Below are 144,179 nucleotides of genomic sequence, written 5' to 3'. Positions count from 1 at the left end.
GGAAAAGTAAGCTGAATCCCCAGGCTGTTCTCCCATGTTCTGCTAACAGTGGCGCATCTCCTTGGTGTTACATCTGAGAAGAAAGCAACTTAGGAGATCCGTTGCCCCTCTAGCATATTTATAAACAGAATAGTAAGACTCGATTGCATTAACAGGTTGAGGGTTTGCTATACTGAAAACTCTTCACATAAAGAATAACTGAAATAGTGACTAAAATGCCAACTTCCATTTTTTTAATCAGACCTGTGTGAAAAGAAATCACCTGAAAATGGAGAGATATCTGACCGAGGAATCAGTTCTTCAGAGACCTCTGAAACACTGATCCTGCATAACAACTTCCAAATGAAAGGTTAAATATTTAAAAGCTTGAAATGGAATATCTGGGATATTTCCTCCTGTAGGGAAATGCAAAAATAAGCAATGAAATAGGAATGCCCTTTGTTTTACAGCCATTTCAGGATTAGTAATTAATTGCATATTCTGACAAATAATATGAAAACTGTGTTTCGGTGAAATAATTATTGCATATTCACCCGCAATAATATTAGAAAAACAGGCAGAGAGAAAAAATGTAATGCATACAATCCATCAGATTTTCTTGTTTATATTTTTCTTAACTTCATATTAATTTGCCTCTGAAGCTGTACTTTGTAGATTTACTTTAAAAAATCAGCCACTTCCCAGTGACACCTCTCAAATCATATTTAGACATATTACTTTATTGCGGATAAACTGGCCATAAACAAAACTAGGTTGGAATTCAGGAAGGTTTTTAAAAATCCAAGCAGTAAAGTCTTTCAGTCAGTGCTGTGGTTAAAATATCTCACCACTTCGAACTTCTGCATGATTATATTTGCAGACCCAGAGGCTGGTAATGAAGTAGTCTTACCAAAACTGCATTAGATTTAGTAAAAAATGTACTCATTGCTACTGTTGAGAAGTACTGTCCTTTTACACAGTTTGTAACAACTCCATCCAAAGAACTGCAGCATCTGAAGCCCCCATGCTCTTTCTGTGGAGGTCGTCTGCTTATGTCTTGACCCAGAACATGCATGTAAAATGTGACATGCTATTACTCAAACCTGCAGGGACTGATAATAGCAGATTGCCTAAAAACACAGACTCTTTTGAATTATCAATAATCAAAGTACATCCTTGTCACTATTATTATCTGTACAGAGCTTTCCTGACTACATATATAAAATTCATGAAAAGCTCTCTGAAGACTGAAGGAGCTCACATCATCCTGGGTTTTACTGAGAATATTGGAGAAATCAGAGCGATGAAATTCTGACCTCAATTTGGTTTGGGATTGCAGCTGCCTTCAGAAGTCCCAATTTATTCTGATCAGTTATCCTCATCTGGGGCTCTGCTTAAGTCCATTTTCAGACATACTGTGTCTAGAAGGAAAAAGTCACAAACAATATTAAAGTTGCAAATTATTCATTGTAGCATTCTTTAGGAGCTAGTTATCTGTTCTTCTCACTCTTTGTACTGAAAAATTTCTTCTGTTTAAACCCACCAGTAAGCTTCATGAAAATGAATTTGAGTAAAATTGACTTGGTTATTCCTGTGTACATTGAAGATGGAGAGAAAAATATATACATTCTTTTATGTGTTCAGACTCTTTCAGGCAAAACAAGTGTGTTTAAAGAACTGGATTATTATGTAGGGGTATCTCTGTCAGATATTGGCCGTGTTCTTTTCCAAAAAACATTTGTTTTGGTTTCAAGAGGTTATGAAGGCCTGAAAACTGAATATCAGTGAAGTATGTAATCATCTGGAAAACACTGGTGTAATGAAGAAAAGACATATTGTTCTAATAAAAACTTAGGCCCAGAGTACATAAAGCATGTAAGAAAGATCACATTCAGGAAAACTAGATTCCAGTCTTGTCTCTGTTGGGTGATCACAGGCATGTATTTAATTTTCCCTATTTCAGTTTTTCCCCCTGAAAAATGGTGATAACAAAACTTTCCCTTCTAAAGAAAGTTCTGATTAAAAAAACATCTTAGAACATATCATTACTTTAGTGGAAACCAATTCATCAGGAAACGCAGCAGAGAGGTCAGCCTGACTCGATAACTACAGTATTTGGTAGACCCTCTGAGATCTGGCCATCAGTCCTCACTTGAAGGTCTCCTGCTGTAGGGTTTCTAGCTGCTGTCCTCCAGCCTGTTTACGTTGTCCTGGACATAGGCAATATATACAATATATACTCTTACAATATATACAGTCAGAGGAATGAGGTAGTTCACATGAGAGTATAAGAGTATTCACATGGTTAAAAATTAGGAGAGACGATATTTTATAGCATACCTTAAAAATTTGGAATGCACGAGGAACCTAGTTCTAGGGGAAGTTACGTTGCTACAACATAAAGAAGAAAGAGATAAAGACACGAAATTTTGTCATAAATCACACTTCATTAGATGTGTTTTTAACTATATATGAAAATATTTTCAGAGACAGAGGGAACAGCAAGCGCTCAATCTATTAAATACATCCATTTTTCACACAAATGATCTCTGTAAAATATTGTGCTGTGTCTTAATGCCTCATATCGGTTCTAAATCATCTTTGCTTCTAAATTTGAAAATGACTGTGGAAACGTCTGTCTTCCTCATTTTCCCATAATATAGTTGTTTGATCCATTACTGTTACTGATTCCTCTTTATGGAGCCATTAAGGTGGCAGGACAGAGCTGATGCTGTTCCAGGGTAGAGGGGACCTGTCCTGTGGCAATCTCTATAACATGTAGGTCTGCTCCAGTACTGTGCCCCAGCCAGGACCTGGGAACCATCAGTCCATCACGCATAAGTATTAAGGACCTGAGATTAAGTATCCCTCAGATACGATCGACAAGGAATAATAAATGAAAATAATACACATAAGGTGACATACAATCCTTCGGTGATTCTCCAGGTCGTTTCACAAGCCTTCTGCACCCAACGTAGGGTGAGTTTCCCTTTAGAATTAGCAGGCTCGGTTTGATATAGAACAAACAGGATCGATTCTTAAAGATATAGACATCACAGGCTTTCCCAGATTCTTCTGTGGCACCCAGTTGTAACTCTGGCTACTCAGAGTCTTAGAAGCAGGTATGTGATTGTCCTCTGCAGATGGAAAAAAATGTGGTATGAAGGATTAAAAACTGGGAGTTTAAGAAGTATCATATTTTGTAGATCTGCATTACCATGGCTTCCTACAGTAATAGACAACTTCTGATTTGTGTATCTTTGATTAAATCAGTATGAAATCCTAGAAAGTGACTGGTCTGGCTGTGTTTTACACTACTTCTCTGAAGTTTTCTGTTGCCATGTCCCACCTCCTTTTCCAAGGTACTGCCCAGAGGATGTTTAGAGCTCTCAACTTTCAGGAGCAAAGCTGAAAGAGGACAAGAAAATGCTAAAAATATTAGAAAAAATATAAAGGGAATAATTTGTGCAGTAGATGGAAGCCCCTCAGACAAATCATGCAATATATAAAACCTGCTCTGAGAAAATCATCCCAGCCAAAAAGAGAAATAAACCATTGTCCTGCATAGTCATTAAAGAGCAGCACCTCTGCGCATGTGTGGGATCACACATAGTCTCCTTCATGCTTCAGAGACAATATAAGAGGGCCACCTACTGAAATTCAGCATCTCTTTTCCATATTATTTATTTCATTTGTATTACTGAAACAGCATAATAAGGACAAATTAATCATAGAAGCTTCAGGGACTTATTTCACAGTGCATCAAGCAATTATATTTTGAAGGTGATGAAATAATAGTATCTTTGATGTAACTTCCCACCTAGGACCTGCAAAAGAAACCACTAGAAACTAGGCAATAAGAAAGAGAAGAAAATTAGGGAGAAAAAATAATTATAAAGGAATAGCCAAGACTGCATTGTTCTAATGTTCTTTTCTTTGCATTTTTAAGACATTCAAACTATTTGAAAATACCTAAGAAAGATCAGTCAGAAAGGGGGAATGAGGGGAAGAGGTTTATCATTTTTATTAAACAGGAAACCCTTATAAAGGATTAATTCTACTGTTCATTACTTATATTAAAATATAGATGTATAATATAACTTAATTCATTTTAGCTTTCCATTCTCTTCCCATCCCTCTGAGAGAGGGGCTGTGTCCTGAAGATAAACTGATTAGAAATACACAGATGCTACAAATAAAATGTTGCATATCTGAAAAAAATAAACATAAGGCTGATGCCAAGAGAAAATATTAATTTGTCAGTAAATGTGTAATTGTAATTGGCCACACATTTGGCAAGGAGACAAAAAAACATTCACGCAGAGGAATCCCATGCCAGAAAATAAAGAAACTAAACTGAAGAAGACAAATTGCACCCCATCAACAAGCTGGCCAGCTGTAGTATCATTTTGTGCTCTCTGGCTAGCAGGAACTCGGGGCCAGCCCACAGATTTGTTCTGGTTTTGATAATGGCACATCCTTCAAAGAAATCAGAATACAGTAAATAAATAAATAAATGTCCATATTAGAGTTACAGCCAGAAAACAAAGCACTGGCATTTTGTTAAAAAGAGTAACTTTAACCTGGATTTCTAAAATGTGTTCAGCAGAGGACAGACTTGCAGCTGTCTTGCACAGCCTTGACAGATCTTTACAGTGCTTTGAATACCAAAAAATTTCAAGGAAAAAAAATATTACTTATTTATAACGGCAAAACTGCAGCTACACTGCCTCCTATTGATGTCTGTACACAGGAGATGCAGGGAAGGATGGTGCTGCTGTCCACCTACTGACTTCTGCTGTGCTGTAAGATTTCAACCCACAGGGTTCTCTACTGCTGACAACAAGGTTACCCCTAAAACAACACAGGCAATTTCTGCTTTGTTTGTGGTAATCTAATCTATTTTTACTCATAGATAACTACTCATCTCTTTCTGTATGGGACTAAGCTGAGGTTTATGCCATGTACCTCCATACTCATCACTCTAAAATGCAGAATGTTAACAGAATAAAAAAAAAAAAAAAAAGATCAAAAGAGGAGAATAATCACAACCACCCACAGTAAACTACTGAGCCCCACCTATATGGGAGCATTACGTGGGCTTCTGAGGGAAATAAAGTGTGATGTGAAGCCCTGCACTACTTTCTAAGCTCCCATGTATTAGACTCAGGAACACTGTAAAATGCTGGGACATTCCTTACATTCATTTTCTCTAACAGCAGTCTCGGAAGTTAGGGTTGTTCTTGCCACAATGCATTCTAACTACCAAAAGAAAGCCTCCAGATTTTTTTTATGGATCTCCTTTGTAAGCATGATGAGAAATACACAGTACAAGGATATGAGTTAATTTAGATAATACTGCTGTGTTAACTTTGGCTAGCAATGTAGTTAGCTTCTGCTACTTTTGTATTAGAAAAGCTATGCAGCAGAGAGTAAAAGAGGACTTACTTCCTCTACTTGCTCTGTCTCCATGCAAAACTCTCCTTTGTATTAGTAAGAAACTACAGTACTTGAGTCAATAAGAAGACTAGCACTGATCTCCATGCTACTATTTTATCTTATATAGTGTTGCTGTGTTTGCAAAACCTCATGCGCTGATTTCATAGAATCATAGAATATCAGGTTGGAAGGGACCTCAAGGATCATCTGGTCCAACCTTTCTTGGCAAAAGCACGGTCTAGACAAGATGGCCCAGCACCCTGTCCAGTTGAACCTTAACAGTGTCCAATGATGGGGAATCCACCACTTCCCTGGGGAGATTATTCCAACGGCTGAGTGTTCTCATTGTGAAAATTTTTCCTCTTGTGTCCAAACAGAATCTCCCCAGGATTAACTTTTATCCATTACCTCTGGTCTTTTCCATGTGACTCCTTGTAAAAAGCGAATCTCCATCTTCTTTGTAGCCATCCCTTAAAAACTGGAACATGGTGATAAGTTGTCCCTTAAGTCTTCTTTTCTCAAGACTGACCAAACCCAATTTTCTCAGCCTTTCCTCAGATGACAGGCTTCCCAGTCCTTTGATCATCTTGGTGGCCCTTCTCTGGACCCTCTCCAGCCCGACCACATCTTTTTTGCATAGTGGGAACCAAAACTGAACACGGTATTCGAGGTGTGGCCTGACTAGTGCTAAGTAGAGTGGGATAGTGACTTCTTTAGCTCTGCTGGTGATGCCTTTGTTGATGCAACTCAGCATCCTGTTGGCTTTCTTTGTCACAGCAGCACACTGTTCACTCACACTGAGCTTGTTGTCCACCAGGACCCCCAGGTCCCTTTCCACAGAGCTGCTCCCCAGCCGGGTAGATCCCAGCCTGTGCTGCAGTCACAGAATCACAGAATGATAGGGGGTTGGAAGGGACCTTTGGAGATCATCTAGTCCAACCCCTCTGCCAAAGCAGGTCCACCTAGAGCACGCACTCCTGGATTATGTTTTCCCAGGTGAGAGACTTGTCCTTGAACTTCTTAAGGTTCTTGTTAACCGACTCTTTCAGTCTATCCAGGTCTTCCTGCAAGGTGGCTCTCCCTTCCAAAGTATCCACTTCTCCACTCAGTTGGGTATCACCAGCAAAATTTATCAGGGTGCACTTGATCCCATCATCCAGATCACTTATGAATATATTAAACAGCGTTGGGCCCAGTATTGATCCCTGGGGACCCCACTTGTGACTGGCGCCAGTTCAAAAAGGAGCTATTTACCACCACCCCCTGGGTGCTGCCTGCCAGCCAGTTCCCACCCACCGCACAGACCACTTGTCTAGATGGTAAGGTATCAGTTTCTCTAGGAGGAGGCTGTGAGGACCTGTACGGAAAGCCTTGGAGAAATCCAGATAGACAATATCTACCATTTTCCACACATCAACGGAGCAGGTTGATTTCATTCATAGTTTACATTTTCACCAGAAATATCAATCACAATGCAGGTCAGAAAAGGTAAAACTGTATGTATGGTGTGTCAATACTATTTTTGTCTGGACACCTCTGCGTGCATTATTTCTGGTTTTTTACTATGATGGCCAGAGCAGAGAAAGCCACTACCAAGCACCAGGAGCCTACTGGCTCCTATCAGGACACACACAATTCTGTGCATTGTAATATATGCTGAACACAGGTGAGCAGGACAGGACACCTAGGTACCATGAGGAGATATCAGAAGCCCAATTATCTTTACTCTGTACCAGTAGAGAACACCCAGACAATTTGTCTACAGGCAAAATTAAAATGAACTGATATAATTTTTTAACACATTTAGCAGCTCCCTCAAACACAAGAAAAAGTAAATTTACAGTAAGTATAACATGCTACATGGCAAATATTTGAGCTAAGCCAAGTTAGTGATTGAATTTGTTGGAAAAAGATTTCATTAAAGAAAAAAAATCCATAACTGAAGTTGTTAATCCTGCAGTGAAACTATTACAGCTTGCATATTTCATTGTAGAACTGAGGACAAAGTTATAATATGCTTTCATGTTGCACTAACTCTAAATTTAGGGAACCATACAAGATTCAATTTTTTCTTCACCACCAAACTTTCAATTGTAATAATCCTTTAAAAGTAGCACAGTCTTCTGCAGTGCCTGATAAGAAAAAAATGGATCATAGCTATTATTAGCCAAAGAAAAAGACCACTATTGCCTTCTGTATGTTAGCCTATGCTAACTTTAAATAAAACTTTATTTAAATAAAGTTTTTGTGAGTTAAGAGTGGGCTTAGATCTGCCAGCTTCATAGTGGTTACCTTGGTTCAGTTCTTTTATTTTTTTCCTCCTTAGATTGCCACTGCACATTTGAGAAGTCTATTTTACACCGATAACCTCCTGATAAATGACCCCAATACAAGCAACTGTTTCTTAGATAAAGCCCTTTCAGTGCAAAGATGATAAAGAAAATGGGGTAAAGGTAGCAAAAATATTTGTCTTTTACTTAACTGGAAGTAACATCTAATAACTTTGACTTCCTTTAAGTCCCCTTTGTTATCTGTAGCAGTGTTTTAGTTTTTTGAGTAACATTATATTCTTGGAAATAATCATGCGAAATATGAAATCTGTGCAAGTACTAGTATACTTGTTTCAAATCCTTCTAGTATGCCCAGAGCCTCCTCTCCAGAGTCTGCAAGAATAAGGCGTGTCTTGAGACATAGACAACGAAGGGGATCAAACTATATAAAACCAAGATGAGGCAGTTTGCCCCAGTGAAGACATTGCAACAACCTACTCACAAACTACAAATACGTGATTTACACTTTGGGAGAAGCAAGCTCCAGTGCCCTTCTTGAAACAGTTCTGGGCAGATATTAGCTTTCAGTTCTAGCTCTAAGAAGCAGAGGCTGCTTGAGAGATGTGTTGAAGAAGGGCATCTCTGATCCTCTGCTAGGCTGGCCTCCCTAGTGGAATGAAATATCCTCAGAAGGTCTGGGCCAGCTTTTTTCTGACAGTACGGGCATTGCCCTTCTTTGTAGTACCTCTTTCTCTTCTGGGACACACAGGTTGGCTTCTGCTGCTACCAACCTGCCAGTGTATGAATCTGACTTGCAATTTTCTGTGTTTATAACACAGGAAAAAGTAAAAGGATTAAGTTCTGACCCTAAGTATTTTCTATAGACTTCTCACCCACAGGTGCACTGATAGATAGCATATAGATTCCCTTTCCAAGTGTCTTTGGTGTTCCCTGCCCTTCCCACATGATTCATCAATATTGCAGCCTACTCATGTTTAACATTTTCATTCAGTCATTGCAAACTTCTCTTCATATAAAATCCTTCCATTCTTCATTCATTGGTACACCAAATCTTGCACTGATCTGCTTGCATTCATTTAAAATTCCCTCATAGGGTACTAATCATGTTTATTGGTCTCAGGAGTAGTTTTTAAGCAGCCTCTGCTCTGAGCCCTTCTGCTAGTTTTATTGTTTGATATTGCATGCTTACCAGATTGTATGGTGATCCTTTAAAATGTCACAAGTTAATCAAGCTCACCATTAAATGAAAGAATTCCAGAAAGGCTGAATATTGGAGAAATACTGCCGGTTTTCAATGTATTTATTCCCAAAATTAAAAACCAAGCACATGAGATAAAAAGGGAACTCGGAGAGGAAAGGGTAATGTATTTGAACTGGAATAGGAAATGGGTTTTACTGATTTGCAGTTAGCTGGAATCTACTGGTGCTTACGGTCTGTCAACCTAAATGTTTCAAACATAGATGCCATTATTCATTTCGTAGTAGTCTGATTTCAGTTTTCATACCGTCTAGTCCCCCTGGTGACTGCTACTTGATATTAACTCAGAGCAAAATTGCATGTCACTCTACTGTCTCTTCTTAGCTGCTGTATGCCAGTATGAATATGCCTGTATTCCTGTGGTGGGTGAATAAATCCTATTTACCTATACCTCCATGGATTTTTGATACCTAATTGCTGCTTGATAAGCTCTCTGAGATCATTGATTTAAAAAAAAAGCCCTTCAGCCATCCCAAGAATAATAACACAGTGTTCCTAATAATATCTTCAATTTAAAAGTCCTGTAGTACATTTTCTCTGAACAGACCTGCAAAGGAAAAAGAAAGAAGTTATCATTGTGCTTGCATTTTTTTTTCTTTTTAGCATCTAGATCAGTCAATGTAATCAAGATAGTAAAATATATCAGGCCAACTCAAAACACAACCTAACACTACAGAACCATTACCTTCCACCACACAGAGTGTTCAGTCAGCCTTAGAGCACAAATTCAGTTCCTCACAATACCAGTCTTTTACCAATATCAAAACAGGTCTTTGACAGAAAACATGTATTCTGTATGAAGTCTGCATATGGACCATAGAAGCACTTAGAGATACTCTAGTTTGCCTGTTGACAAGCTGGAGACAGACATTTGTACTAATTTTTTTATTTTGCAAGCTGAAACATCTCTGCAGCTGGGACTCCAAAAAGAAAATCCTAAATTACCTCAAGTGAAGTACAAAGAAATCCAAGATTTTGGCTCTAAAGCTTTACAGGTACTCTAATCCTAGATCTCATAGGCCACAGAAATGGCTATGAAAGACTTCCAGGATTTCTACTGGCTGCTGGAGAAAAAGTGGGAGGAAAGAGCAAAAAAAAAATCATACTTCCTGGGGACTGTCAGAATGAGGTACATTGTCATCAAAAGAAAATAATGCTGTGTATCCCTGGAACTCCCTGCGTGGAAAGAGCTAAGATACTGAGGTGTAGTTTTGGCAATATTGGCATTGTAACACTACGACGTTGCAGGAACCTTGAGCTGCTCTGTAGAAGATTTTTCCGGTCTTTTTTTTCTAATCCATCAAGTCCCCAGCTGCTGTTTCTGAGAAGTATACACAATTTCACCTTATGTCTTTCCAGATTCAGCAACAAGAATTTTATTTCATGTATCTCCAGAATCATGAATGGTCATCAATTTTCTTTATTAAAAAATCATTTTGTTCCCATAACATGTAATCCTGTGGTTTACTCTAGATGATTATGACCCGTATTTCAATGTCTCACATCAGCAGAAACAGAATGCAGGCATTTATTAGCACATCTGTCATTTATTCCTATTGAGTTGTATAGTCTATGTCTTACTAAAGAAATTGGCTATTTATCTCCAAAAATTTAGAGCCAGAAATCTTAATATAAAGATATTTTCCCCTAAAAGTATTTTAAAAAAATAAAATCAGATTCTTTGTCCCACATGAAAGTTTACTTCAATCAATAGCAAATAAAAAGAGGATATTTCCTTTTCAAAATCAATGTCCATGTCTAATCTTCTAAGTATACAGAGCTATATATATTCAAATTCATAATCTCAAAAATTTGGTTACAAAAATGTGAATTTGTTTTCTAGTCTGTCACACACACACACACACACACCCTTTTCTCCTGCACTTCCTTGTCAGAAACATTAAAAATATTTTTTTTTTTTTCAAATACACCCCATGGTGTTGGTGACTTGAGTGTCGCCCCCTGTGATTTCCCACACTGTCCATCTGTTCTAGCTGTTAGACACTTTTTCTTAATGTCTAACTTAAGCTTTTTCTTTCCTAGCTTCAGGCCATCACGTCTTGTCATGGCATCTTCTGAGACAGCATAATTCCCTTCATTCATTTTTATTGTTACCTTGGTGGTGTTTATAGACTGTGATCATGTTCCTCCTGAGCCTTCTCTTTCTTAGACTATAAAATGTTATTTCCCCTATGCTTATCCTTGGACTGGATAATTTTTGCGGAATCTTCTTGTATTTCCTGACTCCCTCCCTGCATGCCCCCACTCTTCAGTATCACAAGTGCCTGCAGTTTGTCAAGAGACAGGCCCAGTGGCATGTCAAGCTCCTTCACATCGTTCTGGTGCATCATAAGAATGCATTTGGTTAATTAAAAAAAAAAAAAACACAAACCCAGAATCTACCGGAGTTCATAATGTGTGGTGTATTCTCACTCGGTGCTCCCATAGTGGGCAGGGCAGGACCTGGCAGCCAGGGCCCATTTGGCAGTGGGATGGGCTCTGTCTGTGGGGTCCTGTCTTGTCTGCCCCCAGCCAGGAGCAGGGCAAAGCAGGGGGGCATCAAGCAGCAGCCACATCCCCGGGCATCAGGCACCACCCTGGGGATGGAGACAGGCCCTGGCAAGTGGTGTGCTTTCTACTTTCTTGCCCTAGAATTAACTTGTTTATAATTATTGGCAGTGCATTTCATACAACTTGTACTCTATTGCCGTGGTCAGGTCATTTTGCAATTAGCTTTTGTGTCTCAGTGGCTTTCCTACCCAGCTGGTATTGGATTTCAGAGAATCCTTCCATTTTGCTGGAAACAAGCCAGGGGACTCGGGGGGACATGACTTAGAAATGAAGTACTGAATTGTGCGGAGCTGGGAACATCAGTCTCTCGAATCAAAAGGACTTCCTAAAACATTAATATGAATGCTGTAAACAGGAATGATATATCAAAGTATATAATCGGACCGATACATTAAAAAAATCACTTTTTTACAAAAGCTCCACTTCTATCAAATTATCTTCTTCCAAAGAAAAAGAGGTCCACTGAGAAAAATTCATTTGTTCTGCTTAAGAGTAGTGAACTGGTAGAAAAAAGATGTAGCAAGTGTCGGATAACTACAAAGTAAACCCTTAACATTATGGTTGGTTAGATCTCTCTGATGTCACCATTGTTAGGACTACAGCACACTATGGACATCTAAACTAATCTGAAGGAAAAAAAAATTCTTACAAAGAAGCAAGCCAGCAATGGGAAATTAATAATGAAGGTAAGAAAGTAGTGGGCATGTTTCTGAGCATTATGTTATCTTTGTACTATAACAGATGTTATCTGCAAACATAATCATGATTTAAGTTGCACTTCATCCTACAAAAGTGCAATTCCTTTTACTTCAGTAATCCTATTCCCCTTTCTAACCCTGTTATGTTCTTCACTTTGCTATTTCTCTGGTAGACATCAAATCCATGCTACAGTATTTTTGTCCAGCTGGTGTACATCATACAGTATGCTATTCTACAACTCATAGATAGAATTCCTTTATTGAACTCACTTTACCAGAAAAATCAGGATATTGAGGACAAGGGATTGCTTTTGTTAGGCAAAATCACTTTAGTAAACCTATCTAGCTCCTTAGTTACCAAAGAAGTTTTATCCAAAGGAAGTTTAGATAAGTGGTCGTGTGCTGGGCCTTAATCCAGTGATGCAGAGACCAGTCTACATGCGCCAGGATGGATGGTCATATAGTGCCAGTGGCACATTCACAGATCCTCCCCCATCTCCTCACCACCTTTTCTGATTTTTTCGTTATCTTTTTGTATAATCTGTTGGTAAGGGGTTAACACAGCTAACACAGAAATCATGTGAATTTGTTTAAACAGAATGAAAGATTAAGCTGATCATCTTGCTATATATTTCTCTCTGTGTGTGCCCTATCACGAGTGGATTTGCTGGGGGAAGGAGAAATATGGAGGTCAGATCATATACTGCAACCATATAGCTCTATGCAAAAGAGGATGACATTCAGCAGTACATGTGTATGTATATGTTTGTTCACTTTGCTTTTTTTTCTTAAACTTAACCTACTGGAATTGAATTACACTGACCTTTCAGTCCTTTCTGACTCTCCTCAGTATGTAATATATGTGTATATATAGAGAGAGGCATATATATTTCAATTCTAATAACTAGAAGAAAAGAACAGAATCATAGTTACTTACACAATTCCATTCCGTGCCTGTCATTTCAGTAATACAAACAGTATGTGCCTTTTTTCTTTTTTTCTTTTTTTTTTTCCACACTGGAATACGGAACAAGACAGAGGAAAATACATTTCCACACTGCCATCCACTGATTAACTTGCTAGGACAGTTATTAGCCAGACTCCATTTGCAACCCATGTGCTGTGCTGCTGGGAGAGCTGACAGCCAGAAGAAGAATGATGGTAAGGGGTCAAATGCTGCTCTGCTACCCAGGAGGAACCCTCAAAATAACTCCACTGACTTTGAAATCAAAGAGTAAGCACGTTGCCACAGAATTCCAACACGCAGCAGAACACAACGTGAGCACAGCATCTCTCTTCAGTAGATATATACCTAATGTTTTTCTCAAAATGTTTAAGAAATGCTCTCATCTTCTGTCAAGTTAGGCCAGCTTCAGTGCCTACTGAAGTCCATGACAAGAGTCCTACACAAAGCCAGCCTCAGCTCTCCCTGTTTGTTATCTGTTACATTCTTACGTTGAAGGCTTTCAAATGTTTCTCTTATTATTTCACTGACTTAAGTCTGGTTTTACAAATAGTTCCCAGTCTTACACTGAAAGCTGAAATAGGAAAAAAATTATTGTATAGTTGTTGTATAAAAGAAAGTGGGCCAAAAGAAGAAAGTTGCAGGCCAGGGTCTGGATTAGTTCCAGCAACGCTGCTCTTAGCTTTGATCTCTCTTGAAGTTCTTTCCTCTATTCATTCATTTTTGGCACCATTTCAAACATGAAGAAATAAATATGAAAGTTCTCTCTTTAGAAAAAATCTCTTTTATAGGGTATTCACGTATACATTTGTGTCTCTACTTTTTCTTTCCAAGAATTTTTACTTTTTCAACCTGAGCCTGTTTAAGTACATTGGTTTAAAACAGCGGCATCTTGCATTTCTGGTAGAGTTTTCTCTTTTTCATTTATAGTCCATTTTCTTTCTGTTCCAAGATTTATCTACAGTACTGCTTGCAACTCATTATTATGTGCAAACATCAACATCCCTGTGGGGCAGTGTTGAAATGAGGATCAAGAAATTCCCTTTAAAACATCAAGAAGGGGAGGGAAGGGGTCGTATTAGCACCATATTTTTACTTTTGAAGCTCCTCCTCTGCCAGTCAAAGGAAATCAACCAATGTTACTTTTTGTTCCAAAAATGTATAAAAATTAACTGTAAGTAAAGCATATTTTTTACAAAGGAATACCCAACAGATTTAATTATGAGGAAAGACTGTGACACTCATGGAATAAATATGACACTATATTCAGACTTTTATGTATCCTTCATCCACTAGAGATTGCTGCAGTGACCCCACTGCAGCTGAGGAGTCAGAAATTTGATTTTTAATGTCATAATAACAGCAATTAGTACATAGTGTCTGGATTTTGACACGAGGCAGAGGTAGAAGAGTCTGTAAAATATAGTCTATTGAGGAAATAAAAAAAAGGACAAACCAAAAAACACATACACACACACAAAACCCAACACAAAAGAAAACCCAGATAGAATTAGAGCAGTCCTGCAGAGCTGATTCTACACATGTGGCTGGATCAGTGCCTCCAAGTGGCCCAGCTTCATGACCAGTAGTGCAATCAGTAAACTCTGGGTGCCAAATCTAAGTTTAGTCTAAATGCTGAATTATTTAATTTTCATCATAAAATCAAAATACGGAATTGGAGAACAACATAAAAATTACTTGCGGTGTTTCTCTGTGGGAGAACAAGAATAAGAGCAAGGAGCCAGGGGTCCCTGAGTGCTCTTCCTTTGGATTCAAGGTTCTAACAGGGGGTAAATGCCTTGCTGCTGTCTCTTTGTTTTATCCTTTCTTTCAACTGACAAGGTCAATTTATTTTCAGGCAGAAGAAAAGGCAACTGCATGACTGAAGATAATGTTTGTAATGGGATACAAAAAATATGCCTTATTATTTGAATGAGTTGACAACTCCTAATGTTCTATCGTATATCGCGAGTGTGATTGGCCATTCCTACTCCATGTTGTTATTTTGAATAAAAGAACCTGCAAGTGTGTATTATAAATGCATTTTGAAGTGTTTCTGTGTAAGGCAAATTGCAACAGCTCTGGATATAAAGAGCATATCTTCTGTTCTATTCCATCCATTTTCTCAGTATCATGCAGATATATGACTATATAGCCATCTATTAATTTTTCTGAAGGCTACCTGCTTTGTCTGGAGAGATGTTGGAAGGCTACAATGCTAATGCTGACTGCTTAACAATCTCTTAAGGCCTTTTATCAACTAGCACAGATCACTTTGGGCCCAAGGTTAAACTATGCTACACAAAGTCTGGTACAGAGCAGGCTCAGGAATCAGGAGGAGAAAATGGGATCCTTCAGTCTTCCTTCTTTATCTCCTTCTGGATACAATGGAGAGAAAGGATCCAGAGACCTGAAACAAAGTGGTGTGTCATTAGCTAAGATTTCGTCTCTATTCTCGTCTGTTTCAAAGCATTGCTGCTCTTTCAGCTTCTGCTTCTCACTGGGAAAGAACTGAGTATAATTTGACATCATTTAGGGTATAGTTTGATGGGATTTTTTCTTCTGTGGTGGAAAGTGGGGATAATGGAATGGCCTCCATGGCTAAAATGTTACCTGCTTTGAAGTTAATGGGATGGATTTCATCACCTGACTGTAAATGGGAACACACTGCTCAGCATGTGCTAGTGCAGAAGTTCTGCATCTCTTCTCCATCATTAAGCAGTTTCAATTTACAGCAGTTGCAGATCCTACTTTCTGTTTAACACAAGGCAGAATTTCATTTTCAGTGGTCATTAAATACAAATTCATGAAATAATTTAAATAGGGGTTTGTAGAGAACAAATATCTCAGGACAATATATATTCAAAGTAATTTTGGAAGGTCAGTTAATTAAGTTAAAATTTCATCCTCTCCTTTAGTTTAACCAAATGTGAGTTTTGTTCATTTAGTGGTAGGATTTATTTCACTTAACTGTGTGCCTAGTATGGGATTGTCATTGTTCTCTAACCTGCAGAGAGAAATAAGCACATCCAGAGAGAAATTAATTCCATTCTGTATTAGAAATCTATTTCTGGCTATAATGACCCACACTCTGAGAATATCTCCACTGACTAAAGAGCTGTCTAGACAACTACCTTAGGCTAAACATGTGATTTTCATATAACTAAAGTTAGGTGAGACATATCCTATTAAAGTGTCAATGAAGCTAGTTTCATAGTATTTTCCAGGCTAACAGAAACTGGTTATCCACAACATTCACATGCACAAATCCGTGTCATCAACAAATAACATGTTTTTAATTAGTGTTTTCACTAGTTGTCAAGGAAATACCAAACCACCTACTTTCATGCAAGCATCCATTTTGGAAATGCGCAGTCCTCCATCAACAATAGCCATTGCTTTGTGGCTATAGCAAATTTATATAAAAATTACTGTTCTGGATTCTTAAAATGTAAGCTATGCAGTGAGGAATTCTACTGAACAACATCTGAACTCTTGAAGGAGGGCATATTTTAAAGGGGCATATTTTGTTGTTAAAAGTGGACCTTAATTCCTTTTGTACAGTCATTATGGACTAAGGCTAAAATACGTGTTTCCAGAAATGTAAGCCAGGCAAAATTAAACTCTTAATTTTCCCTTTAGTTCACTTTAGTATTCGTAGAAGTACAAAGTATAATACAAATCTATTGACTGTCTATTAAAGAAAATTAATTCATTCTGCCACTAAATTCTCCAAGTAACATACAGTAAATTCTAGTTGTTAAGAAAATCCAGAGATATCTTTTTTAATGTGTCATACATTTCTGTATGCAAGCAGTGTGTAATGGTAGTTCAAGGTACTTTGTTCCTACTGCCAAACACAGAACAAGCTTCTTACATTTTCTCTAACCTGGTTTTATACAGAATATCCTCTTAAATGGAACTAACACTATCTGAGACATATTTACATTTATACCAGAAGATTAAAGATGCAATTTGTAAGCCAAAAGATTTTTTGGAATTATCTCAGTGCTTTCCAAAACCATCCCAGAGAGATCATGATGCTATTTTTATGCCAGTCCCCCTGTCAATTCATTTGCGCTGTCACTATGAGATTTGCTGCCAAAAAAAGACGGCAGCAGACACAGTACTTTTTTGTATGTGACAGCCATGTCACAAATCCGCTTCTTAGCTGTGAAATGTGAAATGTTTGTCATGTTATTGGCATGAATGCATCAACACAGTTCTGCAAAGATGATGACACATGCTATGAATAATTTCTTTTCCTGTTATGTTTTCTTGTTACCCACTGGGCAATGTATGTTAGGTATTGCTTTCTGTGCCTGATCTACATAGCATTTAGAGTTGTTACAGCAGACAGTTAAGATCAAGCTGTATTGATTCATGATCACACATCTGGAAATCCCCAGTTTAGTTTTTAGTGCGTCACAGAGTCACGGCTATGGCAATGCTGAGGAAAGAGAGGACCAAGAACTGAGGATTTGAAATGCTTGGGACGAGATTTTTCAAAAAGAGGGTGCTTTTTAAAATTTTGAAACTGCAAAACGCACTGGTTAGAGCATTATTGTCCCCTTCTGTGCCTGCTTGCACAATATGTGTAAAAGGCTTACTGCTGTGAGAGACTGCATCGAGGGCTAAAAATCTTTTCTTACTCTTTTAATTTGATGTACCTACTAAAATGCTTACTATGTTAATTCCAGAAGGCTGGACTCTCAAAAGAATGCTCATGCATATTTCAAGCCTCATGCTCTCAAAAGGTGCCTCCTATCTTCTGAAAGTGTATCTGCCCTGATCTACAAAAGTGCAATTTCCATTTAGTTTGTCTGAGGCATGTCAAAGGGGTATAATACTATATAGCGCAGAACTTTGGCATGCACTGTTATTTCATATATTCTTCCCTTTCATAGAAAAATCACACACAGTAAATGTTTTCCTCTTGACTTGGGACAGTGGTAGCAAACGAAATGGCATAAACAGAGACAACAGTGTTCATGCACACTGGTGAAGCTGAAAGAAGCTTCTTCAATCAGTTCTTTCCCTTTTCGTTTATTTCCTGCTTTTTATGCAAGGGAAGCAGACGTACCACACTGATAAGCACAGTGCAAATGCTTATATTAATTGGTTTCCCTCAAAGTATACTTTCAAAAACATTAATTTGCTCAAATTACATGTGCATAGGGTAAATCATTTTACAAACTAAAATCCTGCAGAGTTTGACTCAAAATCCTATCGTAGGTCATATTCACAACAGTTTTAAAAGGGTTACATCTGACATGAACAAAGTGGTATCGACTTCAACTTATAGTTGCTGAGGAATGAGAGGTCTTAATATGGTTTCGATGGATATGGCGTACCTATGCATTAAGAAATGCAAACAGAAAGACACCCCAGTGGCTGCTCCTCTCCACATAGGTCAGAGAAGGCTGAGCATACTTCATAAGTCTTTTTAATGGCTAAAGTGTCCTGCAGTTAGAACAATGCCACCATTTTAAACTGCTTTAGCAGAGGAGACTGCTTATTATAATGTTATGGCAGTAGTATTTTCTACAAAGGTAGACTGTTTACCCATGTGATGCAGGCACCAATGAGTTTGATACAGATTACAATTTAAAAGACAGAAGCATGCTTTTTCACAGTGTTTATATGCTGCATAAGTTTTAGTCTGTAGACGTGATGAGATCTGACTGTGAAAAGGTTTTGTCACTGTATGTGATGTGTGCTCCAATCTTTTGCAGCCAACAGGGAGTCTGATCATTGTAACAGAACCTAAAGAAAAGGTAAAGCTATGACCTCTGGGGAGCACAGACATTTTCACTATGTGCCTTAATGTTAAAACAGAGAAATGCATTAAAAATAGCTTTTCTATTTGATTTCAAGAAATTCCTGTAAGCTTTAGCTGCCTTTCAGATATTTGTTATTTAAAGAATAAGACACTATTTAGAAATGCAGAGGTGGATGTAAGATATTATTAATATTTTTATTATTATTGCTATTAATTTGTACATTCCTTAAACATATTAGTTTAAGTACTTAAATGAAATGTCTGCCAGTGAGAACAAGAATCTGGACTTTGCTGTGTGGGGACTGTGTCTTGAAAGCTGAGAATGTGTATGAAACCTCTTGCATTTCTCCACAGCTTATGGTCAGCTTGTCAATCCTAAATGACAGTTATACTAACATATGGAAAAGGTAAAGAAAAAAAGGTTAAAAAACCCCCACTCAATAACATACAAGAACCAAAGGTATTTAGTGTTGGAGATCTGTAGACGGAAAGAAATCTGGACAGATCAGGAAGAACACTGACACTTGGCAGAAGCATATATATATGAGTGAAATTTCATATTTAGAAATAATTGATCAGCCTGTCGCTTTAATGTTTCTAAAATTACTTGTCACTTGCCATGAACAAGGATATGTGTTGTAGATGAAGGGGCTGAAGAGGAGGTGTCCTGACTTCCCTTTACCTGCAGTGAATGACTGCTAGTGTCCCACGGGAAGGTGCGTGGAGGGTTACCCACAGCTGCAGAAGAGGTTTACGGAAGCGCAGGCCAAGGAGGTTTTCTCTAGAGAACTAAGGACAGGATAATGCAAATGAAAAGGTGGCTCAATCATGTGAAAAGCTGGGGATGCTTAGCACTGGGAGATTTATTTAAGGATTAATTCTCTCAACTGATGAAATCTGTGTAAGTAGCCAGGAAAATACACAGATAAGACAAACTTTCAATTGCTAAGTTACTGAAGAAAGTTGTAAAAAATCATGTAGTGTCCATGCTTGATTTCAAAGGAAAAGGAAAATCAGGCAATCAAAGACACAGGAAAGAGAAGGACTGTAAAAGGAGGAAAAAGGTAAGATTTATAGGAAAAAGGTGCTAGGAAAACAATCATTGATAGAATGAAACCTAATCTACTTGGAAAATTTGGTGAGGGCAGTAAAAAGCTCAGAAAGCTTGTGCATTGTTGCAAGGAACAAAACAGAAGAATCTGAATTACTGCCATAGGACATAAAAATCTTATATTTTACAAGAAGCAGACAGGCAAGAATAATAAAACATAGTTTCTGAAAGATATCTATTATTAAAGATAGCTAGAAATAAAAGTGCTGAGGAAACACTAAGTAAATAATGTTACAGGGAGAAGTGATACAGCAGATAAAACCGAGTCAAGCACTGGAAAATAGTATGGAGGAATTTGTTTCAGGGTCCAGAATCAACTTTAAATACTGATGCTGTCTCAAATCCTATGACTGTTTATTCATTTACACTATGCAGAAGATTGAAATAGTCCTGAGAGCTCAGGCTAGAGCCTAGATTTCTTAAACTGCATTTGAGCATTCATTTCTTTCTCATCCAACTTTTTGTGCATCTGCCATGCTCTTGGGCTCTCTGTCCACTGCTTAATCCAGGGACTCTGGCCAGGACCTAGGCACTGGTTTCCCCAGACTTAACTTCTTCTGTGCATAAGGAACCTGAGGAACTCTGAAGTTCAAAATGTTGACACCAAATTAAGCGATGAGTCCCGAGGAATAAGCTTTCTTAAAAACTGTGTTGCATGTTCCAGTATCATGTCCATATGCCACCAAAAAACTGTGCCAGGTGCTTAGGAAAACCCTCTGAACACTACTTGGCCTCAGTAAGATTTTTAAAGCAGAATTTTTTGAGACCTTCAGTTTCACAAATCTGTTTTGATCACAGCAGAAACATTTCTTATGGTTTTAGGTCATCTTCTCTTACTGGTAAGTATGAGGAAAGCCAGAAGTCATTTTACTGTCATATACTGTTCCCCTAAGGCAGTCTGCACTGCTTGTGGAGAGGAAGAGTTTGAGGCAGAAGGAAGACAAAATAAATCAAATGAGTAGTAGCACATTTTATTAGAAAAGTAAAAAGCAGATTAAGAAAATGGGTCCTTCTCCCCAAATACCCTAGCTTTCTACCCCTGGCCAATTGCTAATGGAACACTTTGATTATTTATTTTTCAAACCATAGATAAGGAAGCTATACATTTATGAATGTGGTACTCCTTTCTAAATTCATTTACAAGTGTGTCTGTACAAATTTGCAGATATGTAAACAACTGCATGTTTACCTGAGTTGAAGCTAATAAATGTTTAATGTATTCTAAAGCAAAATAACCTTTTCAAGCCAGTGCCACAGCTGAGTCTAATGCTTGCTGACAGACTCTATTTTGGCAATTATTTTTAAAGGTCTGTTTCTCCTCATTTTATTAGCGCATGATAAAGTCAAGCCCTAAGGCATCCAATTTCTGAGTTAAATGATGAAATACAGTAGTTACTGAAGAGGACTAAATTAAAAAGATATAAATGATATTATGTTTGAAAAAAAAAAGAAACTCCACGCAGAGTGATTTTTTAGAAACTTGGGCTCTTACAAACTAGTAAGAATAAGGTGGCAGTATTTTATTGACAGCGCATGCTTTATAGTTCAGTTTCTATGCCTTTCAGTTGCACTAGATGGTAAGGTACACGTTGTTACTGAATGCAAGAGAGAATATTAACCCCCTCTGACTTTGTGCTGTTTAGAGTCAGTTGGTTGTTAACAGACTTGGTAGGAAAGGTATTGACAAAACTACTGAGAAAGGCAGCAAGCTGGCAAACCAGCAACAGCTATGTTGAGGGTGAGAGGATGCAAGCTATCGATTAAAAGCCTCTTCATTTTGGAATTGCAATGATAGAGATAGAAATGTGAACAGAAAGGCTGTCTATCATTTCAAAACATACCTCTTTGTCCAATAAAGAAGCATGAAATAACTAATCTAAGCTCAAAGCCATGTTTCACTAATTGTCCAGACATTTCTAACACCAGGGGAAAAGGATTTAAAGCAGAACACTGTTTCTTCTTCTTAGGGCTGCTTATTTACATTTTATGGAGAAGTCTTAGGAGTGAATGGTGTTGTGCAATGTATGGATGTAAAGAAAACGTCACCTACGTCTTTTTGGATACATGAAATAAATTATAGTGTCAAAAAGAAACTAGTAATCAGTATACATAAAAATCTTTTGAATTGTAAGCATGAGAAAGAGGCCTCGGACAGCAGCAATAATTCTAGCTTACATAAGCTATTCAAAATAAACAGCATCTAGTAACAGCACTGCAGCATGACTGCTAAATGGCCTGTAAGTCAAATAAATAGTGCCTTTAGGGAAAAGAAGCTTATTGATTACCTTGACCTTTATGGACAAGTATTATTGTTAGTTACTGGTATACTGGAAATAATCAGAAGTATAGGAGATGGGAAGCTTCTGACCATCTGAAGGGAGCCTACAGGAGAGCTGGAGAGGGACTCTGTCAGGAAATGTAGTGACAGGACAAGGAGTAATGGTTTTAAATTGGAAGAGGGGAGATTTAGATTAGATATTAGGAGTAAATTCTTTACTGTGAGGGTGGTGAGACACTGGAACAGGTTGCCCAGGGAAGTTGTGGATGCCCCATCCCTGGAAGTGTTTAGGGCCAGGCTGGATGAGGCTTTGACCAAACTGGTCTAGTGGGAGGTGTCCCTGCCCATGGCAGGGGGGTTGGAACTCGATGATCTTTAAGGTCTCTTCCAACTCTAACCATTCTATGATTCTATGATTCTATGTGTAAATTCCTTCACTATCTATATATAATCTAGTAATTTAGACTCATTTTATAATCAGTGGTGAAAAAACGGGAATTCTAGATTTAGATATGTCTCATGTTAGAGAAGTTGTCTTCAAATAAGTCAGTTGAATAATTACTGTGTTTTCTTTGAGGGTAATGGGATACCTGCTGTGGGTATGTACATTATAAATGTACCTAAAGAGAATGTGATGACTTCTAACTCCAAATACAACAGAAATGAGTGGTATGTGCACATATATGTGTCTCAGAAAGCAAGAAATAGAATACATACCTATTTTTGGAAGGACACATTTTCACCGCATGAACGCTGCTTCATGCCGAGTGACTGATTTTCTGCAGTTCCATTAGTATGAATGTATTGTTTAAAAGCTTCTGCTGCTTCACTGTCAATTTCCAGCACCTCTTTTTCAAGTAAACAGAAGTATAACTTCCAAAATATGTGAATTAAGCCTTCCAGTTTGTTCAGTCATGAGAAGAATTCAGCCATAGTGTGATGTTCTGGTTTGGGCACTGTGCTTCAAAAAGAGATGCAGACCAGACAGAGATGAGAGGAGAATAATGAGAATATCTAGTAACATGCCACATGTGCAAAAAGTCTGAAGGATATAGGGTTGTTTAGATTAAAAACAGCTTAAAAAAAAAAAAAGGAATGGACATACTTGCAGTCTTTAAATACATTTAAATATATAAAACTGTTGAGAAGAGACAGGAAGTAATTTGTTTTCCATTTTTACAGTGGGTAGGAATAATGGGCTTCAGTTGCAGCAAGACACATTTAGGGTAGACGGTAAGGAATCACTTCATAACAATAAAGATGATGAAGTACTGTCAGTGTAAGATCAGGTGTCTTTGTCACTAGAGGCTTTTAAGTGGTCAATCAAGCCACTGTCAGAAATACTTTAGCTCTAATTGATCTTGCATTGAAGATAGTAGCAAATGGATTACATGGCCTCGGGCCTTTCAGGTATATTGTCTATGAGGCATATCTGCTAGACCCCAGATTCTGCTTCCCAGAATCGAGGAGAATTTACCACTCAGAAATGGTGCATCATTTTTCATTCTCTGATCTTCCAGCAATTAAACCGTTGTCAACAAGGACAGACTGTGAATCACAGAATCACAGAATATTTTTTGTTGGATGGAACCTTTGAGATCATCGAGTCCAACCAAAAAACAAAACAAAACAAAACAAAACAAAACAAAAACACCAAAACCAAAAAAACCCCCCAAAATCCCAGAACACCAAACACCAAAACCAAACCAAAAACAAACGCCCACAACCACACCCCACCCCACCCACAAACAGACACAAACCAACAATCTCGGGCACTAGAGCATGCCCTGAAATGCCATGTCTACACGTTTCTTAAACACCTCCAGGGATGGCGACTCCACCACCTCCCTGGGCAGGCTGTTCCAGTGCCTGACCACTCTCTCAGTAAAGTAATTCTTCCTAATATCTAATCTAAACCTCCCCTGCCGGAACTTCAGACCATTTCCTCTGGTCCTGTCATTATTCACTTGGGAGAAGAGGCCAACACCCACCTCTCTACAACCTCCTTTCAGGTAGTTGTAGAGGGCAATGAGGTCCCCCCTCAGCCTCCTCTTCTCCAAACTAAACATGCCCAGTTCCCTCAGCCTCTCCTCATACGACTTGTTCCCTAGACCCCTCACCAGCTTGGTGGCTCTCCTCTGGACACACTCCAGCAGCTCAATGTCCTTCCTGTAGTGAGGGGCCCAGAACTGAACACAGTATTCGAGGTGAGGCCTCACCAGGGCCAAGTACAGAGGCACCATCACTTCCCTACTCCTGCTGGCCACATTATTCCTGATACAGGACAGGATGCCGTTGGCTTTCTTGGCCACCTGGGCACACTGCTGGCTCATGTTAAGCCGGCTGTCCATCAACACCCCCAAGTCCTTTTCTGCTGGACAGCTTTCCAGCCACTCTTCCCAAAGCCTGTAGCGTTGCCTGGAGTTGTTGTGACTGAAATGCAGGACCCAGCACTTGGCCTTATTAAACTTCATCTCATTGGCCTTGGCCCATTGATCCAACCTGTCCAGGTCCCTCTGTAGAGCCTGCCGACCCTCAAGCAGATCAACACTCCCACCTAGCTTGGTGTCATCTGCAAACTTACTGAGGGTGCACTCAATCCCCTTATCCAGATCATCAATGAAGATATTAAACAAGACTGGCCCCAAAACTGAGCCCTGAGGGACACCACTGGTGACTGGCCACCAACTGGATTTCACCCCATTAATTACAACTCTCTGGGCACAGCCATCCAGCCAGTTTTTTACCCAGTGAAGAGTACACTTGTCTATGCCATGATTCGCAAGCTTCTCCAGGAGAACGCTGTGGGGGACAGTGTCAAAGGCCTTACCAAAGTCCAGGTAGACAACGTCCACAGCCTTCCCCGCATCGAGAAGGCGGGTCACATGGTCATAGAAAGAGATCAAGTTGATTAAGCAGGAAATATAGGAATATAGTTTAACAAAAATAACTAACCTATTCGAAGAAGAAGAAACAGCATTTGACTTATCAGTCATGGAGTCATAACATAATTCAGGTTGGAAAGGACCTTTGGACATCATCTAATCCAATCACCTCCTCCAAGCAGGTACATATGTGCACCAGAAGGCTCTAATTGCCCTGACCACTCTGTAACTGTCTTTGTCTGTAACCTCTTTGCCCAAGGATCAGCTACCTGTGTCAGAGTCAGCTATGAAGTAGCACAGCTGTGAAACCCGGGTTCAGACTTCTGTGAAGACAGCCAAGTTGTGAAAAAGAGCAGTGAGAAGCCTCATCTGGCTTTTCTAACCATGCACTCCATGCGTGTGGGCTCACAAGCTGCATTTAACCTCAGGCCCTTGCTTTTCTCCCTTCCTTGAGTTATAATGTACGCATGTTGTGCACAGCCTTGTATCTTGTTGGCTTGACCTTCTGGCTTGACCTCAAACATGTTTTGTCACTACAGACTTCTCTGTTGATCAGTCGATGAAACTGGTTACCATCACCAGATCTGTTCTCCTCTTCTCATTTGACTTCTGTGGAACTGTACTTGCATAATCCTTTCTTTTTTTTCCTTCCTATTCCTTGCCAGATTCAATTCCAGGTCAGCCTGGGCTTTCTCAGCCTCAGCCCTGCATGATTAGACAGCTACTCTTGCAGAGCAGCCTGTTCATGCTGCTCCCTGGCAGAGAGCTAACTTCCAAGTTTGGAGCAGGTTGCTCAAGGACTTGCCCAGTTGAGATTCTGCAGCCCCTCTGCGCAATCTGTTCCTGTGTTTAACTGCTCTCATTCTGAAGACCTTATTGTGCACCTCAAAGAAGAGTCTAGCTCCATCTTCTCTAACCCCACCTTAGTAGGGGAAGACCCCTTTAGCCTGAACAAATTCAGCTTCGCAGCCCCTCTTCCTATGTTATATGCCCGTACATATCCAGGCCCATAAATACCTTAATAGCCCTCCACTGGCTTCTCTCCAATTTGTTGAAGTTTCTCTAGTACTCAGGTACCTAAACTGGACAATTATAACCAGTTAATAACAAAACATTTAAAATTATGGTCATCTTCAAAATTTTCTCCTCTTCTGAGCAATTATTTTAATTACAGAAAATAACTTCTGACATTGTTACAGGAAAAAATATGTTGACATACAACAATAAAAAATTAAACAATCGAATCCTTCTAGCTACCCATCCTCACCCCCATAGGGCTGGGATGAGATAGGTTGGGAAGGGTATTTAAGGAACAACAGAAACAGGAAACTGAAACTTTTTAATTGGATTAGGGCAAGGCTGAGACATTCTCCTTGTTCAAACATCCTTTTTGCCTTGTCAGACTGTGAAAAGCTTGTGCATCTGTTTTGTTTATTCTTCCCTTTCCAACAACCAAAGAAGAAAGGAATGGACTTCAGTGATTTGACTTTTCAAGTTTTTTTCAGTCAATGCTATAGGGTTCAGTCAGAGTTTCTACTTCTTTCAACAAAAAAAATCCAATAATCTAACACAGCCTTCTTTTAACATGATCCCTCTGAAAATTCAGACTGAAAATTTTAGACCGGTGGCTGAAACTCACAGAAAAGAATGAGGATCAAAATAAAGGAAAGAAAAAAAACAAATCTATGTCATTTACTCATACAAAAATTGTTGACAGCATTATTGGTAATGTTCTAAAGTAAAAAAAAAAAAATCAAATGAAGTAGTAAAAATATATGTTTAAATAACATTTAAAGGTTTAGTTAGCCCTCTTAAGCCAGATGATGGAAGCTTTTACATATTTTCTTCTGACATATTACTACTACATTTCCAAACCAGAGCCGCAATATTTTAAGGCAGAGACTATAATAAAATGGTTAAAGAATGAAGTTTAAAATGCTAATTTTGTATTCTCATGTTTTGTGTGAAGTGGGCCCCTATGTGCAATATGCTTATGATGAGAGAGCTTCCTGACAACAAGAAAGATTTGCCTAGTTTTTCAGAGGTAATTAAGAAACAAAGCAACACTCAAACAGCGTTAGTACCATGCAACATTTCCAGCCCCTAGTCTGAGGAGAGCTACTTCTCTCCAAATATAATTATTAGTTATGATTAATCACTCTCCCGTATAGCCTGGCTAGGATCATTGATTCACTTTAGAACTTTTCAGTTTGTTGCCTCAAAGGAGGATATTTAAGCTAACAGCAAACAGCTAATGGAAGGCGCAAGAAGACTTTAAGACAACTGTTATATTGCATTTCTTTTTTGAAAGGTGAGAACAAATATGTAAAATTTTGCAGGTTCTTCTTCAGGTCCAGGGCAGATCATTCAGAAAACTATTTCAGCCCCTTCTGTGCTACCACTACCATCCGGCTGATCACTCAAACTAACAGATTACATGACTGCTAGTACAGATGAAGTCTTCAAAAGCACACCAAACTTTAGCTGATGTTCCCATTGAAACAAAAGGTATTTATCTCAGGTATTAGTGGGTACTAACTTGATACAGATGCCCTTTTTTGAGGCATTTGGTGGTTAAGATAAATAATTTTGTAATGACAAACCACAGGAATAATAGACCATTGAAGCAGAATTCATCAGGGTTTTCATCTTAAAATGAAATGACAGAAGTAGGATTTGGGAAGTGTTCCAGCCCAGATCCCTCAGCCCTCATGATGTGGCTGAACTGTGCACGTAGAACCCAGGTGCTCTGGGGGTAGATCTTCCATGGTGTTGTAGGCCATGCAACCTGTTGAATTTAGCTTTGTGAGGCTGGAATAGCCACTGAATTGATAAAGGTCCCCAAGACAAAGCCCGTTCCTTGCCAAAACAGTTGCTGGAAACCAGCAAGAGGCCAGCTGCTCCACAGGGAGGGCAAACCACCGCTGAGGTTAACCAAAACACAGGCAGTGCAGTGACCTCACCAGCAGGGCACAGACCCACCGTTTCTGAGCAGGGATACCCATCACAATGGGTCCCACCCAGAGTCCGGGCAAAGCTGAGGTAATGAGTCATGTCTAATATCAGTCCAGAAAATCTAATCAACAGCTGCTCAGGAGCAGCAGTGGGCAAGGCTGGAGAGAGGCAGATGAGGCAAAGACTAGGGGCCCAGCCTGAGGGGAAATGAAGCTCCTGGCCATGAACAGGGTGGGTGGGTGGGTGTCCCAGGTCAAGCGTTTCGGGGCACTAAGGCTATTTTACAAAGGGATTCTGGAGCCTCAGCAGAAGAGGTTTTCACTGTTAGAAAGATGAAAATGCTGTCAGCAGGGCCTCTAAGCTGTCCTCTCACTTCTGTAGCAAAACATCCCAGTCTCATTAGAGTTAGAATTACCTTGGGTAACCGACTGTGAAGGAAAAGTAAATGACTGTAGACAAACCCATAAAACCAAAGAAATAATTAAATAGGTCCTTGTGGATAAGTAGCATTCCAGAAAACAGAGCAATGGTTGAGCCTATTTATTATTTGGTAGATGGCGTTCTGACTTTATGGGAAGAATTAAAGCTGCTTATTACTTCTCCCATTTTCAGTATTGATCCTGGTATCGTAAAAAATAGTGCTTGGATTATGATGCCAACTGTTTTCTGGGAAGGTAGAAAGTACACAAACCATATATTTCACACTTCCCTCCTGATGCAACAGCATTGCCCATCCTGCCTGTTTCACCCATGATTAGTGTTAGTTAAATTTAAAATTAATAAAAACCTAGAAGTATAGATTAAAAGAGACTTTCTTGCTCTCTGATTCTAGTCCCTTGCTTTCTGTTCTACAAAACAATTAATAAATGACTAAGCTTGACTTTTGAAGTAATTGGTGGTTTTGCCGTGACTGTTTTTTTTCGAAGGCTACTCCAAGCTATTTTTTTGCATAACCTGTAGTCAGGATGTGCAACTGTCAACACTAGTGGGTCTTACAATCAAATGTTCCGGACAGATTTTAAAAAGAAATGGCTAATTTTATGACTGGCACCATCAAGTTATTTATTTTATCAACAAAAATGGATCAATTCTTGTTCTTCACTGAATCCATGAAGGGAAGAGGAAAGACTGTTACACAATTGATAAGTAAACAAGGTCCCGTCCTGCGGGACAGGGAAGGGTCATCAAATCACTGCAGTTTTCTCAGAAATATCACTGAGCCTCTCTCAAAGGTGTTCATCAAGCAAGTTGAATAAATGCTCTGATCAGAATTAACAGCTTCACTTGACATCCATATATCACTGAAGTGTTGCAAATAATTGTGGTAGAGGGAATCTCCACCTGAAAAAAATTCAGCATAGTTCAAGCTCTGTAGTGAGATTTTTCTGTTTATCAGTTTTGCTTCATTCTTTATTGCTTCCTCCAACTTTTCTCCAGTCTGTGGCAGAGATATGCTAACACTTTCCCAATAATGGAATAACATTTAAAAGAATCCTCTTTCCTCCAGCTCTGCCAGTTTTTTCAACTATTTGACTATTGCCACTTTCTATTTATCTTATACATATTTTATCTTTATACTCCTGTGGCTACAACTGTACTACCAGCAGTGAAAGAAAGTCACTAGAATGTCCTTAGTATTGGCAAAACAGTGTGAGTGCTGGAATAGTGGATTTGCTGTGTAAATTTGGATAACCTCAAGCTACTCTTACACATAAGAAAAGCTGAACTGGCTCCTGGCTTATCAGGATCATAGAAACAGAAATCTGGTTCTGAGCATAGTTCACCAGAATTCAAGGGAAGCTGTTTAGGCTCAAGCAGTTACTCATTGGTCTTAGCTTAGTGATCGAGTACTATTTAAAAGAGCTACACAGAATTTTTAAAAAGTAAAAATCCCACAGAGAAAGGGTAGGTTCTTCTATTTCGATTGCTGCCTTCAACTTTGGATGTTGTGAGCTGGATCCGTACCTCTCTGAACATCTGCCAATTATTTTTCCGTCAAAAAATCTGGTATAGCAAGAATAGGAAAAAAAAAAAAAAAAAAGAAAAAACCACTAGGCTAGCCAGAAGGGCTTGTAATAACTTACCTCTGTTCCTTAATAAAATCCTGATGTTTTCCCTTGAGGGAAATCACAATTTTACAGCATGAGAATCCATAAATGAGATTTTAAAAACCTGAGGCAAAATTCTGAGGGGATAGTTTTTTCTTTTTACATGAACTTTCACTGGAAAAGAGAAGCTAAAGTCACTACTTCTTTTTAAAAGAGCTGACCCTGGGGGTTTTTTATTTTTATTTTGTGGTAATGAAAATTGCTGAATTTTTTACTAGGTCTGCTCCATCTGACTATGGAATTTTTTTAAAAAAAACATTTTATTTTGCCTGTATGTGATGCTGTTGCAATTACCAATGCTTGTCCTTAATATCAGCCTTTGTGAGGTGTCCTACTGATTTCACAAGGATTAGTTATGTCAGTAATATTAAATGCATGCATCTATGACAACAGAGAATTTTAAAAAATGTAATACATGAATTATTGTATGCCTTTAAGCACGGCTGCAGTGAATTTTATGCACTTATTGCATTTTAAGATATTTTGTTGCATATTGCATTTACAGGAAAGTAAATTGACAATTTTATTTCCAAAGCTTCACTGGATCATGAGGGGCAAAAATATTAAATTCCTAGACTTAGGTAGTTGCAGAGAAAAGTCTGAACATCTGAGATGTAACACTTATTTGAAGCAATAAAAGAAACCTTAAGTTATTTTCTTAATTGACCTTTCAGCCAGTTTTGTAAGTATGAAAGACCCAACTTACTTTTTCTGAATGCAGACTCAGTAAGTCTGGGTTGTAAGAGATCAGAGGGAGTTTTATGGAGATCAAGTAAAAATGCAGGGAAAAGAAAGATGAGACACCTAAGAATTATGCCAGTAGATTAAATTTACTGAGAGTATTCCTGGGTCTTGAAACCAGCTGGCACAGAAAAGCCTGCTTCTACGCTAGTAATCACTGTTATCCTGGGAAATCGGGATAACAAACTACTGGCAGCCCTCACTGGAACTTTCTAATTCCAGCATCATGTCCTGGAATTCTTTGGGTAAGTTACTTGTGGCTCATGAAAAAATCATGCCAAAAACTCTAGCTAAAAAGCTAAAAGCTTACTAGTATAGACAGTTGTGTCCCGACACTCAGAAACAACACTACACATTGCATAAAGAGCTAGTAGTTTGTGTCCAGTATTAGGATGGCATGAACTATATATATAGATATAAAATTTTAGATATACATAAAATAAACATATAAAAAATAAATGCTGTGACAGCCACATAATGTGAAAGCAGCTCCTGTGGCTTCCTATGTATGTGACAGTCTCAAGCACTATGTCTGCTCTCTAGAGACAGGTTCATACTGAGTCCATTTTACATCATGTCCTTACATTGGGTTAATCTAATGCTACGTTTACTTATTCGCTATTGATCCCACACATTGCTCTTCTGCTCCAAGTTACAGCTAACAGTCCCCTGGCAAAGGAACCCCCCTGCATTTTCAGTGAAACAACCTACAGAACACAGCATGGAAGCGAGACACAAGATGTCTGAAGTGCACACATTCCTTTTGACACATATTTTCTGACATTGTTTATAGCTCTGTCATTCTTCAAGAAAATGCTCTAACTCACTGTGTCATGATCATAGTGTACTCTCACACTGGCTCAGCTGACGCTTCCACCATTCAGTAGAACAGCATCTTACATGGGCGAGGCTGAAGTATATAGAGATGATGACTAGTATATATATATATATATAAACTATGATAACATACAGCAACAGGTATCTGGATACCTGTCTGGATAAACTCTGATGGTGTAAAGTTAGGAAAAAAAAAAAGTATGCAAGAAGCACAGCTAGACTAGACAAATAAAACAGTTCCCATGCAGCTCCAACCAAATCCAAACAGCCTTGACCTATGTAGCTGCACTGGCTACTTGCAGCTGACCTGTTCTATCATGCCCAGCCCCTGGAAGGTATTTTGGGTGTACAGATCATGATCTCAAGCTGAGGAACCTTATTACAGGAGAGTACCATACACTCCTTCTTGGTAACAGAAAACAGAGAGGAGAAGATTATGGCTCTTCTTGGCCAAAACCAGCCATGATCATCTCCTGTAGCTTTTTTCACCTGATTAACAGAATGAACACTGTCTCAAAGCACAAGAAGTTTTTGAAGGCTTTGTGAACAAACTGCTTCACAAATTGCAGGCCAGAACAAATGTCTCAGACCCAAAGAAAGTCCAAAACCATGCTCATATTTTGAAGCATTTTTCACCTCAAGGACAGAACACCAGCTTTAGGGAATTTACAGACCTGCTAGGTGAAACAGTCAAATTTATTTTGAGAAAACTGTTTGTGCAAGAGTGGTTTGATTTGTCAAATTTGGTAGTTCTCTCTGCTGACAGAGAAAATGTCAGGTGTGGTAGCACAAATCAAACTACCTCAAGTAATGTTTGCATGCATGTAGCAAGAGCCAAAGAGTTTTGTTATTACCCTGGGCTCTCTGACATAGAACTGCCACAGCAGAGCCAAGCACGCTGGTTAGCACTGAGAGTGTGAAGCAGAAGCAATTGTATAAAAGATTGAAAATCGCATTTCCAGTCCTGTGTGTGCCACAAACCCTCCAAGGACTTTTGTGATTTTCTGAATATCAATTACACATCTCTGCCCACACATTCACGTAATCTTGAGCTCACACTTCTGCCAACAACTGAAAGAGCCCTGCTGCTTTGGCCAGCACTGAAAGACCACTTCTTGTCCTCTGAAGCAACGCCATATATGTTGCTCTGCTAAGCAACAAATCTGCTTTGTCTTTGTTCAGAGCCTGCTATTGTTATTCAGAAAAAGCCAATGTAGTTTTTGAAAAGGTGAACTAATCTCTCCATTTCATGCAAGAGATCAAATCAGTACAGAAAACAGTAAAAAAATTCAATCCTTTACAATTTCGACATCACATCATGCAGTGCTACTGTGAATAGGCTATATCATTTGATGGAGTACGGTGATGTGAATGAAACTTAATTCCAGCTTAGAACTCCATACAGTCATTGTTTTATAAGTTTGCATTTTTATTTTTCCTCTTCACTCTTTTTTCCCCTAGTAATTTAAATAGCTTCTTTAATTTGTGGTATCTGTTAAAACATGGCAAAAATCAATTTCACTAAAATAACACAAATCATGCGTGTGAAAAGGAAGTAGGAGAGAGAACTATTAAGATATAACCTACCTTTTCTTGTTCTACTGCCATAAATATTGTAACAGCTTAATACCCTGCTCTGCTCTGCAACAGGGAAATAAAAGTAGCACAAACTATTAAGTGAAAAAATTCTTTGCAAACACAACTTCAAAAGGATAACAATATTTGAGGAATGCAGGACTCAAGTTGTTTATCCAGGCAGCAATATAAGTGAGTTTTTTGCTCGTCCAAGTGCTTTAAGGTTGTATCCTCATCATTTTTATAACACACACTCTAAGAGCTTACAAATATGTACAAAATACTTCCTCAAGGGAAGCACCGAGTTTTCCAAGACCAGTGAGGTTTTTCTGAAATAAATCTTTGCTGCACGGCAAACTCTGAGATGTTGTTAGATGATTTTTAATGAAGCCCTCCTGCTACCTTCCAAGCTCCTTTCTTTTGTTGAGATTTAAAAATATCTTGCACTATTTCTAAATTAGTCACACTTGAAGCAATCACCAGGGGTTTCCTTGCAGGTCTCTCAGAATTGGTTGCTTCACGGAAATGTTGACTTTATGAACTGTGAAAAGATTGGAGAAACCGACAAATTTGTCAAGCCTGAACTGAAATGTAAAGATAGATGGTTTGATGCAGTAAATCATGTGAAAGCTATTTCCAAGGAGCCTTTTGACAAGCTGTCAGGACACTGGTTGGACAAGCACCGGGTAGTGCTACTCAGGAGTGAAACAGTGACAATGGTCAGGAAACTCATGTCATTTCAGTTCTGTGTGCCGCTTCTGGAGAACCAGTTATCATATGATAAAAAACATCCTTCTTGTCAGATTGATTTTATGTGCTAGGGCTCTGCAAGCTGGTTGCTTAAAAGGTGAACATTCACAAAGTGTAACTTCAGGCACAAGAGATTAAACTATGCAGGTTCCTCCTTTCACAGCCAGTGGCGAGAGACAGGCTCTTCCACCGACTCCTTCAGAGATCACAGGTAGGCAGCACAACCATCAGCCACTTCTCCCAGTTTTGCATCATACTCAAACTCGCTGAAGGTGCACTCTGTCCCATTGTCCAGGCGATTAACGAAGATGTATTGGCCCCAGTATCAACTCCTGGGGGACACTACTAGCAACTATCCTCCAGCAGGACTTCATCCTGATGATTGCAACCCTTTGAGCCCAGCTCTTCAGTCAGTCTTTAGCCTGCTTCACTATCCACTTATCTAGCCTGTACTTAATCAGCTTGACCTCAGAGACAAGCTGTTATAAGAAATAGAGTCAATAGCCTTACCAAGATGAGATAAACTGTTCTCCCCTCATCCTCCAAGCCAGTCATCTGTCAGAACCTCAAGGGTTACCCAGTCTGTGAGTGTGTGAAGATTGTGGTCGTGGGTCCTTAGGATTTCATAATAGACAAGGACATGGAGGCTTTGTCCTCTAAATTTCTCTATTATGGATTACCACAAGTACCACAAAAATCACCACTAGTCAGTATACGTATGATTAATAAAGAAAATATGTATTTATCGAGCAATTACAAATCATTATCAGCAATCAGTAATACAGTATCAATCAGTGGTATGGCACCAATCAATAATAGTAACAGTCAATAACTGCAGCAATCAATAGCATAGCAACAATTAAATGTATAGCAACAATCAATATAATAGTAACAACCAATAACAGCAACAACCAAGTAGGCATATACTATTACTGGTTACTAGAAACATCATTAGTGACGTAAACTTACCATCAACAATATAACATTCATGTTCATATACTTATGAAAGATTACTTATATGGATATCTAATACCTGTATCGAGCAAATTAGACAGATTTCAGAAGGGGCCAAACCACCTCAGAGGGCAACCAACCAACTCAGAGGTGGAAGGACAAGCTGAACTGACCCCAGAAGTGTGAGCCTAGAGGGGGACCAGCAGAACAACAGATGGAGTCTCATTGCAAAGATGACCCATGTCACAGGTCATGTCTCCATGACCTGGAGTCAGCCATGCATCCCTGTGAGAGTCCAAGGTCTTGTAGAAAGTTTGTGTGGAAAATTCAGCCTGTTTAGGGAAGAAAAAATATGTGCAGCATGGGAAGCTCTCAGTGAGAGGCTCCATTTTGGGTAAACACTAACTCATTTTTATATCATAGACACATAAGTAGGCATAGGACACCACGACTTTGAGCAGCCAATAGGTGCAGTTAGTTTTTAGTTTTCACCTGGAACTGCCAACAGATGATTATGTTTTCTATTCTTTCAGATCATTTTTTATTTTTCCAGAATGTTTTCCTGTTCTTTCAGTTAGAACAGCCAACAGCAGCTACTGATTCTTACTTTCTGAGGACGTTTCACATTTTTTGTGGAAAATTGTGAGTAATTTTCAGCAGTATTTAAAGAGTATAATTATTACTGCATTGAGTTAAAGGAAAAGCATTATGTAAGACTCATAACCCCACTTAGTAAGCTCTGATGTTTCAAAAGACCCACCAGTAGCTGACATCCTTTGGCTTTTATAAGAGCCTTATAAAATTTTAAAGTCTACTGTAGGGATACTACTCCTTAGTGATCAATAAATCCAAGACCTAATTGTTAGTCTCCCCTTTCTTGGAGTTTGCAATCATCCTAATTTATGCCCTAAGGGAGATGGTATAGATTTACAGTAAGTTATAGATTTCTGGACAGATAGTAAAATGTTAAATGTATCTTTTATTGGTTTTATAGACTTCTTTTTTCTTGTCCTGTTCCTTTTCTATCTTGTTTTCCATTTCAGTTCTTCATATTGCCTTTCTTTGGTTTTTTATGTAGATACGCCTATGACAGTTAAATAATTCATATAAGGATTGTTCATGACTTTCCATAAATATCTACTAATTTCTGGAATGCCACTCTATATAGAGTCCACATCAATTCTCAGATGGTTACATGCAACACCTGCTGGTATCAGTGAAAGCTATGCTCTGTCGTATATTATCATTTGAGGCGTGACTGATAAAATTTTCACCTGATAAACATTTCCAGAACAATCTGATTCCTGGCATCTATATAAGAAAGGAAGATTTTTAATATTCTGAACAGCATGTGATACTTTGTTTTGCAAGCACATCATGTAGGAAATCACTCTATATTTCAGTGATTATTAAGTTTAGAGTGAGATTATGGTAGTAAACAGACTACCGATTAATCAATGTCTTACTATTATCCTGCCTATGAACTTCATGATTGTCATCTCTGTGTCTTCCCACTTGTGAGATGTGCCAAACTGTAGTACCACCGTTCTAAGAAAGCTCTGTAGAAAGGCCTCTCCACAGAGGCCAGAGACACTGACCCACCAAGTACAGAAACCCTCATCTTCTTGTTTTCTTCTTCTGATCCCAAGAGTTTCATCAAACTACTATGAAGAAGGGTAGATGAGAAAAGAGGCAGAGCTAATAGATAATGATGGCATTTTCAGAGTTTAAGAGATGTACAAAGTAATTAACTTTAATCACTACTGCAGTCCATTTTTGCTTTTTTTTTTTTTCTTTTTAAATTCTTTCTGTTTCTGATTTCTACTATCATTTAGCCAAATACACTAGCTGTGGGATATATGAATCCTCCGGAATGGTTATTGGATATTTCTCCAGTGGAGATAATGACCTACACTGTTCATTATGATCCTTTTTTTTTTAAATCTTGTCCACCACACTTCATGCCTTCTGGCTTTTTTTCTCTCTTGACTTTTTCTCACACGTGGAGACTAACTTCTATCAGACCAACAGGAAAATGGACAGATGACTCACTAAGAAATTGGACTGCTGACCTTGGCAACACTTAATTTGCTGCTGTGCTAAAACTACCTCTCATCAGGCTGACCTTATTACCTCGCTGGCTGCCTCTTGTCTTCTACTGTTTTAAAGCTCTTACTGTCAGCTGCTGTTGTTCTCTTCGGACAATGTGGTGCTAGTTCCTGATAAAGCTCCTACTTGCTACAGTAACAAACCTAATAAATAAGAATAAAATATGCCCACCGTGAGAGAAATTTAGAGCTGGATGTCAATACAAATGATAAATTAGCTTTGTCAATGCATAGCGGCATCTGTTGAATATCCCATAAGTCAGACTAATAGCTATAAAATACACATTTTTTTATATTATTTGTTTAAGCTAAAAGCTGTGAGGCAGGCTGAGAAGACAGAAATGATGAAATGTGATGAGAGCATACAGAACTTCAAATTTCTGATTATTCTAATCCATTCTTAAAGAGTGATGATGGGATATGGATTTTCTGTCTGAAAAAGCAATGTGGATAAAAGTTTCTGTGTTGGTGTGGCAAGGTTTTAGTAGTCAGGATTTGCAGGGGTGGCCTCTGTGAAGAAGGTCAGGAGCTGTCCTGTTCCGGACACAGTCAATTCCAGATGGCTCTGGACCCATTGCAGGCCAAAGCTGAGCCCATCAGTGAAGTCAGTGTTGCCTCTGTGAAAATGTATTTAAGAAAGGACAGAAAATTCCAGAGAGTGAGAGAGCAGCTGGGTGGGTGCTTGGCTGCCAGCCAGGGACCAACACACCACAGACATTTTTGGTAATTATCTCCTTGGTAATGTTGCTGACCTCTTCAGTAGTCCCTACTCTTAAGAAGAAATGAACCTTGTTTGGAAGAATCCACTTGTCTAAGCCACTGAGAAGCCAAAACTCCTGCAATCCTCACTGTTGTAAATACTTCAGAGATAGCTTTGCATTTGAGACGACATACTCAGATACGTGGTGTTTGATCAATGTCTTGTGAACAGAATCACAAAAAAAGATTCACATGAAACTAGTAAAGAAATACTCATATTCACCAAGGTTGAGACAAACATATCTACATGAATTTTCCTAATGTGTCTTCTTGGAAAAATGTCCTGTTTTCTTTGGAAATGCCATCTTGGACAACCTCTCTACAGCTATAAATAATATCAACATTAATAATCATATGCCAATAAACTGACCTTCTCCTCTAAGAAAAGACTATTTGTATTAGCAAGAGTTGCAAGCTCCAGATTTGGTGTACTATTATGCTCCTTCATGTTTGACTTCTTTCTTAAAGATGCGGAAATCAGTATCAGGAACCCTTGCCTATATTCAGTGCAAATGCAGCATCCAACTGCAATTTTTCAAAATAATTAGATGCTTGGTTGAGCACCTAGTTTTAGTCAATTCAGTTGAACACACATGCAATTATGATATATCAGAAAACACTGTTTACAACGTTTATTCCTTTTTGCTACTAATTAAATTATCAAATAAAATTAAAAATTTATTTTCAAAACATCTTAGCAATTCTTTAGATTTTTATGAGTTATCTAAAAGACGTCAATTAAACCAACAATATTAAAATACACAAACCACAAAACAGAATGACACTCTCAATGTACAAAAAAGAACAAAGAACTAATGCGGCATGAAAATGTGGCAATGAACAATCATGCAAGATTGTGTAAAATAAAACTAAATGATAGCTTTTAAGCACTTATTAACCACATCCAATCAAATACCATGAACAAATACTAAACCACAAAAAACCAACAAATTGTAAATATTCATTTCACAGTCTGCATATAAACAGACTTCCATTCTTGGCTAGTGATTGCTTTGGGTTCACGTAAACAGCTTAGAATAATGCCATCTAACAGAAAAATAGACCTTTAAGAAGTGAATAAATTTAAAGTAAGTGAAAGTTTCATATCAAATCTTACAGAATACAGTTGAAATGACCTTCAGAATGTATCTTATCCATTCATCTACTCGGAGACAGATCAGCTAGTTAGACTAAATATTTTATTAACCTGGTCCAAAAAAATCCATTCAGTAATGCAGGTTTCAGGAAAATTATTCCATGCCTCAACATTATTTTTTTTTTTTTGGTCAGAAAGTCTGTCCTATTGTCTAACACGAATAATTCATTTCGGAATTTAAGATTACTATTTCTTCTCCTATATACCACTGACACACAGAAACAATTATTTCTTCTTTGCTTCTATTTTTTTATATATCACATGACTCCGGATGAGAAAAACATACTCTTGATTTTAGGCTAAATAACCCAGGTCTTTCCATCCATCTTTGGAGGTCATGTTTCCTAAGCCTTTCATCATTCTTGCTGATGTCCTTCAGAACCCCTCCAACTGACCTATGTTTTTCTTGAATTTTTATGACAGAAACTGAACACATTACTTCAGCTTATCAGAGCTCTTGAACAGAAAGGTTATTTTATGTATCTTACAGGTTATTTTTTTCATTTGTTCTTTTTCAGAACAGAATGACATGGCTGACTCATAATCAGCTTGAGATTCATTCCTTTTTTCTCTAAAGAACTGCCACTTAGCCTGTTGTTTACCCTCATGCATTTACACAGTTGACGATTTTTGCTTAACTGCAGTATCTTTTGCTTGTCCCTGTTGACTGCATCTTATTTTTTAAAACCATTTTCTTCAATTTAACAAAATGCTTTTGTAGTACAACAAACAACTGACATCTTCAGTATCTGATATTATTTAAGTCTTTTTTCAGATTACCACGCTTCCCAGGTGTGCTATATTTTAGAGACCAAAGCAACAACTCCATTGCCAAGGTTGCCAGCATATTCTCATAATCCTGGAGGTCTGTTCTGACACTTTTATGGAAATTGAGCTCACGCAGTACCTCTCAAGAGCTCAGTAGTCTGTCAAATAAGGCTTTAACACAGCTGAAGAATCCATATTTCCACAAAATTCTATGTGGCTTTAAGTCCCATTGAAATCCACAAGAATGTAAGACATCAAGTATCACACAGGTGCACTCAAAAAAATGTGGCCATTAATGAATGAAATCACAAGCACCCTTGTGGAGCAAGAAACAGATCCCTTGGACGAGACTGTGGACCCTGACAACAGCTCAGAGGACATTCTCATGCTGGTCAGCAAGAAACCATGGGAAGAGTAGAGTCAGCAGATAGTTAGCGTATAATCTGTTGAGAAGGAAACATCTCCGAGACAACTGTGAATAGAGAACTGTCTCTTCGAGAACTGTCTCTTTGTGCTTTGTAGCAAACTTGGAGCTTAACAGTTAGCAAACTTATGCAAGATGCATGAGCAGTGAACAACTACTGACTTGTGGCAACAGGCTATAAAAAGCACCTGAATCGTATAATAAATGTCTTTGCTTCACCCTCCGGCGGAGTCCATGTCGTTAATTGCCACACACCCTTGAGTTAAGCAAACTCTAGAAGTAAAGATGAGTGCAAAATCATCACTAAACTGTTATATCAGATGCTATCACAGAGGTCAGAAGTTTTTCCTCTGCTTCCTTCCCCCTTATTCAGTTGCTGAGGGACATTTTTTTCAGTCATGGTCAAAAAAGCAAATGGCATATTTTGCCTTGGTTTGAATATTTCAGCTGTTTCCAAATGTAAAAAAAAAAAAAAAAAATGTTTGTTTACCATGTTTTGGAAAATGCTGTTTCTGTCTTTCTGTGACACAGAAGCTTCAAAAAATAATCATCCAGCCTAAGATAATAAACAGATGAAAATGTTTGGAAGGTTAAAGACAAACATCTTCAAAGTTATAAAAGTTTTAAAATAAGGTGGTCTGCCACTCATGGTAGAACAACTTCTGTTCAGCTTTTCATAGAACACTGAAGCTAAAGAGGTTAAGAGCACTGGATGCCTAATGCTTTAGCTTCAGGGTACCCAAAATCACATAAGGCCCTTTGAGTTAAAACCTGAATTAAGGACCTTTCAGAAAACAGAAGGATAGGAGGTGAACATGACCAGTGATAAAGTAATTTTATTTAAGCCACAGGTCTTTTTCTTTATTTATTTACTTAGTTTTGATTTTCATTTAATTTTCTTGCTACTTTCATCTTACGGAAAGACAAAAGAAATACATAATTAAAAAAAAATACAATGATGCAAAGCCAAAGTGAGAATTAAATGTAAAAAGCAGGAGAAAAATAGAGATACATATTTTAAATAATCCCACTACAGTCCATGAAGATAGAATTAACAGAATCGAGCCCTAAGAGCTAAAGATTTTTCAATAAAAAGACAAGCACTTTTTGTGCTTTTAGGGTATTTGATATATACCAAAAAGTCTGAGTTTTCTTAAATTGCAATTCATTTTATGTACTGAAGTTTTCTCCAGGGTGGAGAATGCAATGATGCCTAGCAAACTGGCACCATTACCACACTAGTAAAAGCTAAGTAACTTAATAGGAATCGGCTTCCAGGTAACATCTCAAGTCTCCTCTTGCTTCCTGTTATATTTTTTGGCTTCAAAGTAAGAGTCTCACTACATTGTAAATTAACTCCAGTTCTAATTATCTCAGTGTATTTTGACTGTAAATCTAGCAGGGTGAAGACTGGCTTTTTTGTTTGCCATCACATTCTTAAACACAAAAGGATTTCAGCTCACGATGCTATCTATAGATTTCCACAGAGGGGGCAACGGTGCTTCTGATAATAACCATAGTTAGACTTTCATTCCTGAAACTGAAGAACTTGAATTTTCCAAATAAACTGGTTCATAAAGAATTCTATTTAAAAAATCAGAAAAAAAATTCTCAAGCAATTGCTTCAGTTAATGAAAATAACAGAGCAAGAAACACTTTACTGTTTTACAAGTAATACTTAAATAGCTCTTACAGAAATAGTTCTGTTTATCTATGCTCACACAATTGCACCTTTTAATAAGCTCTTTTAATGACTTCCTTGAAAAATTATGCCTAGGTTCCTGTCCGCTGCTGTCTACAACTGAAGCACTTACCAAAATTCACATGCAACGAATGGACATGCAAACAAATGCTCTGACATAAGTACAAGCACTTAAAATATTAAACACCTCAGTGATGCCGTTTTGCTTTTAATTACCTTGTTCCTATGAATGTTTTACTTTTCTTGCAGAAATACCTTAAGATATTCCTGGATTTATTCCTGTGTTTGCAACAAAAGAAAAGATCCAGTGCTTCTGAAGCATGGGGGTGTGTTTTCATTATCTTACTCCCAGGATATGTCTCACACTAATACATCAGCTCCTTGGGAAATTATATAAATTAGATTTATTTGTGCAGTAGCCTTCTTAGCCACTATAAGCTTATAAGCATCAGTGCAGGAAGAACAAACTTCTATAGCTAGTCAGACAGCTGAGGTTCTAGAATAAAGAACAATATTTCAAAGTTCTTAGGGCTAGGGAGTATTTCATTTAAAATATAGAAAAACTACTGCACAAAGAGATAACAAATACCCATTATTGTTCATTTCTACAGAAGGCTTTAGGGTAGCTGCCTCATTAGAAAATAAAATTCTATTGCTAAGCAAATTAGCCAAGAACACAATCACAGAGCAAGCATATTTAATGAGTGTATCACATTTAGAAAAGAAAAATTTCTCATTTTACACAAAGAAGCAGACTTAATACTGACAAACAAAAATCTAATCTACAGTATCTGTGATGATTCAATGAATGGGAAACCCTTGAAACCAATGGAAAGAGTAACATTGACTTCAAACAGCTTTGGGTCAGGTTCCAAAATTTACACTGATTGTAATAACTCTTTATATTCTATTAACATCTGTCTTACTAATGCTCAAAGCCCCAGTAAGTTTTGAAGTAGCCAGTACGCACAAGAACTATTCTTTTGTGAAAGACTTCACACATCATATATCACCTTCTTTTACAAGAAAACTTGGAGATTTTCAGACGCACTTTAGAGTTGCTGAACCACAGAATTGCCACAAGCAGAGATGTCTCCAGAATCGCAATAGTGGAGACTTTTTTCACACCTCTGCCTACATTCAGTCTCTTCTTTTTCCCTGGATCCTCTCCCATTTCTTTTCCTTATCCCCTAAATCTAGGAGAAAATTGTCCCCTACCCAGAATGAGTCTTTCTTCGCCCACTGTTCCAGTAGTGATTTATTTAAAGCTGGCATCTCCCGGCCAGGGAGCCAGCCATGAATCTGCTCAGTGAGTGAGCTGCTGAAATACCACCAATAGTCTGTGAAAGTGTTCCACTGCTATTGTATAACTTGTACAATCTATAACCTATGCACTTTGGTCTAATAAAAGGTTTATCCTCCTCTGCAAATCTTGCTTCTTAAATTGCCATAATGTACCCATTAAATACCTACTAAATGTATGTTCTAGTTATTTTTACATCCACATAAGCTATATCCATGTAAGTGAGCTTCAATTACATCGAACACTAATATAATACAAATAACAAAGAATTACTTATTTTGATACTTCATATATATTTATTTCAAAAGACTCTAATTCTGGCCTCTGCATTTCAGGATTGCCAGCAGTGACAACAAAACCTCATGGATCTGACTGTCCTTTACAGGAGGAAAATCATTTAGGCATAGCACTTGGTAGTGAGAAGCAAGCTGTAATCATATGATTTCTTATTGATTCATTGCACATGAACTATGTTTATAAAGATGCAATTAGCCAAAATGCATTCTTGGAAATCATCTAGAAATTATTAAACATTTATACTGTAATCATTTCAGTAATTTTAATAAATCTGGATTTTTAACTTCTATTAGCCTATCAACTCTAACAAGCAACACATCATTTCAGATGTATTGCAAATGATCTCTGCCCCATAACTGACTGAACTTGGCCTGTATCCATAAAAATCTACTAAAAAATCAAGTGCTGTCATCAAAGCGAAATTAAAGGAGTAGAAAAGGGCTGCCTTCAGCTGTGGGGTATTTGGAAATAGTTTTACAAGAGCTGCCAAATGAAATGAAAGCTGATCCTTTTTGAGAGCTGCATTATTATCTGAGTATATACTTCACATTCAACATCATAACAGCAGCCTATGAAATGTCTCACGCTGAACTTAGAAAACATTATACCAAGGCAGCTGCTAGCGGAGATAGTCTGTATTCCTACAGGACAAGTCTCTTGCTATTGTTTACTAAGACACTGGAGGCAAATAAGGTTGAACAGATAGAATTTTCAATATTGCTTATAGACTTGACTGCCATCGCAATGAGTGTTTTTCAAAACACAGTGGAAAATCTTGCCTGGTATTTCCAAATGGGGCTCAAAAAATTTGAAAAAAAAACCATGAGCTTGAGGCTAGTTTCCCAAACACATATTTAATTTCCTGCCTCATTAAGACAAGTCTTTGGGAGCTCCCGTGACTAGGTGGTGATTTAATGTACAAGGCTTCTATTTCTGAAAGCTTTGTTTCAATGTCTTATGTTGCATATATATTTTCGATGTACAGGGGGAAGTTTTGGTCTTGCTGAAGTGAATGGAAAGTTTTCATTACTTTCAGTGGGATCAGAATTTCAGCTGTATTCGTGACTTTCAAGGATTCCTAAACTGTTGAGGAGCACGGGCATCAATTACCTGTGGATCCTCTTTGCAACCTCCTGTTTCAGAACACAAGTTCAAGAAATAAGGCTACCATGTTGTTATTTATCTACGAACTTTCATTAATAGTGAAAGCTTTAAACATTATTTATTGAAAGTCACACAGCACACCAATGTCAAGATCAAAATTGTGGGTTTTGGTGGTTTTGTGGTGGGTTTTTTTTTGCCCCTCTGCAGAGGTATTATTTTCTACTATGATACTGTCATGGTTTCTGCTGGGATGGGGCTGACTTCTTTGCTGGCAGCTGGGTTAGTGCTGTGTTTTGGATTTGGGATGAGAATGGTGTTGGTGGCAGACTGGTGTTTTTTGGCTGTTGCTAAGCTCCTACGGCCTTCCCTGCTCCTCACACCACCCCACCAGCAAGTAGGCTGAGGGGGGCACAAAAAGTTGGGAGGGAACACAGCTGGGACAGCTGACCCCAACTGACCAAAGGGACATTCCATGCCATGCGATGTCATGCTCAGTGTATAATGCTGGGGAAGAAGAAGGAACGGGGGGATGTTCGGTGTTATGGTGTTTGTCTTCCCAAGTAACCATTATGGTGATGGAGCCCTGCTGTCCTGGAGATGGCTGAATTCCTGCCTGCCCATGGGAACAGTGAATGGATTGCTTGTTTTGCTTTTGCTTGTGTGTGCAGCTTTTCCTTTACTTATTAAACCATCTTTATCTCAACCCATGAGTTTTTTCTGATTCCCAGAGGACTGGGAGAAGTGTCGAGTGGCTGCGTGGTCCTAGTTGCCAGCTGGGGTTAAACCACCTGTAAATTGCAGCACATTTCAAGATTACTGCAAGCAGCATGAGAACATACAGTACATACCTACTGGAACATTAAACATCACCTTCTGATGCAATGTAATTCAAAATATTGTCCATCTAACTTCTCATACTGATTGTAATATCCTACTGGCAGAAACTGCATAATTGCTTGAAGAGAAATGAATAATTGAAGAGGAAGATGACTATCATTAAAAAAAAAACAGTATTAGAAATTAAAGAAAACCATGTTTCAGGCTAAACTTATGGCGGACCCAACAACTGTTCTGTCAACACAAAAAACCGGGATCTATCTTATTTACCAAAATTCTGCTTATATACAACTTCTTTATTTCTCTCTTTTGATTATATACAGGACAGCATGTACAAAACTCAAATTCCTGTAGGTTTGAGTCGACTTTATAAAAGAATTTAATAGTAAATTTAGAAAAGGTAGCTGGAAACAGAAGCAGCAAAGATGAGAGAAGTAAGATGAGATGATCAAGTCACCGTTCAAATTACTCAGGAGTGCAACTTGCCGTTACCAAATTATTTTAATTTAATTCATCTATAATGTATAAGCTTTCCATGATTTCATTTCAACATAATTACAATTGCTAAGCAGATCTTTTACAGACATGAAAAAAAGAAACACAACAGAAAAGAGAAGTGCATCAGTGGATTAAAGCAGAATTCCCTCACTTTGCACTCTTTCGATTTTTCCAGTGTTTCTGACTCATTAAAAAGAGGCTCTAAAAATGTTTTGTTCCTGATTGTATCATTCACCGCTTTATCAACTTCTTTTTTTTTTCCAATAATTTTTTAATTGTGACCAAAGCTGCTGTTTTCAAAGTGTAGATTTAAAAGCAGAGGTCATAAGAGAGGACTTACAATATTCCACCAGAAATGGTCACTTGAAAGAACTTAATAGTTTGAAAATACGGTTGATTTCTCCAAACTTTTTGATGGAAAGAAAGGATGCGGGCAAGTGACACTCACCTTCTCAGTCTGTCATCTACTCTGATGTACTGGCTCTTCAGATGGCCAGATCGCTAGTCCTCCAGGTAACCAGGTGCGCTCAAATTCGCAGCCCCATCTTAGCTCTGACTGAGGGCTATTTTTATCGTGCCTGTATAACAAGGCCTTAGTCATGTTTTTGCTTATAAAAAGGCATAAATGTCCAATGGAAGGTACAGGATTAAAATTTATTGAAAACAGCGATGATCAAAGGAAAGAAACCTGTTCCAGAAAAGATTGTCAACAACGAAAACGACTACAAAGCATAAACGTCAGTGAATTCCTCTCCAGACTACCTGAACATGGATGGATTTAAGTTCCAATTTTTCAATTGAATTTGAATTCAAAGCATTAACTAAAACATTTCAGAGACTTAACTATAACAGTTCCAAAACAGAGGGAGGGCTGTGAAGGAAAAGATTTAAAGGTAAAGAAAGGAAAAAATGGTTCTAGTGGGACTTTATTTTAGAGTCACTAAGTGATGAGAAACGAGAAAAGGAAAGCCATCCCAGATATCCAGGATGGCAGAGATGAGAAAGGGGAGAGAGCTAGCGCAAGCTGCCAGAAAACGTATCTCTGGGGTACAGGAGAGAGAAAGCCCAAGCCTCTAAAGAAGCCTTGGTGTTGCATGTTGAGCCATGTACGCTGCAAATTTGAATTGGCAATCCACACAAATGGGATCTTGGCATGTGTGAACCTGCAGCACCCAAACATCAGCGAGCCTGAGGGACCCTGCGTCTCTGACAACGGACACTGCATTTCAAAGCCTCGCCTGATGCCTCCTGCCATTTAACCACCACCAGCAGAAAGCAGCGGGTTTTCTTCACCATACTTTTTATCCCTCTGCAAGTGGTATCACTCTGTAGGTGATAGAGAAGAACAGAGGTGGCGTAAGGCCGGCACAGCGGATCTGCACCGACATGGCTGCTGGCGGGCCTCACCGCCCCACCGCGGGGCACAGGACCGAGCCGACGGGTCGCGGCCGAAGAAACACTTCACTCCCCGCTCTTTTCCCTCTGCTGCCACCGTCCCCTCCGCCAGCCCTGCCCGCTCCCGCCCCTCTCCACGCCCGCCCGCGCTGAGGGCGGTGCCTTCCCGCCTCCCCACACCGCATGCTCGCTCCGCCCCCTGGCGGGCCAACGGGCAGGGTGGCTGCCGCCGCCGCCGGTGCGCATGCGCGGCCCGCCCGGGCATGCTCGGTGCGGGCGGAAGTGGGGTTGGCGGCGCTGGGAGACAGGTACCGGCGGGTTGCCCTCCGCTACACTGGCCGTGCGGCTGCTGTGCAGCAGCAAAGGCGTGGCGGGGTGCCTTGCCACTTCCGCAGGGCTGAGGGGAGCGGGCGGGAGGGTCGGCTGTGGGAGAGGGGTCTGTTGTAGGCCAGAGACCCCGCCGCCGCGATCTAGCTGCTGGGCCGCCGACCCGGCGGGGCAGAGCCCATGCCGTTGCCTTGTGCCGCCCTGGCGCTTTGCTAGGCTTTGCTTTCCGCTGTGAGACCTGCAGTTACTGTCCCTCCCTGAGGTACCCTGCACAGGGTCTCTGCTATGTCCCCGCTTTGACGAACACAGTGCTTGACGGATTAGAAATTCTTTCCCCTTCTTTCTTTCCCCTTCTTTCTTTCCCCTTCTTTCTTTCCCCTTCTTTCTTTCCCCTTCTTTCTTTCCCCTTCTTTCTTTCCCCTTCTTTCTTTCCCCTTCTTTCTTTCCCCTTCTTTCTTTCCCCTTCTTTCTTTCCCCTTCTTTCTTTCTTTCCCCTTCTTTCTTTCTTTCCCCTTCTTTCTTTCTTCCCCCTTCTTTCTTTCTTCCCCCTTCTTTCTTTCTTTCCCCTTCTTTTCTTTGTAGACACTGTACTGAAAACAAATTTTTGCTCTGTGCTGATACACCTAAGCTCTTGGTTTTAAAGAATTTGGGATTGCTGGATTGACTCTGTGAAGTGATTACCAGTCGCATCCTGAAAGGATCTATTTTCTAGCCCTGTCTTCCTGAGGTCTGTTCGGCAATGGGCGGCCTCTTTGCTAGAGCTAGAATACTGTTGAGATAAATGGCAGTGTAAGAATCCGTTTTCCTCAGGTAACATTTGATTGTGACCTTTTCTGCACAATATCAGATTAGTAAATTTTAATCTGAAATTAATAAAGGGTATTTTGTTTGGGGTTGTTTTTTTTTTTTTTGAGTATTCTAGTTGCATTCTCCTGAAAGTAAGTAGCAGACATGTTATTAAGAGTAGGAATGGCCTAAGACTTATTTCCAGAAGATAAGTGCCTGATGATCTGTAGCAGCAGCAAGATGAAGCCTTGCAACTAAGAAAATAAGATGTGTCACACTGCTGACTTGCTTTTTCCTTCTGTTTTAGTTAGCTGACATGTTTTTTTCTCCTGATAATTGTCAAGGAAATCACAAGTTACAAGATCAGATTGTTACGGAAATTCCAAACTACAGACTCTGTCCTTCGTGAATGGTCCTCTTGATTTCATTAACACTGCTGTTTAACAAAAGTTTTTCTTGAGACTGTTTGCAGGTTGAGTTTATGCTAGTTCTGCACAGTCTGTTTTGTTCAATGGTGTAAATGTTCATTTTAAAGAGAAAATTTCACAGAAACTATATAGTGTATGTCTGTGTCTACATATATGCACATATATAAAATGAGGCATTACCTATTTAATAATCACCTTAACTTTTGCACAGTTAGCCCAAATGTTGCACCGACTAGTATTTATGTTTACAGGGGCATCAGAAATCTACCATTTTGACTGACCACATCAATAAGACGCTGGTGCTCTTGACTCTTTCTTCACTCTTCATGAAAACTTTGGTGTGGTTTCCTCCAGAGGTCCACACAATCATGTGTTTTATTCTCCGATTTGGAGAATGAGTATACATGTCTCTCTGCAAGTAGCATCTGCTTAGATAAGGAATCTCCTCATGCTTCTGACTGCTATGAATTCCTTTTCCCCAAATGACTTTAATTCCCTTTATGTGAATTTCATGTATCCCTAAAGTATTTCTTGGTTGTAGAGAAGGGAGTAATCTTTCCAGTTTACCTCTCACATCTTGTGCTTTCTTTCCTTTTCTGCTCCAAAGCTAGTTTGTCGTTAGTTATTGAAGAAAAGTTGTGTTTTAGAGTAGGCTACAGAGGGATAGTCCACTTGTTGTAGTGACAGCTAGAATCAGGACCCAGTAGTGTGTATCTATGGTTTGAGCAAAAGATCAGATGTTGGGTGGATCTGAGTAATCCAGGCTAAGAGGTGTTGATTACCTGCTATCCTGCGCACTGGATTGATGTGCTATGATGATAAACTGTAACAGCAGAACAAATCCAACTTAGAATTCCTCCTCCATGAAGTTAATTCTGGAGTCAATATTAATATGTTTATTTTTCAGTCTTTTTTTTTTTTTTTTAGGATTAAGGGCTTGCAGTTTTTACAATGGAGTTGTCTATGATATTTCATCTATATTCTAAATGTTTGGCAATATGAACTAAAAGTGGTGAAGCTTGTCTTACATCTTATAATTAAGGGTGCTATTAGGGGCTCAGTTTGATTATATTTTTTTATTTTTTTTATCTTCTTTTAAGCATGTCTTGAATTTTTACTGAAGGAAATAGCAGAATTGTAATAGTTTAGAGAACTAGACATGGAAGACAAATACGATGGGCTTATTCATCAAATAAAGACAATGGGGAAAAGTCTTGCTCTGTTATCTCTGTCCTCTTCCAGAAAATGCTTGTTTCTCTTGTTCTGGGAGGAAAAAAGCCTGAGGGCTTAACTCTGACTATCATTACTCTATTTTCCTTGTATTACTTGTTCCTCGTGTCCTCAAATATATAAGGTCTATGAGACATCATTCCATTACTGGTGAAATGAGTTTTCTTCTGATTTTTTGTCATCTGTGAAAGTTCAGTTGATCTTCACTGAATCCTAGAGATTTTTCTTGTTCAAAAGAACTCAGCAACTTGTATGTTCAGAATATGCACGGAGTTATTCCTGCTTCTGTCAGGAGGTCGACTTGATCCGTCTGTCATGGCTAATAAGATGTTTTACACTGCTAGAATGTTCCCTGGTGCTTTAGATTACTATAAGGCATGTTGGTACCTTTAGTTTGACATTGGCAGTGTATGACAACATTTTTGTATACTAAGCTTGGTACCTACAGCTTTTTGTACTGAAATCTTTTGGAAACTTTGTACTGCTTTTCTACATTAATTCATAGAAAATTTGGCTATTTCATGTTGTTTAGAGAAGCACAGAGGAAGGGGAGAAACAATGATGAATTGTCTTCATGATAAGAACAAATTTGCCTTTCCTATGTGGCTTATTTTTCTTTTATTCCTGTCTTTCAGTCATGTTGCGCTAGTGTTCATGTCAACAGTTCTGTATTTTTTGTGGCTGTGTGGTGTTAACTTCACTTGCAACTGCAGCTTGTGGTTTCTTAATGTTTTTCAGTGTGCACTGAAAGGAGATATAACTAATCTGAGAGTTTAAATTCTGGTGCTTTTCCAAACATAATTTAAGATTTATTTCTTTTAATTATAATGAAACTTAAAAAAGCCTAGAGAAAGAATGTGTAATGCTTTCACAAAAAGACTTAAATGGTCAGGTTCTTCCTACCGCACGATTTTGCAGTGCAAAGCTCAAAAATTACAGTCTTTAAACCTATGGTAGAGTCACTGTCTGATTCTGTAAGTGCATAAGCTTTTTGGGTGTATACTTTGTCTTGAACACTGAAGTTACCAGGCTATCAGAGCTTGTATCTGGGGTGTGCTGCACGTAAAAGGGAATGCTGATTATTTTGCTTTCTGTGTTAACTGATGAAAAGACTGTGAGCCTGAAAGCTTTGCTTGTTTCTTCAGCATGCACTCCATACCATACCTAGCTGCCTAATTCTCAAGCTCTCTCAAGGTTCTAGTGAGAAGGATGGGGTGAAGTCCCTCAGATATATTATAGGAATTTTTCTCCCGCTTCTGGACTTAAAGATAGAGGCATTCTGTGACTGCAGTATTTTGATGGAATAATGTCCTCACTGCAGAAGAAAGAAAATATTCTAAAATTACTGCTGATTTCTGTTGAACAATTACCCTTGCTCAAAGCCATTTCGACCAGGCAATTGTTTTCTGGTGCACTGTGAGTTATGGTAGGTTTTATGCTTTTGAAATACATATTAATGTTCCATATACAATTAAGACAGAACTAGTGTGTTGAAGTAGATGATTCCACTGTCAGAAATTTAAGGTCTAGAAAATTAGTAGGTAGAAAATCAAGGATAAGGCAGAGCAGCACATAAAAGTTCAGCCTGTAGCCATCCTCAGTGTTATATTTCACTTGCTTAAGCAAGTGATATATATCGCTTTTTCAGGGTGTTATTTCTGGGTTCTCATACAGTGTACATCCTGTCATGTAATTCTTTGCTTGTTAAAATTACTAAGTTTTTTTGGTCGTGCTCTCTCCATGTTTCTGTCAGTTTCAGTGACTGGAAGGCAAAACATGTTTGTAGTTCACTGTCTCCTTACTTCTACTGTGTGTGTGTTGCACGTCCCTCCTGTTCCAGGACTGGCTTACGATGCTGTCTGCTTTTCTTGCAGATTTTTTTTTTTTTTAACCACCCATCTTTATGAATAGCTCTGTTTGTGCCACTTACAGACTTCTTGAGCAGCAGACTCAAGTTGGAATGATTCTTGTCAATGTTAGGCAGTCAGCCTTTTGAGAACAACAAAGATGCTTGACAGACTTATTTTCACTTAGTTGCTGTTCAGGAGAGCTGTGAGCTCCAAGGGTGGCACTAAAGATACCTTCATGTAGATTTGGGAAACCAGTGCTGGATCAGTTTGTTTTTGAAAATTTACTTGTATAGCTCTTAGAGCTGGATACTCACGTCTTTGGTTTTTTTATTGCAGAGAACAAGAATCTGGGAGCTTTAGTGGTTAGCAGTTAAAATACACGACCTTTGTTTTATATGTACAGAAGTTTAAGATCTGAAAAAAAAAAAAAAAAACAACAACTTGTTTTCTACTTGAATGTTATTTACATAAATGTCCAAGATTGTAGGAATATGCAATAAGTAAATAATATGGGCAGGTCCCACTGTATCAGCTTACATATGGCTCCCTTTTAGAAATGTTCCTTGTAACCTTGAAGGCACATGTAGAATATTTGTCTCATTGAAATAAATAGCAAAAGCTCTTTTTAAATGAAAGCAAGGGAGTTGCAGAATTTGAGGATAATTATGAGAGAGAGATGAGTTTTTAAACCTCAGTTCGTTTCTTTGTTTTGTTTTAACAATGGTGTTTGAATTGTAACAAACTGCATCTTGTTGTTAGACATCTTTGTGGGGGAAAAAAATCCCACAGAAAAGTCTAATTAATTGCTCAAGTGCCGTAACAGAGAGAAATATATAAAAAGAAAAAGAAAAAGTGTTAATCCATTATGTTGTATATCTCCCTAGCTCATTATGTTGCTGCTGGATGAAGATCAATATTGCTGATTAACTTTGAAGTTGACTGTTTCTAGGTGGAATAGATCGGCTTCTCAGCCTGCTAGAATATAGTGTGAAGTAGATACTTTCAACTGAAAAGCTCTTTAAGACTTCTAGTTGCTCTTTTCAGTAGAGGCTTGAAATCCTAGTAAGCTAATGACAATGCTGTCCTGGTTCATGTTGAAAATGTACAGATAAAGGCATAATTTTTAGCATCAGTTAGTGATATTTTATAGAAATTCTAATTCCTAATACTTCATTAAAGGAGTCAACAGAAATAGAACAGCATCTGCATTTCTGCACCAGGCTTTTTCCTCTCCTTCAGCTCAAGTAGAAATTGAAACCTGTCTGTTGTTTTACCTCCCAGCTGGGCCTGGGGTGGGTTGTCCTTGGCTTGCCCCTGGGTGCCCACCAAGCTGCTCTGTCACTTCACCTCCTTGACAGGTCAGGGAGGAAAAATACAACTGAAAGCTCGTGGGTCAAGATAGGGAGATCACTCATCGATCACCATCCCAGGCAAAAGAGACTCAAGCTTGGGGAAATGAATTTAATTTATTGCTGATCAAATCAGAGTAGGATAATGAGAAATAAGAACAAATCTAAAACCACCTTTCTCCTACCCCTCCCTTCTTCCTGGGCTCAGCTTCGCTCCTGACTTCTCTAGCTCCTCCCCTGAGTAGCACAAGGGGGACATAGAATGGGGGTTGTGGTCAGTTCATAACGCTTCATCTCTGCCACTCCTTCTTCCTCATGCTCTTCCCGTGCTCCAGCGTGGTGTGCCACCCACGAGAGACAGTCCTTCATGAACTTCTCCAGCGTGGATTCTTCCCATGGGCTGCAGTTCCTCACAAACTGCTCCAGTACACATCCTTTCCATGGGGTTTCACTGAATCCTATTGGATACCTTTTAGAGATATATATTGGGTCTGTCTGGGATGGAGTGAACTGTTTTCGTAGCAGCACGCATGGTGTTGATAAAACACCAGTATTTCAGCTGGAGGGTGGTGCCTATGTGCTGGCCAGGGTCAAGTCAGCACAGTAGCACAGACAGTGAGAAGGTAGAATTCTTGTCCAGTGCTTCCTAGAGCTCATTGGTGAGGTTACAGCAGGACAGAAAAATGTCTTATGCATGTTGACTCTTGATTAATGTGCTGTTTCTCCCCCCCATCCCCCCCCTCAAAAAAAAAAAAAAAGCGCCAGCATTGAAACCTAAATTGGTCAACACCATTACTGGTGAGTTTTGTGGATGTTATTATGTCATTCTAGCTCTTTGGCCATCAGGTGTTATGGAGAAGAAGGGTATCGAGATTCCAATTAGAGATTTGTGAACCCTTGTAAGGATTTAGTATCTGCTGTTTAATATCAGGTAACTGACATTTGATAATACTTCAGTTTTACCCCAGTAAAAGAGTGAGATTTTGTTACCATTTTACCCTGCTGTCCATGGCCAGGTAGTTGATCTTCATTGTTTGTGTCTTCTGGGTTTCTTTCAGAAAAGCAAAATTCTCTATGAGGCAAAAGACACGAAAGCTTAAGTAATTAGGGTTAAATTTGTCATTTGTTTGTTTGAGGTGTAAGCCAACCTGTTCTGCTTTCCAGTTGGGACAGGTTAACATTGTACGCAGATCGTTACTGAGGTGAAAGTTGGTAATTTGTAACTGTAACTAATTTGTGTCCAGTTACCTACCCCTATATAATTTCTGCTTGTATCTCAGGTAATAAACTTTTTGAGTTGTCTCTTCTTAGCAGTCAAGTTCTTAAATTTATTCATTGGTATTTGGTAAGCTATGTCAGTTGCGCAAACTGCATGGCGTTTTGAGTAACGGTGCCTCCCGGAGTCTCTGTGTCTTCTGAATCAGGCCTCCCTATTTCATGCACACTGGGGAGGAAGTTACAGAGAAGCAAGTTGCTTGTTGACTTAGGCTATAAAGTAGGGGAATATATATTGTAAGCAGGGAAGATGCTCGGCGGTGTGGCCTTGTTATTCTCCTGCTACTGAGTCTCCTGAGTTCTTGGGGCTGCTTAGTATTTTGGAGTAGATGAGGACTGGTTTTCAAAGTCTAAGCTACAATTTGAAATAAGACCTTCAAGTCAGGCACTAATATTTTTCTTATTTGAGATATGATATTTATCAGGCTTGCTAGCATGTATTTTGCTTTTAAGTGCATACTCGTTGCCTGGATATAATAGCTTAAGAAACCGGAGGTTGATTTGCCATTACTGCTTTTTTAACTCTTCAATGTTAAGCAAAAAAGCTGATATTGCTAGTGGAAGGTCTTCTAAGAATTGTAGGTTTAAAATTAATGTATATTATGGACAACTTTTCACTTGCTTCTATATATGACAAACTAGGAGCTGCAGTCTGGGACAAGCAACAAGAGAAAAGCATGTAAATTGGAAGCTGGGAGAAAAAATCCACTCATCCTGCTTATAGTCATTTTTACTGAGATACACTTGAACAAAAGTATTTTATTTTATAGAATTCTTATTAGTGAATGTGAATTCTTGGTATTATCTATTAGTCAAGAATAACAGTGCTGGGGAATTTCTGGGAAAATGGGGAAGGAGGAAGGGTGAAGTCATTCAGAACTGCAGAAATAGTCATGAGCAGTAAGTGAATCATAGAATCGGGTATCTTTGCATACTGGAGTGATAGTAAGGTGGAATTTTGATTTTCTGAAGAACCTGGCATTTTTTTAAAGAATGTCCATAATATTACGGAGTGTCTGCACCTGTATGCATTGAGTTACATTTATAACTTATGATCTAGTCGTCTTTCCATTTGGCAATGGCTTTCCAGTTGCATTTAATTGTAAGTGAATGTTTTGTAAGATTTCGGTCTGTCTAGTATTGAAAAAGCACTTTCTAACTGAAATGAAAACGTACTTTAACTTTTATTTAGTAGAATACCAAGTTTTTTTGTCCACCCTAAAGTATAGGAAACACTTTGTTGTTGTTGTTATTGTTCACTGCCGTATAAGCATTGCTAAAACTCTGTTTGAAATTAGGACTGTGGCTATAATACTGCCAGCTAGGTTTTCAGAAAATAGAAAGTATTTTTTCCTTAGTTTCTTAAAACTTAATGAAAACAGAAGATTGATAATTCTGTGACTTTTCTGTAGATACCCGCTTTAAATAAAAATTGTACAGCAAAAACCCAGAGATACCCCGAGAAGAGTGAAATGACCATGCAATGAGAAAATATAGGAGTAACTACTCATTGCTAGATCATTTTCTTACATTTCTCATATGTGTAACTTTACTGTAATAGACTAATCCTCCTCTCCTCAATTCTCATTATTATAAGTGATGTTACCAAGAATTTATTTCATTAACTTTTAGCACAGTGAGAACAAACCTTAGACAAGTCATACATTTCTTACCTTTTTTTGTGTTTAGCATTTGTAGATGCCCATTTTATTTTCTTTATTATTTTTTCTTTACTCGATACATCAATCAAAAATTTTTAATCTGTACATAAGCCTTTTTTGTTCATTATAAGTTAGAATGACTGACGTTGTAGTTTGATGCAGCCAAATTGTTTTAGAGGGAAACAGCTGAATATAGAGAGAGACTCTTTATCCGTGACCTGTCATTAAAAGTCTCGGGTTTTCAATGTGCATTTCTCTACAAAAAATATTGACATTGTTTGCATTACCCTTTGCATTCATATATAAAGTAATATTTTGTTGCCATTTGCAGTGTTTTGGAATGTTTGCAAAATATGGATTGCTGTCTATTGCCAAGGAAATGTTACTTTCTGTCTTCCTGCTATTCATGGTACTAAGAGATGAGGCCAGTCCCTCTGAAAATTTTTAGTCTTGCATTATTAAACTTTATTATTATGAAATAGATAAGTACTCCCATTCTGAGTAAATTGCAACTTCTGGTAACGCTTTATTTGAACAAGATGAGTAGCTTCAGGTGTGTATTTATCATTTTTGTTTAGATAAAGCAGCTATGCCTGTTCAATTGCTGAAGGTCATTAAAGGAAAATCAGAGATTCCACTACCAAGCCATTTGCAGAAGGAGGATTTGAAACACCTGCAAGAAGGCTTAGATCATACCAACAAATATTTTCAGGTAACTTACTAATAAAAGAATTTTGGCTTACTTTGAAATTGGTCCTGGTTAAGTGGTATTTTGTTTGTAAAAAAAAATAGTAATAAGCACCACCATCCTGCTAAATACCGGATTTCGGAGTAATGACTTCTAAAGCAGTTTTCCTTTCTTGTGCAAAGCAATGCAATGCAATATCCAGTTTTACAAAAAGAGGACTCTAGTAACTAGCTGCATCAAGATACAATTAAGTTTCTTATCATTACCAAGTGTGCATTTGTATTTTGCCGTAGTCCCAAATATATTTCAGATTGTAAGTACAGTCCTAGTGTACTAGTGAAATATAGAAATATTTTTTCATCCCTAAAGCAAGTATATTCTTTAAAATGCAGTATCAATTCTTGAGGGTTTTCTTTTTTAACCTGTTAAACTTTTTTGTGAATGGTTCTGAAAATCCTTTTAATCAGCCCTGACACTTAAGTGGCAGGAAATCAACATCGTCTCAGGCTTACCTTCAGTCTGTTACCAAAATAATAATAAAAAAAAAAACCACGGCAAGATAATTGTGTAGAAGACCTTAGGTGGCTTGAATCCTTAAAAAATGAAACAAAAAAAAATGAAAAATATGAGCTGAACTGGCCTAATGATTTTCTGTATCCAAAACCCATTTTTGCTTCCCCAGCTCTATATTCCCAGTTCCAACTCTAGCGCTTATCTGACCCTGTGGTGGAATCCAGTAATGAGAAATAAACTGGCAGAAGACTATCCATACTGATGGAGAGAGGGTAGTTTTCTTCTGCTTTCGGTCTCTGGACTGGTTCATTATGGTGTCAAAGAGATGCCAGGAGTAGTGGAATTAGTAAAGCAAAGGAGCAAACTGCCCTTTTGGAAGCAGGCAGTAGTAGTGTGATAGAAGGTGATTTGACTGAGAATGATCCAGTCTCCCTTAGGCCTTGTAAAGGAACAAACGGAAACATCAATAACCAGTGCTTTGAGTAAACAGTTTTTTTTTTTCCTCAGGGTGTAGTTTTCTGGCCCCGTTCACCTGCAGGACATATAGGCTTTCCTGCTTTTAAGAGCTATGTCCAGAAGCGCCTCTGACATGGAAGAACAGGAATTCTTGTTCACAACGGAAATATGAAGCAGATAAAAACAGGTTATAAATTAGAAAATGTTTCTGCCAAAAGAAATGTTTCCATTAGAAAAGCAGAACAATTATTACCAGACTGATTTAAAGCGTACATGCAGTGTTATAGCTGATTGCTGAAAGAGAAAGTGTATAGAGGCTGTTTCTCAGACTTCTGCCTTATGTTAAGAGAACTTCATGCTGCTGCCGACATGGATTAGTAGGTGACTAGAACAGCTTGGCATAAAACCAGTGCAACTGGAGAGCTGATAAAGCTGGTGCTAACACACCATTAAATACGTAGGAAAATCTGGTTCTGCAGGCTGAGCTTGAAGCAAACCTTAGAATGCACTGATGTTAGTTATCTTAGTGGTGGCACAATACACTGTCACTCGAGACGTGCCAAAATAGGGATCAGGTCCTGCTTTGAGGAGGGAGGAAGGGGAGAGGATGATTTTTATGAAGAGTGTTCTGAAGAAAAAGCAACAGAAAACATCCAGGTTGCTTCTGTCTGGCTTGTGTGCCTCAGTCTTTTCATTCTTCAGAAGCTTTTTGGCTTTCTGGCATCCCTCTGGACAATACAGATTTTAATTTAAATTTGTGGGAACACAGCACAAGCAATGTCCATACATCCTCAGTCATGGTGTCCATTAACTGAACCTAATGCTTTCTGCCATTAATTCATCATCCTTGGGATTTTGCTGTGGCAAAGCTGAACCAAAGCTGAAAATCAGCTGCCAAATCAGCGGTTGGACCAGTCTGAGGAACAAGGCTGTGGCAAGGAAGGAGACACATACAGCAGAGGAACTGCACATAGTCAGTTTAAGACTGAGTCTAGTGGCATGTGGAATGGGGAGCGTTTTGGAAGAAGTTTGTCTATGGGCTCAATAAGCAGTGCAGGATTTGCGGGGGAAGAGTGAATTTGAGCAGGTTTTACTAAGGTAGGTTTTGTTTAAGTTTGGTGCCCAAGAGTTTCAGGCATGTTGAGAAAGCAGTTGGTAGTATTTCTGCTGAAGAAGACAACTAGAGCATAGGTGTTCGAGATAAAAGTGAAAGTGGGGGGTGCAGACTACTATAGTGATGGTCCCAGATTTGAAAACTCATTGGAAGTTACTGGGATGTACAAGGAAAAATAAAAAGTAAAAATGGTCAGAAACATTGATACCTGTTAAAAACATATGGTCATAGATTTTTGACCTTCATTTTGGTCTTAAATCAAGGATTACCACTGTCTCGAAAGCAATAAAGCAATATGGTACATGTTAAAACTAATTCAATGTGGATATTTTTTTAGTGTAATCAAATTAAAATATACTTTGGATTGGAAAAGGATGATTTGTGGAGTCAATATTTCTTTATAAGTGAAACAAATTGTTGAGTTTGATTTGGATTCTTCAGTTAACACGTAGGACTAATTTTTCTCTGAAAAGCTTCTACAGTAACAATTCACTGCTGTGTATTCTATCCTCATTTGGTTTAAAAAGTGTTTACTAACTTTTAAATCAAGCTTCCCACTGAATATGTTTACTATAAAATCATTAAGATTTACCTGACTATCTTCTTAATGTTGCTTTTGTGCATTTATTGACAGATTGCCCGACTGTCTCTTTACAAGAAATGTTTTATTTTATTTCCTGTGCTATTTGTGTAGTTCTCTTAAACTCTTTATGGAGTCTGTTTTGAAAATTTTGTATTTTTCTTTTTGAACCAATTTCTGTGGTTTTGTCCTTTTGTCCTACTGTGGAAGGATACATTTGACTGTCATTTTTGCTGCTGTTGAAGGAGAACCTTTTTTGATGAGATACCATCATTCTAACAAAACACATTTGTTCCAGGGTTATGTTAACATCGCTGAAGTTGCTGGTCTGCAATTTTTGCTTCATTGTAACTTCAACTTCACCATAAAGAGAGTATTTTTACGTAATTAATAGAACCTTGGCATCTTTTAGAACATTTGTATTACTGACAAATTATTAGGTTACTACAGTTTCAAAACTTTTCAATACTGTTCTCCCAGCTGTACAGTTTTTTATTTTTCACATAATATTATTTATCTTCATATACATCTTTTACGTCTTGACTATGATTTTGTTTTGATATTTATGTTGTAATTTTTTGCCAATATTTTTGGGGAAACTGCTGTATCTTTTAAGATTTTGATCACTCTACCTTTTTAGCTGCATAAAAGCTAAAACTGTAGCCTTTGTGCTATTATTGTAAATAGTAAAAGGTAATTCCATAGGTACTGTTTCATTATTTAGTCTAAGCTTATCATCTAGTCAGTAGTATCTAAGTAGTACTGACGTAATATTTCCTTTCTTATATCCCAAGGATATTGCTCTTCAGTGCTGTCTTTAGCAGTTTTTATTATTTTTTTTAGAGAATTCAGATGGTAATTTTCACTTGTCACTTCAATTCTACCATTTTTTTAGCTTACAGTTGCTTCTGCTGTTATCAGTGTTTCAGTAACTTATGGTCTTAGATCAGAACACTTTTTTTTTTTTTTTTTCTTTTTAGGGAATAGTTGTTCTTTCCTACCCATTAACAAAACTCGGAGATGGGACAGACTTTTTCAAGGTTGTTCTTCAAGGTACTACATTTAAGTATACATTTTAAATTTATTTTGTTGAACGTCTTGACACTTTTTTTTTTTTTTACATCATGCTATTACATCACTAGTGCCTGCTTTTCTAGTGTTCAGTAAAATGCTATATTTAAAATGCTCTCTAAAAGTATTCATTCTCTGCAAAAATAGATCATTTTAAACTTATGCCAGGTAAGTTAATGGAAACAATACAGTCTTTATATTTCAGTAGACTTCTTGTTGCAGAACCTTTTAAAATCGTGTCCTGGAAATGCCCTAGCTATATGTACAGCTTTAATAGTGTATTTTTAAACTGCTTATAATAAAGAAGGACTAAGAAACTGCACACTTACTAGTTAACATATAATATACATAGTATATGATCTGTAAGTGCACATTTAATATAGGTCAGTATGCTTATTAGTAGCAAAATATATGTATTTCATTCTGGTTTAATCTAAGCAGTTAAAAATGGAATTCCACCTGATTACTCACGTATTTGAATATCAGTAGACACGTTAACATATTGAAAGACTTAGATTGTTCACCATGTAATAAACGATACTAAAAAAATACTACGTCCCTTTTAAGTCCAAATCGCGTCATCCCCTCCAACGAGGAAGGAGAGGGATGTCATTTGTCAGGAGCCTGTGTTGTATTCAAGGAACTTTCCATTTCTTTCCATTTCCTTTTCAGCTCCTTCCTTACACTGCTTAGAGAATCAACACTTGCTCTTTCTGAGTCTTCCTGATTTTACAAATTCTGTGGCTGTGACCGAACAGCAGGCTGGGGGTGCAGACCCTCTCTGGTGATACAGCTTGTGACTGGTGTTAGCAGAGGTGAATGAAACTGATGGGGCCTGAGTCAGTTTTCCTGCTGGCTTCAGGGTTCCCAAAGAGGGACACAAAACTTCCTTGAGGCTTGCTAATTTCACCTGGCTGTTCAGGAGGGCTGAGAGCTTCTTACATTCTACACAGCCTCAAAAAATAAGTTTGCGCATCTAAATCATTAGTGTTATTTCTGAAACAGTAGAAGGTAGAGAACTCTCTTTAAAATAGCAACATAATTTCGGCTTCAGTCCCCCTGGAAGGCTTTTTATTGGTATGTGTATGTCCTAGAATAACTCCAGTTCATACATTTCTACAATATGATATGTGTTAATATAAAAAATCAAATGTGAATGATGTTTTCTCTCTAACACTATACACTGAATTGTCCAAGTGCCAATCTTTGTAATTTCTGTTCAATGTACACTGTGCAACGTGCTCACATTTTAAATGGTCCTTTCATGAAGAATATTCTGCTTGATATATAGTTAGCACATAAAAGAAGTTGTATAACTATTTGAAGTGACTTTCTGTTTCTAGATTAATTGGAATGAAAAGTGTAAAACTGTAGATCAACTTATCTCGGAAATGTCTTCTCATTGCTGTTTTGCTTTGGAGAAAGTATGGTGATTGGAATCACTTCTGCTTTTTTCCTCTAGATTCGGATAAGTGGTGTTCACGGAGCAACAACATCAATATTTTAATCTATGGAAAAATGGCAGAGGACTGCGCAAAAGTTATACGCCATGGGGTAAAATATTTTTTTTTTCTTATTTTAGGAATTGTTTTCCATAGATGTATATTGACTTCTTGTCTGGTCTTTGTATACCTGTCACCAAAATTAGGAATAGTCTATTCAGTCAGTCCAAATCAACAACTATGAGCTAGAAAAAATCAAAGAGTATTTGCTTATGTAAATTCTTTCTAAGAATAATATTGAAATAAAGCAATTCTTTTTGTCAGTGCTGTTTACCTAGCAAGTAAAGGATCATGAATATGGATGATACAGAAATCATTGATTTATGTTTGTAATTTGAATGTCAATTGCTATTTGCTAGAAAAGAAGGTGTAGGGCACCCTTATCACCCATTCCAGTGTTTAAAGGGTGGCTACAAAGAAGATGTAGCCTTTTTACAAGGAGTCACATGGAAAAGATGAAGGGTAGTGGGTACCAGTTACTCTTGCGGAGATTCAGATCGGACATAAGAGGAAAATTTTTCACAATGAGAACGGTCAGCCACTGGAATAATCTCCCCAGGGAAGTGCTGGATTCCCCATCGTTGGACACATTTAAGACTCAGCTGGACAGGGTGCTGGGCCTTCTTGTTTAGACCGGGCTTTTCATAGAATAGAATAGCATCATAGAATGGTTAGAGTTGGAAGGGACCTTAAAGATCATCGAGTTCCAACCCCCCTGCCATAGGCAGGGACACCTCCCACTAGAGCAGGTTGCTCAAAGCCCCATCCAGCCTGGCCTTAAACACTTCCAGGGATGGGGCATCCACAGCTTCCCTGGGCAACCTGTTCCAGTGTCTCACCACCCTCACAGTAAAGAATTTCCTCCTAATATCTAATCTAAATCTCCCCTCTTCCAATTTAAAACCATTACCCTTTGTCCTGTCATTACATTTCCTGACAAAGAGTCCCTCTCCGGCTCTCCTGTAGGCTCCCTTCAGATATTGGAAGGCTGCTATGAGGTCTCCCCGGAGCCTTCTCTTCTCCAGGCTGAACAACCCCAGCTCTCTCAGCCTGTCTTCATAGGAGAGGTGCTCCATCTCTTTGATAATCTTCGTGGTCCTCCGCTGGACCTGTTCCAACAGGTCCATGTCCTTCCTGTGTTGAGGACTCCAAAGCTGGACACAGCATTCCAGGTGGGGTCTCACGAGCGCAAAAGCCTACTTTTGCCAAAGTAGGTTGGACCAGATGATCCTTGAGGTCCCTTCCAACCTGGTGTTCTATGATATAATTATATGCTACTATAAAAAAAGCTAAAGCTAAAAGCTTTTTTTTTTTTTTTCTAAATAATTCAAACATACGGTTTTCTTTATTGGCTGGGTGCTGGTGTCTTGCTTCATCAGAGATACAAGATTGGATTGCTTAGCTCTAGGGTAAAGGACATTGGCAAGTCAGCCTACGAGTTTGTGAAACGGAGTGTTGCAACTAAATAAGGAAAAAAAGCTGAAAACAACTCCCTCGATATTTATTTTATTAAATTGTCTATCAGTTTGCTGACATTTTAATATTAGCCAGATATCAAATTAAATTAGTGTGCAATACATTATGAGCTTGTTAGTGCTTTTTCATTTGCGATATAAATTCACACTAAATCACAGAATGGTTTGGGTTGGAAGGGACCTTTAAAGATCATCCAGTTCCGGCCCCCCTGTTGTGAGCAGGGACATTTTGCACTACATCATGTTTCTCCAAAGCCCTCTCCAGCCTGACTTTGAAGACTTCCAATGACGGGGCATCCACAGCTTCTCTGGGCAGCCTGTTCCAGTGTCTTACCACCCTCATGGTAAAGAATTATTCCTTATGTACCCTTTTCGACCCTCTTTCAGTTTAAAAGCTTTGCTCCTTGTCCTGCCCCTACAGACCTTGGTAAAAAATACCTTCATCAAAATGATGGGAAGATCTTCACCTTTAGTGAAGAAAACAGGGCTTTGTTTTCACATTGTTAGAAACATTTGTTCCACGGTAAAGTTAAGGGCTTTCTCAATATGGAAGTAGCAATGGCTTAATTAGAACTCTGTCAGGGTTTTTCAGCTCAAGTGGACTAGTACACCTGAACTTTGGTGATCTGTATGGTCAAAAAGGGTAAAAATGATAGCAGACCTTAGGGCACGACATCAAAATATCACTTAATGTCCAAGTTGCTCTGAATTTATGGAACATTTTAATTTCCATTCAGAGACATGTATATTAGTCTTTTTTTTTTTTTTTTTTTGAGGTGGAAAGATCTATTTATAATCCTTGAGAGTGATCTTGCTGTTTCTGGATAGTGGCTTACACCCTGAATTCTATCAGCTTCAAAGACGCATGCATCAGTTCATGACATATATGGGACCAAAGCTGCTAACTTCAAGAATTATACCTATACTTAGAGCTGAGGTGTTTATATAATGTATAGTGACCTATATTATAGTTTTTATATAATTATGTGCTTATATATATTCAGACATTGAAAACTTTTGAATCCCTGTGTTTTCAACATTTTTAATCTGACTAAATTAATATGGATTTGATGAATATGTATAGATTAGAGAGAAAAAACTGAATGTTTAATTATAGCTTTTATCATGTAGATAATCCTCAAACAGCAGGTAACATACTATGGCTGGCACTTCAAATGGGTAAAAAAAAGTATCTTGTCCAAGAAAAAGTTTAGTGTTTCTCTTTTCTCAGCAGGGATGTAACTGTTCTGAGATTTTTATCACTTTTCAAGTTTTAGTTGAAGCCAGTAAGAGGTTTGGAAGTTAAACAACATGTAGGATAGACTGACATGAAAGTGAAATTTATCTCTGTAAATAGCAGGGCTAAAAAAAATCCTCTTTTATAAATGTTTAGTGAATACTTGAAGAAATTTATTTGAAATTATAATTATGACCTACTGCAACATTTAAAAAAAATAAATTTCAGGATCATGTATAGATGAAAACTTCTCATGGAAATGGAGTGTGCTAGCATGTGTCATTGTAGACCCTTCTCTGTCACTCTTACCTTGCCTTATTTCCAGTCTCGTGATTTGTTTTATTAAATATTAAACTAATATCAATAATGATAAATAGTATTAAAAGAAATAATATTAAATAAATATGAAGAATGCTTACTGTGTTCTTAATGAATCTGTAAAATACTTCAGCAGTCTTGCTTAGCAGTGAGCAGTGTGATGTCTTGTAATTTGAGGATTTTTTTCTGGCATCATTTACCATATGGCTTCCATCAGCAGATAGTCGAGCTTGTGTCATGAACTGAACGTGTTAAAATTTTGTTTTTGAAGAAAACACTGAAGAAACTCTAAGAAACATTTTCCAGCAAAAGGTGCTTGCTCTGACAGATTGTATGGTGGTAGGTCTTGGGAAGTATACATTATCTGTAGTTTGCAGTCTATTAAATAAAAGTCTGGATGAGAGCAAAAACCCCATTCTATAGGACATCTTCCTCTATTTACATCTACTGTCTCCTCCAACTGGCCTAGGTTATGTGAAGGTGTGAAGGAAAGGTCAGTAATACCTTGTGATTGTGAATGAAGGATTTCAGAGACAGAATTCTTTCAAATTAATTTAGCCGTGAGGGATAAAAATTACCTAGATCCTTTTAGTAGAACCCATTTAGAGATTGTGCTGTTAATTTGACCTCAAAATTGGTGCATGGCCCTTTTCAGCCCTTTGATATGCGTGGGCTTCAGGGAACACCAGGGATGGGCTTTGGGCTGGGTGGTAAATTGTGCAAGTCAGAGTATTCAATTTTACAATGAATTCTGGTGTGAATCAAAGCCTTGTTTTAATGTTTGTCATATGCCATGATCAGCAAAATCGGTTTGGTCTGTTTAGGACGGAAAAATCTTTCACAGCCATCAGATATGTATAAAATAAGAAGTGACAGTCTTTATACAAATTTCTTAATTCCACAGAATTTTGACAGTGAGTCCGGGATGGGAAATTCATGAACTAATTTGCTAAATATGCAAGCTGAGAATCATTTTAAATTTAAAGAACAGGTCAGTTTTATTGTCCTGATAAAAATACAAATCTTTTGTGCAGCAGCAATTAGAAGATGGAAGTACCGGTACTAAAGAGCTGAGCAGGAAACCACAAACTGTAGGCAACAACCCTTAGACAGCCAGAGTGCACTAAAAACAGTGTTCAGTCTTCCCCAGTGAACTGAACCTTTGTGGTACTTTCCACGTCTTAAATGGGATTTTAATTTGGAAGAATCTGAATCTGAGGGAACAGAATGATTTCTGAAACTAGTTGCAATTCGACAGTTATGAAATAGATTTATTTTTTTAAAAAAACAAGTTTTAGCCATTAGAGAATTACTTCAGTATGGTTCAATACTTTTTGTTTGCTGCTTACAATTTCAAACTTCACAGTTTTGTAAATCTCCATATCATATTTTCCATACTGTAACAGTTTTAGCTAATTAGCCTTGGGGGGAGGAGCAGGCTATTCCCAAAAACGTGAATAACCATGTTGTTCTTGTCTCCTGAGAGTCTCCTAGTTCTGTAACAGAATAACCATTAGGGAAAATAGTGTCTTTCCTTTATTTCTCACTTCTTTAGAATGAGGGGAGTAAGATTTCTTTTTGCTGTTTAAAAATGTTGGTTGAACCTATAGTTTATAGTATAATTATGTGCAATATAATACTCTTCTGTTGACATGAAAATTCACCCATTTATGTAAATGGCTTTGATTCCCAAGCCAATTATGAGAACTTCTAATAATTACTCTTAGCTAAAGGTGAAATGGAACCTAATCTATTTTGAAAACTAACATAGCATTAAATTTCAAAGCACTGTGCAAACCTTCTGCAAATTTTTTTGCATGTTTAGAAACTGCTAGTCACGATCTGTCAAGATTGACCACGAATTTGTAACAAACCTGAGAATACACCTTTTCTTCCTACCCGTAAAACTAGATTTTGAGGTTAGTGCTGCCTTTTCTCCTCATTGAAATTGCAGTCCTTTCACAGATGTTTTTTGAATGTCATGTTATGCATTGTATATTGCGTGAGAGTAATCATCAGCGATCTAATATTCACAAAGAAAGTTTCCATTGATTATCAGCCTGTGTAAAGGCTTGAGTCTGTAATTCTAAAGTTCCTTCTGACACAGGAGAACAAAACAAGCCAAGTCAGCTGTACAGAGCTCCAAGCCTGACTCAGCAGCCAAGTCCCAGGATCTTGTGCAGCCTGCAGTCTGATAAAATGCTGAAATGGGAATAATGTATAGCAAGGCATAGCTTTTTAGCTGAAGGTTGATTCCGCTGTTGAAGGAACACTATGGGTAGCATCAGCAACACTGAACGGAAAGACAGATGCTAACACCTGGTTTCTGCAGAATAGCTGAGTTTCCTGAAGCTTGTGTTCGTGCTTGTTTGTATCTGGAAAGAGTGAAACAACTTCATTGGATGCTAGCAGGGCAGTGTGTTCCTGGTGCAAGGAATAGCGAGTTGCCTAGTTGTTTTTACTCATTTTAACTTATTTAGCTCAGAGTATGGCTTACACTTAGGTGACTTACATATTATCTTTTAGTGAAAATATACATTGTATTCCCATTTATGACACTACTGGAAAAGCACCGTGCCCTAAGTAGTTTCATTGTGTATTAAACTGTCCGATTAAACTTTTCTGCAGTAATTTTTTTTTTTTTTTTGGCAAATCCTTTAATAACTAAATATGTCACTGTCACTTAAGCTAGCAGCCTTTCTTTTTCTTCCACAAAACAGTTTTGGATCTTAAATCATTCAGAGTAGCATTGTCAGATTGCTGAAATAGCAAAAAAGAGCCATCATAGTGCAATATTCGGCTAAAACTGTCACCTTTAATCAGAAAACTCTTCTATTTGTTGTAATCAAATAAACAAATGAATAAAAGTCATTCAGTGAAAGCTTATGGAAGTGCTTTTGGTAGAAGGTCGAATAGAAATAGGGTTCTGAGTCTTAATACGCTTGTTGGAATGGGGCACATTGGTACAGCCTTGCTATACAGTTCTGCTGCCAAAGGAGCTGACTATAAAGGAGTTTTACATTGTTTCAGAGTTCCCAACATCATCTTTGTTTTGTCAGATACATTTCTTATCCTCTCTGTCCTAAATGTATTTTCGATCTTCTCCCTTTTTTCCCCTTTTTTTTTTTCTTTTTTTTTTAATATAAGATTGCTACTAAAAGGGTGAGTTGCTGTAGGGTTATAAATCATTTACCCCTTAAGTGATCCTTTTCTTGTTCATTTTGTGGTGTCTGAGGAACTTTATACCAAAGTGAAAATGCAGTTGCAAATGCAATTGCTCCCTGTGCCAGAACCTCAGGAGTGACGCCAGAGAAGTTTGTAATGTCTCTTTTGCTACCAGAAACCTATCTATTGATTAACCTACCTACTTGACCCTTCAGGAAGAAATTGGAAGATGTTGATCCAACCAAAACAGAAAATGTCTACAAGGAGAGTCTCTTCAAAGTGCAGCTGTAACTCAATAAGAAATAATTTCTGAGAAAAGAGTGTTTTGTCACTGCTGATCCAATGTGTGATTCCTTTTCTAGCTTAATTAAGCTTACCCAGAAAGGAGTCAGTCTTCAGTATATTCGAAGGGGAATGATTCTTTTGCTTTATTCAGTGTGATGCTTCCCCTCTAGCCCTTGTCAAAATTAGCACTCAGTCACAGTAGCATCAAGAGTGTGAAAATTTTAGCAAAATTTGAAAAAAAAATGCTTGCTGGCATCGATTGGAAATAGGAATTCTGTGGGTAGAAGAACTAAATAGAGAACCTTAAAGGCAGTGTTTAGAATTTGTGCAGGATTTGTTTCTTGAATGTCTTGAGACTTTAGGGTGAAATTTCACATCACGTACTCTTAAAATAGAGTATGTGGTACAGCCTGTGTAATCATCTGTTTATCACCTTGTCCCCATAGGACACCTTCGTAGTTGCAGGATTTAAGTTGGCAAAATCACCTACAGCGAGAGAGGATGGTAGACATGGTTGCCACCTGGAGGTGTCTGAAGAAGCTGGATCAGCCATTTATGTACGTGGGTACCCAACTTTTTTTTACCTTTTTTTCTCCAAATACTAACATTAACATTTTGCTTTACAGTAGAAAAAAACAACAAAAATCTATTAGAATCTGAAATACTGGAGATTATTTTAGCATGTCCATCAGGAAACAATCAGAACACATTTGTGTGTGTGTGCGTGCATACATTTTTATAATATCCCTATCCATGCAAGACTCAAATTATCTCAGGCCTCTTAAGTAAATTTCTGCTTCTTGAGTGCAGAAATTTGACCTTAACTGGCTTTAGATAGATGCCTAGAGCTGTTCAAGCCATTCTTGTGCATAACCCAATGCAGTAATGCAGACAAGGTAGAGAGTGCAAGAGTGGTCTTAGGTCTGTCATTTTTAGTTTTCTCTGGGCTACAAGTTTGTATTGCTTTAGCTCACATCATTACACTTTGCCTTTGAAATACATGGATTCCTAGATTCTTAATTTTTAAAAGAGAAATACACCGCTTTTTTCAGAGGAAAACACTTCTTTAGTACTATTTTCACATCAATACTGTTCATCTTAAATGTTTCCATCTGTTGAGATATGGGAGTGGAGATACAGGAGTGTTCTACTGCTGCTTCTATTTGTGATAATATATCAACAGTGCATGTTTGTTGTGGCCGCTGCGTCTTTGCTTCAAGAAACATTTGCTATCCTTTTTATGCCTAAGCATTAGTATTTTTAGTTATTGGGCTTACAAAAACTAGAGAAGATTTGGATATTCTGCATTTGGAAACCTGTAGCTGGGGAGGAGAGGGACTAGGTGTGGATTGAAACTAAGATTTCAAGAAATTTGTTGGACAGTTTAGTGAGATATTTCTAGTGTTTCATATGAAAGTTATCCCAACAGCTATGGGCTTCTGGTGAGAAAGTGATGCACGTTTTTGATGACTGTGATTATCTACTATTATTAAAAAGAAGGATGATAGCATTGTGCTGAACTCTTAGTGACAGTGCTGCAAACTCCATTCTGTAGTTAGTGGAGAGGAAAAGGCATGTTCACTAAGTAATGATATAGCATTATACTATATGATGATTCCTTTGAGCCTATCCATCAGATTTGGAAACACACTTTGAAATAATTATAAAAACTTATACACAAAATCACATATAAAAGACACTTACTAAAATAAATTGTGTGCCAGTGTCAAGGATTGAACTTTTTTCTGTATAATTGTTCTGACAATAACTTTAAAACTAAGAAAATATTTTATTCTTATTTCAGAAAGGTATTCTTTTTCCAGAATTGACCTTTTGAGATAATTAAAACTTGGCATGCGGCTCAATGAGAAACAGAATCTATTAAAATTACAGTGCAGACTGTTTCATGTTGATATCTGTTGATAATGATGATATATAGGTAGAAAAGCTGTGTTTCACTGAAGATAATAGATAGCAAATCCGTGCCCTGAGTCTGGCTGAATGTGTCTGAGCTACATGTACCTACATTTTAGGCACTACGTGAGGCACGCAGTTGAGTACTGGCAGGACCTCACGACATACAGTCTGATCCCAAGGAAAATGTGTAGCTCGCTGAAGGTGTAGGTTGTGCTGAGGAGGCGTCTGTCTCATCATTGATCACAGAATGGAGCTTGTGGCACTTAATTTACTGACACACTCATTGAACGTTTAAAATTAATATAAATGAGCTGAATTTTTTGTGTTCTTCACTTTCTCAATTATAACTGTTCACCCAACTATTTAAAATAAATAAATGGCAGTAAGATGAGCTTCAGGAATGCAGTTGAGGGTGGAGAGCAAAAGCAGATCCCTGGCAGGAGTCTGCACTGCCGAGGCTATGTGAAGCTGTGACATGGGACCCCGTGTCTGGCAGACGGGCTGTATTGTGGCCTCAGGATGGCAACAGAACCCTGCATTTCTTGTTATAGGGTGAGGATGTCTTGGCTTTACATCAAATCACCACGATTAGTTCTTTAAAAGACCTTATGCTGAAGATAAGTCTGGCTTGTAAGCATGGCTCTAAAAGCTTAGGAACTACCTTTAAATAGAATTTTTCCCATTCTGGTGAATTTTCCTTGACCTCATTGCCCAAAGGAGAATAAAGAGTCACTGAGAGTAGACCTGCTTTAACCATTAATATATACACACTATTAGAAAGTAGTCTAATTAGTCACTATTAGAAAGTACAGTTTTAAATTTATGGCCTCTGACTTTCAAATACTGCCTCTTCCAGTGTGACCTGACATATTCAACCAAGTGCGTTTCTATTTTAGAAAATGTATGGGTTATTTTAAATAGCTTTGTCTGAGTGCAATTAGAGTAAATATTTTATTATTTTCTGTAGGATAAAATTTTACTAGTTTCAGAGGTGATTCCCATAGCGAAAGTGTCTATAGTGCTTGTTTGTATTTGGTTATAGCGTTATATTTGCTTTAGCATTGTCAAATCTTGTTATATTTGCAATGCCTTCAATTTTGTAATCAGAGAGTTTGCTATTTTCTCTCTCCTCAGATTTATACTGCACCAAGAACAACTGCTGCTTCAGAAACTGCATCTGTGGTGAGTTTCTATTTGGGATGTTTTTAAAACTGCCTGAGACTAACTGCATGTAAATAAGCATGTGTGGAATTCTTTTTCTCTTCTGTTTATTTTACTTCCATACTCTCATCCCAGCAATCATTTGTTTAGCTTTTAATTTTTGCAAATAGCATGCCTGGAAAACAGAAGAAAATATCAAAAAGTAGTATTTTTTCTATAGTTGCAGTACAGTTCCCATCTCAGTCTCAAAATAGGCATGTTGTTTTAAGAAATATGGACTAGAAAGGTAACTTCCATTCTAAAGAAGATCGTGCTCTTCTACTTTAAAAAAATGGAAATATGAATCTTTCTTTGATTTAAAATCAGACTTCAGGTACTGCTCTTAACATTTCTTTTGATTGCCATTTGGAACAAGCCTTTATGTGTCTAAATTAAAATACTACAAGAAATGGTATATTAAAGGCATGGAAATTTGTGTATGAAATTTTATTGTTCTTTATCATAAGATTAAAGATTTATTACTGAAGATGATACAGCTTGACTTCCTGTTAATTTTATGAAGTTTAATTTTTTTCCCCGATACAGTAATTGAAAGCCACAGTTTTTAGTCAATTTGGCAGAACTTGTGTTTTTTAAAAGAAACTAATCAGCATATAATGTAACCTTAAGATGAGAGTAGTCCTTAAATAGTAGAAAGTAGTCCTTAATTTCTTTAATCCTCCAAGTGTGCTATTTTAATAGGAAGACTTACACAGTGGCTGTGAGAGGTAATACTTCCCCCTCCCCCCCCCGCAACAGTGATTCTGCCAGTGACACTGCCAGTGAGAATTACAAAATTATTTATGTATGTGCCCTTTAGGTGGACACATTAAAATCAATCAGTAAAAAATTACTTTCCATTGTTCTTTATTATAATGACTTCTATTCACCTATTTCATATAATGAAGCTTACTTGAACTGAGTGGTTAGTTTATTGTAAGGATGATACAATCACAAGAAGAGATGGAAATAATTCTCGTATGCTTTATTGCCTGTGAATATATATATTTATCTTTAGAGTTTCTAAGGTGACTAACAAAGAAATAGATAAACTTTATTTTATTTTTGAGGTGAAATAAAGCATATCTGAGGGTGGATGGTGTTAAAAACCCAAAGTTCTGGGTGAATGTTTGAATAATTTTTTTCTTGTTCCCTAATTTTATCATGCCTTTCCAGTCTGTTGCACCAAAATATGTGTATACTCCTCTGAATCATCTTAAAGATGGAACTATAGTGAATTTGTACGGCGTTGTGAAATTCTTCAAGCCTCCATATGTAAGCAAAGGAACTGGTATGTAGTATATCCAAGAGATTTAAGATTTTCTCCTCCAAACAGAACTGTTCTTACTACGTTTGTTAAAAATCAACCAGACCAACAAATTCAGGTGACTCTCTGACCATGGTTCTCAGCTAACATCAAGAAAACAGACCAACAAATAGGTGAGGGATTTTTGAGTTGGTTTAGGCAGACTGGTGGGGATAGCAAATTAAGACATTATTTATCAAGCTAATACTATCAGTATAAAACACAGAAAAGGACTTGTACAAAAAAAAATGTTACAAAAGCCCTGTCCTTGTGGGAAAGGATTGTTGTGTAACTACGTACAATTCTTCCTTGAGATTTTAACAATAAGTGTTACAATACGCTATAAATGCGGTGCCAGTGTATTTGTTACTTGTAGAAGCTTTGCAACGACTGCATCATTTTTTTCTCTCTGAGGTGAACACTTGTGAAATTGTGCAAATTTTGCTAGAAATTTGGTTGTGCCATTTCACTAGATGCTCACTAAGTACATAGCTAGGCAATTTCCCTGCTGAATTCAATTGATGCAATTCAGTTTGATTCGGAATTGACCAGAGTATTTCCTGCTTATAAATTTACTGTGCATTTTAAAGTTGTGGGTTTTTTTCCCTTATAATTGTATTTCTAATCAAACAAAAAAAGAATAGATTATGAAGGCAATAAATGCCGTATTAAATGCAGGTGTGCTTTCACAACCTACCATGGCTTCCAGAGTGAGGTTTCCTTACAGTTAGGTAGCTTGAGACCTAAGTGAAATAGCTGAAAGCCATGCAAACATGGTGGGACAACCAAGAAAAGTTCCAAGTCCAACTAAGTTTCAACTAGTGGCTTCACTTTTTGAAGACCAAGCAATCTTCAGCCTTTATTTGAATCAGTTTAGAGTGTGTATGAGAGGGAGGAGTGTCTGTGAAGTCTGTGCAAATATGTGTGTATGCATGTTTCGATATGTTCAACTGATCTATACTGATATAATCTCTATGTGGGCACTCTTAATTACTTCCATTTGATGCGTGGAATATTCTTCTAGATAAATACATGCACTGGTATGAAAGACCTTATGGACAGAACATTTTTGCTCTCACTCATAGCTAAAGTTTGGTCTAGCGTTTGCCTGCAGGAAAAACAAAGACATGTGTGCTGCTCTCTGGGCTACCAAGTGTCAGCTGTACTAAAGGCAGCTGCTGGCCCAATCAGCAGTCATAATTAAGTTATGCAGACATGCAACATAGGATTTTTCAAGAATATATTCGATTAACTGGGTCCACAAACTAGTGTATAGTTTTTGGGAATTCAGCAGCAATTTTACATACTGTTGACCATGTCAACAGAATCAGCAACGTATCTGCAGCACTAGGGCTCAGTGCACTGGTGTTCTCAGGAGAGCAGTTCGGTGCTTCCCATACACTTAGTTGTCAAAATAGATTCCCGTTATTGTTTATTATAGAAGGTGACAAGGCTTGCTCCTAGAAAACCTTTCCATTCTACATTCTTAATAAATGTTGATAACGCAGTAAGTGTTTCCGAAAATAACTCTGAAACATAAACAAAAAGCATGTCTGAAGAGTATGGGATAATCTAATTTAAACGTTAACATTTAAAAATAGATGTAGTCATTAAGTTGGGATCTGAGCCAGTAATGGTCCATCTGTTTTTGTAGTAAATATAGTGCATGTTGGTTTTTTTTCCTCTTGAGAGTAAATTAAAAGGAATATTATCATATTCTACATAGTCATTGATACACTAAAGTTTTTTTGCTAAACAATAAATAGCAAATCTTTCAGATGAAACAATATTTTGATTGTTTTGTATAGAATAAGCAAATGTTTTTAGACAAAGCTATGGAAAAGTTGGACGTCACTTTTTTCAGAAAAAAGAAAAGTTTTTTGATAATACAGTAGCCCAATAAAAGTAAGTACAAATAAGTACGAATTCCAATTGCTTTATATTATGAATGTTACAACACAACAGACATTCCTAGATGTAAATGAGGAATAATGGTAAGTGAAAGTATCTGCAGGAACTCAGTGCGTTTAGACTGGAAACAGGATAAAAAACAGGATAAATCTGGAGAAGCGATCTTGGAAAACAAGTTTCCTTTAAAGATGATCTCAGAGGAATGAAAAATCTTTAGCTTAAAAAGAAGGTCAATAATAACACATAGTATTTATGCTCTCTCAAATGGAAGGACCAAATAAAAAAGTTTACAAAACACTTCTTTTGGATAGGAGAACTCATCACTGATACTCTTTCCTGCTTGACATGCCACTAAAATCTGTAGAAGGCTTCATTGTAAAGATACAAGCGTAATCTAGAACTGTACAGAGCAGAGAACAGTATTTTGGTTTTAAAGTAAAAGATTGATAAATTATTTCAATATCGATTTACTCGGTTCTTTTCTGCACAGGCTGCCAAACAACATCTTTCACTGTAATGAGCTTCTCAAAGACGTCATTTTGTGGTGGTGTCTGGTGATTGCTTGCTTATGCTAGACCCGTTCATATGCTATCAGTCTTACAATATCTATGTAGTATATAGATATATAGAATACATATATATCTGTTTCAAAAGTTGGGTGCTCACTGATCTTCTCAGCCTGCAGTTGTAATAAAATTCTTAGCTATGTTCATAAGGAACAGAAAAGATGAGCTTTATGTGTAATAATTCAGGATATTGCCAGTGGTGAAAGGAGGTACTTTCCTCTTGAAAAATATTGTAGGTTTAAAACTCAGTCTTAAAAGCAAAGAAACAAAACAAACCCCACAAATCTTTTAAAGGTTTTGTTTCCTTTGTTCACATTGCTGGCAACAGAAAGGGTAAGAAGGAAGTGAATGAAATGTAGAGAGGACTGCTTTTACTCTTTGAGTAAATTACGGACGGGCAGTTCTTGAAGGATCACACGTGGTCTAGATTTGTCATTTGTCCAGCTGCTTTAACAAGACTTTGGAGACCCGGGGACTTTGAATATCTTACTTAGACAAGCACTGATAGCTGGAAATTATTGACAGCCATTCTTTCTGGACATGTAACACCAATAAATCTAGGTGCACTGATAATCAAGGTAATATGTCTCTGAAACAACTAGTACACATTTTTGCAACTGATCTCTTTGACAAATTAATCACTTCAGTTTCATAAGTAGTAGAATTTAATGGGGAAAATGATGATTTAATAAACAACTAGTCCTTGCCTAGATGTCATTAATAACTTCCTAATATACCTTTCCTGTATATTTTCAGTTGGTAATATGAAAAAAACCCAACAACCCAAACTCAGTAATATCAATGGAGATCAGGGACACAATTTGAAAAGTTTCTGATTTATGAAGATAGTTGTGATTCACTTGCTAGCTTATCATGAAAATCTCTAAAGTAGTTTTAATTGATTTGGGCTTTAGTGTAAAAATATTCACTACTCAGTTAAATATGTCAATGTTGGGTTTGGGGTTTATTACACAATCCAGGGTTATATCTGCTTGAGAGAGTACAAAATGCTCAGTGATTTCTCTGAATTGCCAGGGCATGAAATGGCTCTTGTCAGAAAATTCTGTAGTTGCATTAGATCTGGCACAATCCTGCACTAATGCATTCCCTTTCTGACACCGTGTTAATGGAATCATAGCTTTAAGCTGGAACCTGCTGGAAGCATGGGCAGTGGAGCCACATTACTTAATCCATATGGGTCTTTATTTACTATATAGATGTGCCCCTAGATATGAGATATTGCTCCTTCTTCCGTGTATTAAAGCTTAAGGCTGAAGCTTTGCACTCTCTTCCCACTGAAAGCAAGCGGTACCTAATTTAGCCTTGTCAGTTTTTATAATCTATAATTATCATCATATCGATTACCATTATTGCATTAGATGAATGTTAAAACACTGATTAATTAAATGAGTTTTCAGTATGATTATAAATTATTATTTATTCCATAGAAAGTTGTTTTAACTGAGCTCAGGTTGTGCAGTCAGGAATGTCTGTACATGGAATTTTATGTGTTTCGAAAACAGTACTTTCAAGAAAGTATTTCAGGTCCTGTTTGGCACAACAGGCTTTCTGCCTGGAAGGTCTGTTGGAAATGTTTAAAATTACATTCTAGCTTTCCTTCCCCAACAGCTTAAGAGTCTTAGATATTTTAAATTTTTTAACAAAGGTGATTCTCTCTTTTCTCCCCTCTCTTAAGCCTAAGGACATCTCAAGTATTTAGCTTGAGTAAAACCAGTAAATACAGAAAAAGAAAGCCTCTGTAGCGTCCAATTACAGAGATTGTGTGCTTGACCATGCTTTTGGGACGTTACAATGTGACACTACTGCTTCCCCAGCTCTTTCTCTTTCTCCAGATATTAATCAGTGTTTTCCATAATGCGGGGAAGAATTATGGCAAGAAGAATCCTTCCTGCTGGTAAACAATAAGTCATAAGAATTATGTTCCATTTTCCTGGGGAAACAACCACCTAGCTTGTTCTCTTAGTGCGTTCATATGTCACATGTTGAAGTAAAATCTCATTTTAGCCTAACTAGACATGCATGTGGATGGTAACTATAAAAATTAATAAAAGGTGGCATTTTCACAAAGCATGCTTCTAAAAACCTTGAACAGTTCCAGGTCAGCAGTTCTACGTGGCCAAAATGCAGCTTAAGAACCATAAATCAGATTCTTAAAGGTATTTTGAAGGCTGAAGCTTTATTTTTATTTTCAATTTTTATTTGATCTGGAGCTAAGTACATCAAAAATTCTTAACGCAGAATTTGTTTAAAATTATGTAACTGAAAAAAACATTACATGTGGGCAACTTCAATGAAAATGGTAAATTTTTAGTAAATAATAGCAAACCAACTTTAGAGTACAAAGCAAACTAGTTACAGGCTGTTGTGGTATCTGATGCTCTATTTGTGAGGAAGTAGACTCAGAGTTAAATCTGCAACAGTTTTGTTCTGTAAAACATTGTATTTTGTTTTTGGTTTTGGTTTTTTTTTTTTCCCAAATCAGAATATTGACCATGTATTTAAATTTTGCAGAACAGAATAAAATCTGTTGCAGAGGTAAAGATAGTGATTTCATTTCTGGAGCCTAAAGATAAGAGTAATGTTCTTTTACCTCTGTTCACAGTGGTTTGGTCTGTTAAAAAATAATTGCTGTTTCCTACCATCTAATACTGAAAATAAATAAAAGTTCAAAAAATTTTAAGAAGGAAATGAAAAATTAAACAGTTTAATAAATAGTTAATAGCAAGAAATCTCAAGACAGTTACTTTGATCTACAATTTACAAATGATGGCATGAAAGCATCTGTTTAGCCAGATGTTTCTGGTAGTTACTGAATGTTTGTATCTCTTAAGTGCATTGCCATGTTAGAAATAACAAGATGTAGTAAAACATCTTCAGTTTCATTCTTCAGAGGTTTTGTTTTGGGGTTCTGCAGTATCTGAGTGTGTACTCACAGCTATCTGGGGAGCTGTGTATCTTTGTATTATTTTTCTTCTTGTGGTTTGTTGACCATAGTGGTAGGTTGGTTACCTGGTTCAACTGCTTGATTTTAGTCCAAAGACACTTGTGTATTGAATGGCCTCAGTAATTCTTGAAAACAGCATTAATGTTTGCTACAATAATCTCACTCTCTTTTTTGGTGTCTATTGAAACATAAGAAACAGAAGGCAATCTCTAATTAGAGTCCTTCATTGCTAGCAACATTGTCAATGACTTTTTTTATCTCTTTGCAGGGGGAAGTTATTGATCCAGGATAGTGGGCTTTCCACTTCAATGTTAGTAAGGAATACACAAGCGTTAGTAAGGCATGTGATTGCCTAAAAGGGGATTTGTAATTAGATCAATGATTTATCCCTTAAAAATTGTTTATACAAGCAGATTTGTTAGGAACTGCTAAGTCCTCAGTAAAACCAAAACAAGCATATTTAGTCAGGAAGTACTGAATGCCTTCCTACAACATCAGCAACTACTCATCTGCAAAGCTTTTGTAGCAATGCTGATTTTCTTACAATGACAGAAAAATAAATTTGTAAGTGAACTGTGGGATTTTGGGGGTTTTGTTGGTTTTTTTTATGTATCCTTACACTGTGGAGAGTTGCTGACTTTCTGAGCTTGCTAATGACTGATGTAACAGTCCATAAAAGAGGCAAAATGCTAAGGTATTTATAAAAAGAAAGCTCGAATCTGAAGAATGAACCTAAACTGTCATTACAGTGGAGGAAACTTTTAACTCTTCAATGACTGTTAACAGTTGTACAGGGCTAAGAAACATTAATGTTTCAAACTATATGAAGTCAGGACCTAGAAGCTTGGAGATCAGTGTTCTCCATGTAGTTAATGTAACCTTCCACTGATCTTGACTTGGAATTTTATTCATTTTAAGACAGTCCTTGCAATAGTAATGAATTCCTTTGCCTAAATTTCTGTTCTAAAAAGCTGCTTTACCAAATAGTTGTGGGGTTTTTTATGAGGTGAAATAAGAAGTCACAAGTAACAAAAGTAATTGTATTTTTAAAGAATATTAAGGGCTAATCTGGGAGGGTATCAGAAGCATATAGGACAGATGCATCACTGTATTTCCAACTTAAACCAAACATTGCTTTTATCTCCTCGTTATTTCATAAACGGCAATTCTGAGGTGTTACAAGCATCCTTACAAATATCCATTGCTGATGGTCCCTCACATGACGTTAAGCCTGAGTGGGAGTACTTGTTTGTAATAATTAAGTGTATTAAAAAAATAGGTGCAGTTTGGAGTTCTGTGCAGTATCAGCCTAAAACCAATGCTTTTACTGAGTCAATCTAGTATGAAAGTAAAATCTTTCCTTTATATTATATAAATTTGCTGAACTGTGCATCTATTGCATCATACTTTTAGGACAGATTATTACAAGTAAAAATTACCAGTGGTAAAATTTCCATTCTTTATGAGAAGTTATCAGTGGAATACAATTATCCAGTAAAGGAAAATTGATACCTATATGTAAACTTCCTTAACTTCTTTTTTTTGGTTTTCTGGGGTTGTTTGGTTTTTGGGGGGTTTTTTGGGTAGCTTGATAACTGCGAGATTTTTGCTTCATTGGAAAGTATATTGTGAAAAATTCAATAGGTCGAGCCATGACATTTATTGTTTCCTGTAACACTAGGACATTATTTAAATTCAGCAATTCTGTCTAGAGTTTGACTCTCATTATTTGTGCAGAAAAGTGAATTCAATCACTGAACTATAATGCTGCTATGGAAAGCAAAAAGCAACTATGCTATGGAAAGCAAAAAGCAACTCTCACATTTCAGCTGGAGAGCGAAAGACAGGTGACTTTATTTTTAACCTTCAAAAAGGGCTTGCTGGATGAGAAATTTTTAAAAAAATCAGTCTTTATGCTTTGTTCTTGGAAGAGCTTTATTTTAATTAGGTTTATATTAGAAGTGATGTTTTGAGGTCATAGTTAAGAATGGAAGTCTAAAACTATAGACAGGGAACCTATATTATGTATAAGATGTTCTCTGACGATATAAAGCAAGTACGATATTTTATACTACTTCAAGTAGGATGATTACTATTCTTTTGAGTATGCTAATTGCATAGAAAATGGAGTGTGTTACCTTTTTCCCCCTTAAATAGGCAGCTGCACACGTATGGATCCAACTAGATGATATTGTCACAGCATCAAGCAGTAAACACGGTTTTAATCTGGAATGTTTTCGCTGTTTCATTCTCAGTTCCTATGTTGGATTATATCAATGCACTGTAATGTGTTATTCTGTATCCTCAAAGGATTGTAAATCTATGAACCACATGTTGTTTTCTTCTTAATTGCTCATTTTGCTCATACTGCTTTTCAGCTGACCTCTAGTTAACCTCTAGAATTCATACCCACAGAAATACAGTAGTAAATACTTGCAATTTTGTGTCAGCCCTTGGCTATACTTTATTCATGTTTGTTTATCCTGGCAGAGAATGTCAGATTAGGTGATATATAACACTTGGCCATGTGCTTTCTGTGGGAGCATGCAAAAAAAATGCTGCTGAGCAACTTTTGAGTGCAATAGATAAGAATTTATCATTATTGAGTTTGTGTAAAATCTTGGGGAGAAAGAAGAGTATCTATTTTATGGTAATACTGCAGATTTTTGTATCCGTAGGAAAATTAGTTTTACTTTTTTTAGTAAGCCTTCATTGGATTTATTCTTTCAATGCTTCAGTCACTCAAGTCATGACCAAATTTAAACTTTTAAGTTTAAATCATAGTAAGATTTAAGGGAAACAGAAAAATATTTCTTGTGAAAGCCTACGCAGTGCACATGCAGGCATATATTTTTATCCAGTCTAATCTGTCTGTCTTCATGTTTGGGGAATCTCTTCACTGAGTTTACGTATGATAATTTTCTTCTTTTGACTGCCTTCCTATAGTTTTTTTATAATGCAAATCTGACAGTTTTAGTAGACTGGTAGTATTACTGGTTTTTTTTTTCAAAACTGTCTATCAATAATTTATTTATTTGTCTGTGTCTTTGTAAAAATGTATGATGGAGATTTTATCGACTTTGTTTTAGCACTATAACATGTGTTTTCAGTTTCCGGATATGTAAACTCTGGTTTAGCATCATTATCTTTAACTGCCTTGTAGACTTATAGCCAAGGGAAGTTGGGGTTTTTTGTTTGTTTGGGGGTTTGTTTTTGAGAGTTAAAAAGGTGTCTGTCACAAGCAAAACAGATTTGACTTGGGGAATTTAGTTAATTGCCAGCTAACATAAGCATGTAGTAACTGATTCAGATAAAGAAGAGAAACATTTAAATGCTTAGGGAAAAAACCTTTCCCCAACTTTTTCCCAGGATCAGCTTCACTCCAGACACCTCTCCTTCACCCTTCCTTATCTCTACTCCCTTGTAACTGCTGCAGGTCACTGTGTCTCTTAGGGGAGCAAATGGTGGCGCAGGAGGTTGGGGTCAGTACCTAGCAGTTTCTTTCTGCTGCTACATGTTGCTTACTCTTTTTTTTTTTTTTTTTTTTTCCTTCTGTACCTTCCTTCCTAGTTGTGTCCTCTGCTCTAGCGTGGGTTCCTCCACGGGGCTGCAGCCCCTTCCTCTTTGAAGGGAAGTACCTGCTCTGGCGTGGGTTATCCATGAGAACCAGTCAGGCATACCTGCTCTGATGTGGGCTTACCCACAAACCACCATCCCTAACTCTTTCTAAAAGCCAAAGCTTTGTATAAATAAATGTATCAAGGTTGTCATCAAGGTAAAAATAATAGGCTGTGATCTCATTGCTCTACTGATCTGCTGAAAATTTCTAATTCAGTCCTGAACTGTAAATTTCAGTAAATGCTAGCATAATAAGTATCCAAGACAAAAGCACTCTGTCTTCTTGATTAAAAGCAACTAGCACAAGGTGTGTGGATGTTTGAGGTTCTAAACGTACAGCCAAGATGATATTGGGTATTTGAAAAGTTCTCAGGCAGTTTAACCAGCTACCATGCTGTGAAAGAGCAAGTGTAGTCTCACTCAATTTTATGTTTGTAAGATATCTGAGCATACATGCTTCTGTAAGCTGAAATGGAAAATACAGGTTTCTTTTATGTCATCTGCAAATATTGCCCTAATCTGGGCTGGTTTGCTCTGACGTATTTCTGTCTTGTTTTGAATTTACCTTTAGGTCATTAATAGAAGTGAAATTCTGTTACTGATGTTTGACTTTAAAAGGACACATTTCAGATTCCTGCTATACTCTCTGACTACTACTGTGTAACTGTATCCTTGCAGTATATATCTTACATATTTTGGTGAAGTGAAAAATAAGTAATTTATATTTTAATTTGCTGTTAGAACTTGTAGAATTCATTACCTCTGCAGAAGACAGTGCGAAAACAAATCTTAGGAAAAGACTGCACAAGATTGTACATATCCTCCCCATTTTATAGAGGAAGTAATTGATACCTGAAAAAACACAGCGTGCCTGCTGCAGATAGAAGAAAAAGTTTTGTGCCTTCCTGGCTCCTAGATCTGGGCTTAGTCACCCATTTCATTTTCAGTTATTTGGACTAATTATCAGCAAGATGGGCCACACTTCAGTTGTTATGCTTCTGTTAACTAAATTGACTTTGGAAGAGTTACACAGATCATAGCAGAAAAAAATTGGCCATATGGTTGTTCATCTCAAGTTCAATATCTGTGTATTAATAACTCCATAATGCCTATTACTCATTCAAACACTTTTATATTTTACAGATTATTGCTCAGTTGTAACACTTGTGGACCCATCAAATGTCAAGTTAACATGCACTCTTTTTAATGGAAATCTAGATGCCCTACCAAAAATTTACAAAGTTGGAGATATTGTTCGATTTCATAGAATAAAGGTAGGTACTAGAATGTGGGGTTATATGCTTGCTTTTTTTCAGTGAGAGGACTGTAGCGATAATTTAATTCTTCATGTGCTGAAATTAACACATGGAGACATTGGATAAAACAATTGAGTGATAAAACAACTGTGGTTATCGTATGGATCAAAACTGGAAATAAACTATCAAATTTTTTAAACAACATTAGAGCACTAAGCTAATACCTCTCTCTTAATAAGTGTTAGATGTTGTGACAACTCCAGAACAGCATTCTTTTTTTGAATATTTTTTGAACTAGTTGGCAAAAAACATGTGGTAGTACTTCTAGGTGAACAGAATTTAACTGACATAAATATGCACAATTTATTCCTCTTCAAATTAATAGAATGGAGGGATTACTTTAGAGCTTCTGTTATGCAGCAGTTTAGATCAGCTGGAGAGTTACTCAAATGTAATCTATCTGGGGCTGTTAGTGTGCAATATGCTCTAGCTGCTGCTTTGATGTTTATCCTGGCTTACCCTGTATTTATCTGTATCAAAGGCCATGAAGAAATCAGTGTTTATAGCTTTGGTGCTGCTTCTGCTGGGTGTTTTTGTTATGCCTGCTGCAATTCTATAGGGAAGAGGAACCACACTGCAGTGACTGAATGGAAGTCTTGTGATGCTGGACCATACTTAAAGAGGTGCAGAATAGTACCAAAGGCATTTTTTTACCATGTTACATATTAATGTGCACGATAACCATACATAATTATATAATTTATTTTTGCGTAAGATAATTATAGCAAAAATGAGTAAGTGTCCTGAAAGAGGCCAGTTAAAAAAACAGTTTGCATACTAGAACATTCTGGAGAGATCTGGAAAATTTAGGATTGTACAAAAGGATGATGAAAGGGACAAGGTTCAGTAGTACTAAGCATGTATGTTTTGATATGCTGTAGCAGGAGAACAGAGGAAAAAAAAAAAAACCCAGCATGATAATACATGTAAAAAGTGGTAAGATTTACCCAGTAATTGAGATTTGTACCACTGAGATTATTGAGAAAGAACTTGTTAGGATTCAGAAACAATTTCAGTTATTCATGTATATTATACATATAATATAAATATTTACAATTAAGAGAGAAATTAGCTAGCCTATTCTGGGTTAGTATAAAGCTTCCTTAAGGTCATTTTTATGTGCAATTAGAATTAGGAATGGAATTACATTTAGATTTTGAAGCTTGTATTGCTAATCAGTACATGAGATGTGTTGTTAGTCTTTGGACGTTCATTGATTTGACTTCAAATGGGAAAGTCTTATGCTAAATTTTAAATTCTCTCTGAATCCAGTAGGGTGTGTTACACAGATATACTTGTTTCTGAAATTCAGTGGAGGTAGAAACATGTTTAGCACTTCTGAAATCAAAATACATATTTTATAATATATGCATGAAAAAGGAGACGGTAGAAAGGAGCCAGATTAAAATAAAATAATTGAAAAGTTGAATGTCTGTGGTAGGTTAGTAGTGGATTTTTTTGTGACATGGGAAGTACAGGTTAAAAAACCAAATGAGCACTTTCAGGGAAGTTATGTATGCGCCTTCTTTTATGCAAACCTAATAGTGTCTCAGCTCCGCTATTTAATGTAAACTTACTAAGGAAACCTATTGATATAGTACATGTAAGGAACCTCATCATTCTCCTGAGTTGGCAACAAATTTTTGAGGAGACCATTCTAAAATCCTTATCAACTAGTACTTCATAATTCTCCAAGATGATGTTTGAGTATTTAAAGATAGGGTCTGTTAATTCCACCCCCTGTCCTGGTTTAAGGTAGAACCAATTTTGTTTTCAGTAATTTTACTTCTCTGTTAAATCTCTTCTAAATAACGGCACTCTCTGAAATGAACGGCATATTTTTCAGACAGTGTTTGCTTCCAGAGTGATAAGGTCTGATGTTTATAGTTAATACCAAGGAATGGTATGCAGAGAGGCTCTTGCTTATACTTACTGCTGTAACAACCAAGGTCAGCTCACTTTGATATGTACCAATTTGGAGGGTCAGAAGCATAAGAGTGTAAAGGCGTCACACCTGTGGGGAGGAGGGGACAGGACAGGTGACCCCAAACTGACCAACAGGGTATTCCATCCCATCTGCATCATGCTCAGTATAAAGCTGAGGGATCAAAGGAGTTAACTCTTCTTCTTCAGTGGCCTGCCGCCAAAGAGGATTCTCTTTGTTGGCTGCCTTTGATCCGGATCCATGTGTTCCTGAATCCAGTTCCTGTCAGTAATTGAGTCCAGTCTGGGACTTTCCCAGTACCTGCCAGTGATGTGATCATCATCCTGGGGGCTCGATACTGGTTTTGTATATATTGTAGATATTTAATTACTTGTAGATAATATTATTTTTTATTTTTATTATTAATATTTCATTAAAGTAATTTTAGTTTACTTTTCAACCTATAAGTGTCTGTCCCTTCTTTTCTGGGAAAGGAGAGAGAGTTGTTCATTTAGTGGCGAGCCCAGCCTGAACCAGGACACCCCCACATACACTTTCTTTTTTATCACAGCTGAGCTGTTTTAAGTGTTTTCCATCCCTAACTGACATCCAGCTGCTCACAATCCAGATCTCCTCAGATGTATAAACTGACTGTTTAATGGCTTTCTAATTTAGTATGATTTGGAGTCACTTAATTGTCTTTTTTGGATGGGGATGTTTTGTCTACCCCCCAGGCTAATGAACGGTTACTTTGGAAATTTTCTTACTTGATCTGAGCAGGTAAAAATCTGACAGAGAAGCCTGGTGCCCACTGCTGGGAGTGAAAGTGGAAGAGGTGGGACACCTTCCTCTCACCTACAACTGGTGTAGTATGTGCGATTGCTGTGCAATGCTGTTTTCAATTCAAAAAAGAAATTTAATTAGAGTTCTAATTACACTGTCTGAGGTTCCTCCTTCACTCATCCTTTTGTCTTCAGGCCTTATCACCACCTCTTATCTTGCTGCACAGAAAGCAATAGAGGGTAGCAGAGACCATAGTCTGTCAAAACTCTGCTTACCAATGAGGACAGATATACATAGTCCTTACAGCATGTATTCACATTTCCTGGATATGCTTATGAGATACTTCCAAGAAGTTGACATTAATAGCAAACACATTTTAAAAATGACTGCTCCCTGCTGCACTCTTAGCTGCTAATGAATAACTTCTCTTCGTAGTAACATAGGTGTTGGCAAGGTCTGATGATTCGGAGCTAATAAGAACTTAATGGAGAGGATTCTGTTGGAATTACTCTTGGTAGAGAATAATTTTATTTGCTCACTATTTGTTGCAAAGAATGAAAATTTTAAATGTCTTAGTGACAGAATTGAAAGATTATCCACTTTTAATTACATTTCTGTTAATATTTCTTGAAGTGCATTTTTATGACTTCTAATGATGATTTCTCATGAATTATAGTACTTAATGAATTGCATTTTGGCCTTCAACCACAGTCAGTGCTCTGCAGAGATGACAGTGTGGGGGATCCCCCCATCCCTCAACATAAAAGTTACGCCTGTGATCTAATTGTCTGGGCTCCCTCTGTCTTCACGGCAAAGAAGGAGTTGTGCCAAGAGGAGTTTTCTTGGAACTATTTTCTTATGGTTCACTGTTATGCTCTTAATATCTTAGACTTAAAGCCTAATATTTAAGCTGTTAAAGAGAGGGCAGAGGCAACCTGCTGGGACCGACTAAATCTGCAATATCTTATCCTCACTTGACTTGGGAGTTCTGGCGTATGCTCTGCCTTTCCTGTATTGCTCAAACCCAGCTATGACAATAGAGTTGTTAATTTCCTCATTGGCTTTTCTCTAGTATTCCTGATTTCCTCAGAGGTGATTCATAAGCAAAAATTTATTTCCTCAGTCCCAGTGAAGTGAACTGGTATTTGATTTCGATTTTAATGTTTGGGAATTGGAGAAAAGTGAAGCACATTCTTAGTTAGGTGTTCATTTTGTTCAACATGCTCTAGTTGTCCGATACAATCACTGTCTAGGATGTGTTTTGGTGGGTCTTTTTTCAGAATACACAGCATTAGAGAGCTGTGTCACTCACATGGGATACTTGGAGGATGAAGGCCAAGGGAATGACTTCTCATTCTAAACTTTACTTATATGACTTCCTCTGCATAATGCAGTCCCTCTAGCAATTACAAAGATCTAAGACTTAATTCTCTAGCTTTTTGTCATAGTAATCTTGATACTATTCTCCTCTGTTACTTTCATGCCTTGGCTTCTTCCACAGATAGGCTCCAGTTGCTGGGGTGTTCCCATGTTTTAAAAGCTCTGCGGTTCAGTTCAAACATGTCTGAAACCTGTGTTGTCTTGGACCAGTGGCTCTTAGATGCCACTCCATTCTGTGTTGGGTACCTGTGCAGTCAAAAATAGAATAGAAAGAACCCAAGGAAATAAGCTGAATACCTAAGTGAACTAATTTTTTGTCTTGACACAATGGAAAACCTGTATTTTGTTTGTGTTTTTCCATCAAGTCCCTGCTTCATTTTTCAAGTTAAAGTGCAGTCATCTGTTTCCAAAACCTTATGCTGTATGAATGGGGAAAACTGAGGAGCACACCTTTGTGACTTGGAACCCCCATCCCTTAGCATAAGGTAAATTTTTTTATCCATCTCCTACAAAGAAATCCTTTTTCATAGCCATCAAATATAAGAACATATCAGAAGAGTTTGTGGCACCTAGTATATTGGGTTCTTTTTTTTTGCACATATCCCAAGTTTCTGTCTTGGTTTTTGACTGGAGTTTCACTTGAAATATAATCCATATGCAGGCATTTTTCCCAAATTCCTATAGATCTTTTTTAAGATTCAGTACAATCAAAATATGTAATAATCAGTGCTGGGGAATTTTATGGATCCAGCGATGGTACACCTTAGTGTATGGCAAAGGGAGTGTTTCCAAGGATGGTGGTTGACTAAAAGAAGTGCATTATTGAAAGAGTTTACCTGGGGAAGTTCTGGAATCTCCATGCCTGGAATCTTTCAAGGGTCAACTAGCCGAATCCTGTGACACGGTGCTGACAACAGCCCTGACCTGAGGATGAGGTGGGAGTTAGGGTCTCCTGAGGTCCCTGGCCACCCAAATTCCTGTGGTTCTATGATTGATCCCTTTTCAGTGCAGTCATTTGTAACCCTGTCTCTGCCTTCATAACATTCAGATCAGATTCTGTGTTTGAGAATGAGGGGATTTTTTTGTCAGTGCTTATTTGCATAAGGTGTCTTGCTTCTATGTCAACTGAACCCTGTTCATGTCACACAGAGTGGCATGTGCCTATATACATGTGTTTAACTGAGGGGAATACGTTGCTTACCACAGTAACTATAATTCTTGCAGTAGATGATTTTGCACTCTTTATTTCCCTATCACTAGGATCTCACGTATACTATGTTTCTGCAGTTAAGGGAAGACTGGGTAACAGCATGTGAACGTTGATCTTCCATTATTTTGTTGCCAACCATGAATCACAGGGATCATGAGTTTTTGATTTCTGCTTTGGTAAAAGATACCTTACAATGAGGTCCTGAGCTGAATGTATACTCAAATTGGAATAGAATTTTGGACAGTGTATTTCAGACAGTGCAATAGTTCCAAGTTAAAAAAAAAAACAAAACAAAACAAACAACAACAAAAAACCCAAAACAAAACAAACAGAAACCACAACACAATTTGGTGTCTTGAAATAATTTTATGTGTAAATAATAATCAAGTTTTAAGCTCAATGTACTCATGTTTCAAAATGCTATCTTGAATTCCTGATCTTTCCACAAATCATTAGTTAAATTTAAAATTTAAATTTAAAATTTTTAGAAAATCTTACTTCTTAGTATAAGAATTTGTACATTAGCTTAGCATATGTTGGTTTACAAGGCATTTTTTTTATATTCTAAGATGATCTGTGACTGCAGTGTTTTTTTAATAGTCCATTGCTTCTGCAATTTAGAAATCAGTTTTGATGGAAAACTACCTTGGAGATGCTATTATTCTAGCTCTTCCCTACTTACTATCGCACTTTTTTCTTCTATTGAGTGAAGTGGATAACAGCAGCTTCAGTCAAAAAAAAAAAAATAATTCAGGTGGTTTAGGTTGCTGTAAACCTATTTATAATATTTATTTATTTGCTGTATTTATAAATATATAGTTTTCAAGATCAGCTTCTTTTCACAGGGTTAGATAGTTGTACCCTATAGAAATCACTAGAGTTTATTGTCCATGCAGTTTGTTGAGGTGACATTTCACCTTTTGTTCTTTAGTTTATAAAATCTATGCCAAAGACTCCTGCAATATGTGTTGGAATTCACTTGCCTGATTAGAACAAGCCATACACATTCTATCTGCTCCGATTTGTTTAGTGATCGTTATTTTTGGATTTATTTAAAATTCTTATAGAAGTTTTTATGTGATGGCCACCTGCCTCACTTACCTGTTCTTTCCCCCCACTGAATTTTTTAAAAATTCCAAAGGCGCCTAGAAATGACAAAAAAAATCTACTGAGGGGGAATTGTCATATATACAAAAATCTCTGATTAGCTCTTTTTCCTAAGTTTAATTCAATTTCAGAATTGTTTGTGTGTGGAAAATATAACTAGTTTACAGTATCACTGCTTAACATGATCTGAGATCTACTTGGAGTGCCATAATGAAACAACATTTGCCCATGGATTTTGTTCATTTTACACTCCAGTGATTTCTTATCGCTTTAGCAATGATTTGTTTTTAAAAGACAAACCCAGAGAATATGTTGGCCGTCATCTGTTCTGTGGGTCTGACATAAGTAATTTTCAGCTATGAAATATTTTGTTCTGTAACCCATTCTACATTTACTTTTCCTGTTTGTTCTGTTGTTCACCAAATAATGTTGTTGAATGTTTCTCCACATACCTATGCCTAAGGACATTTGGTTTTGCTTCAAGATCATTGGTAATTTTCTCATCATGACACTTCAGGTTTACCTTCTTACATATTTCATTTCTTTTGTTATTTTATAACTGCTTTTCCCTACACTAAGGCTGATTTCAAATCCACTAGGAGATTGTCAGGATGTCAGGAGTACCGTATGTTCAAGCACAGCCTTGTGAATGCTAAAAACATGACATAAAGGATTTGGGAAATGGGGAAAATAGTCTGTAGTGAAATATTAGTGGAAGCCCAGGGACACAAAGTAGTTTCTTGAACTGGTTTCCTGGAAGGTTTAAAGCCTTCAAATAGGCTAGAGGTCTAGGACAGAATTTTTAATAAGAAAGAAGTCAAGGCATTTTGATGATGATTTAAAAGAATTAGTGGAAAAAATAAGTATGTAAATTGGCAATTAAAACATTTTGAGAAACATTTGAGATGTCAGACAAGATACTTAAAAATATACTTGAAGTATCTTTTGGTAGCGGATGAATGAGTAAGTGATGAAAGAGTTTTCCTCCCCTCTGGGTGTTACCTATTTTGAGAAGGTAGGGAATATAATGCTAGTGGCAGCAACTAAAGTAAATCTGTGTATTAGATAACATCTTAGTGTTATAGTGGAATGTTTTTTCCCAAGTCATGGGTAACGGGCATGAATTGATTATGAAACTATGTATTTTCCTGATTTGTCCATTGGTGTTTCTTGTGTTTTCCATATTTAAACCTAAACGTTAAAAGACTAATGGTTTTCAGAAGAAAAACTACATCATGGATTGATGTGCTCCCATTGGTCAGGTCTGGAGAATGCTTAAGTCGGTGAAATTTTATCCTAATGACATGATTCTTAATGCATTTGTACATTATGTCAAAGTAGAAAGGATTAAAGGAGTTTCTGTCAGCAAGATTGAACTGCTTTGTTTATGAATTTCCAAGGGATACGTGAATTGTGTGCTTTTCAAATTTCGGTGGTTTTATAAAATTTAGGCCTAAATTGTTGGCGGTGTTTGTGTAAAAAATGTTGCTGCTTAGAACTTCTGTCACATCTTTCTGTTTTTTAAATCAGTAGGATTTTCAGCCATTTGAACACTGGGAATCCTAGATTATATTGTCTCCAAATGCTATATTCAGAAGTCTTGTTGCTTTTTTGGTAGGCAAATTTTAATTAAAAATGGCTGGATCATAACAGCCAGTTTGAGATTTCTGGATAATGAGTCAGGCAGTGGTTTGATATATATAAAAAATGTGCAGGGAACAATAAGTCTAGACTAGATCCTTGAAGGAATGCTTCACACACTGTGTTCTATATGGTAGCAGATGCACAGCTAAATCAGCAGGATACAGGGGGCCTGCCATTTGCAGGGCAGTAGACATAAGAGTAATTGTGAAAGCTGTATTCATAATTCAAGGAATGAAAGCTGGTCACTGTTTGCTTTATAGGAAAAAAAAAAAAGCTCCTAGAACTGATGTTTTCTTTTTCAGTTTCTTAATATCAGGAAACAGGGCTATTGCAAGAGGCAGAAAACAGGAATTCGTAATACCTTTGCTCCACCATCGCTCTGCTGTGTGACCCCTGAAAACTAATTTCTCTTGTACCTCAGTTTCCCCATCTGTAAAAGCAATCCTCATGTGTTCCCCACACAAACACTTTGAGATTTGTGAATAAAATACTTTGCACTGATGTTCAGTATTTACCGGTGGGTATTAGTCTGCCTTTGTAAAAAAATTTTGTGTTAGATTATGTTTTCAGTTTATTCACTTTGTTTTCTTGTTAATGTTAATTTCCTTATTTTGTTTTTATTTTGACTTGTTCTCCGAATAGCACTATGAAAAAGAATAATCAATGGTCCATTCTTCATGCACATGGTAAGTATGTATATCTTGATGCAGTGCAACCATTTAGTTTTTTTTCTTCATGCTTTGTTGTAGATCAGAGAATACAATGGACAGATGCAGGGAATTACCAGTGTGGGATTTGCATCCTTGACATTTGATGGAACTGTTGGAGCACCCGTAGTTCCTCGAACCTCTAGCAAAGTGTACACTTTCATGGATGAAGAACAGAAAACCATAGAAGATTTACGTATTTGGGCAGCCACCAATCTTTCCATCTCTGGACCAGCAGCAAAATTGTCTGGTGTTCAGCCAATGCTGTACTTTGATCTCACTTGCCAGCTGGTAGGAAAAGCAAAAGTGGATGGATCTTCTTTTCTTCTAAAGGTATATTTATTTTTTTTTAAATAATTTGTTTTATTTATTTTTGACATTGTGATTCAGTTTTTTGACAAAACAGGCATATTCGTTGATTTAAATAATGTTATGTAGATACATATTTTGAGGTTAAGCAAATTTATGATCCTTGACTATTTTGTTTCTATGAAAACAAAACAGAAGTCCCAGTTCTCTTTAAAGTTGCTCATCTGATTTATTTCTTTAGAGAGCGTTTGTAAGATGGCATTAGCATGGATCATCGTTTCACAAACATTTGTAGGTAAACGCTGACAATATTTCTCAACTTTAAGAAATCTTGTTGTTTTAAATTTTAACCTTGTTTTTCAGTTAGAAGCAATTATTACTCATTTTTCTAGATCTGCTGGATATAATTAATGCAGTAAGTAGCACTATCTAGAAAATTAAGGAATGGATTATGTTAGCTATCTTGATGGATTTTAGGTAGCTTCTTTTACTTATTTATTTATGCATCAGCACTTTGGGGATCAGTGCTTCCTAAAAGTACAAAATGCAAAGTGCCACACAACAGGAGAGTACTTTCCAAGGATGATCCTTAACATCAACTAAATAAAATGGAGGTCTGCATAATTTTCCTTGGTTTAGCTCCAGATGTATGGGTCAGATGTTATTCTGAAACTCCTTTGTATTTCTTCTTCTTTCTTTTCTAAGTTGGTTGTTCAAATGTGAGTGAGTGAACAGCCAATGTGAGTGATGAACAGCCTGTTATTTTCCATTTTATGACTTCCTAAAATTGGTCCTACTGTATTAAGCTGTATTGTTACAACATTTTTAGAAATGACACACTGCATTATTACTTCATTAAAGCAGTGACGATTATTCTGGTGCAGAACAATGCATCCACTACACAGAAATAAACTTTAAGTGTTATCCTATAATATGCTTTGCAGCTGTTACAAATACTTCCATTTAATTATCCCTTGTCAAGTAGATGTCAAAAGAGACCTAGTAAAATTTCAGAACTTTGTGGACTGTAGTTAAGTTGTTCATTAAGAAGTACATGTTCAGCATTGAAGGGCCCTTTGCAAGGACAGAGACAAGTGCTTTCTTAAATTTCTTTACACTTTTTTCTGTGTAGATCTAAAGTTCGTTTTGTACAGTGAAGATAATGACTTAGTTTCCCCCCCACCTAGGACAGACTTTGGAAAGTAAAAGTTTGAAATCGAATAACAGTAGATCAGTTTTTCTGATATGTAATTCCTTTGACAGTATATTTTTTTAGTAGTATAAAATATTAAATACTTGAATCTGTATTTAAATACATCAGACAAGCTTAAAAACGGTAGATGAACATTTGTATGTTGTTGCTAATTTCCTTCAATTTTCAAGAATGGCAAAATCCCTTATCAAATGTTGGTTGTGATAGAAGAGAAGACTTTTAAAAAAATTATAGACAGATCTCTGATTATTTTGTTGATTTGCTAAACAAACAAAACCCCAGAATTCAATACTAACTCAAATGGGGTGATCATTAAATATGATTATTATATTATTGTGGTTATACATTTTATAATAATGATTTAAGGTTATGTCATTCCAAGTATATCAGTTATATCAATGGTTGGTTATGCTATAAAATACTACTTTAAGCATTGAGCTCCTGTAACTAGTGAGGATTGCTTCAAAGACAACTAAAATGAATTTCAGTGATTTTGTGCATCACCCGTAGCATGACTTTTAATATTACACTTGATAAATTAATTAGGATATGCACGGCGCCTGAGGCTGACATAAAGACGATATCACTAACTTGTTAGTGCCCACCTTTTTCTGAGAATTTGCTTATTCAAACTGATGGAGACTAAGAAACTCACACTAGGAATTATTCTGTTATTTATGCCCTTCATAAGAGTTTTACTATTATTCTTTCCTTCTGTCTGTCAGTTAAATTGTCTATGTTAAGCTATGTCGTACAATTAGTGTATTCTGCTGAAGAGAAATGGGCTTCATTGTGTCTCTCCCGTTTCAGTGTTTTGCTGACCATGCAAAGGTTGTCACTAACTGTTCCTTAGCTCCAGTCTGTTCATGACTAGTAATGGAACCATTTGCTGTTTCTTATCCAGAATTAATTAAATCAGTGTTGGCTTTTAGACTAGTGGTGGTTTTTTTGAAATCAGGGCTTTTGGGTTTTCATCCATAAGTTGAGTGAAGTGAAGCTGGCAAGCTCTTGAGGTAGAGAGCTTGATCTGTTTTCATATTTGTGCAGTAAAAAACAAAACCAACTACTTTTCTAAGGATTTTTTTTTTTCGTTGTAAAGAAAGCTTCCTGGCTTACAAATTCTTCTAAAAGGTGCCCTGATGCTAGCCCGATTTGTTCCTCTGGTGAAGAACATTTTAAAGCTAAGTAGTCATCCTTGTATCTGAGAGGGAGCATTCAGGTTATTTCAATCCATTTGTCAGATCCATATCTTAAGTGTAGAACTAACAAAAAGTGTCCCAAGTAAAGCCAGTTGAAAAATAATGGGAAACTTGACAAACATCAGGTTCTTTATTTTGTCAGAGTGCCTAAATTCATAATATATATGCACTAAATCTATGTTTCTGAAGCTTAGTTCAGGAAGAGGTTTGATAATTAAAGCAATCAATTCAACCTCTCTTTCAAAGGTGGTTTTAAGTATTTCATGGTATAGGATCAGAAGGTAATAGGCTTTTTTTTTAATCTGTGGCAGCATATACCACCTCATTATCTGGGTCCTTCAGAATATACTCTCATTTGGGAACGTTAATTTGATGTTATGGGTCATTTTCACTGTGAACAGTTTTCCTTTTTATCTCTTGATTTCGGATGAGTGTTTCAACCATGAGTTATTCTCAGTGTATTTACACATATCTTTGCTGATTCTTAGATCTTTTCCTGTGGGTCCTTTGATCCACAGCAGTTAAGCGTAAGGGGTAGAAACCCTTTAAAACTTAAGCTTTGGTGTCTTATTTTTTTTCCTCCCCCTCTGCAGTGCCTGACTTGTGGGACAAAATGCCTTGGTATCACAAACGGTCTGAAAACTAGCTTTTGTTGAACCTATGTGCATGAAATCCTATCAAATGCAGCATTTCAGAGTTACAGTCCAAATGCCTCTAGATTTTTCTAGGTTTTTCATTTTCTATGCTAGTATATCAGACCATTATTTCTGTTGTCTTTGGGAAGAGTATATCTTCAGGAACTCAGGAAACCGTAGCTTACAGAATTTAGCATAAGCAGCTATCACTAAAATTTTAATGTTTGATTTAAGTAGTAAATCAAGTAAAATTTTGGTTCCGAAGTTCTAATTCTGTTAGTAATCTTACTTTTTCACAATAACTTTGATAGCTCAAAGATATCTCTATTGGTATTTCAATACGTAACTGTATCAAGAACTTACCTTTAGGCAAAAAAATTTTAGAATCCTCATTATTAAGTATATGTTAAATACTGATGTTTTTCTAATGTGTTCTGGATAACTAGCAGTGTGTATTGATGTAGAAGATCATCAGTTGTTAAGGGAGTATATGCTGTGTACTCAGTCTTCACATACTGTAGCTGGAGTGGTTAAAACCTATAGCAGGATTAAAATGTTAAATATAGGCAGTTCTGCATATGGTGAATTCTAACTGCTGAATAAACAGTCGACGTTTTGCTAGTGGTGATTTTTTTTGTTTTTTAATATTAACAAATCCCAGGTCTTAACACTTGATCATATTATCTATAGAAGTTATTTTATAGTCTGTGGGTAATTATTATTGTTGTTGTTATTATTATTTATTTATTTTAAAAAATCTAATGAAATGAAATCTGATTTAGGTAATTTAAGGACTTTAAGACTGAGATTCCAAGTAAGATTTCTTATTGTTATCAATTTTTAGCCAAACAACAAATTTGTTAAAAAAAATAAAAGTTATTTAAAATCTCAATCTAAAGCATTCTGAACATATTGAAATAGTTCATTTGCATTGCAGGTATGGGATGGCACAAAATGTCCCTACCCAACATGGAAGGTGCCTGTGGAAGCAAGAGACCTGGAAGGAGAAAAAGTTCTTCTTCATCAGCTGCGAAATCTAACAGTGGACATTCTAGTCTATGATAACCATGTACAACTGGCAAAATCACTTAAGGTGATGCACGGTTTGGTATTTCTACTTTTCCTTTTGTGGCCTATTTTCTGCTTAGAACTCAACTTCAGAGAATATATCAATTCAGCTCTGCTGTTAGTTTCAGATGTTCCTCTTTATCTTTCACGTTATTTCCCACACCTTTTATTTGAATGCAAAACTCCTTCAACATGTGTAAAACAGCCTCATTATCCTAAAATTGCCATGAAAAAAACTTCTCCCAATTAAGCAGTTCTTTCCAGACACTGGAATCCTGGGAAAACAATGCACTCAGAAAATGTATTCTGTGCTTTAGAATTACTTTTTAAATTATATAAAGTGGGGTTAAACTTGTAGTCCCATTAGAGGCCTGTAATTTTGAAGTCAGTAAAAGATTTTCTGTTCTATAAACTTCTGCAATTTGCAGTACAGTCTTCATTTAGTGGGTCAGTAATGTTGATTATGCTTAGATAGAGAAAACAACAACATAATTAAACATTTGATCTTCAGCAATACTGCCATCTTGCTTCTGAATCCAGTAAATTACCAAAGAATACGTTTCATTTTATGTCTTGCCCTCTATACCCAAGCATCATTTTTAAGAAAGTTTTTACCAGAAAATTAAGTGATAGTAATTTGTTAGGCTGGGGCTATCAGCAGACATGAGATCAATTTGATATGTTAATGCCTGTTCATAAGTAAATAACAGAGGCAAAATAACTTGCCTTTGTGTAAGAATTTGTAGCAAAACTTACTCACAGAGTATTTCATTACTTACAGGTTCTCTTTGCGATTTTGTCCCTAGTAACTGGTGTAATCTATTGATAGAAATAACTGCTGATGTTCCAGTGAAGCAATATGTTTTTAAAATTAAGGGGAAAATATTAAAATATTGATAGAACATTTTCTTGGGTAGCTGATGATACTCCCTTTATTTCTCTCCCACTTATATTCAGGAATTCCTGTTGAATACGTGGTACGTGGGATGTCTTCATCAGCTCACTCCATTATTTTTTTCATTCCTATGAGCCCTTTCTTTTTTATCTCTAAAGCATCTGTGCCTTTTCTGGATACTGCACTGTGTAGCAGAAGCTCTGATATTAAAGGAAACTGTTAAGAAACGTGGTTTGACCTACTGAGCAGCACAGGCTGTTTTTCTCCTTCTGGCTATGTCCAAAGTTGCAGTAGTTTCACTCATGCAAGCTGTACAAGTTTTAAGTTATGTCATTTTTTGAACACCACTTTTTAGTGGATTGTCGTAGTGGAGTTACTGAAGAGAAAGTGCTGATATTCTAACAATTAAACTTCAGGAAGATTTATGATGTTCAGGTTGCAATGCGTGCAGTTAATTTTATTTTACAAAATAATCTAAAGATAACATTTTGGGAGATTCTTTTTAAATACTAATGGAAATCACGTTATACCCTAAGAAAATATTACTCTGTGTTAGTCTGTATAATATTTATATAGTTCAGGGTCTTGTTATGCAATTTTTTTTAAAAAAGTCATTTATGTAGAAGTATAAAACTGGAGAGTGTTTAGTGTATGCACCTGCACCTTTCTGAGTGTGAACATGCGAACAGTGTGGACTGAAACTGTACTAGATGTTTTGCCAGTTCATGGTTTCAGAAACAATAAAAGGGCACTATCTTTCAGCTGTCTCTTCTGCATTTGACAGTAGCTTAGAATTGCCTTTTTTAATGTAAATTGTTACAGAATTGTTAGGTTACACTCTCCCATGTTGTTGTGTACCATTTGCAATGACAGTTGCAGCTCTGAAATGATGTTTATGTATGAACAATCTGTTTTACGCAGCCTTGATACCAAGAAGGGCAGATTGAAGAAAAAAAAAAAAATCAACACTCTGAAATATTTGTTCTTATTTTAAAATTGTATCTGTGGGTGCATGTTCAGACAAGGAAGCTCTGAGTAAGCACTATAGTCTAGAGAGACTGGGTAATGTATTACAGTGAATTTTTAGCAAACCTTGGAGCACAGCGTCAGGGATATTCCTGCAAAAGTTTGTTAACAAGCTCCTTGTTTGGGTTGTCTGTCCAGAGAACACTGAAGATATGAGCATTTTATCCCATTTTCCGAGACAGGAAATAATATTTACAATTTTCAATGGAGAGAACTTTAGTAATATTGAAGGTACGCTACAGTTGGTACCGTAAGTAGACATTTGTCCCCTGTATTTACTGGCCTCTTATCCTGCTGGGTAAGATTGTGGCTTTTTGGTGTTTGCTGCCTTAGTAGAACACAAACAGAATGTTCAGAAATCTCATCTCTGAAGTCAATTATTTCCTGGGGCATAAAGACACAAGCAACAGTTACAATTAAGCAAAGACAACAGCGTTCACTGCTTTTTCCCAAATTTCCCTCTTCCTCTGGCTACCTGGGCTGCATGAGGCTTTCTCGTTACTCTAGGAACCCCAGCCTGCAACAAACTCTCTGGAGTACGGTTGCTCCCCATGGGTTGTAGTTCTGTTGTTCTTCAGCCATTCTTATTCCAGTTTTTCCAGAGGTTCTCAGGATTGGCTCAGACCTTGCCATATAACTTGGGAATAGGTCTCTGACATGGGTTTCTCCATCTGGGGCATTTTACTAGATGGCAAGCATCAAGGTGAGTCAGTCAGTGCACAGTAGGGGTCCAGCTGGCCACAGCTGGTTGGAGATTTCTTTAGGTACTATCATTCATTGAGTATGTGGTACTGTGCATTCCTCTTATGGCTTGACACCACCAATTATGTGTTGCCATGCATTTTCTGGATAGTATAATTAAAGCAACCTTGAGCATGCATACAACTCCTAGTCCATAGTTTCACAGTATTTGCTTTGTGTTATGTATCTTCAAATGCAGAATTTGAATATTTTCATCTGTTCCTCCTGCTATATACAATGTCATGTTTTTTTGGGTGGTAGTTTGGACTGAGGAGTCTTGTTCTAGGGTCTGAGTCACATTCCCAATGTGCAACCTAAATGAGTTACATGACTGTAATATCTAGCTTCATCTTTTTCATGCCTGAGTAGCATTCCTTTGACCTGTCAGTGGTATTTTCCCCACTGTCTTTTTACTCATTAAAACGGGAAAAAAAAAAAAAAAAAACAAACACGCACACACACCCCATCCCACCCCCAAGTCCTCCAAACCCTTTAATGGATTTAAGTTGGTATTTTTTAATGCAAAGGACCACACCCAAATGCTGTACGTACGCTTCCTCTCATTTGCAAAAAGTTGTGCACAATTTACTTATTAAAATGAGACTCTTGATAGGATAAAACGATGACAAAGAAATCTCACTGAATATCATCTGCCATAAAATAGGCATAAAAATTAGTACAGGTGATTTTGTTAAGTGATTCCTGTAGATAAAGATAGCCTCTTGTCATGAGCATCTTTCTGGCCAAGCGTGAACATTTAACTGCCATGATAAATGACCTTAACAAATTCATCAGTGTCTTAAATGTGAACCCAACACTGTATGTTTTGAAATAATTATGAGGTTTTGTACACTAAAAGTTGTTTTAGTTGGCTAGTTAAAGGCAACTGCAGATGTGACTTCATTTTAATTCTTTTTGGTCTTAATATGTATTTTTAAAATAGTCATATTTGAATTAGAATGCAAATAGGGTATTAGTATATTTTATATTACGCACGAAATGTGTTCTCAGTGCTTTAATTTCGTTTTAAATGAACTTGCTTTAAAATGAGGTAGGTAGTTCATAAACAGAACTGCTGTAAAGTCAAGTAAGGAGTTGGTTTTGTACTTGGTTTTAGTGATGGCTCTGTAAATCATGGTGTTTACTGTAACGTAGATTATAATTTCTTCTCAGTCGAGGATACAAGGCGTGCTGGGGCTGCAGGCGTTCTGTGAGCACGGGAAACACGGTAACGTTTTCTGCCGTGACACCCCCACCCGCCCGGCGCCGGTAACGGGGGGCAATGCTGCCTCCCAAAGGAGCGCAGGGAAAGTGCAGCCCGGCTCGCACGGTCAGCTCCGCTGCTCCCTGCCGACATCCGTAACCCGCCGCCCTCCTTCAGGATTTGCCAATGCTAATTATGATGCATCTCTTTAGGGCAGTTCTAAGCGATATTAAAATGTATAAAATAATAAGAAAAGAAAAGGGATCTAATACAATGCATATATGGGAAGTTATATTTTTATAGTGATCACAAATCTTGGGAAAATGGAGTATTGCACTAAAACATGTAATTCAGTTGTCTTTTGCATTCATTTCAGCACACAAGTTTAGAAGACAAAAGCAGCTTGACTTCTGGGCTCTCCTCTCTCATGTTTAATATTTTATGTTTGTACATATAGTAAATACTTAGTTTTTTCATACAGAGTTTTTGAAAAGAAGAAATTCTTTAATTATAATAGACTTTGTTCTATTATACTGCTTATAATTTTCCTGCTTATAAACAAATTACTCTTAAAAAAAAAAAAAAACCCAACAAAAAAACCTCCAAAACCTTAGCTAAGAACTTCTAAACAAAACTTTCTCCAAAAGCATTTGTCATAATCATTAGATTAGTTTTATAATGTCCCTTAATAGGGATATTAAAAGTAGTTTTATAATGTCACTTGCATTTTTGGATATTCAACATAATAAAGTGAAATTTAACATCCAGAAAGAAAAGAAACGTGCAGAAGAGAATTCAGAATCAAGATACTACTCTATCAGCTTTTATGCATAATACATATGTGTATAAGTGTCATACTAAGACCTGGCCATTCCAGTCTTAGAGGAATACTTTCTCTGTTTCTACTGGTTAAAATTACTCTAAAGCAGCAGCTGAAGCTGAATACTTAACAGATTGGCTGCTGTAATATTAATGTTAATTTAAGTAAATTTAAAATAATCTATCATTTATATAGGGCTATTTAAAAGATACTCAGAGCAAATATAAATCCAGGTTATTGAATGTGTGTAGCTTGCCAGCTATCACCTGGATCTTAGGTTATACTTCTAAAAAAATATTTGGGTACTATTTAATTTGATTCAGAGGCCTTTAAACACGTTAAAGGGAATTTATGTAATGTTAGATTATCTATGTTTAAACATAAACATAGATGTTTATGTTTAGAACCTTGGGTTCGGTTTGGGGTTTGTTTTTTTGTTTTTTTGTTTTTTTAGGGGGGGGTGGTGGACACAGGTAATGGGAGTGGCATTTTGAAATAAAAGCAAAGTTATAAAGTTGTGTTCAATGTTCAGCACTCCATAATGTCTTTCTTAATAGGTACTTATATTAGTTAGCCTATTTGTGTAACTTGACAGAACTGTTGCAGAGAACATAAAATAATTCTAAGCAAAACAAGAAGCATATTCTCAATGTACCTGAGCAGAAAATCTAACAGTGTTAGCAACAGTGCCAAAATCATTGAATTTCTAAAACATGTTGCCTTTTGTCCTGGTGCTGAAAAAAATGTTATCTGTAATGTAGGAGCAAGATATGATAAAGAAATCTGGGTTAAACAGATGCACTTGTGTGTATACAGAAAAAGATAATATGCCGTGCGTGATGATGGACATGAGGTCAATTGCTGAGTGCAATCATACACGGACAAATCACAGCACGTCAGTCTCTGGAGGGCTGTGTTGTGAATACAGAAGACAAATTGTGCCCTCAGGAAACAAAAATACTGCCTTGTTTGATCTATATTCTTAAGTCTGCCTGAGAATCAAATTTTGTAAGAAGGCTTGTGCTGGTCCTGAATCAGCCTTTGCTGCCAGTAATGTTGTCAGATAAAGCAAAACAAACAGGTCACCCAGAGAGGTTTTGGAGTCTCCATCTTTGAAAATATTCAAAACCCAGCTGGAGACAGCCCTAAGAAACCTGCTGTAATTAACTCTGCTTTCGGCACAGGTGTTGGACTAGGCAGTCTCCAGAGGTCCCTGGCAACTTCAGCTACCCCATGATTCAGTGAAAACAGGGAAGGAGCTTTATGAGGCCTAGGATTTTCCAAGTTAATAGCTATCTTTGTGTTAGCAAATCTTTTTTTTTTTTTCTTTTAAGATTGGAAGTTTTCTGAGAATTTACAGTATTCATACAAAACAAGCAAGTGCTGAGAATGAAGATTTCTCACATATAGAATTCCATCTTCATGGTGGCACGTGTTATGGTCGAGGAATAGGAGTCTTACCAGAAAGTAACCCAGATGTTAAGGAACTAAAAACGTAAGTACTGTATTTTTTTTTTTTTTCTAGGTGATTCTGGAAAACTCTAGGCTAATGTAATAACTGTACAGTTTAGAATTGTAAATGCATGTCAGAACCAGAAACTCTGGAACAGAATATGTCTTTAGCACCACTAATAGTGGAGTATTTTGGGGGATAGGTATAAAAAGGCTAATTTTCCAAATTGAGAGTATCATAGGGATTAAGATTTCTAATTTATAGTGCTATAATAATAAGGCCTGGCCACATTAACATGCTTATTCTGTTTCATAGTGACATGTAATAACATAAAAGCTATAGTTAAGCAGATAAATTGAGCACATTTTAAGCATGTGCATATGTGTTACTTGGAAATGGCGAGACTTAAAAGATGTTCAAAATGTAGCATATAATATAAATGCTTTACTGAACTGTATTATATACATAAGGAAAGGCTAAGTAACCAAAGTCCGCATTCCTTTATCAGGAATTCTGTTTCCAGTAGTACAGATTTCTTTTGGCACTATACTGTGTTAAAACTTCCAGAAGTGAAAGAGTGGCTCATCTGCATCATTAATATACACTCCTGCAACTTCTGGCACAATTAAATTTTATGTTGCTGCTGGAAAATTTATGTCTGAACATTATACCTGTCTATTGATAAACAGTAGGTTTAATATAAATATATGTATAGTCATATATATATATGTGAAAGACTTCACTAGATTATAACATATTTGGCCATTTATTTTTAGATTCTTAGAATCTGTGGATCTGTCAGACAGTCAGAATATGGAAAGCATGTCTTCAGTGGAATTAGATGGCACTTTTAACAACGTTACAGGTAAGAGCAATTGAAAGCTGATTTGCTCTTTCTTCTAACGTGTATATATATGGTCAAGATAAGGTCATAGTTACTGCTTCTCTAGGTGTATAATGTTACTTCGACAAGCAAAGCTTTAGAGAATTCTTTTGGATTAGACTAGAAATTGACATTAACCTGTCCTTTTCTCTTACAGCAGAAGCCTTTCATACACATGGAAAAATACTTTCATAGGAGGTAGTGAATAAATTATTTAACACAGATGGTGTTCTTAATCATACTATATTAGATCATAAAGCAGAGTGACATAACGCCCTCCCTCTAAAGGGGGATTCCTAAGAGACAGACACTGAAAATGCTACTAAACAGCTGCTTGCTGAAGGGCCCTTCTGAAGCCATTTGAGGGAAAGTTGTGTCAGTGGCAAAGCCGCAAGGTGCAGCGCCATGGAAAAGAAGTGTCTTATAGATTAATGTGTTCTTTTAATACATTATTCCTTTCAGTATTATTCTTTTAATGGCATTTTTAAACCAGAATAAGAATAACTAAAGAATAGTAATAAGATATAATAATAGTAAGAATAAATACATAAGAATAACTAAAAGTGAATTAAACTCTAAAGCTAGTTGGACATAGTCTGCGTCTTTGCTTCTAGCTTTTAAAATCCTATGTTACTTAGCCGTTAGTAACATACTGTGACAGGATAAAAGGGTACAAAAGTTAAGAATAAATAAATACTTCTTGTCTAGACCAAAACACTGCAAATTTAGAAAGAATTTTGTGTGCTGTCTATGTGTAGTGGAGGTTGTTCAGAGGAGGGACCAGGCAGTCCATTTTTATTTTTTTTTCAGAATAATGTATTTGTGCTCCTGTCCAGAAAGATTACAGAGGGATGAATGTGAGCACTATCATTCACAGTATACATTTGAAAAGTATTCATTTTGATGAGCATTGCTATTTAATATATGCACTGATTTCTCCTCAAATATATTAACTCGATATCTGATGCTTGTCCCCTGCTTACTTTGCTTTTTCCTTTCGCTATACTGTCTTCATACATTATTAGTATTTCCATTTTCCTTTGTTTAGTTTTCTGTTTCATGTATCTGTCTGCCTATCTATTTATTTTTGTGCCCACATGATAAAGAAGAAAAGAAGGAAGGAAAATAATTAGGAAATTCTTCTTGATTTTAGATCTTGAATCACACTTAAAGAGATGTCAGCAGTTATCTGTTACAGGTAGGAAACATCTTGACCTCAAAGTGAATTTTATTTCTACTAAAGAGCAAAAGTATTTTTAAGACATCAGCTCAAAGGCTGAAATAATATCTTTTACTTATTATGGTAAGAGCTATTCTAAGAGTATGAATGTCACACTGGCTTTATTCCATTTTAAATAAATATGGCATATTTCTATATTCAATTTTTTTTTCTACATGTTCTGAAGTACACCATTAAGTACACTGTCCTCCCACAACCTGTTGTGATTTGTCTTAAAGGCTGTAGTAACATGTTGTACTGATTAAACTGAGGCTACAACTGGGGAGGGAACAGAAGGTGGGAATTAAGGAAAAAGCATACCTGCAATTGCCATTTTCCATATTCCAGATATTATGTGTTTAGTAGGTATGCATAGCTTTTTTTTTTTTTTTTTTGCATGTTTTATTTTGCAGTATTAACAGATCATCAGGATTTGAATAACACGGAACTGAAAACCATTCTGAACAGCACAGCTCCTCAACAGTATCGCATTAGAGCAAAGCTGAGAACTTACAAACCCCAGAAGCTCTATCAGTCTATTAAACTTCATTGTTCCAAATGCAACTCTTTGTAAGTGTTTCACACAATAGAAGTAATTAGGAATTGTTCTACATGTTTTGGGGTGCCTAGATTTTCAGTGCATTTTCATCCTCTTTTTTTGTGTTAAATGAGCTGAACGTAAATGTATTTCATATTTTGAACAAAGGTTTGAAACTCACTGAAAATAGGTAGGAAAATTTTAAATCATCAGATGAGTTCTATGTACAGAATCCTTTGAGTGGTTTCAAAACAATAATCTTTCTTTATTTTCAAATTTAGCAGTGCAGTTTTTCCCATACTGAAGTTGTTTTTAAGTACTTCTTGCTGTCTTGTTGTTTCAAAATAGGATATGCAAAAAGGTTTGATAGTCTCCAAGTGAATGAATAAAATATCGTTGACTAACGTGTACCTTCCAGAGAAGGCATTTTTTTGTGATCCAAAACTATCAGGGAAACACCATTCACCTTGGTTTGGTATTTTTGTCTTTTTTCTGACCTGAGTCAATTCTCTGACAGTTTTATCATTATTATTTCCTCTAATGCCATTTGTCATTGTATCAAATAATGCTCAATCAAATAATCATACGCCTTTTCTGCTGTATATTCATCATAAAATGAAAGTATTGAAATGGCCTATTTTTGATTAAAATACCAAGTGACATGCATCACAGTGGTATTCCTGATCATCTGAATCCTGTATCACTTTTTTTGCCTGACTTGGCCTACCATCGGTCCTAAGCAAATGGCTTTATTGTTACTGGTGTAAACTATTGCCTTCTGTAGGTGATGGTGCATTAGCATTCTCCTAGCCTTTTGAAATTTTTTGCACAATCAAGATTTATTAGACACAAACATCACTGGGACAAGAAAATGCCCCTGCTATCCTTCTCTTTCAGCTTTTGGATGCAAAGTAGCGCGCTTGCAGCATGAACAACATTGGTCCTTATCAGATGTTGTTCCAACATTCTCTTGGTTGCTAATGTAAGAGGAAGTGCTTCATCATCTTCACAGCATACGAAGACATGGTCTTTATTACCAAGTCTAAAAAGGAGATAATTGCCGACTATCTCTGCCACTTTTGTCGCTTTTTTGATAATGTGCCAACTCTGTATAGTAATAAGCAGATACAATTGATAGAATTGTGTTTGTTCCTTATGAACTTTATCCTTATCCCACAATTTTCCATGGCTACTACAGCCTTTTTATGTATTCTGGACTTGTTAGTGTCTTCATTTTTGTTCATTGGAGTTTTCTCCTGTTTCACATATTGCTGCTTTCTCTTTGCCACAGAATTAGGGCAGACTTTTAACTAGATAGGTTTGTGAGGCTTCAGTTAGTATATTTCCTACTACTGCCACCATCCTGCTGCAATGATGGGACTACTTGCAGTGCTTTTCCAGAAATTTAGCTTCTTTTTTGGGTGAGCTAAGTGGCCCAGGAGGGAAACATGATTTAGGGGAATCTTTGCCTCCTACATCTGCTGTGGCAGAAGAAGTTGTTTCATGTTTTAGCATATGTTGAAGGGCCTGACTGAACAAAGCTCAGTGCAAGTTTGATCCTTTAACACTTTATGCAGTAAGTTGCATATAACACTTTGGATATAATATCCCTATAGAGATGTATTTTTGGTTTTAGACTTCGACTGAAAGCTTCTGTCTAAGTAGCAAAATATGGATATACATGGATGTATATCCATATAAATGTATATCCATATATATATTCATGTATCCACATTACAGAAGTTTAAATCTTCATGTTTAGTTTAGTTCAAAACCACTTCATTCCTTTCCTACCTCTGTGGAAAATCTACAGGCAGCCTGTAGATGCTGGAAGAGTTTAATGGGTGTGTCTGGAAAGGTGACCTTATATGTTAGGTCTGTTGCTTATGCATTGAAAATAGTGATCCAGCAACACAGGTGGGAAGAGTTCATGTGAACAGCACTGTATTCATGAAATGAAAGTTCAGGTTTGGGAGGACCTCTTGTGTGCCAATATGACAGTCACAGCATAATATTGAACTTTGGCTTCATAGGCAGGAATTTTTCTTTCCACTGGTGAAAGCAGCTGCTTTTGGGTTTGAGAGTGAAACTGTCAGAATAATCTGCAGGAGTTGATGGTTTTTATTCTTCAACTCCACTCAGAATCTTGGTACCTGTTTTCTTTGAGTCTTAAGAAATAGTCCAAGCTTTTGCCTTTATTTTTTTTGTTGTCTTTTTTGTTACGGTTCATATTCCACCTGAAGCCAGCAGTCTGTTTTGCTTAGGAGAAAACATTCTAATACGTTTTTTTCTTTGTATGCCAGCCACTGGCTTTTTGCCTGTTGGTAATATTGGTAAAGTTTGAATGGCCTGCATTTCTTCTCTGTGGATGACAACCGGAAATGCACGAATGGTGCACTTCAGCAGGACGGGAAAGAAATGGTGTGGTGCAGAGTTGCAGATTTTCCCTTTACAGTACCTATGTGAAGCTATTCTGCTCCTGCTCTTTTTTTCTCCCCCTCAAAATATCCAAAATAAAATAAGTTAGAACATAAAACTTGAAATTATCTGAGTTTATACAGTTTTTTCACTCTACAGAAGTGGTATGCAGTTGTGTGGCCCTTTTAAGGCCCAAATGAAATAACATAAAGCTGATATATTTCTTTTTCCATGGATTTACTTATGTGTGGATGAAGCCACTAGGCTGCCTCTGCTTCTAAGTGAGATTAGATTACTTAATGTAATTATTAACGTAGAAATTATTTATCTTGTAATTTGCTATGCAATTCTAAATGTTTAAAGTGATGTAACACTCTCATGACTATTATTTTAATATTTATTTGGAGTACTGCCTTCTTTGTTCCTAGATTGCTTAAGGAGGAGCTGTTAGAATTTACTTATTCATTTTGGAAAATATTTTAGGCAAGAAGTTCCAGATGGAGGCGATTTTGACTTAATTTTACAAGGCGCTGCAGTTACTGCCCCAAACCCAGACCTACACAATACATCCTGGTATAATTCTGTAATGTGGACCACACAAGACCAGAAACAAAGGAAAATAGCTATCCATTTTGTAAAGCATGATGAAATGCTTCAGCAGCCTGAAGATACTTTGCTTATGGTAGAAGGTAAGATAAATTGCAAATATACCACTTACGACACAGTGTCCATTCTGAGTATCTACAAAGTTAAGATATGTTGAAATTGTATTCAGTGTAAGTAGTGATGATCACAAAGGCATCTTCAAAGATAAGAAAAACTGAACTGGAACTTTGCTACCGTTGTGCAAACAGGAAAAAGTCATCTGTCAAAGTCTTGTAAGGTGCTTCTGTCTATTTTGAAACTATACCGGTAAGTTTATTGTTGATTCTGCTAAAATTAGTATCTGAATATGTTTTCTTCTAGCTGTGCTTACTGATTTTTCAGTTCTCATTTGAAAACTCACTGAGTCTTCTAAAAAGACCTTTTTTTAGTCTCGATGTGGAAAAGTTTTGGAACGCTTCCGATAATGCAAGCCTACAATTAACTTTGTCAGCCTCTGGATGTCAGTGTTGTTTCAGATTAATAAAGCTTCTCACAGCGTGAGGTTTTTTTATTTGGTTTTTATCAGATTTTCTCAGGCAAGAGAAATAGTCACTGAACTTTAAACAAAGCAATTTAGCAAGAATACTAATAAGGAATGCTTTTAATGGAATAAAATAATGAATAATTGCATATAGTACCATTCTGAGTTTTAAACAAAGTCTTCAATTTTGCTCAAGTAGTGGTGTGAATAAGCAAATGTAACTCAGGTGGTCCTTTGTGTAAGGCCAATAACAAAACCCCTTCTGTTTTCTGCTTTGTTTTATATTCAAGTAGTTATGGTAGCAGCTTTATTTCTGACCTATTCCAAATTGGATGTTTGGGGTTTTTTTGCAATCTAACCTTATCTTTGTGAAAACAAAAGGAAAAAGAATATTTCTACTTTATTTTCCTAAAATAACTGAATGATATAACTAGGAAAATCTTTTTCAGATATTCAAGTGCCAGCAGCTAAGTATAACCATATGTGGATATATGTGCTCCATGTTGGAGCACAAGGAAAGGTGTAATCATTGTTTTAGCACTTTGTTCCCAGAACTTCAGTAATGAACCTTGACAAATCTACATGCTATTCTCATTTTTAAGTTTTTGGAGGTGGAGCTTTTGAAGTCTCCCTAGAAATCCTCCCAGCACTTTTCCAGATATAGACCACCCTCAAAGGCTAAACACATTATGGCATTTATTAGACAGACACGATTTAGATTCTACTCACTTGTTAAACACAAGCAATTTTCTCTTCTCCAACACAGTACTCTATTCTTCCCCATAATCATTAAGCTGAAGCAAGGACTTCTTTCTGAGTGTTTAGCATCTGTTGGGCTGGAATTGAGGAAATAGTTGGACAGAATTTTACGTGACCTCGGAGTAAGGGGAATCCATAACCATTGCTACACAGATTAGTTGAACTGAAGAGTGAAATGTTGCAGTTAGGTTAATGCCCCTTGCATATTCTCATCATTTCTACATGAAATTACTGTGGTTCAAATCATTGTTAACTGTTGGTAATTCTGTGTTTTATGCCAGTCTCTTAGAATCCAGAATACATTTGCTTGATGTAACTTAGTACTGCAGCAAAGTTGCATGGATAATTTTGTCAGTTTTCCATAGCGAGTCTCAATTTTTATTGAAGGTCCTGAAATCAACATCTAATCAGCCAATAAATGCAAGTTGTTCTATTCTTGATTACAGTTTAAAAAACATGTTTTTCTGTTTTTAACAGGTGGGACACTAAAAGAAGTCTGGAAGCTTACAAAAAGATTTAAATGTGTTATTCCTGTGAGATCCACAGAAGATCATCTTGAATTATTAGATCTTTCGGCTCCTTTTCTTTTACAAGGGAACATAAAATATTATGGGTAGGTTAAAAGCATTTGTTGATATTTTAGTAGTTGCAGTAATAGTTAGAGATCACTATCTTCAGGACGTTGCTTTGAAATTGTAAGCTGTTGTGGTTTGGATTTTTTTTTACAGATAATTAAATAGAGACCCAGAAAATAATCTCAAGCTGTCAATCCACATCTCATTTTCTTTCATTCCTAGTGTTGGGAAAGCTTTGGTTTTGAAAGACATACAGGATTTTGGACAGCCTTTCCTCACCATTTGCCATTTATTGAGATCCACCACACTTCCAAGTGGCTTACCTATTTGTAGATATCAGTCACTGTAGGGGCAGCTTCAACAGGTTTCTGAATTCCCCAGTCCAGAGCTATGGAACACAGTACATAGATGTTCTATGTGTGATATGTGCTGTGCCACGCAATACCGTGTTCCTGCTCAATGAGAGCAGCAGTATGTTCTCCCAGTACTGCACAGCAGCGTGCAGTTACCAAGCTCAGAAATACCAGTCTACTTCCTGCAAGCTATGGAGTCCTCCCTCTGAGCAGTCCTAATAAGTTCAAGCAGAGCGCTGTGCTGCACTGCTTCAGTCCTGTAACCAGCAAAAAAATTTCTGTGCAGAAATGTTGCGTTTCACATGAACCCTAAAGCTTCCTCTAAGGGTCCAATACAATGAATGCAGATAATTATTTCTCTTCATTATATATTGTTTTGCCCTTTCCAGATACGGTTGTCCACAGCTTTTTTAAATAAAGGCAATACATGGGTATTCTTACTCAAGAGTGGATCTTCACCAATACAAAGTATTTCCCTTTGCACTTTCATAATCTATATAGTTACCCAGCAACACACAACTCTCCTTCAGACATAGTTCTCTGTTTAAATGGCCGTATTGTAAAAGCCAACGCTCTGTAACATGCTCCATGGTTGTTTATAGATATTTAGGAAGGAACCTCACAAGGATGTTGACGTTTCAGAGCTTTTTTGTCAGTAGCATATACTTAGCAAAGTCTAAAAAAGATTCTGTAGAGTAGAATGAAAAGCAAAATTATTTTTGCTATAGGAATGAGCTTGAATCTCTGTATAAATATTTATATGTGTGTGCATATGCATGTATATTCATATATATATATATATAAATAAACACGCATACACTTGCATATAAAGCCAAAATTCACAGCTAAGTTACTTTATTGGAGTCTGGGTATTTTTTTAAAGGAAAGAGATAACTTCATTGAGCTTGGCGTTATGTCACTCGAGCAGAACTAATGCTATTGATTTTTATGACATTTTGCATGTTATTCTAAAATATATAGTTTTGCACTCCTACTGAGTAAAGAAATCACATTTTTTTTTTTTTTCTGTGCAGAAAACTTCTAGTATAAATAAAACAGTGGTTAGTCTCAGTATCTTGTTTTAGGTGCAAGCAGTGTTCAACTCCAAAGCCTATCAAAAGTCTAAGTTCCATTGCAGCAGAGCAGCGACCATCGTGGGAACCATCTGAAATAGCACAAGGTCAGCTGGCGTGATATTGTCCTGAAGTAGTTTTGTGCCTTGATTCTGAAGTGTTTATATGAAATAGTTTCATTTCTGGGATGCAGTTTTCTACAGAAAGTGTGTAATTTATGGTTATGCTGGAGTATAAAGCTGTAAAATTTATTCACCTTTTACCAATTGAAATAGCATATTTACTTTTGAAACCCTTAGAGCATGAATTAAAGGATTTTATATCTTGAATAGTTTCTTCTGCCACAGGTGTCACTACTAACACCTGTCATAGTACCGATGTGATGAATTTTTGGTTGCAGATGTCATCTTTAAACTGTGTACACACTTGTAGTCCTAAAAGTTAGTCTTGCTTTTCCTTTTGAAGCTACAGTTTTCCTGACCTGAGCTGAAGAGAGTCTTATTTAATGACTAGTACAAGTTAGACTTTTATCTTCTGCAAGCTTTATCAATAAACCATATTTTGGAAAGTCTGAAACAAATAATATTCAAATGAAAGGAATTATACCGTAACATATAATATGTTCCATGCTTTGTGTTTTCCTTGTGTTATTTTATGTAGTCAACACATGCTAGAGGTAAAATAGAGCTTAAAACTTCACAACACATTAAGGAAAACGAATATTTTCATGTTTATGAATCCATGTTCTAATATATTAACTTGGAATAGCTAGCAGTATCTAAGCTTGGTAAAGACTTCACAAAAGAAAATAACTATTTGGGCAATACAGTGGTTCTCTTAAATAATCTGTCATGATTATTTTTTATTAAATAAATGTAAAGTGATATATAACTGGCAGTGTTACAGCACCTGAGAGTGACATTTAATTCTCAAAATGAAAACAATATTCATTAAATGCTTTCTGGCATTTAAATTATTTTATTTATATTATTCTTTTATCATCTGTATTTTCAGACTAAGTGGTAAGCTGCAAGTGTATCAGATCAGTTGAACATAAAATGACTAGCCAGTTTAAGTAAATGTACCCAGAAAAGACTGATGCAGAGTTGCAGTAACTTTGCATATTAAAGATATTTTGTTTGTGGTATAACTATACTGCTGCCAGTGAGATAATGACTGTAGTCATTTACTTATGCTGGAATATTTTCAGACTTGCCAGCGAAGTTTTTCTGAATAAGACTTTGCCCGGTTGCTTTTACTACATCATAGGAAACAAATTGTTTTCTTCAGAAGATACGTTTTCAGGTGGAATGCTATCTTATTTTCACTGAATTAAGAGCAAGTCTCCTTTAATTTTCCATGGATAAAATCCATGGAATAAAAATGAAATCCAGTGATAAAATCCTACCAGGGGAGGATCTATCTAAGATCCAAGCAAATGCTATCATTTCTTTTACTAGAATAAGTACTTAAAAATCTCTATTCATTTTTATAGACTTATCTATTAAAGTGTTTCTAGGCAAATTGCAATCCACTTTCAAAATATGAACCACATTTTGCTATTCAGAGCCTCTATTTTTTTGGCCTGCCAATTTATACTTTTAATTACAGTGTTCAAAATCGGTTACTATTAAAGGAGGCATATCGCCAGCGTCAGTTGTTATAGTTTGTCTTGCATAGTCACTTTAAGAAACAGATCAGTATTTTTTTCTTCAGTTTTAGGTATTGAGCCACTCCAGTATGTATTTGTTATGAGGTTTACACTGGTTGATGGAACAGGAGCTCTAAATGCATACATTTTTGATTATGTAAGTAATTCAAGGAAAAGTAGACTATACAGGTTATGTGGGTTTGGATTTTACTTGTTTTTAAAATAGCAAATGTATGTACAGAAATATTCTATGTTGCCTGCAGTGTTTTGCAGGGACAGTTACAAGTGCTGTAATGTTATTAATACTGTCCATCAATGAGGATGCACAGAATGTAATTTTTAGTAATTTTTCAATAAAATATGAGAGTATAGAATATCAAAGACAAAACAGAAACTTGTAGATAGATTATTTGGTATTTCCACAGACTTTTATACATTTCCATGCTTGAATTTCTTTTATTGGCCATGTTAAATTATGCAGCCTGAATGCTGTGTGAATGACGGGAGTGTTTCAGGATTTATCCAGGTAACTTCTGGATTAGCTCAAAATCTCGTTACCTCTTTTTTTAACTCTCAGTGGAATCTATCCATTTGGTAATTCTTGATTTTTGTTTCATATGACCATGAGGTAGAAGAGGCCTTCCTTCCCCCTTGTACCTTAGCAGGACTTAGCAATAGCTATACACAGGTATTTGTCTTTGGTTCCAGAAGCAGTTTCTTCAACTACTTTGCTAACCTTAGAATTAACCTATCTTCAATTTTCTCTGAAGCAAGTTAAGACCATTCCTGCTACCTGAGACACTGAGGAACAGATGGGTTTCCTGTCACTACACACTGTATAATGATTTTACCTCATGAATGCTAAAAAATATACCATTAATTCTATCTTCTTCCATATAAAAGTTGTTTTCATATTAGAGGGATTCTTTTTCTTCAGTATCAGAGTTCTTTCCCAGGTGGCCCAGATCTTCCTTGAAGTTTGTCAAAAATTAATTCTAATTCTTTACTCCAGTATACTTGCAGTTCCCCCAGCTTGGGTTTGTCTGTAAGCATAGTGGGCCTATTTGCTATCCCTTAAACATGTCACTGTTGAAAATTCTCAAAATTTACCAGATTTAGGACAATCCCCTGCAGAATCCACTTTGGCCATACCCCATTTTGACAGTAAACTAATGATTACTCTTCACGATTTTTTTTATTTCTTTTTACTCTAATTGATAAACTTTATTATTAGATTAGCAGTTTGATGCACAAGGATAGTTTGAGTTACAATTTTTTGTGATGCTGAAGGAGGATTTCTGACTGACAAGAGCTGGTCGTTGCTTTCTACATCTCCAATTTAGGGTCGAAGATTTTTTTGTTTTGTTTTTTACACACATGCACACATCCATTTTAGTTATTACCCTACCCTTGCTCTCAAGGCAAGTGCAGGGCAGCCAAGGGATCAGGGCCAGCCAGCATGGGTTTATGAAAGGGAGGTCCTGCCTGACCAACTCGATCTCTTTCTATGACCGTGTGACCCGCTTTCTCGATGAGGGGAAGGCTGTGGATGTTGTCTACCTGGACTTTGGTAAGGCCTTCGACACCGTCCTTCACGGCATTCTCCTGGAGAAACTGGAGAATCATGGCATAGACGAGTGTACCCTCCGCTGGATAGAAAACTGGCTGGATGGCCGTGCCCAGTGAGTTGTGATTAATGGGGTGAAATCCAGTTGGCGGCCGGTCACCAGTGGTGTCCCTCAGGGCTCAGTTTTGGGGCCAGTCTTGTTCAATATCTTCATTGATGATCTAGACAAGGGGATTGAATGCACCCTCAGTAAGTTTGCGGATGACACCAAGCTAGGTGGGAGTGTTGATCTGCTTGAGGGTCGGAAGGCTTTACAGAGGGATCTGGACAGGTTGGATCAATGGGCCAAGGCCAATGGGATGAGGTTTAATAAGGCCAAGTGCCGGGTCCTGCATTTTGGTCACAACAACCCCAAGCAACGCTACAGGCTTGGGGCTGAGTGGCTGGAAAGCTGCCCGGCAGAAAAGGACCTGGGAGTGTTAGTGGACAGCCAGCTTAACATGAGCCAGCAGTGTGCCCAGGTGGCCAAGAAGGCCAATAGCATCCTGGCTTGTATCAGGAATAGCGTGGCCAGCAGGAGCGGGGAAGTGATCGTGCCTCTGTACTCGGCACTGGTGAGGCCTCACCTCGAGTGCTGTGTTCAGTTCTGGGCCCCTCACTACAGGAAGGACATTGAGCTGCTGGAGCGTGTCCAGAGGAGAGCCACCAAGCTGGTGAGGGGTCTGGAGAACAAGTCCTATGAGGAGAGGCTGAGGGAACCAGGCATGTTTAGTTTGGAGAAGAGGAGGCTGAGGGGAGACCTCATTGACCCTACAACTATCTGAAGGGAAACTGTAGAGAGGCGGGGGTTGGCCTCTTCTCCCAAGGGAATAATGACAGGACCAGAGGAAATGGTATGAAGCTGTGGCAAGGGAGGTTTAGATTAGATATTAGGAAGAATTACTTTACTGAGAGAGTGGTCAAGCACTGGAACAGCCTGCCCAGGGAGGTGGTGGAGTCACCATCCCTGGAGGTATTTAAGAAACGTGTAGACGTGGCTCTTCAGGGCATGCTCTAGTGCCCGGGATTGTTGGTTTGTGGTAGGGTGTTGTGTGTGAGGTTGTGGGTGTGGGGTTTTGTTGGTGGGTGCTTTTTTTTTGTTTGTTTGTTTGCTTGTTTGTTTGTTTTTGTGTGTTGTGGTTTTTTTTGTTTGGTTTTTTTTTAATGTGGTTGGACTCGATGATCTCAAAGGTCCCTTCCAACCACTAAGATTCTGTGATTTTGAGATGGTACAACAATGATTTTGAAAAGGGAAAATAATAAAAAAGTGAGAAGAACTGGGTAAAAAAGAGAATTATAATCTAAAATACATCAGTACTTTATTTTATAAGCACATTTGTGTGTTTTCTTATTCCAGCAATTCATAGCTGGGAATATTGGGATCTGGAGTAATCTGTCTACTCACATGGAAAATAGTCAGTGTAGTAGCACTTCAGAGTTGTAACTTTGTCCAAAATGGGACAGAGAAACAATTCAGTGGGATTTCCCCCCCACCCCCCAGCAATACTATTTAATATATCTGCATGTTTTCCACCATTGTACTAAATAACTTTGACTGGACTTCAAAGGGAATACTCTTTCTTGATAATTTTTAAGACTGTAAGCAAAAATAATATTGGGAAAAAATTGTGTGTTTTCTTAAAATACACAGTGTATTAGGAGCAAAGGAGGTCAAAGACAGCAGTCCCTGTTTTAGCTGGTCATCTTTTCCTTATACTGTCCTTTTCCCTTTTTATATCAAGAAACTAAACTGCAGAAAGGAAGATGGGGGAAAAGATTTTAAACCATCTCTTGATGCAGAATTCAAAAAATCTCTACTTCAGGGTAGCTCAGATTCTTATCAGGTACTGTTCAGTACTACAGCTTAGCTGCAGGAAAATAAGCACAATTTCTACTCAAGTGCCAGCTGCTGGCATTCCTGCTGGTGGTACTTCAAAGACAAGGCAATAGCTTCCAAGCCCAAACTCGGGTCCTTCAGCACCACCTGAGAAGGAACTGGGCTGCTTTGAAGTGCAACTTTACACTAGCTTCCAGTCGCACTTCTGTGGGAACGCTCTCAGTTCTTTTCTTTCTTCTCCTCTTTATAGGAAAAGTAATAGAAGGAAAAAGAATGAAAAGTTTTATAGTCAGAAGAAGAATTGGAAGAGTGAGAGGAAAAAGTAGTTATCTGTGTCAGTTTTGCTGCCAGATTATCTGCTAACTTCTGATGACTTCCATTAAACATGTCATACAAAAATTATACAAAAGCAGATTATTCTGTTTTTGTATCTTTTAACAAAAGGAGAAATTGCCATCAAAAACCTTAGCTCACTTTCAGAAGGTATAAGACAATGAACCTTTAGAGATACAAAATCAGGTAACAAACTTGGAAAGAGTAAAATGGGAGGTTTGTCAGTCATGTTTACTGTACATGGTTTAAAAATACACAGAAGTGGTTTATTTAACATTTCAGTGTTATCATCTTAATTTTACACCTCAATTCAGAAATGTATCTCATAGTTTAAGCCTTTCTCTGTAGTTTCTAACACTATTGAAAAATGCAACTCAAACTAAGGGAGTTCCACTTGTATGAGCACAGATTATAGTGCCCCCTTGGTTTCGAGTGACTTTGTTCCTCTCGAAATGTTCTGCTCACTGCAGTGAAGGACTGTTGGGAAGGACTGACTGTCCTCTCTGGCCATAACATAATGGAGGTTTATAAAGAGTGTCTGCCAGTTATAAATACAGACCTACATGTGTGCTTTCTGGGTGGCTGTAGTCCCTGAATATTCAGGGGTACCAAAATACAGGCTATTAATTTCTTTTTTTTTTTAATGTTTGTTTTTTTTCTGGATCTGAACAGTTTTAGAAATAACATTGTTCTTCTGTTGTGTTACCTATCTGAATAATTTTAAGTTCCTTAAATGATAAAAGAGCATGCAGTCAGGGCTCTGGCTAATGATTTCTTATCCCTCTTTCATCACCTCATACTTTTCTGTTCTCTTCCAGGAAAAGTTTTTTCAAATTCCTGCCTCTGAAATCTTAACTAATAATTTTCTTCAGGAGAAGATGCAGATGACCATGAATACGCTCTGTCCTCCAGGAAGAAAATTAGGTCAGCTTGCCATTATTTTAAAAGGGGGATGGGAAGAGAATGAGTCTTTCAGTCTGCTGTTGCAAATGTAAAGTTTTAGAATTCAACTTCTGCACAGGCGAAACTCAAAACAGGGAAATGCAGGAGTCTATAAGAAGAGTTCCAATTAATTTGTTTTGATATGTTTCTTTATAGTAGAACTCCCTTTTGAGAAAGAAAACTAATGGTTCAGTAAATTCTTATGTAGCATGCAGTGATGTGTGAACACAGTCATGTCTGTGCGGGCGGTAACATGTCATTTGTTTTTGATTTTAAATTTTAATTTCTATTTTAATTTTCTTCCTATTAACTATTGTATACATTTAGATATCCTAGTTAAGATCCTGCTTAAGTTACACTTTTGTCCTATGAAAGTTAGAAATGTGTATTAAACAATAATTTGGATTTTGTTTGTAGATGACTTGCCATGGCTGGAATGCTTCATCAAGTCCTATAATGTCAGAGATGCGATGAAACATCAAGTTTATTACCAAATTTTTGACACTACAGTTGCTGAAGATGTTGTATAAGAAATAATCCAGTAAGAATCCAATTTTGAGGGATTTTGGAATCAGAGACTGTATAAAAAAATCTTTGTTCCTTTCTCAGGAATTCAACCTGTATGTATGAAGTCTGAGTTTGTATATTAATGTGAATGGTAATTATGTTTTAATGTGCTTACTACTTTCCTGGCATACAGCCTTGTGACCTGAGTGGAAGTGGAGGTGCTAAGCTTTTCACTGGAGGCTGCTTGGCTCGGGCTGATGGTAGCAATCTAGTATCCATCTGTCCTTCAAGAAGGCAAAAAGTTACTCTAAACTGCTGAGTTTTACTTAGAAATATAGTCGGAATGATGCTACTTTGTTCATTTCTGTATTAAAATAAACAATGTCAACAGAGATAGGGAAAAGGAGCTCTACAGTAAACTTTCAGACTACATTGTGCAAGCACGTGTTGCTGTTCTCAGTAAGCCAGCTTGACAGAAAGATGGTCCATTTTTAGAGATTTCTTTGATTTTGCACTGATGTGTACGTGTAGACAGAACTCTTCCTGTTATTCATACTAAGGTAACTGCTATGTGTGCCACTTACTATAGATTTTGGTGGAGTTATGAATGTCACTGTGTAATAATTATCACTAAAATTACAAGTCAAGCCATGAAATTAAGGTAGAGTGTAAAATTGTAAAATTAATATTGACATTCGCTACATCGTAATGATTTTTAATGCGGCCCTACTGGGTACCAAAGTTTATTAGCTGGGTCTATGTTTTCAAAGGCTTTCACATATCTGGCTAAATTTACTGTCAGATTACACTGCCCAGATCTGCCTTTTCTGTCTTACATAATCAGATTGTATGGCTGAATTTAGAGATATGGAACCGATTTAGTGATATCCTGGCTTGAAAATACTGCTGGACTAGAAAAATTACTCCATGGTTTTACTTTGCATTCAGAAATCCATGGGACAAATCCAGGACATGTTTCTCCAAGCATAATTAATGCAAAAATTCCTGTCAAATCCAATGCTTTCCATCAGAGTGAAATTACTTAATATTTACAACAGCTGTTTTTTAAGGGAGTTCAGAAGCAAGATGGAATACTTGTAAGTAGATTATTATTTTGATAGTAGGTGGCATTTTATTTTTTTCATTTTTCAGGGCTGTTTAAGTAGATTTTGCAATTTGTCATTTAAAATTTCATCTAAATTTCTTCTGGTAATTTTCTGTTACTATAAAAAATTTTGCTGGCTTTATATGTCATAAACCAGGAAATTATGTTCTTTATTGATTGGTGTATAGGGAGAACCAATATTAAAAGTAGTTTGTGGATATTTCCTTTAAACAGTAGGAAAAAAAACAACTTTGGAATTGAATGAGCAGTTTACCAAGCAGCAGTACTGGTTTGTGAAAGCTTGCCTGAATCAGTGAATAAACACGTAAGCGAAAAATAGTTATAACAAGTTATTAAATGGATATTATAAAATTTTAGACACTGGCCATGCCCAAATTATTTCAGAATTTAGGGGTGAAATTGAAGATAAACTTTTTTGCTTTTCTTGTATATAGTGTATGAAAACATTGGAATGAAATGGTTTTATTTTTAGATTCTAGTTAACAGCTCTTGATTGAAATTTATTTTTTCTAAATAAGTCTTTGTAAAGTAATAAATAAGAATATGTTTTGATTTCAGTGAATTTCAGTGTAAACTAAATCAGTTCCACCACATCCCTCGTCTGAGATCCCTGCCAGAAAACTCTGCATATACATCACTTGATTTTTTTATTTTTGAATATTGTATTAAAATGTTTAATAAAGATTTTTTTCAAATATTGAGGTTTTCTTGTACTTGACTTAGTTCCTTGTTCATAAGACTGTGAAAACTTGGTCATCAGTAGCCTTCATCCAAGAAAATGCTCCAAATGAATGTTTGTATAGTTTGATTGAAAGGTATATGATTAATTCTCTTTCTAAATATGTCACAGGAATAATTTTAATTAGTAATGAAAAATTATATATTTGACAATACTAAATACCACTGTATAGAAAGGAATTAGTGCACAGACAGTTGAAAATGTTTGTGTCTCATTGGTAGCCTTGACATGGAGCAGTGGAAGTGGCTGAGATGGGACTCCGACCTTTAATTAGTCATCCTGGTCAACGCTGAGGCTGTGAATAGCTGACTGATGGATGGAAATACAGAGATTGCTGTGTCCTGAACTTACAGCACTGATGGACTCCACTTTCTGAAAGCTGAGCACCTCAGGGAGCAATGACTTTTAGCCATTACCAGCAACCTCCTTAAATAGAAACAAAAGCCATGTTTCCCTTGGTCAGTTTCTTAACCAGGTATGTGAGTCAAGTTTCTAACACATTAATAAAAGGTCAAATGTCTATTTTAATAGTTTACAAAAATTAGTGAATTACATCATAACGTGTTTGAAGACACTCCAGAAGTTGAACCAATAGTAGACCAGTGTAACACTGGTACACTCTGAACCAGTAAAAATGCCTGGTGTCTTGTCGTCTTCATCCACGCACTCCCAGCACACAGGGTAACTACATCAAAGCATCAGCATCTTATTAGAAATATGGGCTAAATGGCAAATACTCATGGAATGTGAAGTGTATAGCACACAGCAACATCACCACAGGTAAGGGCAAAGGATATCTGATTGTAAAAGAGGAGCTGTGAGGGGAAAATAAAAAAAGCTGTAAAAGAACAATAAAGGAACATGAGCCCATCCTTTCCAGTTACACAGGTGGGTGCATAAAAATGATAAAATTGTAATGAAAATAAAATTAATGAGCATTTTTAGAAAGAAAAACGACCAACAGAAAACAAAATAAGTGAGGAATAATATTTTCAAGAGTGCCTGTGTGATTGAGCTCCTTGAAGTCCTTGTTCTAAGGGGTTTTAAACAGGATTGGAAGTCTCTGTAACGTCAATTGAATGTTAGCTCTCGCGTGCCTCACACTCTCTTGAAACTCCAATTGGAAAGAGAATGTAAATAAATAATGCAAATTGCAGAAACATGGAGGCATTCCTGGTACATGACCTGCTGTTCAGCGATGATTGAACTTTCTCATCAGCTTTTGCTGTTACGGGATCCAGAGATTTACAGACAAGACTTTGAAATGCTTTGCTTAGTACTAATCCTTTGGCTACTGAGCAGCAGGAAGTGGGATTGCGAAAAAAGACAGTAGAGCCCACAGGCTGACAGCCTGAGGTTTGCAACAGAAGGGAGAGAGTTCATTGTGTTAACAGGGATGAGTTTGTACCTCTTCAATACCACAGTGTTTTACATCACAAGAATTTATTCACCTCGGGTCACTTTTTGGTCAAAGCCATTGCATTCATTAGTGAAACTGGCAGGAATCGGAGCACTGCAATGAAGGGCAAGGCCAAATGTTGAAATGGAGTTGTGAAAAACAATAAGCAAACATATGTTCGAGTTCTTAGATGAAATGGGAGCACTGCAGAAAATTTTCTTCAGTGGAGGAGAGAAAAAATTTCAAATAAGTCTTATCCTAAGTGTACTGAACAGTGAATATTAAGAATTGGTAACAAAGAAATTCAGCAGATGAGAAGGAAAAACCAGTTTCAGAGAACAGTATCAAAGGCAAAAAGTGATAGTTGAGAGTCTGTGTGAGACAGTTTGCTGCAGCTCCTATTCACAGCATTTCCTAGACACGAAATTCCCGGTAAGATCTATGGTTTGTGGAAACATCCATCTGATGAAGGATTACCAGATTTGAAGTGCTGGAAAAATGTAGAGCAGATTTATGTTACAATTAATGAGGTTTTTTTTACAAAAAATGAGTATTTGTGGTATGGTATGGGTGGACTTCACCCCAGAACAGTGCTACAATGTGCTTTTCCTTCTTGTTTTCTGCTGCAACTCCGGTGTCTGCCTACAGAGGTACCTCCATAAAACTGCTGCCACGTTATCATTTCTGTGCATACACCAAGCAAATTGAAAGCCAGAGGAATAAATCTGCATTTAGTACATACTTGTTTTAATTTGGATTTTTGCAAGTAAACTAGGAGGAAATATGCTTAATGTGGAAATATGTGCCAGAGGAAAAAATGATTTTTTTTTTTGTCTCATAACTGTTCTATTACATGCAAAGCTTTGAGCATAAACTTGTTCTGTACCTCCTCCTGTGTGTGCGCAGCCTGTAGGCTACCACTGTAAAAAAACCAAAACACATACAGTTTTGTGAAGTACAAACTACACCTTTATAATTGAGTCCCTACTTAACTGTAATTTTGAAGACTGGCTATCAAGTAGCTTTGAATTATAGAGGTGTTACGTTGCTGTAAGGAATTCTCTGAGGGATGGCAGTTCAGAAATGCTGCTTGAATTTTGTGAGTAAAAGAGCAGCAAAACTGAACACTGCAATCTGCTGACCAGACAGATTTAAGTACAGACTTTATTCCTTTCTTCTTCTGTCTACAAGTGGCCCCTTAAGCAACTCAAAGCCCCTCTGAAGCACTGTTTGGAATGACAAATATGATGTGTCGCAGGCAGGATGTGTATTGCCAGAGGGGCTTTGTTGTTTATAACGGGGTGGGTAGGGGGCTTGCACCAGGCAGCAGTGCTTAATGCTATTATTCTGACGTGCATTCACATGGTACTCTGTCTTGAAGGATACTCTTTTCCTGTCACCATTTACTCTGCTAAAGGTGCAAAATCCCATTAAAAAAAAAAATAAAAAATGAAGCAGTTGCAGTGATTGAGTTTGACATAAATCCGCAGTATAAAGAGGTGCCTGAGGTCATCTTGACATGCTGCCCTTCGATTTCTCATCGTGCATAGGTACCTTGGTACATACACTGATGTGCATAAGCTCTCACTGCCCCTAAAGCTACAGTTGTCTTTAATAAAGAGAGACCACTACTTCACGCTTCCACTATTTGCTGCTTTTTGTCGAGGGTAAACCAAGTAGCGTTAAAAGTAAGGAGAAAGTGGAGGAATTGCTTTTCCTCCACGGGTCAGTCAAAGCATTTTAGCAAAGCGCTGCTGCCTGTGTCCTTCTGGCAGGAAAAAGCAGCAAAAAAGAAAGCTCGAAAAGCTTCGTTTGAAGGGATGGGAAAGGTCAGAAGTTACGCATGAAAGGACAGTTAGGAATGAGGAGTGCCCCTTAAATGTCTGACAGGGCGCTTCTAAAAATCAGCTATCGTAACTTGAAAATCTTGGTGCAAATCTGTTGACTGCCGTGATCTATATGATTTGATAATTAATAATCTTTTGAATATTATTCCAGCCTGGACATAAGTGATAAACTAGGCTACTAATTCACAATTATGCTTCTAAACAAATTTAATTCCTCTGGATCCAGACACTGGAAATTGTTTCTGTCTGAACTGAGAGAGGTCAGGGTTTTTTTCCTTTAAAAACCACCAACTCGGCAAAATTACAGTATTCATCATTAGTTAGATGCATTCTTGCACTTCACCAAGTACCAGGGCCTGCTCACATCAAATCATGTTTTTCTGACAAGGACTATATCATGCAATGATACCTTGTAAGTGTACTTTCACGGCAAGCTTACCAAGGCATTGTAAAAATAACAATAGTTTTCAACGCTCATTTAAGTCTTCTGTAAGGCCTGGAAAAATGTGCATGTCTTTGGTCTGCTTTTCAATCTGGCTAAAGAGGTGGCTGATCGGATGTGATGGGGAAGGGAATTCTTAACTCATTTCTTAGTGGCTGTGGCAAAGGTACTCAAGCCTCATTTTAAATATTGAGGTCATTGGCTAATGTGTGTCAGGAAAGCACAGCTCTCTACCAAATACTTCTGTCAAGAGCCCGTGCAGCAAAGCAAATCAGAATCGGAAATCAATTCCAATTGAAACTGACACAAGGGAAAATGTGACAGTGATATATTCTGCTTTTGGTTAATTCTGCTTTGGGAAAGAATTCTGGTCTGAAACTTAAGCCAAATAGTAAATAAAAATTTAATCTGATGAAAAGCGTAATGAAACTACTTGCTCAAATAGAGCAGAGACCTCAGAAGAGGGACTGTATTGAGAAGCGCTTTTTTTTTCTTATTGAAGATCAACTTGTCTTCCTTCAGTGTTTCCTCCTTTAGACATTTCTCCTCATAGTCAGTATGCTTAGCTTCCCAACCCAATCCAGCCAACCCCTGGATTTTCCGTCTTACTTTACTGTAACTGAAGTCTAACCATCTATGTCAGCATGGAAACACCATCGCTTGGAGACTGTCATTGCTTTGGGATCTAGGAGGCTAACCTGAACATATCAGGTAATAAGAAATGTCACTAATATTCACTAACAACTCCTCCATGTGGCCTTCCCTACCTGTAGCGAGGCAGCTGGAAGACTATCGTATGAGGAGTTAGAGATCTGTGTGCTTGCTGCCGTCTCACATGTACAGGTGCACTCTGAATAGCCTGGGAGAGCTTACCAACAGAGTAATCCATGATTACTCACATGTATGCCTCTTTACCATGGGTGTCGTGCAATATAATAGCATAATTAATCAAGATATACATAATAAATGCACAAGCAACCGATTTGCATGTATTCAATATGTATTCAATCATACGTCTTGTGCCTTATCTTGTGCACTTCAAATAATATACGTACCTCTTCTGGAACCACACCTTTATTGAGATGAGTATTGGAGCGCACTGTCCAAGCGACTCGTCAAAGCTGAGTCCCAGTTCCAAACCTGACAGCTGTTGGTGGCTGATGAGTCTCTACTGAGGAGTGCCAGTGAACAGAGAGCTGCCAAACCCCAGCATGGACTGGAACGCCGTGCAGCGTGCTGTGACCCACAAGGAGGGGTTCCTCTGGTTCTGCGACAGCTTCCCAGCTTCAAGAGGGACATTAGATTGCTGTTACCATTTCTTTAATTACCATTCTTAATAAATCATCTAACCAGCTTTGTGTTCGGTGCCTTTCTTACTGAGATCCCAGAAGAACTGGCACCTCCTTGGCGCAAAACACCATCACTTTTCATAGAACTTAGCAGTACCAACAAAACAAAAGAATTTGTTCTTCGTCAAATTCATTTACGATGGTTGAATATTAAAAAATGCAACAGTTGGTCTTGGTCAAAAGGACAACACTGACAAGTTCAAAATAGCAGCAGGTTAAATCACAGTTCACAATAGCTGTGTCTGCATAGTTGCAAAACATGTATGGACGAGTGTACATAATGCCAGGTGGTAGTGTGCTAACACAGCCCCTTAATTCCTCCTTTTCAATTCGTGCTTACTTGCAGGGTTTATTTTGTTGTAAAAAAAAAAAAAAAATCTTCTTGGTTAAAAATTACTTTTATCCAATTTAATTGGTTAAAAAATTACATTTCTAATCTTTGCATATGGAGAAGAGGAAAACAATTACCAATTGGCACTGTTTGCATCTTGATAAGCTTATTATTTTAGAAGACTGTAGAGAACTAGGTGCCATAACAGATGGGATCAGTGGTAATAGATATATTTTCAGTAAACCCACCCAGTATCCCACCTTATTTCATTGCAGACTGAAGTGGAGGGATGGGCTACATGCAGCGTTCTCACTGCAGACAAGTGAAAATTAGGCCCAACAATGTTATAACTTAGTCTTGTTTTCTCAACAAATTTATTTCAAGTCAGGAATGGACCAGGGCTTCCTGTCTGCCAGAGTAATGTCCTAGCTGAAAGAAAAAGTTCTTCACCACTGGCTCACACTACACCGTAGTTATCTTCTTTGGTTAAAATTAAAAATAAAAAACAAAGCAAAACGAAAACACAAAAAAAAAACCCAACCAAAAAAAAAATCCCCCCCAAAACCAAAGTTTCTGAAGCTTCTTGTAGTTGGAGTGGTGGATGTGGATGTGCATAAGGAGTAGAGGCGTAAAACTGACAGCAAATGCAAAGGCACCTGGAAGCAGTCCAGCAGTCCGACTGGTACCACTGCTCAGTGGAGACTGGAGAGATGGAGGAAAATGAGAGATGGAGTTATTCCATTTAGACAGTGAGTTTTTATCAGAGCAAATTTCCTAATGGCCCTGACTCCCTACTTGGAAGACATGAGGCCTATTTTTAACCAAATCAGGGAGAGGTTTATTCCCCTTTGCATGCAGAGTACCCAAACCTGCATCTGTATGAATTTCCACACCTTTACACCTGTGCAGATGTCACAGTGGAACGGGAGGGGAGACCCCTTTTCCCTGCCTGGCTGTGGTGGGTTGACTTTGGCTGGCTGCAAGCGGCCCACCCAGCTGCTCTCTCGCTCCCCCTCCTCAGCAGGACAGGGGAGGAAAAAAGACGGAAAAGCTCATGAGTCAAGATAAAGACAGGGAGATCACTTATCACGGGCAAACCAGACTTAACTTGGGGAAAATTAATTTCATTTATTGCCAGTTAAAAGTAGAGTTGGATGGTGTGGAACAAAGATAAAAAGTAAAACATCTTCATCCCACCCCTTTCTTCCCAGGCTGTCCTCATTTTAGTTAAAGAGAACGGCGTGAAAATTGTCAGCATAATAAATAACATGGAAGGTTGTTTAATCCAAAAATACTGGCCTGTTCACTGATGGAGCAGAGCCAGGGTCTTGATGAGATGGGAGGTTTTGGTAAACAGAAATGAGTTTGGTTATGATCCATAAATGGCTTGATTTCCCAAATTAAAAGCAGAAAAATTGTGGAACAGAAATGTGCAGTGTTCTACTCTTCTTTCCCCAGCTGTCTGAAAAACACATTATTAAACACTTAAGGGTATATTCTTCCCCGGACTAGATGGACACAACTTAAATGGTAGTTGGCAACAGAGGACTTGGGCATTTTAATCAAGAGAAGAACTTAACACTTAAGGCCTAATTGTACAAATAACCCATCTGTCTTGTACAGTGCAGAACCAGAGTGCTATTTTTAAGGCTAAATCAACCCCTTAGAAATTAGACAATCTGTTGCCACTTCTACCCAGCTGTACTTCAGGCAGTGGCACTATTATCCGTTAACTCATCTAGTCCTAAGCGACACACAAGTGGATGGAAAGAGCTTCAAATAATTGAAAAGTGATTATCACATCTCTTCTTTTAATGGTACTGGAACTACTTCATCCCCAAAGGTGTATGTACTCACTGAAACAAAATGTGTGAAAGAAAATGTGTAAAAGAAAGAATTGGGAAATTCTCCACAGATTTCTTTTAATCTGGATTTTATTATTATTTGCATATGTTATATAATAAGGTCTTCATGACAAACCCTCTAGCGTGAGCCTTTTATTCTTCCCTTTATTCTGTAATGGGGATCTCTTTGGCATATATCTGGAGGATGTTTAAGCTTTTCTTGTTTACCCTTGTTGTTCTGGTTGCATCAAGATGCTTTCAAAGGGAAACCCACTTTAAAGATATACAAATTGAGGATGATGACTGAAATCTGGGTCTGGAGAAGAGAAGAGACAAGCATAGGTACAATCCCAGTAAGCCTTTTGTGAGTCCTTCTGCAGTACCGTCCAACAAGACTATGACTTTTATTTTTTTTATGTTTTGCCATAGGCTCATTCATTTGGGTAGCAACTTAGGCAAAATCCAAAGTCAAAATCTACACAGTATTTCATGAGGCAGTGCCTGTCATCTGGACAGTTCAGTCCATTTATTCAGCTATTATCTTTTGCAGCCACTTGAGCTACAAAGAACATTGTGACACTGAAGAACCTTCAAGGTGTACCAGTAAATTCACATATTCATTCAGGACAGATGAATGAAACAGGTGGTCAGGTGAAACCTTTCCCCAGTATCTTAAATAATTGCTAATATCTGAAGGAAACAATGACCAGCTCTGAATGAAAAATATGTTAGATATAATGGGAACTAAGATTTTTACTTGCTTTTTTTTTTTGCTTTTTTTTTTTTTTTTTTTTTTTTCCAGCATCAGCATAGTGATAGAGGAGCATTTTAATTCACTGTGGTCATACTTCAAATTTAGTTGAGACCATGAAGTGAGATTCAAACACAGAACAGGAATTAAAAATAAATTCTGACACAATGAGCTGAAAGGGAGCAAGGATTAGTCAGAAAAAATTGCCCTTAGACAATCACAGCAGCAACCATATTTCACTGTAATTTACTTAAAAGAGTAAGACCTCAGCCTGAGCAATCACGTTATCTTGTTAGAAGTGCATCTGAAGTGTTTGCTATTTGATCTCCATGAACAGAAATCATCTGACTAATACACATTACTTTTAAGCCAGTCAAGCCAGGGACCGCAGCCAGAGCTGGGAATCCTGTGTGTTATGCCCCTCACAGACAGGCATAAGGAGACAGTCCTTGTTGTAGATTGTGCATACTTATGATTAGATGCAACACATAAACGAAACAGATGAATGGGGGGGATGCGAAAGAAAGGATGTCAAGATAAGAGTATAATTAACTAACTTGCAAATTATTAAGTATCTTGCCTCAGGCCAGATGATAATTCCCATTTTCCCAGAAGGGGTGTCAATCCATTTAAAGTCCACTGAGTACAAGAAATTTAGTTTCCTTTCTTAGCTTTGCTGCAGGTCAAGGTTTCAAATACGGCTCATCTCCCATTTGAGAAAGTAACTAGAATTTCAAAAGCACTTTTTTGAGAGCTGTTCAGCTTGTCTTTTGAAAAGCTGGCAAGGGTTTTGTCCGGTGACTTTGTTGGAGGCTTTCATTCAGAGCTCTGAAACACTAGTGATTTGTTCCTTTTCCTAAGGAGACAGACTCAAAGCAACACGGCATCATGCACAAAGCAGGAAATAGATCTCTCCTCTGTGCTAAAACCATAGCAGAAAAACTATTGTATATGGAGAAAAACAAGCTTGATTGAAGTTCATCACTTAATACTTCTAAAAGAAATAGAAAAAGCTCCTACCATCTACGATTATATACCAGAGTCTTGATATCGTGCGTAACGCTGTGTGACTATGAAAAGTAGCTAAGAGCCAGATCTTTACAACTTCATGATCGTTCTTTTTGCACATCCAAGTGAAGCAGGAATCAATTTTTTGAAAGTTTGCCAACGTATCCAGTGCTGGTTTTCATTTTCAAGCAAGTTAAACACATTTTTATGCCAGCACTCTTTGAGTTGAGATTGACATAGGCCTTCTTTGAATGCTGATGAGTGATCACTCTCTTTAACATTTTATCTTTGGAAGTATGGAGATGAGTCCTCTTTCTGCTTTCTTAAACTCACTGAACCTGATTCATCCCTTGTGTAATTATGGCAATTTCAAAGCAGTTACACTGCAGTTAGGTTGGACTAGGTCAATCAGATTCCTCAATGTATGACTCTTTTTAGATAATGAATGAAGACCTAAACATTACACTTTAGCGCAAAGATTTACTGTTGGCTTCGGACTGCTCCAGCTGATTGATAAAAAGACGTTTGACCTTAAAAACAAATACACAGAAAAGCTTTCATGACGTGCTCAGTTTTGATCCCCACTATGCACAAAAGTTGTGGACATGCTGGAAGGGGTCCAGAGAAGGGCCACCAAGATGATCAAAGGGCTGGTAAACCTGCCATATGAGGAATGTCTGAGAGAACTGTGTTTGTTCAGCCTTGAGAAAAGAAGGTTTAGGGGAGACCTTATCACTATGTTCCACTATTTAAAGGGTGGCTACAAAGAAGAAGGATTCCCTTCCTACAAGGAGTCACATGGAAAAGTCAAGGGATAATGGGTGCAAGTTACCCCTGGGGAGATTCTGATTGGACATAAGAGGAAAATTTTTCACGATGAGAACAATCAACTGTTGGAATAATCTCCCCAGGGAAGTGGTGTTTTCCCCATCATTGGACACTGTTGAGGTGTCCAGCTGGACAGGGTGCTGGGCCTTCTTGTCTAGATTGTGCTTTTGCCAAGGCAGGTTGGACCTCATGACATCATAACCAGCTAAGATGTTTCTCCTAATGATGACACAAGAGATTCAGCACTGAAATTGCTGAATTAATTTCTACAATGTCATAAGACACATACAATATATCTTAAAAACACCCTTTTGAAAATCATCACCAATATAAAGAGAAAATTTGGTCAATACAAAAAAAGAGTCTTCTGTAGGCCAAAAGCAAAATTGTGCTAGAGGGTGCCTCCATATCCTTATACTGAATTTTGGAGAAAACATTTGTATTCACATGTTGACCTGCAGACAGGAACACAAATAGTTTACAGCTAACTTCAATAAGAAGTTTAGTACTATGCATGCATCTATATTGAACAACTATTACATAAAACCCAGAAACAGTCCAGAGAGCGGAGGTGAGGACGCTCTTGGTCCTGCATTAGGAGAGCAGGAGGTCACATATAACCTGGTTCTCATCAGTTGGCTGCAAGCTCTGCACCCCCCATGGGTCATTTTGACTTGAGATTGTGGGAATGCAAGTGTTTATACTTGGCTAATCTTGAGGGGCTGAAGTTTTTTATCGAGCCTAGTCCTTATCCTCTGACTTCTAGCTTTTTCATATTGAAAGTCATTTATTTCTGCCTCTTCCTCTTCTCTCCTTTGCTGCACAGTGAAGGGTAAAATAGCACTTAGAAGCTCTGCACTTTCCTTCGTTGTTGAATAGAAAATGTGACTTTTTTTTTTCCTTACCTATTCTTATTTAGGTAGGGTTGTCTTGACAATATGCAGAGAAAGAGGTTTCATCTTTAATAAGTCTTGGGTTCATTCATCAGTACCACTTGCTGTATTATTTCTTGCTTCCAGAGGCCATTAAGAGCCTAGAAGCTCTTCCTTACTGTACAGTTCTGCAAACCCTTTCTGAATTTTGAGTATTTCACCATCAAAACCTGATATAAAGAGAGCTTAACTGAGAATTTTCAATTTTAAAATTACAGTGAATTACTAGTTAGGAGGAAGAAATTTTCTCCCCACACAAGCTGCTATTTTATTGACAGAAAATCCACTTCTAGATTTATATTTGTACCCAGCTGTGTTCTCCTACATCCCCTCTCCAGAAGTTTTTCATCTCTTCTGGATTTGATCATGGCAGCTCTCCAAACAGTTTTTAAATGTCTTGGTCTAAAACAAAATGTCCTTTAAAAAAAATGTTAGAAGAAAACCACTTTATTCTATGTTATACCACAAGTGCAGCTGTGGAAACAGTCACTCAAAAAGTCGGGTTACCAGACCTAAGAAGGAGTGGAATAAGTAACAGAAATGTTGGAGGTAACTTCTTAAACTGGATTTGCTGCTGAGCATATAGTGACATTTAACCATGGCTAGAAAGACCAAGTAGACAGGGCAATCCATGAGTATTGTACCACAAATTATTTGTACTTATTTTCTGTTTTAACTCCTGGTTAGTTCTTAAAATCTGTTTTATTGGAGGAAGCTTGGAGATCTTTTCAAGTTTCAAAATTGGCTCTATTAATTTCAGAATGGCTAATAATACCAGCCCTTCTCTTCAGACTGAAAAAACACAGTGTTTTACAGTGCTTCACAGGCACCCCCCTTACTCTGGGCTGGCCAAAAGCCACAGGAACATGTTAGTACAGTGAATGATCAGACCAAGCTCAGTACTGTCCTAACTGTGCCAACATAGATTTCATTCAGCTCTGAGCACTGCCAGGACACATTTACCTTTTCCTATGAAATATCCCAAGTGAAAGACTGATTCCTCTGCTGAATAATTGCAGCACTTAGTGCAGGGAGCATCATCTTTTTTAAGATGTGAGTAGCCTTGCGCTAGGAAAAGACCCTTGTTACATTGAACTCTGAAGAAGGCAGAGTGAGGTTTCACACAGATGAATCCATATGAGACTTTGCTCAGATGAGTACATATAAGGAGAATGTAACCAAGGAAAGAAAAGCAACTTCTTTAGGGAGCATCTGTGTCCTGGAATAATCCATTAAAATTGTATTGGCTAAACAGAAAAGCTGACTGATATACTGTATAAACTGTACAAAATAGAGAAGAAAGAGATGGAGGAAAAGAGAACAACATTATATTTTACATGCTTGTGATTGACCTTCCACAAAAGCTTGTGAATTGCAGCCAATTACCATAGCCATAGAGGTGAGAAGGTGAAGGAAAATGTTATACAGTGATGGAGTTACTGGATTTGCTACTCTTGATTCTGTTGGATTTTCTAGCTGTTAAGAAGGATTTCTAGCAAATCTCTGGTACTTGGTTGTCAAATGAGTTGGCTTTGGCTAAGTCCTTTCTTGTGTCTGAATTAAAAACCCTGTATTTTCCTCCAGAACAACTGAAAACTTTTTCCATATCTCAGGTTTTAGCCATGTCTGAACTGTAAAGTCCTCACAACTACAAGTTTGTTTTTAGCACATCAATAAGGAAATAAACGTACTTACTTCCTAACACAGATGGATGACTTCTGAACATGGGAAAGCACAAATGAGGTGAGTTCCAGTCCAAACTCTTTACAGCTAGTTAAAAAAAGCTAGTGAAAAAAAAAAAATTAAATGCAGCAGCCTCTAAATCCATGTGGCAAAGCCCTTACACAAAGAGTACCTTTGGCTATTTTCTGAAACACATGGACACATTTAAGAATTAGAGGGTGGAGCAGTGCTTCCCAGGTAGCCCTGTATTTCTGCAAGGACAGAGAAATGGACAGAAAAACTGCTGCTGTGGGCTGTTGACCCAGCAAAACATGAGCTGTGATGTGTCAAAACCAGGCTAGAAATTGCTCTGTAAAATACAAAATGACAACTAAGTCTAAACGCAAATATTTTTCAGGAACACATCCCATTCAAACCCTTCTGCTGGAACACAGACAATGCTCAGCTGGAGGCTTGCCAGCTGCCTGGCAGCACCAGGTGCTGAAGAGCCTTGTTTTCCAGGGTCTATTGCTCTAGGGCTGCTTCACCATGTGGTGGCTCTGCACCCCCAGGGCTCCCAGGTTATCTGCTTCCCATCGTGGAGTCTGGAAATGAAGAGAGCCTTGACCTGAGATGAATGTCTGAAGGACAAGCTTCTCGCTCCTTAGCAGGAAGCCATCCACCCACCGTATCTGTGTTAGGGTTTACTTTGGCTTTTTTTTTTTCTGTTGTTTTTAAGTCACTGTCTCAGAATTATCAGCACATCTGAAAAACTTCATTTGCTTTCAATAAATAGATACTTGCATAGGATCCAGTGGAAAATCAGATTTTATAAGGCCATCTCTAACTCTCCCAGCTAGCTCTCCCACCCGCAGGCAGAGCTAGCCATGCCTAGACTTTTCCTACAAATGTTTGCTTTAACTAGCTGTAATTGACCTTACTGGCCATGGCAAGGTCAAGAAAAGGACTTGGACAGCCAATATTGTGAGGTTGAGTTATGCAGCGTGGCAACAGTTAACATGTACACGTTGTTTTGGGAGGCACAGCATGTGCAGAATTTCTTTACGTCTGTACCTCTGTATAGCCAGGATGACCTACATCTAACCAACCTCTAATTTCTGTTGGGAGAGACTGGGTGAGCCACCTCACAATGCATATGTGGCCATGCAACATGGATTTAAGTTTGTAACGGAGATAATCCATTCTGGATTTTGTGTAATAATAAGTACTAATCAATAATCAGCTAATTAAAAAAGTCAGGAGGATGAGGTAAACAAGGAAGAGGGAAACACACTATGAAAACTGAAGTGCCGAATTACTTCTTAATAATCAGCAAATGTCTTTTTCTTAATAATACAGGAGAAACTTATACGTAGATTTCATTAACATGTTCTAAAATTTGGCATATTATAAAAAATTGTTTACAGAGGAAAAGCAGCCTTAATAGCTGCTCCAATCTGTCATTAACAAAAAAAAAAAAAAAAAAAAAAAAAAGGCTAAATCACTAAACAAAGATCTTGCTTGGGGAGATTTGCTGTCTATCTAACCAACAATATTCATGATTGCTTCACATTTGAATCATTTGACACATTCTTTGTCAGACCAAAACTACACATTTGGAAGTGAAAATAAGAAAAATATGTTTGTTAACAATTTACATAAACCCTGATTTCAGACTAGACAGTGCAAATTTGTCATGTGTCATAATAAAAAAATACAGATTGAAGTGGGTATCTTGGGGAAGTAGCAAAAAGCAGAAACATGAGAAGCTAAAATCTTACCAGCCATTTGTATTTACTTTAACTGTGTCAAACCTTCAGTCAAGTTAGTAATAAGCACATAGGTCATTAAACAACTTAATTGAATTTGAGTGACATCTGCTTTTGAGCAATTAGATGGCACAGCATATTTTCATAATGAAAGAATTGACTTAATTTCCCTCTTCTCTCACTGAAAGTTTATTGAGTAGTTCAGCCATTAAAGTGCTTATTTATTAGTGAAGCCCAGATGGCAAACCACTATAAGTGTAAAGAATAGCTGAGCCATGTCAGACCTTAATTAAGTGACTGCAAATTAGAGGAACATCACTCAAAACATAGAGGCTGAAATTACACTTTTCTACCATTATAATTCCATAGTCATTTGCGGAGAGAAAAAAAAAAATCTAAATATGACTCGTTCAGAAAGTAAATGTAACCACAACATAAGGAAAATGTGTGACATCCCTGGTGTTACCCCTTCAGCAAAGCTCTGTCACTGCTTCTGTTGAACTTGCAACCCCTGAATACTCTTTCTTATGCACATTTGCAAGGTGCTATCACTCCTGTACTTAACATACCCTCAATGGGAACTCAGGATACTCAGAAGCTAAAGGATTAGGTGAGGAGTCTGTCATACATATTTAGTTAGAAGTCTGTCTTATTTCCTCACTTTGAAAGGAAATGAGCATGTAATAGCCACACACAATTTTTTCCTAAGTGTAAGTAGTGCAACACAGAGTGAGAGAGGTGTCTTTCTTCTCTTGTTCGACTGGTTCATTTAACATGTGCCAGCTCCCTTGGGACTGGTTTCTTGGGTGAACGTAGAGACCCACAGCCCTCCCAGACCCTGTCTTAGCAGTTTTTCTGTCCCCAAAAACCTTCTTTACAGAGGATGGAGAAAGGAGTTGTGATTTAGACTACAGTGGATTCGTGTTTCCTGATGATCCACGGGTACCACTCAGGCCAGTTTTCTGCCTGCTTTGCACAAAGCTGGTGGAAAAGACATCCAAAGACAAGTTTATTAACAAAGGATCATGGCAAACTTAAGACCTTTATAAATAGAGATTTATGGTTCCCATGAGATGTAGTTTTTGGCAGCCGGGTTTTTCTGTGGCTCAGCTTCTGGTTTTGTTGCTTGTTTCTAAACTGAGTACTTGGGCAAAACTTTCACAGCTTAAATAACAAAAGCAAATTTTATTCAATGTTTAAAGTTCCTCAGTAAATTCATCTCTCAGAAGTGCAACAAGAGTTTTAATAATGAAATATAATTCTAAACCAAGATGGGAACTGTTGCAACCCAGGCATTCAATACTGTTATTTAAATAACTGTAGATACTAATTAGACCCACTGTCCAGGCTAGTGCTCAAACACTGAAAATCAATTTAAGCTTAATGTTGCACATAACTCTTTTCCTAGTGTAAAGACTGTGAAAAATCTATAACACATTTCACTTTTCTTTCAAACATTTAGGAATTTTTTCAATGTTGCCATCAACAAAACATCAACAAAACAAAACTAGAGAACAATTCATAGTTGAATGCAGTCATGACACAAACCCACCGGTCCTTTTATTCCCAGCACAGGGTCCTTAGTCTACGCAGTGTCACAGGGAATGATTTCTCAGGCAACGCACCAGAGGTGAGATAGTTCCTAAGTTCACCCTGTTCCTTTTGGTTTTAACTTTTTTTCAGTTCCAGCAAAGACTGCTTCACAGCCAAGGTTGGTGTCATCCCACTGCAGCCACACCATCTCACTGCAGGAGACGCTAGATGGGTTTAGCCATGACATCAGGCCATTTGTTGAAACTCTCAACATTTTGGTCTTGTGAACTGAAAAAGCCCCAGGTCGCACCACCTTTCTAGCATGAAATGGGAGGCGAATTTCACACTGGATGCATTAATGATGAGAAAAGCCGACGGATCGAGGACAAAATGGCTGATGAACTGGTCAATGATGCAGTCAATACATTGCTGATGCTGCTGAAATCAATAGGTGTGTTTTGCTTTCAATTTCAGGAAGGGCTGGATTTCACCAAAAGCTTGCCTGTGCTTAACTCCTGATGGGATTTATGCCCACAGTTAATTGCTTAGCAGTTCCTACTTTGAGGCTACTCTTGACTAATTAGAAATATGAACTCTGGCACAGTACTTCCCTAAACCACTGCGGCACATCCGAGGACATTATTCATCAGCACTGTTTCTTATATTCTTCCTCAGCTTTTGTCAGGTGGAAGAGACAGGGCTATATCTTACGAGATTTTTACAGTTAATTGACTTGAAATTGTCTTGCAATTACATCTGGAGAAAACCTGAAAGATTTTGAGAGTTCACAGTTCCCCTTGTAAATTTGTGATGAGTGTACCAACTGTTCTTTTAGCTCACATTGCTTACAAACATAGAATAGCTCAAATTGGAAGGGACCCGTAAGGATCATCGAGTCCAACTCCCTGCTCCTCACAGGACTACCTAAAACTAACCCATATGACTAAGAGCATCATCCAGATACTCAAACTCTGACAGGCTTGGTGCCATGACCACTTTCCTGTGGAGCCTGTTCCAGTGACCAGCCACCCTCCCAGTGAAGAACCTTTTCCTAATATCCAAACTCAACTTTCCCTGATGCAACTCCATTCCATTTCCTCATGTCCAGAGAGAGGAGATCAGCACCTCCTCCTCTGCTGTCCCCTGTGAGGATGTTGTAGACTTCCATGAGGTCACCCAAGCTGAACAAACCAAGTGATCTCAGCCACTCCTCATAAGTCTCAACATATTCCATTATAGTTTACCACTTATAATGCAAAAGAAGATAATATTCTTAATGAGATATTACTCTCTTTTTTTTTTTTTTACGGGACTATAGTGTATTTATTCAACATTTAATAAACTAAATGGCCATCCACCTATTCAATCTTCTTAAAAAACCTTCCTTTCTATTGTAAAATGGGTTTGGCTTCTTGTATCAGTAACTACTCTCACCATTTTGTCTTAGCTAAAGAGATATCTTTGAAAGACCAGATATGCAGCACTGCAAACTGCATATATACATGTATATATTTTCCTACTGTCCTCAGCTATGGGCCAGTGCATCATTTAAAAGAAACTGGGACAGCATAATCAATCTCAGTAAGGTTATGCCCTTTATTGTGACCAACAAATTAGACTCCAGAAATATGATGTGCAAACCAGCAAAATAGTACCAATACCACCAAAAATTGTGAGGTTTAAAATATTTCCTGGAAGAACAAAAGAAAAGGAAACAAAAGTGCATCAAGAACTCCGTGTTACAAATTTTGCCAGGTTTACTTCTCTTATTCCAGTAGTAATTTGGTAATGACTGTGATCCGAACTTATTTTCTATTGTGTCTTTGTCATCTAGGAAGATTTGTCAGGAAGCAAAGAAAAGTCAGAGAATGTTACATGCCAGCAGTGACAGGGGGAGACCTAAAGTACTTTGTATCCTGCCCCCTGCCTAATAGCCACTTCTCATGGAAATGAGAATAAAGATGAAACCATCACCATGTTTTTATTGTTCTTAAAATACTCAGTTTCCTTCTGCCAACTTCTCTATAAATTTGTATGTTTTACCAATGGCAAGACTGAGGATTTCACAAGGACTTTTGAGCCATATATCATGGTCAAAACCAAGACGCTTATCAGTTTGCTTTTGCTCTAAACATGCCTTGGTATTTTGCAGATCAGATGTTGGAAAATGATTGACATTCATATTTGACAGAGAGTTTTAATGACTTCTTATTAAAATAACATATGTCTGGATCTAGTTTTTGAGTACTAGTGGGTTGCACATTATCTGCTATTAAGCATACGTTGAGAATGATGTGTATAAATATTGTGAAGATTCTTTTTAGAAAAGGGTCTGAAATTGCCATTTATTAACTGTTTTCAATAAAGCAGACTGACTTCCCTCTTGTGTAACTCTGAGGAGGATGTTTTGAGAGCCAACATTTACATTTCTAAAGGTAAAGAAATGCTTCTTTACAATCATAGTTTCAGAATCAAAAGAAATATGTTAGTGGGAGTAAAAATAATAGACGCTTCAGTAGGTGCTATATAGCAAGGTTTATAGGCTGTTCTGCAACTGTGGGCAAATATATAAACTTCTTCATTCAGTTTTAAAATCCACGTGCCTCACTCCTTCTGCCCACTCTACACCAGAAAGGGACCATTTTGATTCTGGAGTGAGCAGGTTTTCGTGCCACACAGCCAGACCTGCCCATTTACACCAGGGCTCTGGCTGTTTAGGTTCTTAATCCTGGTGTTATTCGAAGCTAATGGCAAAACTTCCCTAAGTATCAGTGGAGTATGTTCAAAATTAAAGTATTCTCGTTTAATTTCATAATTCTGGGAAGGTCGCTGATATGAGGGACTAAGCCTGGCTCAAGAATACAATTAACTAGAATAGCTTTAGGTAAGCAGTTGGCTAGTGCCTTACAAACTCTTTCTTGGCCACCCCAGACTGCATGCTGAGGACCTGAATTTAGCTGTGCATTACTTACATGTAATCAATGCATGTGGGAGGACTCTTAATGCTATGTTTATTAGCGTCAACAGCAGTCCAAGATCAGATGTACCTTAAAAAAAGAGACGTGGAAATACATTGTGACCTAAGGGTCAAATAGAAAAAGAATTGCCAGATTCTGACCAGCAAACCTCTAGAAACAGCCTCCTCTCAGCTGCTGCTCTGAATCTGCCTTGGCACCTTTTGCTGAGCATTAAAATACCTTTTCAAATTTGATGGATAACAACATAGAAGTTTATTATTGTAGATATTATTTCAATTCTTTGAAATTCATTCTACTGTTTCTTGTAATTTCATACTTCTAATCTTAGCACTAGGGGAAGAAAGGGACTTTGATCAATGCTCACATTATATTTATTATTTGTATTGCCATTGCACCCAGGAGTCCCAATTAGTATGGATATTTCCAAACACCAGTTAAGCAAATGCAAGCAGAAAATATTATTTAAAACACTTCTCATCTTTGGTAACCCCATAAATTCATTTCTTAGGCTATACCTCATGCAGAAGATGCATAATCTGTTAAACTACTTCATATGTTTTCTTGCAATCACACGACATGTTAGAATTGATCAAAATGAACTCTAAAGCATCAAGCCCTGATCTTGCAGGAAAGGTGGAGGGGAGGGGGGCTTTGGTTTTTTATTAGGAAAAGATTGCTCTCTGTGTATGTTAGTATTACACTGTTCTGAAAGCATTGGACATCAAATACTTTTTGAGACATGATAGATGGACTGACCCAGTGTCTGCAGTTCTTGTAGTATTTCTCTTCTTACACTATTATGGGGTCAATATGCTGACTATGAAACAGATGCTTGTTTTATCTTCTTTTTATTGGAAGAATGTATAAGCCCTTCAATCAGCAAAGAGAAGTCTAACAGATGCAAAGTTTGTTTATTCTTAGGGAAGAATTTTCTTAATGAGCTGTTTTTATTGTGTTTCTTAAAGACTCATTATATTTGTAGATGAATTTACAACCTTACTATAATTCACAAATTACACACTCTAAATATAGGAAATACTGTACAAATGGATCAGCAAGTGCAATTTACCACTGCAATCCAATTAAACAGGCTGATTTTCCCTTTAACGCTCAAGGAATAGGTACAAGCTTGGTCCTCTATGGCTTGCTGCAATACCTTCTATTTTGCAGGGGAGGGAGCTATTCCCTACACATTTTAGGATGTGGATGTGTAAAAACAACGTGCTAAAGAGAAGTGCAGAAAGTGAAGCTAGGTGGGATAGGCTAGGGATGCCTGTGAAACATATATTGTTTTGTTCTGTCTCCAAAATTAAAACAGATAAATAGAGATGATAGGAACAGAAGAAATGTTCTTTCCCACAGACCTTCAGCCTAACAGTATATTCCAGCCACTTGCTTTGCCTCTACGTCCACGTTTCCTCAAGGGAGGAAGGAATATTTAGCTGAGCCTTCTGGTCCCTTTCTACATAAATGTGTCTGCACACATTTGGTGGTGTTAATGCCACAATCTTTTTTGCCAATATAAAATCAAAATAAATATAATTCTTCTACCAAATCCTGTCTATTTGTTAGCATCTGGCAAAGGATTTCCATCCCAGCTTTGTGGTCCCTCTCCCACAGGGAGGCTGCACTAAGGCCCCTTAAACTATAAGCTGGAAAGTCAAAAAGTGCTGAAGGAGAAGCCGTTTGGATATTGGTAATGTCTTTACTTGTAGTATCAGTAGCACACAACTCTTTGGGCAAATTACCGGTGTTTCTTGCAGGGCAGGCAGCAAGTGCCTTCTGTGCAAGTGAGAATGTGGGCAATATCCTGCACTCTGTGCGTGTGTGTGTGTGTACATCAGTTCGTTCACCTGTGTGGTACCGGGGGGAGTAAAATCTGAGTCAAAAATGGTTTCCTGTTTTATCCATACATAACCCCAAACCAGTATTTAAAATGGGAGAAATATGCATTAAAAGAAAATAATTTGGAAATACCGATAGTGACAGCTGGAATTATCTCTGCCTTCTCTCATTTAGTTCCCAATTCAAATTTCTGTAAAGGCCCTATTTATGCTGCATAACAGTTAACACAGCAAATCGATGCGATTTCAACACAGCCTAAACCACACAGATGAAACATATACAGAAACATATTCACTCCATTAACTAGCAACATCAGTTAGTCACTTGCACTGTAAGTTGCAAATCACAATAGGATAGATTGTATTGTCTAAACACTTTCTAAAACCCACTGAACACCCTCTGGATGGGAGGCCAGAGAATAGAAAATAACTTCTTAGGGTTTATAGCATCCCCCCAAACCCTGCCTTCCTTTCCCAAGATTGTGTTCATTAGTATAACATGTTTGTAGGGGACTGGATATTCCCTCACACCTGCCTCTTCATGCAAAAGGTCAAACAAAAAAACCAAGCGTGACTCAAGTTCATAGAACCACTGCAGTTTCAGATTAGAGAGACATTGTTGGAACTGATAGGGTTGAAATGTAACTTCCTCAGTTCTCATTTCGCTCTGTAATGTTGACATAATTTTTTTTCTTTTCTTTTTTAATTAGTCTGCTTTTTCTTTCTCTTTAGATTCCAAAGGGGAAATGTGATTGCCAGAAGCCCACCAGTTTATCTCAGCAAGCCTACTTGGACACAAATTGGAGGAAAAATAATTGTAATAAGGAACATATTCACTTTCATACTGACTGATGGTTGTCATGGAATATAGAGGAAGAACAATTTTAACAGTGATTGTCATAATTTTGAACAGCGTCCTCCTCTTCTCTATCCTTTTTCTGTCTTGGGCAATTGTACTTACGGATGTTAATAGACTTTTCATTTCCGTGCAAATTCTCCTCTTGCAAAACAGCTACAAACACGGGTATAAATTGCCTGCAAAATCCTCTTTAAAAGTTCAATTTGTCTATATTGAACACACTGATGTGAAGAAAAACATGAGAATTGTGCTCATTATTACACAGAGACGTTCTTCGGGCTAGAGAAACAGCCGTCCTTTGCTTCTGCCTCGGAACCTAATGTTCACCACCTAATACTATTTATTACCTATATACAAATAATTTTGATATAGTCTTACATTCTAAGGCCTTTACTGAGTAAAAAAACTAAATAAAAAAGTGTTATATTCTTGTAAGACAGATTCATGATCAATATTTGCATTTTAAAAGTGATATTTATGTGCCATTCTTGGTACAGTATTTTTCTGCAAGTATCACTGTAATTCACTCAGCTTTATGATAAATATACTGTAAAAAACTCCTCTGCATTTCACTTTTGTTTTGTATTTTTTCTTGGCTCAGAAAAAGGAGCTTCAGGAGCTTCAAAGCCATCTAATCTATAAGCCTGGATCCTTTTTGTTTGATCTTGGCATGAAGCTCTATTTATTCCCTCCTGTCAGTCAAAGCAGTAGAGCGATCTGATAAATAGTCTTATGCATACATCAGTTTTGGGGTCCCACAAGATGGACAAATAACTAAATATGATTGCAAAAACCCATCCTTTTGGCTAAATTTGGACAGCTTGACTTTAATTTCACTCATGATTATTTGCCTAAGTAAAAAAAAGCAAAATAGTCTGGAGGCAATGAAAAATAATATCAACAACAAACAAGTGTCAGATCAAGCGTCTGATCAGTCAAATCCTTTTCTTGTTTTCGTGTAGTTTTTTGGCCCTGGGAAATGCCCATTTGGAGTGAAGAGATACTGGCCTGAGCTGAGGCCAGAAAAAAATACCTGAATCTTTGAATGGCCTTCAGGTCCTCAGGAGAATACCAGGAGCTCAGCAGAGCTTCGTCACTCCTAGGGTTTCTGGACTGCCAGGATTGCAGCTCCGCATTTTGGAGTCATTCTTTGATTCTGTGAGTGCAGCTGACAAAGTATCTCATACATTCCACCCCAAATAATTTTTCTTTTCCATTCACATTAAGATTTCTGTTGCCAATAGTGGTCAGGAAGTGCTTCCTCCTGCTAGTGGATGGACAGGCAGAACACTGCTCCACTACCGCTCGGTCACCAGCAGGCTTCTACACACAAGTTTTCACCTGGCTGATTGGGATTACTTCTCAGTGAGTAGACCATGTAAGCTGCAGAAATGCCCTGGGGAGCAGAGGTGAGGGCCGTGTTCATTTGCTTCCCAGGAAAGTCACGGAATCACGGAATTTTTCAGAGTTGGAAGGGACCTCTAGAGATCATCTAGTCCAACTCCCCTGCTAAAGCAGGATTGCCTAGAGCACATTACTCAGGACTGCATCCAGGCGGGTCTTGAAAATCTCCAGAGAAGGGGACTCCACAAACCTCCCTGTGCAGCCTGTTCCAGTGCTCTGTCACCCTCACCATAAAGAAGTTTTGCCTCATATTTAAATGGAACTTCCTATGTTCCAGCTTGTGCCCGTTGCCCCTTGTCCTATCACTGGAAACCACTGAAAAGAGTCCAGGTCCACCATCCTTCAGCCCACCCTTCAGGTACTTGTAAACATAGATAAGGTCTCCCCTCAGCCTTCTCTTCTCCAGGCTAAAGAGCCCCAGCTCTTTGAGCCTTTTCTCGTAAGGGAGATGCTCCAATCCCTTAATCATCTTAGTTGCCCTGCATTGGACTCTTTCCAGTAGTTCCCTGTCTCTCTTGAACTGGGGAGCCCAGAACTGGATGCAGTATTCCAATTGTGGCCTCACCAGTGCAGAGTAGAGGGGGAGAATGACCTCCCTCGACCTACTGGCCACACTTTTACCCATGCAGCCCAGGATCCCATTGGCCCTCTTGGCAACAAGGGCACATTGCTGGCTCATGGAAAGTTTGCTGTCCACCAGGACTCCCAGATCCTTCTCCTCAGTAGTGCTTTCCAGAAGATCATTCCCTAACCTATATTG

At 37.5% G+C, this 144,179-nt stretch overlaps 1 protein-coding gene across 3 annotated transcripts; it reads left to right on the top strand.

The window, feature by feature from the left end:
* Positions 1-47,807: 47,807 nt before the first annotated feature.
* Positions 47,808-120,600, top strand: POT1 (protection of telomeres 1). 3 transcript variants are annotated; one of them, XM_074168456.1, is made up of 20 exons: positions 47,808-47,835; positions 57,012-57,145; positions 60,765-60,837; positions 62,318-62,409; positions 69,284-69,394; positions 71,889-71,936; positions 73,131-73,245; positions 83,464-83,594; positions 92,434-92,724; positions 96,685-96,840; positions 102,836-102,996; positions 103,731-103,819; positions 104,991-105,035; positions 105,470-105,626; positions 108,496-108,701; positions 110,375-110,510; positions 111,911-112,005; positions 113,615-113,706; positions 118,144-118,249; positions 118,685-120,592. In XM_074168456.1, the coding sequence occupies exons 2-20, from the start codon at positions 57,023-57,025 to the stop codon at positions 118,795-118,797; spliced, it is 2,340 nt and encodes a 779-aa protein (XP_074024557.1). In that variant the 5' UTR covers positions 47,808-47,835; positions 57,012-57,022; the 3' UTR covers positions 118,798-120,592. The 3 variants fall into 3 exon arrangements, with proteins under 3 accessions (XP_074024557.1, XP_074024559.1, XP_074024560.1); XM_074168458.1 differs by lacking the exon at positions 47,808-47,835 and adding an exon at positions 49,371-49,474 and having other exon boundaries at positions 118,685-118,797; XM_074168459.1 differs by lacking the exons at positions 47,808-47,835; positions 57,012-57,145; positions 60,765-60,837; positions 62,318-62,409 and adding an exon at positions 67,213-67,306 and having other exon boundaries at positions 118,685-120,600.
* The last annotated feature ends 23,579 nt before the right edge of the window (positions 120,601-144,179 follow it).

This window comes from Numenius arquata, chromosome 2, assembly GCF_964106895.1.
Source record: "Numenius arquata chromosome 2, bNumArq3.hap1.1, whole genome shotgun sequence".
Lineage (NCBI taxonomy): Eukaryota > Metazoa > Chordata > Aves > Charadriiformes > Scolopacidae > Numenius > Numenius arquata.
The sequence above is the reverse complement of the archived record's forward strand: the minus strand, read 5'-3'. Positions and strand labels throughout refer to the sequence as shown.

What these genes read in the sequence shown, in the direction of transcription:
- POT1 (XM_074168456.1), top strand. Translation starts at nt 57,023, where the DNA reads ATGCCTGTTCAATTGCTGAAGGTCATTAAAGGAAAATCAGAGATTCCA. An exon ending in TTCGATTTCATAGAATAAAG is followed by an intron (nt 83,595 to 92,433) that starts GTAGGTACTAGA and finishes GCTTTGTTGTAG; the next exon opens with ATCAGAGAATACAATGGACA. An exon ending in ATGCATACATTTTTGATTAT is followed by an intron (nt 113,707 to 118,143) that starts GTAAGTAATTCA and finishes GTTCTCTTCCAG; the next exon opens with GAAAAGTTTTTTCAAATTCC.